This window comes from Chionomys nivalis, chromosome 1, assembly GCF_950005125.1.
Source record: "Chionomys nivalis chromosome 1, mChiNiv1.1, whole genome shotgun sequence".
Lineage (NCBI taxonomy): Eukaryota > Metazoa > Chordata > Mammalia > Rodentia > Cricetidae > Chionomys > Chionomys nivalis.
This window is the reverse complement of record NC_080086.1, coordinates 42,925,213-43,069,391: the sequence shown is the minus strand read 5'-3', so window position 1 is coordinate 43,069,391 and position 144,179 is coordinate 42,925,213. Positions and strand designations below refer to the sequence as shown.

At 39.5% G+C, this 144,179-nt stretch overlaps 1 protein-coding gene across 1 annotated transcript; it reads left to right on the top strand.

Annotated features, from left to right (window-relative positions):
- Nucleotides 1-53,601: 53,601 nt before the first annotated feature.
- Nucleotides 53,602-102,366, top strand: Lrrn1 (leucine rich repeat neuronal 1). The gene is made up of 2 exons (XM_057788507.1): nt 53,602-54,150; nt 99,149-102,366. The coding sequence occupies exon 2, from the start codon at nt 99,399-99,401 to the stop codon at nt 101,547-101,549; it is 2,151 nt and encodes a 716-aa protein (XP_057644490.1). The 5' UTR covers nt 53,602-54,150; nt 99,149-99,398; the 3' UTR covers nt 101,550-102,366.
- The last annotated feature ends 41,813 nt before the right edge of the window (nt 102,367-144,179 follow it).

The window sequence follows — 144,179 nt, the reverse complement described above, 5'->3', positions numbered from 1 at the left end:
TAAAATTAATAAATTCAAACTTGAAAATAAGATGAAACAGTCCAAATCAAGTCCATAGTACAGATCCTGGCATGAAGCAGTTAGCTATTCGACACATTGCTTCCCTTATGTGCTCCTTCCTCCTGACCACCAATGGCAGTTTAAAAAAGTTTGCTCTATGCACATAGCTCAGGCCACGCAGATAATCCCCTAACCCTTGATTTTCGCAATGAAGTCAATTAAGCTGGTAAACCATGTTTGATCCGAAGATAAGACGGCTAGTTCATATGTTGTCATTAACTGATTCTGCGACTGCAACTAAAGTTGCTTAGTCCTTGAACCTATTTTCAAATAAGAGAGATAAATTAGATCATTTGTATGAAGTCCTAGTCCTCAAAGATTTTCACCATATAAGGAAGGTCTAGACATAGAATTTAAGACTGAAGGATCTTCAGTTCATCATGCCAGTATCCTTCCCATTGTGCGGAAAATAAGAGGCAACTAGATTTATATTATTATGAATAAACTTGGCAAGAGGAGAAAGAATATACATCAAAAAATTGGCTGAAGTCAACAATTAATAACAAAATGCCACACCATTTTTATAAAATGCTATCATGTTTTATTTATGAGGTAAGAAGGTTCTAGAGATCTGTTGCACAAACTGTGCATATAGCTAACATGACTATAACAAAGACTTTCAAAATGATATAATATGGTTGGGGTATTACTCAATAGTACAATGTCAGCCTGGTATGCATGAGGCCCTTCAAAAATCAAAAGCAAAAAAAAAAAAAAAGAAAAAATAGTTAACATGGTAAATTTTATGTTTTAACCTTTACACCATAATTAACAACAACAATAATAATACACACAGCTGTTTTCTTTCTTTAATCTTCCTTGTTCATTACTCACAAACAATGTTGGTGTTTATCTAACATGCTTAGAATAGCAAATCTCTTTGTCTAAGGTAGTTTCATAGGAGAATGACTATTTACAAGAATAGTGTTGGAAGCAAGGGCAACAGATGGAGGTCCTAGCTTTCCTGTCTGGTCTCTCTTTTGAAGCCATCCAAAGACCCCCTTCTGTTCTAATAGGATGGCATGAAAATTAACAACAGCCACTGCACAGAAACAATGCTTTAGCTCAGCACATTCATTTGGGAATGAATCAATACTAGTAGGGCTTTACTCACCGAAGCTTTCCAACTAACCACTTGATGAAAATTATATATATATATATATACCTCAGAGTTGGTATTTCTATCAGTTTTCATCAAGAGACATTATAAACAAAACATAATAGTACTGAAAAGACACACTCTTCCTCCCCAGAATTGATCTCAATAAGATCCACATAGGTAATTGAATTCCTGAACAGATTCAAACTCTAGGTACAGCAAAACAGGGAAATATTTCATTCATTCATTCATTCATTCATTCATTCACTCAACCATACGTGTTTCCTTAAAGGCAAGGATACACTTTGCAGTTGTTATGCACCGAGGGGACAAAGCATGAAGCAGATCCTGCCTCCACCCTCAAAAGAGCTCACTGTCTGCTGTGAGACATGGAACCAGAGATTTCTGTAAGGAAACGTGAGTAATGCAAAGACAGCCAAACACTTGGCAACAGTTGTTCCAAACCAGCCGTTGGGAGGCCAGTAAGAGTCCTGGAAGAAGGCCAAAGCAGCTGTCTGTACCATACAGGGGAAAGTCCTCTGCATGCCCAGGAGCATAGGCCTAGGGAAAGATGGCTCCGTGTCCTGGGAGCACAGAGAGAGAGAGAGAAGAAAGAGTCATGAAGCTTCAGTCTTGGAGAGTTCTTATGTGTGCATAGGGCCCTCCTGCACTTGCCTTTCTTAACTTTGCCCCTGTCTACTTCCGTTCCATTCCGTGGAACCTCTAAATGGCACTGCCATGGAGATTTGAAATGTGGAATCAGTGGGCACGCCTACCTAGTCCACAGTGAGGGAAGAAAAATCAAGTCAGAACTCATTTTCGTGCACAAAGGAATGCAACCACACCACAGAATACGGGATCTTCCTTCCACTGCCCCTTGTGGGAACTTGATTAGTTCTTCAACCAGAAGGTGTACTACTGCACAGAAAGGGCCTGGGAGAACATCTGGCCCATCACCTCCTTCAACCTGACAAGTATTTCATTGCTGAGTATACAGCATTGATCAGTGAAGCACCAGGTAGACCTGTTCTCATCCTCTGGGTCAGTGTCCTGAGGCTCTGAGCTCAAGATTTTCCCTTCTTTTAAAGACACTTTAATTTCTAACTATTTTTATGAAAACATTCCCTTCTAACTCCTTTTTCTTACAGAATATTAGAAAACTCAAGCTTCATTTTTCTTTATACCAATATCAACATCTGAACAATTCCCCTACTACAAAGCCCTCTCAGTGTGAGTCAGCATGCTGACCGTAATGGAGGGTCTAGATATCGCCTTCCTTCGCTATATGCGCCATCACTAGATAAACATCAAACAAACACAGATGATGAAAATGCTGACCTGAGGCAGACTTGAATTAAACCATGATAGGACAGGTCTCAGTATACCTGCCAGGTATAATGTAATGAGACATTACATGTGACACCAACGAAATGCCAGCCCCTGTTCTTGCACCTCCCAGCCTCCACATTAGAGAACTCAATACACCCGGGGACAGTAAATGGACTTCCTTATGCATCATTGTGGCTACGCTCATTAGACTCACTTCTTTCAAATGCACATTTCCTCCCAGAATTTGGAGCAATCTTCCAGGAGTGCAGAGGAGAGGGAAACTGTGCTTTCTCTCATGTGGACTGTGTGCATTCCAATTATTGCAGTCAGAGGCTGCATCGGCTTTCTCGCCACTCCACCCCGAGACCATATTAAACTGACAGTTAATTAAAACTCACTCCTTCCCCATCTGCTTCCTTTCTTCACCATATTCTCCCTCTTACATTTCATCTTGTTATACATGGCCCATGGTATTAATCTGCTGAGATAATTTTGGAAACTCTCTAATATCCAAAAAAGTGTAAGATGTTTCACTCAGTTTAATGGGATTTGTGATTTTGACAAATCATATTTAATTCAGTCATTCCACCAACATTCATTAAATGCTGATTGTAGTGTCCTATTCTGGGTTAGGTTCTGGAGATTCATAGCAAACATTGATCCACATTCTCAGTTAAGAGTCATCAGAAACTGGCATGTTGCAACTAGGCAGGGTAATGAATGATGATTACAAACTGAGAGAGCAGTCCTGAAAATACAATCTTATTAATGATTATAGGCAAGTCATCTAAGTGATGGAATTTAGAATTACCATGGAAACAAATGTGCAGATGTATGAGAGGGATTACTTAGATTAAGTTACAGGAAGTGAGAGGACCTAACCAGAATACAAGTGGTTGCATGGGTTTGGGTAGCAGACTGAATCAAAAGGAAAAAGCAAGTTGAGCATGAACATTTATTGCTCTCTGCTTCCTGATTGTGAAGCAATGTGACCAGCTTCCTCAAGATCTTGTTACTACAACTTATTGACCACAGTGACCTATACCCTTCAATTACGAAACAAGATAAATAAGGAAAACAAAAAGCCAATTTCCCTGAGGAGTATAGACACAAAAATTCTCAGCAAAATATTTAGTCACTGAATTAAGGACATACTTCTTGACCAAATGAGCTTCACCCAAGGGATGCTTTACCAAAGGGATGTAACCTTAGTTTTGCATATACAAACCAATATATGTAATATACAATATAAGCAAATGTAAGGACAGAAATCGTATAATAATCTCAATAGTTAGAGAAAAATATCTGAAAAGTTCAGTAACTCTTCATGGAAATATTAGAAATAGAAATTTATTATTAGAAATAATAAAGGTGATATACCAACAAACTAATATTACATTAAATGGAAACAAACTGAGAATATTTCTTCTAATATCAAAAATGAGACAAAGATAGGCAATCTCACTGCTTTTATTCAATATAGTGCTCAGAGACTTAGGACAGTAATAAGCCAAGAGAAAGACACAGAAGGCATACAAATAAGAAAAAAAGAAGTCAAACTATGTTTATTTTCAGAAAATCTAATTTTATACTTAAAAGAACCTATAGAACCAGAAAATTCTTAGGTCTAACAAATAATTTAAATAAAGCTACAGAATAAAAAGTCAATATACATAAGTAATAACTTTCACCTACACCAACATTGAGCTCACAGAGAAAGAAATTATGGAAAATACTCCATTCATAACAGTTACAAAAAATAAAGTATCTAGATCAACAAAGTACATAGGAATAGACATAAATGAAGAAGAGGTCTATAATGAAAACTTCAAGGCATTGAAAAAGGAAATCATAGAAGACAGTAGACAATGGGAAGACCTCCCATACACCTAAACTGGGAGAATTAATACTGTGAAAATGGCTATGCTACCAAAAAATCTACATATTCAATGTAATTCCCATCAAAAATTATGATGTTATTTCTTACAGAACTAGAAAGAATCTGAGAATTGACATGGAACCATAAAAAGCCATGAACAGCCAAAGAAATTCTGGGAGAACACAATGGAGGCATAACATACCTCAAATTATATGACAGAGTTACAGTGACTTAAACAGGAAGGTGCTGGCACGAAAACAGACAATGGAATGTAACATGAAGGGCCAGGACTGCTTGTATGTTTGTTGGGGTTTCTGTCCCGAGAAATGTCTGTATTCTGTCAATCATGTTATAAATAAATGCTAATTGGCCAGGCAGGAAATATAGGCAGGAAAACCAGACAGGAAGTAGAAATGATGTAATGAGAACAGGAGAATTCTGGGAAGGAGGAAGTTGATTCCTCCTACTCCTGCCCAGACCACCAAAGCAGCAGGATGTGATCTGCTCCACTAAAAAAAGGTACTGAGCCACATGGCTAACATAGATCAGAAAAATGGGTTAATCAAGATGTGAGAGTTAGCCAGTGAGAGGCTAGAGCTAATGGGCCAATTAGCTTGTAATTTATGGAGACCTATGTGTGATTTTCTTTGGGGCTAAACAGCTGGGGGTACCAGGTGGGACAGAAACCCAAACAAACAAACAAGCAGGCCTGGCCTTTCATGTTACAGAATGGCACCTTACAATGGAACAGAATGGAGGAACCAGAAATAAACCAGCAAAGCAATGGTCACCTATTTTTTTTTTTAACAAATGTGTCAAAACATGCAGTAGAAAAAAAAGCACAGTTTATTCAATAAATGGTGCTGGTAAAACTGGATATCTCCCCAAAGAAGGATAAAATCATATCCATATCTTTTACCCCATACAAAAATAAACTCAGAGTGAATCAAAGATGTTCTGAAAACTAGAAGTGTTTATCTAGGCCACCACCTGGGGTCATATTGGTGTCCAAGTGCCATGTTGCTGCTAGGGTCATTCTCATTTGGGTGGCCTCTTCTGCCACCTGGGGCCATGGAGACAACCAGGCCCAGGCTACTGTCAAACCATGTTCGAGTTCATGGTTTTACTGAGCTGGGGTTTTTGTTAAATTCTATGGTCTATTGCCACCAATAGATTAAACAGAAGCCTGGGGTCTGGATCTGTGGCCTTGTTGGAGCCTGAGGGCCATGCTGTGTTTGGAGCCATACAGATCTGAGTAGCCTGTGTTGCCACCAGAGGCCATGGTGTCTTTCAGGCCTGAGTTGCTGCCTAGGGTTCTGTCTGGGTCCATGATCCTACAGTAGCCAAAGTCCATGGCTCCTGTTTCCACCAAGGGCCATGTGGATGTCTGGGATCTGGCCAGTCATCTGAGACCATGTTGGTATCTAAGGGCCATGCTGCAGCTGGGGCCACACAAATATGAGTGGCCTGTGATACTACTCAGTGCAGTGGTGATATCTGGGCTAGAGCTGCAGCTGAGGGCAACATCTGGGTCCATAGCCCTACTACAGCCATGCTCCTGTCATACATTAATGTCCTTGGCTCCTGTCACTTTCAAAGGCCATGAAAATGTCCAAGGTCTGGGTTGCCACCTGGGCCACAGCAGTGTCCAAATGCCATGCTGCCACCATGGCCATGAGGATCTGGATGGCCAGTGCTGTCGCACAGGGCCATGGTGTTGTCCAGGTCCAAGGTGCTGCAAAGATCATGTCTGGATCTGTGGTCCTGCTGAAGTTGGTGTCTGTGTTGAGGTCTGTGGCCTGTATTACCACATGGGACCATAGGAACCATGCATGATGAAATTAGAGGGCCCTCTTGAGCTGGCCCCAACTTTTGCTGGCCCTGGAAAAGCTGGCCCTACCTCTCAAAGGAAACTACAAAAGGAGAGCTGGCACCTAACCCTCATGATAGAATTTGTCCCCCTGAACTTAGGAAATATGGTCCCACATCTTACCATGGGCATAGGAGAAGTGTCTCTGCCCTTCGCCTAAGGGGATGGGAGGGGAGGAAAGGTGGGGCATGGCCCCAGTGGTTTGGACTTACCAGATCAGCTATCACCCATGGCCCATATCCAGGACCTGGGGTTGGCCCACTGTAGCTTCTACCCCATCTACAATCTGCTGGAGCATGTGAAGAGACTGGTCCTATGCAACAACACCCATAGGATCTCTAAGACTCAGGGCAGTCACAAGACATTCCAGAGGAATTGTGGTGAAGATTCAGGCACGATAATGAATTAGAAACCAGAGGCCTTGAACCAGACCAGAGATACATTGCAGTGAATATTTGCAAGGAAAACTGATTGGACAAAAGTATATACCATGTGACACACTGAGGCTACCAATGCTACTAGGACAAAAAAAGAGGTGTTGAAGAGGCAAGAAAGATGGAGGAGTTAAAGGTTTTGTTTGTTTGGTTTGGTTTGGTTTGGTTTTGGTTTGTTTTCATTTGATTTTAGTTTAGTTTGGTTTGGTCTGGTTTAATTTTCTTGTGGGGGGTCTGGGAGTTGATGGGAACTGGGGTACATCATATGAAGATCCCACAGAATCAAAAAAACTTTAGGGACCTCCAAATGAGTAGGCAGGAATCACAGACCACTGAGGGAGTAGGCCTGAGTCAGGACTCCTGTGAGTATGGTTGCAAGTCTGGGACCTCTAAGGGAGTAGACAGGAACCAGAGATCTCTGTGGGTCTGGGTAAGAGTCTGGAACCTCTGAGGGAGTAGACCATAGCCAGAGACCTTTTCACAATGACCCAAGTCAAGGACCACTGAGGGAGTGATCACAGACCAGGGACATTTACAGAAACAGGACTGAGCCAGCCACCTAAGCCAGAGCAGACCTGACACAATGAACTCCACAAGGGAACAACTGCTGAGGAAGTAGGCTGGAACCAGAGACCTTTGTGGGTGCAGGGTATGAGTCTGGTACCTCCAAGAGAGTAGGCAGGAACCAGAGACTTCTGCAGGTCTGAGAATGAGTATGGGACATCTGAGGGAGTAGGCCTGAGCCCAGACCTTTCCAGGTCCAGGCACAAGTCTGGGACCTCTGAGGGAGCAGACATGAACAAGAGACCTCTGTGGGTCCGGGTGTGAGTCTGAGACCTCCAAGGGAATAGGGAAGAACCAGAGAACTTTGCAGTTCTGGGATATGAATCTAGAACCTCCAAGGGAGTAAGCCTGAGCCAGGACCTCTGCCAGAGCAGGCCCAACGCAGCAACCTCAGCAGAAAGTGTCCCAAGCAAGTAATTTCCATGGGAACAGGCCTAAACAAACCTTGATATTGCAGAGCAAACTGCAGGAGCACCGAGAGACCTCCAGGAACACATAGAGTGACCAATGGGGTAACTGGAACTGTGGCCCTGACTGCACCATGAGGAGCAACCAACTGAGCCTTGGGTCCACTAGCACCTGTAAGATTGATCACCAGAGTCACAGACAGCCTCAACTACACCAATCAGAGAAAAAGATGGGTAGACAAGGTAGGAACACATGCAACACCACAAAGAGCAACAAAAAAACAATAAAAACTAGTGACCCTACAACAGCAAAACTTGAACATCCAAATATAGATGAAGCAGAAGAAAATGACCTAAAAAATAACTTTAGGAGGATGTCTGAGGCCCTTAAAGAGGAAATGAAAAATTCCCTCAAAGAGATGGGGGAAAAGACAAACAAAAATTTGGAAGATATCAACAAAGAGGCAGGCGGATCTCTGTGAGTTCGAGACCAGCCTGGTCTACAAAGGGAGTTCCAGGACAGGCTCCAAAGCTACAGAGAAACCCTGTCTCGAAAAACCAAAAAAAAAAAAAAAAAAAAGAAAAGAAAACAAAAAAACAAAGCAAACATATGAAACCTTGAAAACTGAAATAGATATAATAAAGAAAACACAAGCTGAGGAAATTATAGAAACAAAAATCATGAGAAAACTATCAGAAACCACAAATGCAAGCATAAACAGCAAAATACAAGAGATAGAAGAGAGAATCTCAAGTGCTGAAGATACAATAGAGGAAATAGACTCATTGGTCTATTACAACCCCAGTAGCACAGACCTTGGGAGAAACAATTAATAAATGAGACCTCCTGAAACTGAAAAGCTTCTGTAAAGCAAAGGACATCATCAATAAGACAAAACAGAATGGGAAAAGATCTTCACTAACCCCATAACAGACAGAGGACTGATCTCCAAACTATACAAAGAATTCAAGAAATTAGTCATCAAAATAACAAATAACCTAATAAAAACATGGAGTACAAACCTAAAGAGAGAACTCTCAACAGAGGAATCTAAAATGGCTGAAATACACTTAAGGAAATGCTCAACATCCTTAGCTATCAGAGAAATACAAATCAAAACAACTTTGAGATTTCATCTTATACCTGTAAGAATGGCCAAGATCAAAAACACTGAAGACAGCTTATGCTGGAGAGGTTGTGGGGTAAAGGTAATACTTCTGCCTTGCTGGTGGGAGTGCAAGCTGATAAAGCCCCTTTGGATATCAGTATGGCAATTTCTCAGAAAATTAGGAAACAACCTTCTTCAAGACCCAGCAATACCACTTTTGAGTATATACCCAATAGTACCACAAGGACATGTGCTCAGTCATGTTCATAGCAGCATTGTTTGTCATAGCCAGAACCTGAAAACAATGTAAATGCCCCTCGGCTGAAGAATTGATAAGGAAAATGTAATACATTTACATAATGGAGTACTACACAGCAGAAAAAATAATGACATCTTGAAATTTGCAGGCAAATGGATGGAACTAGAAAACATCATATTGACCCACAAAGACAAATATCATATGTACTTACTCATAAGTGACTTTTAGAAAACCAGCCTACAAATCACAATCCCAGAGAATCTAGACAACAATGAGGACCTTAAGAGAAATGTACATAGATCTACATGGAAAGTAAAAAATGATAAGATCACCTGAGTAAATTGGGAGCATGGGGATCATAGGAGAAGGTTGAAGGGGTGGGGAGAGGAAGGTAGGGGCATATAGAGAAAAATGTATAGCTCAATAAAATCAATTTTAAGGGAAAATTCACTTAGGCACCACCATGCCCAGAATTGATATATGGGTTCTAGCAATTGAATTAAAATTCTCTAGTCATGGAAAAAAGCATTAAATGCTAAAGGAAAACTTAGGGAGTGCACCTGAGGGCATATGAAATTGCACATAGTATAAGAACTAGCTACTAAGATCAACAAATGGGACTACAATGAAATTTTTAAAAGTTAAAAAAATACTAAAACAAAACAACCCCCCACCATTTTGTACAGCAAAGAAACTATCAGCATAGCAAACAGAAAGCCCAAAGAATGCAAGAAAATCCTTGCTAGCTAAACTTCAGGCAGGAGACAAACGTCCAAAATTTACAAAGCACTGAAAAAATTAAAAATCCTCTCTCCTCCCCCAACTACATACATACATACATACATATACACATACACAGACAGAGACAGAGAGACAGAGAAAGGGAAAGAGGGAGGGAGGGAGGGAGGGAGGGAGGGAGGGAGGGAGGGAGGGAGGGAGGAGAGAGAAAGAGAGAGGGAGAGAGAGAGAGAGAGAGAGAGAGAGAGAGAGAGAGAGAGAGAGAGAGAAAGGGAGAGAGGATCCCAAACTGCCATTCAACAAATGGGCTAATTAAATGAAGAGAAAAGTCTCAAAGAAAGAAACAAATGGCCAGTGAGCACTTGTTTTCTGAAGGTTCCATATCTTTTTTTTTTTTATTATTATTTTTGGTTTTTTTGTTTGTTTGTTTGTTTGTTTGTTTTTTCTTTTGGTTTTTCGAGACAGGGTTTCTCTGTGGTTTTGGAGCCTGTCCTGGAACTAGCTCTTGTAGACCAGGCTGGTCTCGAACTCACAGAGATCCACCTGCCTCTGCCTCCCAAGTTGACAAATACAAGCTAAAATTCCCTTGAGATATCACCCACAACCCCAGACAAGAAATCTGATTACAAATGTTGGTGAGGTTGTAGGAAAAGAGGACCCTCTGTTGATGGTTGGTAGAGTATAAACTAATTTATTATAGGGACCAGTATGGAGAGTTCTCAAAAAAAAAAAAAGTTCCATTCTGAAACATATGCCTCAAGTTCTCCTCCTACTACCACAAAGATATGTGCACATCGTGTTTATTGCTTCTCTCTTCATGGTAAGAAGGAAGTGGAATCAGTTTAAGTGTTATCAGCAGATGAATGAATAATGAATTATATTCAATTGCAGATAGTATCTAAATCATGAAATTTTTAGGAGAATGGATGGATCCAAAAAGCATGGCATTAAGTGAGGTGACCCAAACTCATAAAGGAAATGAAAAGCAAAAACAGAAGTGCATGTTCTCTCTCAAATGTGGCTACCAGCCTGTAAAGTGTGTGGATGCTTGTGTATCTCTCTCTCTCTCTCTCTCTCTCTCTCTCTCTCTCTCTCTCTCTCTCTGTGTGTGTGTGTGTGTGTGTGTGAGAGAGAGAGAGAGAGAGAGAGAGAGAGAGAGAGAGAGAGAGAGAGAGAGAGAGATTGAGAAATTGTAAGTGTGGGTAAAATGTAAGTAACAAGAAAGGAAACGAAAAGAGGATAAAGATGGGTGATGAGGAAGAATGAGCGGCAGGTAGAAGGACACATGAGGAGTGAAAAAGGAAACAAGATAGAAAGAAGCATTAGGTAGGTAGCAGGGGTTGCAGGAGACAAGGAGGAAGAGGTACTAACATGTACCTTATTTGAGAATGCCGAAGGTTGAAGGGATGGCTGAATGGGTTAAGTGCTGTTTATGAAAGTGGGAAGAACTTAGTTCAGATTCCCAGATCAAAAGTACAAAGCTGCAACCCCTGTGCAGCCACTGGCAGAAGAAAAGCAGTACAGAGACAAGCAAATACCTGGAAACCTGTGGTCCAGTTATCCCATTATGTTAAAGTCAGCAGAAAGAGACCCTGTTCACACAAGGTGGAAGGACCAAAGTTGATGTTCTGGAACCAGAGAGATTCCTCAGTAGTTAAGAGCACATACTGCTCTTGCGAGGACCAATGCTCAGTTCTCTAAATCTACATTAGCTGTCCCAATAAGTGCCTTTCACTTCAGGGACTTCTGCAACATGTATCTATACACACAAACAGACACACACATATACATATAAAATTAAAACAATAAATGAAAATATTTCAAAAAATGTCAATGTAGTGATGCCTAGTGATATTCTGCTATACTCATAGGTGTCTAGTCCAGTTGTCATCAGAGAGGCTTTACCTAGCAACTAATGGAAACAGATGCAGACCTACAGCCAAACAACAGGCAGAGCTCGGGGAATCCTGGAGAAGATGCCGGAGAAAGATTAGGAGCCAGAGAGGTCAAGGAAACCACAAGAAAACGCACAGAATCAGATAACCTGGGCTCACAGGAGGCCACAGAGACCGAAGGGACAACCGCGGATCCTGCATGGGACTGACCTAGGCACTCTGCATATATGTTACAGCTGTGTAGCCTGGTCCTCATGTGGAAGCAGGAGCTGTCTCTGACTCTTTTACTGACTTTTGGGACCCTATTCATACCTAGTATAAGTACATACTGGGTCACCTTTTCCAGCTTTAATAGGAAGGGAGGTGCCTAGTCTTACTAAAACTTGATATGTGTTATAGGAGGTCCTTCTGCATTTGTGTTGCTTTCATTGGTTATTAAACTGCCTTGGCCTAGTTGATAGGGTGGAACTCAGGTAGGCGGGGAAAACAGAACAGAATGCTGGGAAGAAGAGCAGAGTCAGGCAGATGCCATAAATCTCTGGCCCGAGACAGATGTAGGTTAGAATCTTGCCTGTAAGCCACAGTCACGTGGTGATACACAGATTTAATAGAAATGGGCTAATCAGGATGTGAGAGCTAGTCAATAAGAGGACAGAGCTAATGGCCAGGCAGTATTTAAATGAATGCAATTTCTGTGTGATTACTTCAGGTGGAAGGTAGAGAGGCAGCCAGGACAAATAAGGGACCCCACTTCTTACGACAGAGATGCTGTGTTTTGTTTATATCCTTGGGAGACCTGCCCTTTCCTGAACAGAAAGGGAAGAGGAGTGGACTGGGGGAGGAGAGGATGATGGGAGAGGGGCTTGGGGAGGACTGGGAGGAGAGGAGGAAATAGAAACTGTTATTAGGGTATTATAAAATAAATAAATAATAAGCAAATGTTTTGCTAATTTTAAAACTAAATAATTAGTAACATTACTCTTTTTAAAAGGGGAAAGAAACAAGTTTTGCTTAGCTCACAGTTTTGAAAGTTGAAGGTCTACAGAGTCAGGCACACATCCTGGTAAGGCCCTTCCTCACCTTGGAAGCATCACCTCATGTCAGAGGCAATAGTACAAGTCCCTACAGGTGGAGGTCACATAACAGAACAGAGAACCAGAAGAAGATTTACAAAGTTTTTGGAGGAGATGTCCCCTAAGTAGCCTAAAGTCCTCCCATGAGGCCACACTTCTATTCCCACTATCTTCCACTTTACTATCCTACAGACCAAACTCTAAGACACACTTAACCCATGTTCAACATAGCACTAGTTAGCTGTATCATTTCCTAACCACTTACACGACAAAAAATAAATACTTAAGTGTGATCCACACAAGCTTTTTCTTTGCTTTTCCTTGTGAAATCATCCCAGGCTTCATGAGTAATTTCAGTAAAATCGTCACTAGTCTCACAAATGATAAAAATAAAATTTAAACAAAAATATCTTAAGTGGAAGACCTAGAGATACCATGAGCTCTGGGTAAGATGCCACTGGTTGCTAAGGGCTACACCCAAAGTCCAGCCATTTTCAAAGAGGGGTGAAGTCAGGTCCAGAACAAGGCTGCTCAAGGGAACTTCCTATGAAGGCTGGAGTTTCTCTACCTGCACTGTCCATGAATTCAGTCCCTGGCCACATATGACTGCCGAACACTTGTTCGAGTGCTAATGTAACTGGCCACTAAATGCTGAGTTTTATGTAATTTTAATTCATTTAAATTAAGTTTAATAGCCATTTAGGGCTTTGACTAATATAATGGATGTCATCGTGCTAGGAGATATTACTAGTAAAACAGAAAGTGGTGACTTTTCTCATTTTATAGCTAAATAAAACCCCTGCTCTCAACTAGATTTTATTCCTTTAGAGAGAAGAGCTACACTAAAGACATTTCAAAGGTTACCCTGAAATTCCATCTTCTTGATGATGCTTTCTGTCCATTTTCTTCCCATTCAAAGCCATATATACACAAGAACACTTGTTAATGTCTCTAAATAATAGATTAGAATTATTTATTACTTGCATTTCTGTACTCATTTTCTCCTAAAAATAGACAGAAAAGCTTTCTCTTTGATGAAAGAAAAAAGTTAGTAAACCACAAAAAGCCATATTGCCTTTGTATGTAGCGGCTGCCAATACACAGCCTCGACCAACTGGCCGCAGCCATTACCCATCACTCCTATTTTTTATGTCACCACTCAGAGTTTCTTTAAAACTGCTTTAAGCTGCCCAGACCCTTTAAAATTACATCATACCACGTTGATGGATGGGAAACTGACCAAGACTATACGGCCCATTAGAAATTCCCTACTGGCCTTCTATTACCACGCATTGCTCAAAACACTCTGTTATTTTGCAAGATAAATCTTTCTTATTGATTTCACTATTCCCACAATCACAAGGAGCCAGGCTTATGATTGGTATGAAGTTTAGGCTTGCAATTTGCTGCCCTCAGATGATGCGGGGGGGGGAGGGGGTCATCCTTTTCCATGTCAGCTTCTTTCCATCCTTGTGACTCCTTCTCTCCTTTATTCCTTCCCTTGGCTGTCCTACAGATTTTCTCTGGAAGCTTACTGTGCCTGGATAATGATGACAAGTCTAGGGATAGAAGAGTGAAGATGGACAAACTTTTGAGCAACAGAATGCTACCTGCATGTGGGCAGTAGGGGAAAGGTCTATAAATAGGAAGCTTTGGAAAACTGATCAAAATATTTATCTGAAAAATAGGAGTACATTAAGAGGTAGGCTTGCAACCCAACACAGTGGGCTTGAATAACACTAGAAACTTTGTTTGCAAAAAGGTAAAGAAAATATTTTCCAGACACATCTTCATGGCTCAGAGAAAAATCTAAAAGTCATTCAAGAAGATAGGCATGTGGCTCAGAGACAGAGTTCTTACACCAAAGAGAAAGAGAAACAAAGACTAGACAATTATCAAAAATCAAGAAAACCTCAGTCTGCCTTTGAACAAAGATGTTGCTCACCAGTGAATAGAAGAATGATAAATCTCCAACTTAAATTAGGAAGCTAAACATCAAAACTGACTCATGGGCCCATAAAATCTCCCTGTTATCAACTAGACAGTCTAAAATCCTGAGATAGTAAAGAAGCCACTCCAACATTTACCCCCACTATAACCCACCAGATTTCTACCTTCCAGCCCTCCATGAACCCTCACATGCAGTCTGATGTCTGGATTGACTAGGTCCTCAAATGCTTGGGGGTTCTTTGTTTTCATGCCTTGTGTGTTCGCAAATTCTTAGAGATTTTTTCAAAGCCTAACATAAATCTTATATCCTGAGAGAGAAGCAATCTAGCATCCTGACTTCAGAGGCATGCACTCCTCTGATCTCCCTCAATACCTCATGCAAAGAATACATTTTCCTGCAATGAGTATTTACTATTTTACAATTAGCAAACTTATTAAGTATATCTGTCTAAGTCATAAGGGCAACACATTCTATCCTCCTCATTTTACACATAGCATGTCTTGACAAACTTTATTTAATGTAAGCTAATCTTTGTTGCATTTATGTCTTCATTACCTAACTTCAGGGAGGAAAATAAGCCCAGGAAAAGTAACCAATTTAACCTAAGTTGCACAGATAGTGAGACTGAGCTGAGTCTAAAAATAAGGACTTTCAGTCCAATCTTCCCTTTTCCATAACAGTAATTAGAATCCCAACACAGAACCCTCAATATATATCCCTCCATGTTTACAACACAAGTTTGCCCACTTACAGGTATTGAGCTGTGGGTATATATTGAAAAACTGGTTAACTGATTATTAGCAAAATGAGACCTCTTTCAAAATCAGTACCATTAACTGTTTCAAAAAATTGGGTGTAAATATTTCATTTGCATAGTACCATCAGTGGTTAATTTTTGATAAAAATAAACAGCTATAAAAAAGAATTGCCTGGGATTGTGGTCACTGTTATTTCAATAAGTCTGAGCCACCAAACTTTTCGATTTGAATCTGTTTGTTTTTCTTTCTTTTCTTTCTTTCTTTCTTTCTTTCTTTCTTTCTTTCTTTCTTTCTTTCTTTCTTTCTTTTTGAAGAGTTTCAGGCCAAACTATCCAGACTTTTCTGGTATAACAGCTCCTCCATAAATGGAGACAAATCAGAAAAGACTATTAATACCCAAGCAGATGCAGAAGCCACCCAGATGGAACATTTCAATGTTAATACAAAAATATTTAAAAGAGCTTTAGAATGTCACACAGAGGATTAGCAATACAAAAGAGATAAAAAAACATTTTTTTTGAAAAGTAGCACTTTTCTGTATATCATGTATATTTTTTCTGTGCATCAATGGTATAATTAAGTAAATCTTTACAGTTTATACAGGAATTCTACTCCCTAAACCAGAGGTTGCTTTAATGATGGGTAGGTATAGCTTCTGGATTATGTATGGTCAAGCACACTTGGTTTTACTTGCCAAACATGTATTAAACAACACAACAACCTTGCAAAGAACATGCCTTAACTCTGCTCAGGAGTAGCAATGCTCACAATGACTTCCAAGATTGGTATCATGTGACACTATGATAAGGTTTGTGACAGAGATCACACAACCAGAGTTTGACATTTCGTTAATATGGAAAAGAGGAACTAGGAAATCACATTTAAAGGGCAACTGAATAATGTTAGAGCTAAATTGAAAGAGAAAAAAATCAAAATGAATTCCTTTTAATGAAGGAGGTATATTTTTCAGGGTTTTTTTCCCTCTAGATATACTGGAGAGATGACTCAATTGTTAAGAGGCACCGGCTGTTTTTCTAAAGGACCCAGTTTTGATTCCCAGCACCCATATAGCAGATAAGAATCATCTATAACTCAAGTCTTAGGGGATCTAATATCCTTTTCTGGTCTTCAGAAATACATAAATGCACATGGTACATAGACATACATCCAGGAAAAAACACCAACACACATAAAATAACATAATAAATCTTAAAAATGGCCCAGCAGTGTGCTAACACTTTCACCCTGTAATGTCTTTGTGTGGAACCTCCAGGACCTAGATATTACTTTTCAATATATTTCTCCTAAACACACACACACACACACACCCTATGATTCTCAGAGGACAAGTGGTCTCCTCTCCATAAATAGGAATATTTCAATGGAGCTAAAAATGCCCAGGTTTACCTAAAGAACATAGGAGCTCTGGGAGTGAATGAGCAGTGTCTTAGTCTATAAATTCAGCTGAAACATCATATCACCAATTAGGCAATTTATACAGTGTAGCGTTATTTAGCTCATGGTTCCAGAGTCTGGAAGTCCAAAGTTTGTTGTCAGCTTTGGAGAGGGCCTTCAAGTTGCTCATAGTTTAGAAGCAAGTATGCATGTTCAAGACAGAGAGGAAAGGGGAATTGCATTTAGTCATTAATCAACAGCCCATGCCTACCACTAATTCTCAAGCTAAATAACCAAATTAATCCATTCATAAGAACTTGTTATTTATGAAAGACCTCATCTTGTATCTCTGGCTCAATGTTTTATAAATTGTGTTATTGAATTAACACAACTTGTAAAAGAAACCATTGCATCAAGGTATGGGGCTTATACTGTATAAATTAAGACAACTTTGGCATCAAAAAAGAGAAGTAAGTATCAAGAAATTGACTAACTAGATGGTGAAAGAGTGTGATTCTATCCTGACAACAAATGGGGAAAGTTAACACACTGAATTAAGAGGTACTGCTATTGCAAGAACAGTGAGTATAAATGTCTTCATTTTTAACCATTTATCGTGACTAAACAAGAGATTGTAAGTTGTCACTTTTCCTACTTATTCTTCCATGTATCTGTTCATAAACTGTAGATATGTTTTCTATCTGAGTAAAGAAAGGAAGATAACAAAATTATGAACAAGTTAAGTAATTTCAAAGAACTTTGCAACTATAGGAAGGATTCATTCATAATGAAGTGTAAGATAAGAATGAAGTAAATTGAAATCCAGTCAATGGTCAGACTCCATGGACAAAAAGAATGAGGTTCAAGAGGAAATCGTGAGATGATTCAGAGGTCAGTTTCCACAGAGTGAGCTAGGTAGCCTACTGACTACTAGAGTACTGAAGACTAGCATCTCAGAAAATAGTAACTGGATAAGTCTGCAAATAATAGTTGATAGGAAACAACGAGTGGATGGGGTGTAATTATTTAGCAGATATTTGATAATATGGTTCTAGAAATGAAAATCTAGCAAATGGCATATATATTCACCTTCTATTGTTCTGGTAAACATCATGAGCAATTTGGGGAAGAAAGGATTTATTTCATCTTTCTGCTTACAGTCTGTCATAAAGAGAAGCTAGGGTAGAAACTCAGGGCAGGAATCTGGAAACAGGAACTGAATCGGAGGCCTTGGAAGAACGTTGCTTGCTGGCTTGTTCCCAATGGCATGCTCAGTTTGTTTTCTTATAGCACCCAGGACCACCAGACCAGGGAAGGGCCTTCCACATTAATCATTAGTTAAGAAAATGCCCCCTCATGTTGCCTGGATACATTCTGATGGAAAGAGTTAATGTTCTCTCTTTCCAGATGACTCTATATGGATTAGGTGTGAAATGTCCCCCAAGAGCTCTTGTGTTTGAACATTTGTTTCCCCCCCTCTTCCTCCCAGTTGGTGGCACTGTTTTTGGAAAGTCTTTTGATAATAGAATCTGACTGAAGGAAAAGTGGCTCACTAGAGGATGACTGCCCACATGATATGACTAGTCCTGCCACAGCTTTCAGACTCTCTTGCAGTTACGATGGAAGGGAACCTCTAATCATGATCCCAAATAAATTATTACCCTTTTAATTCACCTCATATCAGCAACAAGAAAGATAATAAAAAAAAACATGAAAGTGGTATTATCACTTCTACTGTAACTTTACAATTATATTGAAACAAGTATCATGCTAACCTCTAAAATTATCGAAAAGCACATTGAGACAAATATATTGAGTCAGAATATTGACAATTTTGAAATTTCAGAGAAGTAATAAAATCTAGTAACCATTAGATTATGGTTCTATATAACCTTTAATGTATTTATAGAATTCATTTTTTTCATTTACATTAAAATTTCAACAATTATCTTCATATTCTAAGAGTTTAATTAGCTACATTTAGAATACATTTAAAATATTCAATCTGATGTTACAAATTTTGTTGGATATGTATCTTTTTAAAGTAATTGTCCATTTTATGAAATATGGATAAAAGTGTTTGTTCTTCTCTGTTAAATAATAAAAATTCTGGCTGAAATAGTTCCAAAGAGGATCAGTACTATGCCCCAGATCACACTACTAACAATTAGTCAATGATTCAAACTCTGTTTTATAGGAATCCATAGATGGTGTTTGTATCCACCCCAATTCTTTGGATATATTTTTTGGAGTAGTGTTTTTTTTTTTCCTTTCCTCTTCTTTTCCTTTCTCCACTCTGATTTGTTTGTTTGTTTTCTTGTTGAGATGTGGTCTTCCTATATATCCCAGACAAGCTTTGAATGCACAATCCCCCTGCCTCAACCTTCCAGTGCTGGCACTGCAGGTATGTACACCCACTTACCATACATTAACTGAATTTTTATTTTCCTTAGCAGTAATTTTTGTGGAGAGCACAAACACAACTTTTCAAAAAGCAGTCCTGTTATCTGGATTCAGAAATTAGAATTATAGATTTGGACCATACTATTTTTATATAATAAATGACTATTTAGATAATGTTTTTAACTCAGAGACTTTTTCATTAAAATTTGATTATATACATGCTCTTGAAAAACTTGTTTGATTGGGCTTTCAAAGGTAAAAATCATTAGGAATGGAACGTGGACTACCCTGGGATAGGCATTCATTTTTGTTGTACTATTAGCCCCTACTGGCTTCTCTGGTTTCTGTCTTGACCCTGTACTCATGTAAGCCTGGGGTTTCTATTGAACACCACTATCGTGAAGCCATGTGCGTAACAACCTCAAGTCATGGAATGTGTGTAGAAACCACTGTCCACTGCGGATTTTAAAAGTACAAGATATAAGATAGAGATGTGAATTATTTCAAAGACCATGTTCCTCTATTTCTAGGTCACAAGAAAGGCAGTTCTCCTTTGGATAAGTGGAGTAACTTGCCATCCATACTCCTAACTCTTAGATCTCTTTCAGTTCTTTAATTCAATTCAACACTGAGCAAAGAAGAAAAAATTAACAAGGACACTGAACAAAGGTGCCGACAAAGTCAAAAGAAATCTCATGTCTGTGTATCCATCATCTATCAATCCATCTACCTGCCTGTCTACTCACCATGCCATTCAGCCAGCCAGACACCCACACATCCATAGATAGACCCACTTATCCACCTATCATCTGTCATCTACCCTTCTTTCTATCCATCCTTATATCCACCACTATTCATCCACCCACTCAACTAACCACTTATCCACCTACTCTTCTACTCATGTACCTACTCATCTAACCATTCACCCATCTGCCCACCCACCCATTTAGCCATCCATTTACCAAAATCCTCTGCCAAGAATATGGATTCCTTTATATCATTATGTCATCTTGTTGAGGTTACTCCCTGTGGTGGTTTGAATGAAAAATGGCCCCTGTAGGTATATATATATATATATATATATATATATATATATATATATATATATGTGTGTGTGTGTGTGTGTGTGTGTGTGTGTGTGTGTGTGTGTGTGTGTAGTTTGTTAGTTAGTTAGTCTTCTGTTGGTGAAACTATTTGGGAGCAATCGGGAAGAATAGCCTTGTGGGGGAATGTGTATTACTAGAGAGTGGGATTGAAGTTTCAAAAGACCACAGCATTATCAGTTAGTGCTCTTCGCACCAGCCTCGTAATGTTGGATCACATGTAAGTTCTTAGCTACTGCCCCGGCACCATGCTGGAATGCCTGCTGCAACGTCACCTGTCATGATGGTCAATGACTGTAGCCCTTTGGAACTGTGCCTCAAAGTAAATTCTTTCTTTTGTAAGGAAACACTTGGTCATGGTGCTTTGTCACTGCAATAGAAAATTAATTAAGACAATTTGGCAACTGGTTTTAAACACCCCCTCTGTCCCAAGCACTTTGGGATATAAACTGAGCATCGGACAGCAAACATGGTAACCTCCCCTTCCATCACTATCACAGTCTTAAATGAATAATCCAATGATCAATTTATTTCAACAGAGGTGATTGTGAAAAACAAAATGATATAGAGTGCTGTGAAGGCATCCAATCATAGGCTGCTACCCTGAAATTCAAAGCAGTTTCCATGGAGACATGGTAGTAATTAGAGCTCACAGGTCACCATCCTTTTCCAAACTCTGGTCAGCTTCATCATGTTTATTTTCCAAATGAAGTAGTAACAAAACTTAAACTGTGGCTCTATCACATTATCATCTCTTTGGCAAAGTGCTTTTATACAGATGAACTATTTACTCTTTTTTTTTCTCATATTAGAATGATATAAAAAATTGGTGCTATGATTATCCCCATTTGCAAGGAAAAATCAAGAAGAATGGACACAGAAAGTAAATGTTTACCAAAGCAGCCAAATAAAGTAAAAATAAAATGCCAGTTGGCCTGGCTTGATTTGAGAAACCCTTAACCTTGACTGTAAGCTTGAACTAGACCTTTGCCGAAGAAGTCAGCCTAAGTAGCAAGTAGCCACATATTAAATACATAAGTACACACGCACGCGCGTGAACACACACACACACACAACACCACCACCACCACCACCACCACCACCACCGAATTTATTACCTAACTTTAACAGTACTGAGCTGATCCAGCAAGAACACAAATAGTTCTTCCATAACGCTTTTTAGAATACATGGTGCAGTATCCAATCTCAGAAAGCAATTTTTAAGAATTGAATATCTCCACTTTATGTTGCAAAATAGAAACACATGGGCACCCCAGAATGCTTATCCAACATAGCTTGCCATGTTAGTATTTAAAATAGGCGAACATGTGCTGAGAGATATAAAGAAATGTAACTATACAGACGATTTCTTCCCTGTTTAGTTCAACATTGATTACTTGCTGTAAAGTAAACACTTTGAAGTAAAAGGAGTCAAGGGGAATTTGGATCTTTCAGAAAAAAAAATGCACACCATAACCTCATTGTGGGGAGGTGAGAAAAGGAAAAAGCAAGCAGAAACAGAAGCCCAAAAAATGATACCTTGAATAAGGGTAGCCTTTCAGAGTGGGGCATTCACATATGTAAGAAAGATCACTTTTTATGTCTTTGCTTTGAGCAAAGGGAGAACACAATGATTTCTTAGATAATATAAGAGACACAAAAGTAATATCTTCCCATGATTCCCTTTATTACCAACAAGGCATGAGTTTTTCTCACCCTTTGTAAGCACATTTTCCTGAGAAGGACTGTGATTCTTGAACTCACCAAGGAGGAAGGAGTCCAGGGAGCATAAAAATCTCCCCATTCTCACCCCTGAATGAAGATCTACAGGTGATCCATGGAGTGAGGAAAAATTAGTATCCTTTAAAAGCAAGCTCCTACATACAGTGCTCAACTCCAAGGGTCAGACCTGGACCTGTGTACATATGAACAAACTAATAGAGGACTCAGTAGAGGGTATATACATATATACATGTATGTGTGTGTGTGTGCACATATGTGGGCATGTGTGTATTTGTAGCAATAATAATTGAAGAAGAGAACATGAATCTGGCAATAGGGACATAGCAGAAAGTTGAGGGATGAGAAAAAGATGGGAATGCTATAGATAAAAAATATCTAGTGAAAACTAACACAACTCACTTACTACTAGGTACAAGTCATTTCCATTTCAGGGCTGAATTTCCTGAGGCTGGGAATCACATGCATATGAGAGGAAAGAGGTCCAGGTAGTACGTGCATGTGTTTATATGAATGTCTGAGTGACTGTCTCCTGAAAAATACCATAAAAATAAATATTGACTCCTTCATGGATTAACTATCTACCAAATCTGACAAAGCAGTTTAAATGTTGACAAAATGTATTTCAGCCATTCCTTCTTCAGAAACATAAAAGAAAACTTTTAAGCTTCGCATAAAAACAATGCACAGAAGAAAAGATTAGCCATTTGGTGACCAAGGGCTCAGTCGGGAGAAAATTGATTCCAGGAATGTAGACTGAACACAACAGACACAGGGCTAGTGGGACAGACAGCGCTCCTAAGACCATTTGATTCATGGAGTGACAGGTGTTCTTGGAAATGGGATCTGGGGTTTGGCTCAGACTGTGTCCTCTGTCAAAATAGAAACAAAGACCTGGAAAATCACCACTGTGCTGACATTTCCCATTAACCTCTGGCATGGAATAACATGCTTTTATCTGCCCACAACTGCTGCTCGGCCTGCAACCCGACTCTTATCTTCATTTGCAGGTTAAAGAAATTACCCTGGCCTCTGAAAATGCACCAAGAGCAAATAGTGTTGCAACCAGAAGCTCAGTGGAGACTGAGATGGCCCTGCTGCTCACAGAAGAGGTCTGCAAACAAATGTTTATGTGACTCACACACATCACAATGCCTGGCCTTTTTAAATCACAGCAAGTACTTAAGCCATTTTTGAAATTGGTATATAGGTTGAATAGCCATATGGCTAAGCGTGTAAGAGAATGGGAGATAAAGAATTGGGTAGAAGTTATGCGCCTTAGCTAGGAATCTAAGTGAAGAAGCATCCAGGAAAGGGGTGGACAATAAAGACAGGACCAACTTCATTAATGATAGGCATCTCAAACTGATGCAGATTTTTTTTACTTGGCAGTGTATTGATGGTGATTTTCAGTGTGGTTGCATAGTCATTGATCAGACATAGTACAAATAAGGAAAAAAATTTAATATATTTTTATATAAAGGCAAAAACACATTCCTTTAGGGAATATAAACCTAAAACTATTTTATACTTACAAATTTTAACTCCATTAATTTCCAGCTAGATTTTGGCCCACATGACACTATCCTACAAACCATGTAGTCCATAAAGGGAAATGTTATCACAAAGAAGCAGATGTGGAGCCATGAAATGTCAAGAGGATTTGGAGAAAACCTGTATTTCTAAATGGCAACAGGTGGCCTTTGCTTTTCATGCTCATCTTAAGAAAGAAGATCACAAATGTGAACACATTCTTCCTGCCACAGGGATGATGGGTAATTAGGCAGGAGGTGAGAACAGGGCCTCACATAATGATGTTTCAAGTCAAAATATTTGAAAAGGTTACAAGAATTTGTTTTCTATGATACATTGTGGCTTTTAATTCTTTTATGAAGAAAATAAGTGTTCAATGTGTCATTTCTACTACTGTCTTATTTTACAGATCTCCCTCCCTCAAAAAATGGCTTTTGCAGAGAACCATCAGGCATACAATGAACCTGAATGCCAAAGGAATGTTCAAGAGTCAAATGATCTAGAGGTCTTCTCTATAACTGTAAAGAAAGTTGAGCCTATCCACATTTCAATAGACACATTGTGATGTACTTAAAAGTATACAAAGCCTGACATCTAGCAAGGGGCTCATTGTGAAACCAAGGTCTTTTAGCTCTGTACATAAGCCATTGTCTTGTTGATCTTTAGTGACTATGTTTTCAATTGTTCAGCTCTACCCTGCTTGAATAAGCCGGGTATTATATTCCTAGTGCATTAAAATGATGACTGATGAACTAGCATCTTTTCCTGCAAAAATAAAGCACTTTAGATAAAAAAAATAAATAAAATAAAATAAAAAAACTCTACCAAAGCATCTAACTCATATTTCTACCAGAGTAGCCCTTTGCTTGCATATACTGTGCAGTACACTGTTATTTCATCTTGGATATAGCTCAGTAAGTGCCTTCTACTGCCTATGTGCATTTGCTGTTCAAGAAAGTTCTTGTACTTTCAAGGTGCAGTGGACTTGGTTTATCTTTTTCTTTCTAAGACTACCCAATAGCTCTCCATTTGGTGCCTAGCAAAAGGACATACATTGAAAAAGGGGAAGGGGAAAAAAAGGAAACTGCCAGAAAGTGTCAAGAAAAAAACACATAGAAGGTTGAAAAATATAGTGGTATTTTATTTATTTTTTTAATAAACAAGACTTTCCTGAAGATCAGAGAGTAAAACTAAGCCTCTAGAGGCCAGGCTGTGCTAACACACACTTTTAATCCTTTTAATCCCAGGATTTGTGAGACAGAGCCAGATGCATCTCTATGAGTTTAAGACCACCCTGGACTGCACAAGATCAATGCAGAAACAGATCCAAGTGGTGGTGGCTCACACCTTTAATCCCAATACTAGGGAGTCACATACCTTTAATCCCAACACTGAAGGGGAATATAAAACAGGACTAGACAGTGGCTCAGAACTCAATCTGCAGTCAGTTAGCCTTGTAGAGGAAAGAGTTTTCTAGTGGCTTGGCTGTTTTGCTTTTCTGAACTTCAGCTTCAATCCCAATATCTGATTCTGAGATTTTATTATTTGTGCTACAAAAAGATGTCAGTTAACTCTACTGCAACATGTATCAAGCACTTTATAACCTTGACTAGTTGATCTCTGCAGTTGCAGAAGGACCTGTACCCAATACCTCAGTGTTTCCAATGACCCATTATTGATTCCTGCACTCTCCAGTGTCTTGTTTCACTCAGTGATAGCCTTCAGTTGTTCTTTATTTCAACCGAGTAAATAGAAGATGAAAGCACTGGGAAATCTAAAGGAAAGCTGTTACACTCAAGGGACAGACAAGAATAACATTTTTTTTCCCTAAATGTTCATAAAGGAATTATGTATTCAAATATTCATTTCAAGGATTTTCAACAAATGTCTTATGATTATATTTCATTTCATAATTAAATCTTTTATTTAATTAGTCTATTAAAATAAATTCACAACTCAGGCCAAATAATGCCTGCATTTTGTTTTATGTTGTATTATTATCATGCTTAGTTAATGACAATTTCACTGATAAATTTTAAGAGATCAAACTTCCAAGTAGAGCTAAGGGATGCAATGATTTTTATTTTAAGGTCTACAAAGATCCCTTAATTCTAAGACATTTAAAAGTTTTCTGTAACCTTCTTTAAGTTCAAAAGTGAAGTATGAAGGTATTGACTACTGGATAGGTCAGTCCTCTGTCCTACATATTAAAGGAAGTTTAAGGAGCTCTTCCACCTTCAATAGATGGCTTTAGAGCTATTCAGAACTTTTAACTTTTCTTATTTTCTTATACAAATTTTCTATAAGGAATATTTTATTCTTATCAATAAAACATGTACGCACTGTGGGAGAATACAAAAACATTAAGAAAAAAGAATGAATGACATTTAGTGCCATTTATTCCAATCCAGTGCCTGTTCTATGTTCTTTGTTTGAGCATGCATTTCACTCTAATGAAAATCTCTATAGTTTTATTATTATGATACTCATTTTGCAAAATAATAAAGATAGGCTTTAAGTTTTTTCTTTCTTATTTTTCAGGGGGATCAGGATACAACCTTTTTGTCTTTGAAGCATGTTTTCAATTAGCTCACAAACAAGTGGGGTTTCATATAGCTGCTACATACATTCTCAGCTTGTGTTTAACCATCCACTCTCCTCCATTCTTCTATTCCACTGCAGAGGATCACCATATAAGCCTTTATTAACCTCCTGCTTTCTCATACCTGTTATGTTTTACTCTCCAGCTCCTTCCAGTTTTTTCTTTCTACTTCATGTTTGCGTTTACAGATGTGAGCTCTCTTCTTCCTGCTGCTGTCTCTATGCCTGTTGCTTCTTGTCATTCTTTCCCACCAAGATGGACTCTTAGCCCTCTGGAATCATAAATCCAAATAAACTCTTCTGCAATTGCTTTGGCAAGGATGTTTTATCAAAACAACAAAAAAGTAAGTAATATTTCAACTCCATTGTTATCCCACCAGTCTTGACTGAACGCTAGGTAGGAATTATCTGAGAGATTAACTTTCAAATTTGGTGCAGAACAAAGGCTGCTGAGGCCAGAAGGCCATTTCCACCTTACTCTTCTCATCCTGGCAACTCTTCTCTTCCTAAGTTCTAATAACTTGAATGCTGTTTCACTCCAGATAAAATCATATACTTAATACCCATTTCTGAGATCAAAGTAGAATTCAGTACTTTTGAGTAAAGTCAAAGTGGTGTTCAAAAGACTGGTAAGCAGATATATCTATTGCACTGACATTCACCTTGAAAGGATTAAAGCATCAATAAGTCAAATAAGAGGAAACTCTCTAACATCAATCCTTTTCCATCCCACACTGTCTTCTCAGTCAGCTTTCTTTTAGTCCTCTTTGTGTTGCTTTAACATAACACCACAGATAGGGTTTATGATGAACAGAAGTTTATTTGCTTTTTATTTCTTAAGGTTGGTAAGCTGAAAACCTTGCTCTCTTTCAGCCTATGGTGGCAATGAAAAAGACAAAGAAAGAAAGCAAAGATCAAACTTGTAATGTTTCAACATCTCCCCTACTGCAAACAGTATGTGGTGGGTTGGATTAGAAGTGTGTTCCACAGACTGAAGTATTTGTATAATTGGTCCTCAATTGATGATGCTGTGGAGAGAGGTGATGGGACATTCAGAGGTGGAGAGTTGCTAGAGGAAGCACATCACTGGGGTGGCTTTTGGGGGGGGGGGGTTAATGATCTCACCTTGCTTCCTGCTTCATCTCTCTTTCTTCTTCCTGTGTGTGAATGAAAAATGTGATCAGTCAATTTCCTACTTCTTCCTTTCCCCCATTGTGATGGACTTTCAATTCCTCTGGAGCCATAAACCAAAATAAACCCTTCCGTGTTTTGCTTTGAAACACTGAATTTTATCGTGACAACAGAAAAAATCATCAACAGACAACAATTCAAATCCTATACTGTGTCTACTGAAGATTACATTTCCAATACATGCTTTTCCTGTGACTCAGTCAGACCACATCAGGCTTCATTCACAGACTGGACTCTCAACAATCTGGAATCCATAAGTCCCATTCATCTCCTGCAGGGGTTATGTGTCACCCTTATTTCCATGGCAATCACGAGAAACTAAAGTGGTTGTAAGAGGGTCTATATGGCTTTGTAGTAAACTCTTCTATGGGTTTCTTGCACATACCTATTAGATTATTTATGATCATAGAGTTATGAAATCAGAAGAAGACAGAGAAGGCACCTGGTATAATCCAACTCTTTTAAAAAGAAATAAACCCTAAGAGAGTTAAGACTACTCATCTCAGATTGCATGGGTAGTAAAGCAATTGGGGAAAGATGGGATCTAAAGGTTTCCATTCCTGACACTGAACTTCTAACCTTAAACAGACTATTTCTGTTTCAAGGGAGGGAATACGGAAGTAGATGGCTACTCCACAAACCAAGTTGCTCAAGTTAGTTATTGCTACAGCCTGAAAATACAAGAAGCTACTAGGAATACTTAAGAACTATAAGGCTACCAATAACGTATAAGAATTTCAAAAGAGATTTGCCAAAGAATGGGAGCCAGAAATAAAAGATGACAAATTTCAGCCAGAAACAAGAGGACAGTGTGCAATGTATCTAACTCATTCAAACCATGGAAGTCAAGAATGCAAAACATTTAGAAACAGATTGTTCTTTTCTCCTTTAGATGCCAATTTACAAAAATTTGTTCATCTAATAGTTTTCTTTATAATTCCATTATATTGACAATTATTGGCAATATACCTATCATTTGCAAGGAGGGCTTTACATATAAAGCCACGTTTAATTCTCAACTCATTTAATTCTCACAATGAGAATGTAGAAAAGAAGACAAAGTAGTAGACAGGGAGTTGGACCATGTCTGAATAAATCCAAACATTTCTCTTTCAGCATTATTGTACTTAGACTCTAAGCTACTGGAATAGGAGGACTGAGATATAGCTTACTGTAATGCTAAAAATATACCTGAGTGTATCCTAAAATTGCATACTGCTCAGGGCATCAGCAATTATTTTAACAGGCCATTGCAAAGAAGTACTATTTAATAGATCAATATTAAATTGGAGGAAAATCTGTAAGGCAGTGCCACAAAGTTTTATCTATGGTAGAATGCTCTTGACTGTTTTGATCAATATATCAGATTAAAATGTATGTGTCTATGGGGTGGGATAGGGGTCTTTACAACACACACAACCAAGAAAATAAGCAATACAGTGGTCAAACAAGACAAGGTCAAGAACGTATCGATAGTCAAAAATGCTATTACAAAACTAATCAGAAAAGATTGAACAAGTTTGAGTGTGGGGGCTGAAGAGATGGGTCACAGGAATAACTATTTTTCTCCAATTCCCAGGATCCTCAAAGTGGCTTGCATTTATCTCTAATTCCAGTCCAAGGAACCCAGTGTCCATGTTTAGCCTCCATGGGTTCTAGGTACACACCTGGTGCACAGACATACATGGAGACAAAACCCTTATTCACATAGTTTTTAATGTTTTTTTTAAAGAAATGCAAAATTGATTCCTACACCCAACTTTAAACAAACAAAAAATAAAATAAAAAATAAGTCAGAGAGTCCCAAGGTGAAGACTATCCTTTAAAAACAAATATCAATGACTTTTATCTTTACACTATCCAAGTGCAAGATCCAGACATAGAATATCTGTGATGCCATACAGGATGACAAAGCTGGAAGTAGACGTAGGTAGAACTAGACTACGGGCAATAGATCTGTCTTGAAAGAAACAAATTTGAGATTAACCATGTGGACTGCTGCTGTCTCACTAAGGGGGTTGGGCAGAGCGAAGGAAAACCAGTACAAGGCGATGGGGATGCCAGGAACAAAAGGCTTTAGTGCATGCTGGTGGATTTAGAGCCAGGAGAACAAAGCAGAACTCCTGAGTGACTAAAATAGCTATGAGCAGCTGTAGACAGAATGGTGATGATGAGTGTGGGCCTGTTCTGATATAATTTTATTTATAGACACTAATATTTGATTTTCATATAATTTCCACCAGTCAAAAAATTTCATTCTTCCTTGGATATTTTTCAAAGCCTTTAAAAATTTAAGAGTCCCTCTGCCTTACCCCAGCCCTACGCCACCAGGCAGACAGCTGCTTCTTTTCATGTAGTACTAAACATGCCCCTGGGACAAAATGGCATGATGGTGAAGGTCAGGATTTTGTTGTTTTGGGTTTCTGGTCTCCAGGGCTGTTACAACTCCATTAAATTGGATAAAATATATTTCTTGACCTCAAATATATAGTCTATGTGTTACAGTGTGCTTCTTCTACTTAATGGAGGGTTCCATGGCACAGTGTAGGCTAACAACAGTATACTTATTATCAATAGAAAAGTATCTTAGAATTATTATTCCTGTGGTGAAATGCCATGATCAAAGCAACTTGGGGAAGAAAGGATTTATTTGACTAATACACCCATATCGTTGTTCATCTTTGAAGGAAGTCAAAATAAAAACTCAAACAGGGCAGGAATGTGGAGGTAGGAACTGATGCAGAAGGCATGGAGGTGTTGCTTACTAACTTATTCCTTTTCATTGCAGATTTGCATAAAATTGACCACTAAAAAACACTCACTTGGCAGAGTCAGTACTAGGCTTTCTTGAAATATTCTCTCTCAATGCCATTAATCCAACACTATTCACTTTACTTTCAGGAATATTTTTTCAGACAAAGGCAGAAAGCAGTCACATTCTTTGCCAAAATATCACAAGAACGGTCTCTAGGCCATATACTAATAATCTTCTTCTCTGAAACCTTTTGAACCAGGCAGTCATAATTACATTGCTCTTACGACTGCCATCTTCCAAGATCCTTCTCACATGGCCCATTAAGTTTCTGTTGCAGTGTTTGACTCCTTTCCTAATTCAAAGGTTCAAAGTCCACATTCTGCCACAAGCAGCACAGTCAGGTGTGTCACAGCAATACCCCGTATCCTGGTACCAACTTCTGTAGCCACATGTCAGCTCATGATTCTCCTTCCTCTGCTTCCTTCTGCAAATCCTATTGGAGTAAAATTGCCTTGAATCTCAGAAAAGACTTTGTATTTTGGACTTTTAAGTGATGTTGAGGGAACTTTTGAGATTGGACTGAATGTATTTTTGCATTATGATATGGCTACAACCCTATGGTGGCCAGGAAGTGAAATTTGGTGATTTGAATAACAATGGTCCCCATAGGTTAATGGATTGAATGCTTGGCCACCAGAGAGTGGACTTCTTGAAAGGACTAGGAGGCTTGACCTTGTTGGAGGAAGTGTGTCACTGAGGGTGGGCTAAGAGTTTTCAGAAATTCATATCATGCCCAGAATCCCTATCCTCCTGCTACCTGAAGATCCAAATATAAGACTTTCAACTGGCCACCATGTCTGCCTGGGCATTACCATGTTCCCTGCCATAAGGATAATGTTCTAAACCTCTGGAACTGTAAGTAAACCCCAGTTAAATGCTTTCTTTTATAATACTTCTCATGGTCATGGTGTCTCCTCACAAAAATAGAACCCTGACTAAGACAGAAGGTGATGTATATCATCTTTCATGAGCAAAATCCTGCCAACATGGAATAGAGTGATACCAATAAGGAGTATTCTGTGAAATCAACTGGTGTCTTCATTACCGTGGAGAAGGCTAAGGCCACTTGAAGGAGGCCAAGGGTCATCACCTCTGATGAATCTGCTGATATCTTTATATTTTTGATGGGCATGAACTATGAGAAATACAACTCAATTAAGATTATCAGCAGTGACTCCTGAGTTTAGCCATGTTGGCCAAGACCATTCATGACATTATGGAAGAACTCATGACCATATTTCATGTCATCATTACTATTCAGAAGATCGTGTATAGCCCTTCTGGGAAACAATGGCATGATGATCAAGAGGATGCAGAGAACATCATCCCTATGTTCAAGATGGTGGACAAGGTTATCTTGTGGAGCTGAACGGATAGCTCCCTAGCATGACATTTAACATTCTCAACTTGAGTGTCTATCAGAAGCAGATCTGCTCTGCCTCATTGGAAAAGCTACGAAAGATTATGGCATTAACAAGGTAATAAAGTGAACATTAGCAGACCCTTTAAAAGGTATCTTAGGTTACACTAAGGACCACTTGAATTTAACAATGACATCCATTCTTCCTCTTTGGATGCTGGGCCTGGTTTTTCCCTCAAAGACCACATTATTAAACTCTTTCATCCTCACCAAGAGGTTCATAAGCCACACAGCCTCCAGAAAGAAGGAGTCCCTGTGTCATCCACTCAAAGAGGATTTAAGAAGAAAAGGGAGACCCTAAACTACTGGAAAGTCCATACCCCAACTCAGTATCCAAACATACTAAGAATTCTTATTCCTTACATTTTCCATTCTAGACCTCATGATGTGGGAGCCAGGGTCAGGGACAGCCTTTGTCTAAAACTATCAATAAAGTTTGCTGAATTGTCAAAAAATGAAAATGAAGAAAGCACTCAACAAACAGTTCAAATAAGGCAGCAGGTGACAGTTACCAATTCCAGAAGACCATGGATGAATTAATATTCAATATTTTAGGAAACAGAAATAACATAAAATGGATTTCAAGAGAAGAGCAAATTCTATGATAATTCTCTGACAATCTGGTAATTTTAGGATAAATCTAGAGTAAGGCTCTAAAAATTAATTTTTAAGACAAGGTCTTACTATGTAGCCCTGGCTTGGAATTCACTGTATAGACCAGACTGGACTTGAAGTCACAAAAATCTGCTGGTCTCCCACATGCTGGGATGAAACAGTTTTTAAAAATTAGCAATGAAAATAATCTCAGTGGTGCTATAGAAATGTATGCTAAGAACTTACCATTAAAGTATTGTGATCGTGCGGTTCATTTAAAGATGTAATGTATAATTAAGAAATACAGGTTAATAATCAAGATTGTAGTCATATTAGTTAGGTTTTCTAGATATATTGAGAAATATTTCAGTTAAATAGGTATTCTTCAAATCTTTCATAGATCTTCAGAATATGGCATTTAAAATGTTTAAGAACTTAGGACTTTTCATGACAATGAGACAAAACTGCTCCTGGCAGAATCAGTTACTTCAAGAGGAAAATGGGCATTAAAGAGGCTTTTTATGGAGTTTGCTAGCCATTTGGGCAAGAATCTGCTCTTGCCTGAACTGCTTGATGCTGTGCTTGATGAAGTGGACATGCAGGGCCCAGAGAACTTGCCTAAAGAAGGTAAGACAATCCTTCGGGGTTCCTGCTTTATGAAAGAGTCTGCCAGACATTCTGCAGGATACAGAATATAAGTGAAACTGTCTTTGAAATTTCCTGCTTCCTGGAAAAGATTGCCAGACACTATGGGCCTATAGACTAAAGATGGATGTCTACAATGATACAGAAGAAATTTAGGTGACTGTCCAGGCAGCAAGATGTCTCTGTCAATTTTAGAGTTTTGGAACTTGCTTACAATGTACTTCCTCTTTATTTTGGTAATATTATATCCTTCTGGAGTCTTTGATTGAGTTGAAGAATAGATAGTTATAGTTTTCCTTAGTTATGTTAGAAAATAAAGTAGATATAAATATTTTAACTGTAATTCTGTTTTGTTATAAGTAGCTTTTCTGTGTTTAAGTTAAAACCTTCCTTTTTATTTAAATAGAAAAGAGGAAGTGATGTATTTTGAGTCAGAGTCTTACTACCTAGTTCTAGCTGCCCTAGAACTCACTGTGTAGACCAAACAGTTTCCAAGCACACAGAGTTCTGTCTGCTTTTCCATTTTGAGTGCTGAGATTAAAGTTATGCACCACCATGCCCAGCCTCAGAAAAAGTACAAATTAAGTTTTCTTCTAGAACAAGTTGGGTGATGAGGTTGATATTTAGTTTTAACTCTTATTTTCTTTTTTTCATTTTGTTCTTGTTGTGCTTAGAAGTGGGATGACACTGAGGCAGATATGGCAGTGTACCCCTTGTAGAAAGACAATAGTGATAGAAAAGCCCATGGACTTCTTTAGGAGATATGTCCTTTAAAGGCATACACACATACACACACACATACACAAACACACACACACACACACACACGTGCATGCACACACTGGAGGAGGTAAGGCAAGGGAATGAGGGAGGGAGGAAAAGAGGGAGGGAAGAAGAGAGAGAGACTTCTGAGTTCAGTAATAGGACATTGCTGGGTTGATCTTTCTATGGATCTTGTACAGCAATTAATTCTGAATGCCACTTCCAGCAAGTACTGCTTTCACTCAAATCCTGTGTTTGCAAACTGGAATGTAGCTTACTAATTTCTAGGAGAAAGATGTTAATGCCAGTTCTAAGGCAACAATGAGCTTCCTGGTTGTGTATTACATGGCAGAGTCTTCCACCATCCTTTCTACATTAAAAGATGATGAAACTCATCTTCTCTGCTGGTAACATTATCTGGTCACATGACAATATGAAGACACAGCTCATAAATAGTAAATGCAACTTGGATTTTCTTATATTTGAAAACAAGAGTGGCTGAGAACTTCCCTGCCCCCAGCCTCAGGGACCCAACGTTCTTTATGAGAAAAAATTTGGAATTTCAAGTGGAAAGCACAAAGGTTGAGGAAGACAGTGTCTCAGCATTCAAGATTCTCATGAGCCATTAGTGAGAAAGGCAAGTAATAAAATAATGAAAAGCAATATTTATAGGGCATTTATTTCCTCCCTGGGTATAAGCTAAATGTTTAGTGTGCATTCATGCATTGATCCTCACCTTAAATGCTCAGCAGAGATGCTGTTTAGAATATCCATCTTGGGGGCTGGAGAGATGGCTCAGAGGTTAAGAGCATTGCCTGCTCTTCCAAAGGTCCTGAGTTCAATTCCCAGCAACCACATGGTGGCTCACAACCATCTGTAATGGGGTCTGGTGCCCTCTTCTGGCCTACAGGTATATACACAGACAGAATATTGTATACATAATAAATAAATAAAAAAAAATATTTAGAATATCCATCTTACAAATGGAGAATAGGGACAATACAAAGTGAGCTAGCTCAGAGCAACAGTACCAGACAGAAGCAGAGCCCGAGATAAAATACAGAGTCTGACTCTGGAATCCACATTGTTCACTGTTAAATTGCATTGTCTTACCAGTGAAATATGATAGGAGTAAGCACAGATGCTGCAAAGCTCAAAAGGTGTACATTTCATGGATCCAGATTGCCGACAGGGACAAGCATACCTGTACCAAGACCTAAAAGAGTAAGTCTACAGCAAATTCAGCAATTAGAGGGACAATGGGAAATATCTTTTCTTTTGAGATTGTTATGTAATCATGAGATAAATACAGTCTAAATATACAACTGTGGTCCTACAAGTTTATGATGTAGTTAAATAACCACTGCTACCTAGTCATGTCATAGCTGTCCTGACATCATATTGCAATGCATTATTCATGTGTTTGGGGGGATTTGCATTCGAACAAACCCACAAGAGCACACACAATTATGTACAGTATGTGAGAGCTAATAAGGTCAATATTTTATATTTTGTTTTAAAGATTTATTTTGTACTTTTATTGATGAGTATGTCTATGTGTGTATGCCACATGTGAAGCCAAAAGAGGGCATCAGATTCCAGGTTCTGAAACACCTGATGTGGGTGTTAAGAACTGAAATCAGATCCTTTGCAAGAACAGTATTCTTAAACTGCTGTCCATCCCTTTAGCTCCTATGTGTATATTACATAATAAATATGTGAGTGTTATGTGTGTGTACTCCATGATACCTTTGATAGCACTCTTCTATTTATGATACCATTTTACACAGTATTTCATATCACAGTGGTACAATCATACAACTCATGTCTAACACTCATCCCACCATTCCCTTTTGTACTTCGTTTATTTTCTGTGTGTGAGAGTATGTGTGCTGAAGGTGTATCTGATGTACATGCACAAGTAATATGTGTGTAATGCACATACGCATGCTTGAGAGCTGAGGTCAGAGGAAAGTATCAGGTGTCCTGATATATAACTTTCCAACTTCTTCTCTTGCATCTTTCACTGAAGCTGGAGCTGGCCTTGCATGGAACAAGCCCCAACAATCCTCCCATCCCCAACTCCACAACACTAGAGGTACAGGCACATGTGAGGCCATGCCAGGCTTTTTGTGTGGATACCAGGGATACAAACTCCAGTACTTAAACTTATTAGGGGCTTTCTCAACAAATGACTTTTCCCACTAAGATATGTTTGACTTAATCTCATGTAGTTTTGTACAAAATGGTTGTAGGATCAATTAACTATATCACACACACACACACACACACACACATTTATTTATATAAATACACACACATGCTTGGGTACCTGGGAAAATTTGGGTCATTTTTTCTATGTAGATTCTGGGACTCTATTATAAGTCAATAAAGAAAAATAATTTGTGAGGATAAGAATGGAAAGCTGCACGTTTGGAAAAAGCAGCCAAAGTATAAGAGTTGGGAATTGCTGAAGTCCATGACCTTTATAATTCTTTCCAAACCTGACATTTCAATTCAGCCTTATCTGATTTCTATCTTAGTCAGGGTCCCTACTGCTGTGAGGAAACACAATGACCAAAGGCAAGTTGGGAAGGAAAGGTTTTATTTTGCTTACACTTCCACATCACAATTCATCATCAAAGATGAGGCCAGAAACTAAAGCAGGCCAGGCACCTAGAGCAGGAACTGATGCAGAAGTCATGTAGGGGTGCTGCTTAATGGCTTGCTCCTCTTGGCTTGCTCAGCCTGCTTTCTTATAGAACCTAGGACCACCAGCCCAGCATAGCACCACCCTCAATGGGCAAGGCCCTCCCACATCAATCAATAATTACGAAAACACCCTACAGGTTTACCTATAGCCTGATTTTATGGAGGTCTTTTCTCAATTGAAGTTACCTCCTCTCAGATGACTCTAGCTTGGGTCAAGTTGACATAAAAACTAGCCAGCACAGTATCCGTAAGACTAAAGCAAGAGAGGAAAAGACGAGCAAGAACAGTGGAGTACAGCAATGTAAGAAATCTGGCAGACACTGGGGCAAAAGACTATTTTAATGATATCTAAAAAGTAGAAAAAGAAGCTTTCAGGTATTATTTTTAAGTAATTTAAAAACAATACTATCATATTCTACCTGATGCCGAATTTCAGCCCATAGGTCTGCAAATCCTACTTCACAGCCACCACAGGCTGAATATCTCCTCATTTTAACTCGCGGGACTTCACTGTAGTACAAGTATCTTATGTGAACTGAGGACTTATGAATGACATATATGGGTAGCTTATGTTATATTTAGTTGATAGCAATAGCATGTAGGATTTATGTGAAGCAGACAAAAAATAAAGAAAATGTAAATATTCCCTAGTCTCTAACATCTAACGCAGTGTTCCTCAAACTGTGGGTCATGAACCCTTTGGAGTCAAATGACCCTTTCACAGAGGTCACCTAAGACCATCAGAAAACACACATATTTACATTATGATTAATAACAGTAGTAAAAATTACAGTCATGAAGTAGCAACAAAATAATTTTATGGTTGGGGGTCACCACAACACAAGGAACTGTATTAAAGAGTCACAGAATTAGGAAGGTTAGAACCACTGATCTATCTAACATGTATATATTCATACATATGTACATGCATGGGGTGTATGCATGCACATATGTGCATATGTAAGTACAAACCACAGGACAACATCAGACATTATTCATCATGACATATCCATTTATTTTTTGAGACAATATTTCTCACTGGGACTTGAGATTCAGCAGTTTGGTTGGACTGGCTGGCCAGTGAGCAACAGAGATTCGCCTGGCTCTGCCTCACCAGCTCTGAGGTTACAAGCGTGTGCTACTATACCTGGGAAGTGCAAGAGATCAAACTCAGGTCCTCACATTTGCATTCCAAGTTATGCCAACTGAGGTATCTCCCCTACTTCACAGATCATGTCTTTAATGGCTTGGTTCCTTGAATTTTGTGATAGAAAATCTGAACAATGGACAGAAAGTATTTTAAGGAACAACAGTGGATTAAAACACATGCACAGAGGAGGAGGAGGAGAGAGAGCTCAAAATTTAGTCATAAAAGAAGTGCTATAAGAAAAACACACACACACATCCTGAAATACATTTTGCACGAACAGATCAAAAGTGCACAAAAGTATCAGATTCTTCTGAAGGATAGGATCAGTGCTAATACAGTAGTGGAGTTGTCTGATGTATACCAACTATTCAAGTAACAGTGAAACATAGCTTAATCCCCCATTTATTATATACAAATATAAAAACTCTCACAAATTTCATGAAAATCAATGATCAAAATTTATCAGCAGACAAGACTTGAATGGTGTTTTTCCCTCTCCAGGAATTCCCACAAGTTCAAGTTCCTGAGTAACTATTTAGAGTGATGACTCTACAGTTGGAGAACCCTAAAGAGACATAAATAGATCTAATCTACATGGGTAGTAGAAAAAGACAAGATATCCTGAGTAAATTGGGAGCCATCAGGGAAGGATCTGAAATTGGGGGTCTAAAGGGAAGGTTCAGTAGTAACAATGCTTGCTGTTCTTCCAAAGGACCCAAGTTCAATTCTGAGTACGCACATCAGATGGTTCACAATTGTGAAATTCAATGCTCTCTTCCTGCTTCTATGGGTACTAACCTCACCCCCGCCACACACACACACATACACACACACACACACACACACACACGCACACACTCAAATGAAAGTAAGTCTTTTTGTTGTTGTTAAGAGCTGGGTCCTGGAGAGATGACTTGCTGGTTCAGAGTACTGATTGCTCTTCCAGAATACAAAGGTTGGATTCCCAGCAAACACGAGGCAGATGACAACTGTCCGTCACTCCAGTTCCAGAGGATTCAATGCCCTTCTTCTCATCCCCAAAGGCACTGCAGGTATGTGATGCATAGATATACCATGCAGGTAAAAGACCAAAGCACAGAGAATAAAAATAAATCTTCAAAAGAAGAGTTAGAATTAGAAGATGTTATTGAATTATATAAGGAACAAAATTTCCAACAACTGGTTAACTCCACAGCCTCATCAAGAGCCAGTCACCTAATAATCAGCCATATGAATTTCTTTGCTGGATTACAGAGTAAATAAATCTCCTGTGTATTGAATATGATGTCCTAGACATAATTTCAAGATATCAACAGAGAAATTTGCAATCTTGAGCCCACTGCAAACCTACATTGGGGACTTCCCACTGTCATAGTTTTAGCCAACCTTTAAATTAGCAAATGGAGTCTAAGGGGTTTATCTGCACCCCAGTGCAAGTTTGAGTTCATTCAGGCCATAGGATGCTGAACACACTAAACTTGCTAGGGTAAGTGGAGAAACAATTCTTCTACCAAAATCATAGGCTGCTTCTCCCATCCTCATTGGGTAAATAGTTATTACTGAGTACAGGCAATGTATATTAGCCAGTTATCCATGTGAAATCTCAAGTCGAAGAATTCTCTCTAGATATTGATAAATGTGCTTTGATTGGGTACATACTACTTAAAAAGTAGAACTGACAAGACAGAAGCCAACAGACAGAACATAAACCAAAGACAGATAACAATTGTTCTAGAGATATTTTGGAACTTTGAACTCACTGAATGCCACCTTCAATAGGCGTGATTTATTTATCAATTAATTCACTTTTTTACTTTAAAAATACATATTATTGTATATTTAAGATATATCACAAGACAAGATACATGCCTACATACTAAATAGGTTAGTTCTTTGCCACTTTGGCAGGAACAGATACAATTTATTCATTCAATAAAAATCCTGAACATGTGACTCATGCATACGTTTCTGCTCCATCAATTCTTCATACTTTTTCATCAGATATATTTGGAAGTTTGAATGCTTTGAACTACATTTCTCCCCTTTCTTCCCACAAATAATTTTTCAAGATTAATTTACTGTGTGTGTGTGTGTGTGTGTGTGTGTGTGTGTGTGTGTGTGTGTGTGGTATGCCTGAGCATCCATATGTGTACCTCATGCATGGAGGAGGCTGAAAAGGCCTTCAGACCTCCAGGAACTGGAGTTACAGATGATCGTGAACAGTTAGATATGGGTCCTGAGAACCAAGCCCAAGTCCCCTTGGAAGAGCAACAAATTCTCTTTACTGTTGAGCCATCTCTATAGCCCTTCTTTCCCCAATCTAGACAACAGAACAGTATTACCATCTTGGCAATACAGAGAGTACTCAAATTATGATATTTTGATAAAATGTTCTTTTTCAGCTTTCTGATGGTGTCAGAGCAATATATATATTCAGTAAAAAAAACATACTTTCCATTGAATTTGAGTCTCTCCCCAGGCTAACATTTTCCAGTTTGTTCTCTCTAGTAATGTGGGATAGTATCCATAGTATTTCCCAACCAGTCACTTAGTCAAGGCTGGGGGAGAGTAAACATTATCCTGTGTTGCTAAACTATGACAGGTAATAAATTAGGTTTAGTTAATGAATTTTTAGCTAGATCTTTTGACTTATCAGGACAGTCCCATCATAAGCTGAGGAACATCTCTATGTTAATATAGTTCTCATATAAGCTGGATGCCTAGCTACTTTTGGCAAAACTAGACCTACATTCTAAATTATGACAGTCTAAGAGAAGGGAAGAACAGCTGCCCAGTTTAAACAGGGCAGGCACATCCTCTCCAATTTGGCCCCAACTCTCCTAGGCCTTGCTCCTCTCTTCTGCCAAGCCCCTGCAGACATGTGGGCTGGGGACAGCTTTGCTGAAGTCCTTGGTATTTTTTCATGAGCCAAACCAGAGGAGCAGCAGTCCCCCAGCAGAGTTCTCGTTTGATAGGATTTATGCCTGCCTGGCTGTGCTACTTATTATTTTTGTATCTCTCACAGCACAGTGCCTTTCACAGACTAGGTGTCATGCATTTCAGTAGAAGAAATGAATAATTTAGTTTGAAGACAGCTCATGTTTAGCTAAAAATCTCTCCCATCTTCAGCCATAGTAATTCTAATGAAAGCAGGGGTCACAGTAGCTCTTTGGGAAATGATAAACACTCAGTTACCTGACCTCATTCCTCTGGAACCTTCAGGAGACAGGGAAATCACCTTCTGGAATCCATAATCACAAACTCAGCATCACCTCTAAGCATGAGAAGGGGGAGATCATTACATAGTTTTCGCAGAACTTTCTACCCTCGTGTAGAGCCAACCTCAACATCTTGGTAATGAACTAGGTCTCAGAATATGGTATGTATTCAGTCATCAAAGCATCTGGCCCAGCTGCTTCAACAGACAAGAGAAGAGATTGGAGTGGAAACTATTGTAACCATCATATGATAACTTATGTTGAAGGGAGATGAGGGATTGGGCACATAGCACAAATGGTTGCTAACCTGCCCTAGGCCCTGAGTTCAACATCCAGCAAGGGAGAAACTGGATGATATGGTTCACATCTATAACCTATGTGAAGGCAGGAGGATCAGAAGTTCAAGGGTATCCTCTTACTACATGGCAAATTCAAGGCCAGATTGGGATACATGAGACTCTGCCTCAACTAAACAAACAAGAATGTAAGATACCAAATGAACATTTGGCATGAAGTCAGTTGTAGAAACTGACAGAAGTGGGAGCCAGAGGAAAGTAGAAAAGGGGAAGAGAAGTGTTAATATGGGAAGAGCAAAGGTAACCGAAGGGTTCAGGCTTTCTTTTTCAAGTAGTGCTTTTACAGAAAACTCTTGGGACTTTCCAAATGAGCAGACCGACTAACCGTATATTAACAGAAAATCTGAAATTACAAAGAAGTTTACTTCTATTTGGCCAAGTGGATTGCATGTGGCTGACTTTTTGCTGCCTATGAACTCACGAATTCACACTGTTAGCTTTGACATTTCAACTGTGCTTTCTCAAGCTTCGAGGCATGGAAGGGTTTTTATCTCATTAGCATGGCAAGGAATGCATCTGTCTCGTCTCTGACACCTCTCCTGCCATTGACTCTGCACAAGGCAAGGGATCACACAGATAAAGGAATTTAATTGTAATGATTTAGGCAAGGAAGGGGCTTCAAGGGGATATAATCTGAGCTGGCTCTTTTTATCTATATAAAATTAACATTCATGATGGTAGATGAGGAGCTTAAATGATAAAAATAAAATATTGTTCCCCAGGGGAATGCACACAAAACTTGGAAATCCGTACTCTGAGAATTTGACTATGCTTAGGTCTAAAAGTTTTTAGGAGACACCAAAGACATAGCAATTGTGCTTGCACCCAAGGAGCTAACTGGTGGTCCTTAACTTTGGAACATTCTCAGTGGAAACACAAATAGCATATCTAAGACTACACAGCAAAAACGATGGAAGCTACCAAGATAAATATGTGGATAGAGAGCGTCTCACTTTTAATGCAGTCTATCATGAAAGTTGTAAAATCAGAGAGGTACACAATTTCTCAAGAAAACCACAGTGGGGAGAAGTAGAGCCAGTGTCTGAGCTCTAGCCTGCTCCATAGCTATCACTTCTCCATAGCATCCTAGTGACTACCATGTCCCAGTTTAAAGCTTTTCACTGGGATTCAGTTTCATTTAAAAATTTTATTATTATTATTAATATAAACATGCACTCATGATATGTGCATCAGAGTGCACCTGCTTTAATTTAGTCAACTCAGTTCTCTCCTTCTACCTTATGTGACTTCCAAGAATTGAACTCAGGTCATTAAGCTTGTTTGGCAAATTCCTTGCATATTGAGTCATCTTGTTGGCCCAAAGTATCTATAATTATTGTTTATTGTTGCTAGGGTTTTAAAAAATGTATCTTTTAAACCATATATAATATATTTTAATTATACAATATATATATTTAAACAACAAATTATATGTGTAGTTTTAAATATACACTTATTCGTATGTATAAATATATATGCATATATCACACACACACAAATACACACGCTTTTGATTGAACCCAGGGTTTCACACATGCTAGGTAATGCTCTATGTTTGACTACATTGCCAGCCCAAGATTCTTCCATTTTGAATTCAGGTATAATATCTCAAAGGTAGAGAATAGAAACTATGTATCACGGCTATTTCTTATTGTCTAATTGAGACAACCCAAAGTCATCTGGAAAGAAGGAATGTCAGCTGAAGAATTGCCTCAATCATATTGTCCCATGGCTGGTCTATGAAGAACTCTTAATTGCTGTCTGATGTTGAAGGTCCCAGTCCACTACGGGTGTTGCCATTGCTATGCAGAAGAGCTATATAGGAAGGCTAGCTTAGAATATGTCAGCAAACAGGCTTCCTCCATGGTTTCTGCTGCAGTTTCTGCTTCACTTCCTGCCCAAATTTCTCCCCCAACAATGGACAATAACCTGTGAATCTAATCAAAATAAATCCTTTCCTATCCCATGTTGTTTTTGGTCAAAATGTTTTATGGCAGCAACAGAAAAGAAAACTAGAACAGTGCCCAATAGGGGATGAAAAAACTGTTAGCACTACCAAGCCCCTCTAGTTAAGCCACAAACTTCCTGGCTTTAATAACAATATATAAGATTCTGGAAAATCACTCAGACTTGGTTTTAAAGAAACAAAAGTTTTATGTCTTCCATGATCCCTCAGTCCCAAGAAAACTGAGACAATCAGTTATAGACACCAAGTGTAGTTTTCCATCATATTTGTGAGCAGAGTCAATCCCAATGGCTAAATCTTAAACATCATTCCCTATTGGCCTTGCTAATGCTCAGAGCCAAAAGCAGTCCATAAAACACAGCACAAATTCAACAAAGCTTTATCACATTGGTGCCTATTGTGGTCTAGCTTTCCATTTCCCATACTGTAAGCTTTACATGTCATTAATGATGACCAACTTTTAACGAATCAAATATAGTGAACAAAAGTCATCTATAATAAACAACAAGTGTGATGTTTTAAAGTTAAGGGACACTCACAGGGAAAAAAAGCTATGACATGCCTACATACACCTCCCCCACAAGAACAAGGGCCGAGGGATAGCATCATGTGGTTTCTCTAGAAGGATGGAGTGGGGGTAAGTATTTTTCCTCTCCTCAGCAGCATCTTTCCAAAATCCCTGTTCAACTGACAATGTCATTTAGTACCCCAAAGGACCAAAAGTCAAAGGAGGCTTCTTCTAGAACCTGGACTCCAGAATGCCCCCCAAAAGCCCGCATGTTGAAAGACTTGGTTTTCAGATAACTGCTCTGGGAAGTAGAGGAGCTTGTAAGAGGTATGACCTAGGAGATCTCCAGGCCACTGCCCTTGAAGGGGACAGTGAAAGCCTAGGCCATCCTCTTGTACTTCCTGGCCATGAGATAAGTGATTTTCTCTGCCATACACTCTCATTATGAGGTACTGGCTTGCCACAGACCTATAAGCAAGAAGTAGAGTTGTAAGATACCATATGGGTGCTGGAATCCGAACCCAGCTCCTCTGCAAGAGCAGCCAGTGAGTGCTATTAATCACTGAGCCACCTTTCCAGCCCAAAATACGAATACTATTTCTTAAACTTATAAGATGGGGGACCAGAGGGGGTTTGATAGCTAAGAGCACTAGCTGTTCTTCCCAATCGTCCAGGTTCAATTGCCAGCATCCACATGATGGCTTATAGCTATCTGTAACACAGCTGGTACACAGGCATACATTCAGGTAAAATACCAGTATACATAAAACAATATAAATTAATTAAAAATAAATTTAGAAAGTGGAACTTTGTGACTTTCTGATGTTTTTGGTGCCTTGATGAGAACTTTGATTATTATTTTTTGATAACTCAGAGACATTAAAGAGTGAGAGATTATATAAACAAATTTGTTTAACTCAAGATAGCTTGTATTTGCCTACTCTTTCTTTTGATCTTGGAGCTTTGTGTTTGGGGCTTATAAATTTGAATCTCTGCCAAACCCTGTGAGCACTTTTAACTGCATCTGCAAGTATCCTCACGTCCAAATGCTTCTCTTGAAAGGCCGGAACACAGGCTTCCAAAAGGATAGCCATACAAAAGTCAGTCAAGTGTTTCTCCCATCCCTTCCCTTCCCTGCAACTTGAGTTGGTTTTCTATTTGGATATATGAAAATAAGGATTTCAACTAAAATGTAAATGCTGATAAAGTCTCATCCCTTGAATATGCTATTCTCAAATCCTGATAATTACAAGGAATAGGTTGGAATCAGCCAAAACCTACAGGGAAATACTTGTTAAATACCTCAACTTTAACCTTGGAAATGCATAGAATCAAGGAATATTAGCATCAAAGAGAACTTCAAAATCAATCTAGTTTGATGGTTTTCTAATTTGACCTGTAAAGCCTATTCAGGGAATGATCGAGGCACCATCAACACATAAAGAGCCAGGGAAGAACAGAGCAAAGGCTGCTGCTCAGGACACCTTCATTGAGCACAGAGGATGGAAATTATGAGTCTGCCCCACAAAAACCCATCTTGAGTGCTGCCTAGATTCCTTTGTACCTAGTCCTAACTCTTGCAGCTGTTTCCTGATGATCACCAAGGCTAGATATGGTCAAGCAATCCAAAAGGACAGATGAGCTACAGACAAGCACTATGCCTGTGGGTGCAAGATTCTCAGCAAGGACAATGGCGGAATCCTTTTGGTGACCTGTACCTAGATTCTGCCTACCAGGACATAGTGTGATAGGCACCATGTGATGGACAGTTGACCTGGTGCAGTGGTTGTTTTCTCTGGCTGCTAATCCAGCTTGAGTGCGGCTTAAATATCTTGTCATGCTATTTCCTTACGAAATAGTTTAACCAAAGAGAACTGGGAAAAAATGAAAGTATAAATCTCACGAATTCTAATCTATGCCTTACTTTACATGCCAAGAATGTGGGTCAGATAAATGAAGCTATTAACAGTAAAGGCAAGTCTAGAGTCAAGCAAGAGGTAACTAGCTGATCAATGCCATTTTGATCCAGGACTCGAAACATTTGTGTGTGCATACAAAGTGTGTAGTTGTGTCAGTTATCTTTCTCTTATTTTAACAAATACCTGAGAAAAGTGTTTTTTAAGAGAAGGGGAGTTGTTTGGACTCCTAGCTCTGATGATTTCAATCCATGAAGCACTCTGTTGCTGCAGGCCTCTGGAGAAACCAAGCATCATGACAAGGTCATATGGAAGAGCAAAGCCATTAACCTCATGAACAAAACAGGAAAGAGAAAAAGAGGAAGAGGCTAGGTCCTGCTTCTTCTCTGAAGCTTTGCCTTTGATGACCAGAAGATTTCTCACTCAGCCCCTCTTGTAAAGTTTCCTCCACCTCCCAAACTGGTGTCTCGCTTTTGACATATGTGGTGGCATTTACGACCCCAAATTCACCAATAGCATACTTGGATTATCATTTCTGAATACTTTATACACTGGAGACTGTACATTAATAATCCTTTAAGGGTGAATGTTTTTAGATAAGGAGAGTCCCTTGAGGTTTTCAGTCACCACCTTTCACACTACACCAGGCTTACCTTCTGTTTGTACAGGCACAAGTCCCACTGCTAAATTATATGCTTATATGTTAAATATATGTTAATTTTGTGGGAAACCTCTATACCTGCTTTCCATAATGGCTATAATAATTTACATTCCAATCAATAATATGTAAGGGTTCCACTTTTTTCCACATTATCGCTTATTTAGCTTTTATTTTTCTCATAATTAACAAAGTGATTACTTTAATTTATTTATGGGAGACACATGGACCTCCATGTTCTTGCAGGGGTCTGAGAATAATTTGAAAGAATTGTTTCTCTCCTTCCATCATGTGGCTCTAGGATGGCATTTATGTTGTCAGGCTTGGCAGGAAGCAACCACACTTGCTGAGCACATCTTGAAATCTCTCTCTCTCTCTCTCTCTCTCCCTCCTTTATGGGTGCTTTCCTACATGTCTGTCTGTCTACCACATGGTACCTGCTACCCATGGAGGCCAGAAGAGAGCATTATTTACCCTGGAAGTGCAGCTACAGAGAGCTACCATGTGTACATGGAATCGAACACAGATCCTCTAGAAGAGCAGCCAACGCTTCCATACTCTTAACTGCTAAGCCATTTCTCTAGACCTCTCAGCAGCTCTTTCTTATAATGGCCATTCTAACGGGCATGAAGATATGTTCTTCAATAGTGATTATAAATATGCTTTTCACATAATTGTTGGCTGTATATTTCATCTAAAATGCATATTCAGATCCTTTTTTCTTTTGCTTTCTTACCATTGAAATCTGAGTTCCTTGTATTATTTAGATATGAACCTCTTATCACACATATGGTGTGGATCAGTCGTGTTTGTTCCGTTTTCTTGTTTCCTCAGCTGTGTGTGGCACTTTATAATTTGAGATGGGCCCATTTGTCTGAATGTATTGCCTGATCTCTTGAGTTCACATACAGCAATCTTGCAAACTGTATATATAGTATGATAATTTCAAAAAAATGAATAAAAAGCAGACAGAATATAAAAACTATGGGACAGTTTTTTTTTTAAATCAAATGGGATAGATATATACATGAACATCTGAAAGAGTTTAGGATCTCTAAATAACAAGAAAGAATTCCACTCACAGGCCTGGCTCTGCTACTGACAGACTTACATAAAGGTTAAGTACAGTCAAATTTCCTAGATCCTCTGCGATCACAGATGCGTTAGCTTTCTGGAAACTTCAGTTCACCCATCTGTAAAATGAATGGGTTGAAGCAGATCATATCTTAAGTTCTTTTCAGATCCCAAATCCTATGGCACTTGCTGCACTGAATTATAATGGCCTCACTTCTAAAAACTAGGTAAGTTCCCATTTATACATCACATATCTATTTGGGGCTTGCTTTCTTCATACTCATAACACTCAAAAACGGTCTCTGCTCTAAAGGGCAGCTTGTACGTGAAGGCAAGGTTTGGGCAGAGCCAGTCAAGGGTACAGTGTGAAGTGAGATCAGAAGAGGAGGATTTCAACAGAGATCCATCTGGCGGGTCGGTACTTGGTTACTTATGAAAATGGAATGTGGCTAGTGACTTATCAGAGGATGCCATTTACATGCTCATAAATTAAAAAAGAAAAAAGCATGAGACTCCTTTTTCATAAAAAGAAAAGGGAGTCCAAGGAAAATGGGACACACTTGGCAGACAAACTACAAGAAATAAAGAGGACATTCTGTGAGCTTAAGTGTTTATAAAATGTGCATAAAACGGGTTGTGTGTTGACCCTATCTCCCAGTCTTTCTGCTACAGCCTCATAGGCCCCAGGTCTAAAACAAAATGTGAGTGTTAGGTTTTTGAAAATAGGGGCAGTTAATTTTAGTACCATGATTTCTAAGCCTTTTCCTAGAGGAACCAAAGTGAACTGAAACCAAAGATGGTGTAAAGGTAACTTCAGTACCAGAAGACAAGCCACTCTGCTCATGCCTAGAGTCCCTGGGGATGGCACCAAGGCAATGTGGAGATAGCTATTAGGTCAGCACTTAGCCAAGACCTAACTTTATTTCAATTTAATTATTTTAATTCAATTTATTTTATTTTATTTTTAATTATGTGTGCATGTCTCTGTGGGTACATGCAAGTAAGTACAGGTATTCTCAGAAGCCAGAAGAGGGCATCAGATGCCTTAGAGCTGGAGTTACAGGCAGTTGTAAGTAGGTGCTAGGAACTGAGCTCAGGCCATCAGCATGAACAGGAAGCACTGAGCCATCTCGGAAGGCCCAAGAACAGTGTTAAATGGAATCCCCAGGTAAAGCCCTTACCTGATTGTTGTTCTGTCCACACCATCATTGCCACCCTGCCACCCTTTCACCTGCTGTTGACTTGAGCTACAATTCCTTCCCTTACCAAACTCAATCTGGGGGTTAAGTAAACTAACAAGCTGTCTTAGGAGAAACATTTACATTTATAATATATGCTGCTGTATTTTTAAGAAAGATTACTGTGTGGTGTAAAATCTCTTCTTTTATCCTCGAGTCACATACCTTGTGATTACCTCTGCCTCTTCATCATCAAGTACAGCTATTTAACTGAGTCTTTGCCAATAGAAGCTAGAAGATAGAGGAGCTTAGAGCCATGTTTTTAGTGTACACTACAGAACTTCTCCAATGATTCTTTATTCACTCTTTCCCCTTCCTCTATGTGATGAAACATGAGTCAGAAAACTTAAAAGAAAGTGACAATGTGGAAATAACATGGGGCTAGGTTGACCATGTGGAGGTCATCTAGACAGAGACACAGTTACAGAAGGGGGAAATAAACTTGCCTTACTTAAGACACTAAGACTCTTCCATCTATTTTTGACAGTAGTTAGAATGGCATAAATGAATATCTCAGAACTGAGTGAATGCTTACTATCTGCTAGGTGTGTATGTGCGTGCACACACACACACACACACCTTCAGTTCTCACAAAGCCTCACAATATAAATACTGTTACATGTTGTATGGAGCTGTGGGCTGTGTTCCTGCCACCCAGCTTATGCCCCGGAATAACAACACACAAATTGTATTCTTTTAAACACTGCTTGGTCCATTATATCTAGCCTCTTCTTGGCTAATTCTCACGTATTAATTTAGCCCATTTCTAATAATAATCCCAAGGTGCGCTTACCGAGAAGATTCTAGCCTACGTCCATCCTGGGTCAGAGCTTCATCGTGTCTGGCTCTGGGGAGCAGCTGCCTGGCATCTAAGCTCACTTCCTCTTCCTCCCAGCATTCTGTTCTGTTTACTCCACCCACCTACGTTCTAACCTATGAAAGCCAAGCAGTTTCTTTATTAATTAACCAATGACCTTCCTCCATCAGTTACAGGCATGGAGAACTTAATGACTTGTGAAAATGCTTCACTGCTGTGCTAAACTAGCCCTGGGTCTTAACCATTTCACTTCATTTCATTCTCAATACAGAATATAACTCTAGGTGTACTGCATAGCAAAATTATTTCTTAGTTTATGTTAGCTATCCTTATACAGTTGAAAGATTAAACCGCAATAGAAGACAAGCAACTTAAAACAAAGAAATTTATTTCTAAAATTCTAACTAAAACTTAAAAAGCAAAGAAAACCTTTTATTTGTTTTACTCAGATCTATAATATAAAGGTAAAAAATGATAAAAATTAAAGATAGCGTTAAATTGATAATCCAAAACAAAGTCTGTAGCTCAATAACAAAAATGGGATTTCCAATAAAGAATGTGTGTGATAACATAAATCACAGAAAATAATCGGCAAAGCTGTTATTTTTCACCAAGATTTATGGACTTATTCAATCACAGTGCATCCAATCATAGAAGACGTTTTAATGACATGAAGAAAATGCTTATGACACAATGAGATTCAATTACATAACTACAGCAAAAATAGGATTAATGCAAATCAACCATTCAAAAAGTGTCGCTGGATACCAATTACATGCTAAGTATAAGCCGAGGATCTGGCCATATGGTCCCTGCCTCCAAAAGTATATGGTCTGACTTTCTCAAAAGGGTAGGCATTCTCAAAAGATCAGGAGAATTGATTTCCCAGGGTTTGGTTTCTTTAGGCAAATAATAAGGAAGTTAGAAAAGACCATAGCTAAGGTCTCTAAGGCAATTACATTCTGCATGTGAAATAAGATATTTTATTCCGTAGATAGTAAGATATGATTTGGTATATCTACAAGCTTTTGACTCATCTAAACCTGTAATCATCACCATAAATTTATTAATATTAGTTCTACTTAATGTGCTCGCATTCTTCATTTAACCAAGACTGAGGGGTTTCTTGAGAGGGAAGACTCTTTGATCTAAAATAGAGAGAGTTCTGAGCAAATTGAGATGTTCAGACCCCTTAGCTTCATATCAAATAATTAGACTTAAATGCTAAAGCTAATTTTAATTAAACAAACTTCAATTAGTGACTTTTTACATTAAAATGAATTCATAGACAGTTTTAAAAAACAGAAGAGCAAGGATTATATGTGTTTAGTAAAAACACACTCAGTTGTCCAAAATTTTTAGACCAACAACACATCTGGTATGAAAGTTAATGTAATTCACAAGAACTACATACTTCAAAAGGTTTCACATGCATTGTTTTAAAACTAGAATATTTGTCTAGAGGCTGGAAAGCATAGCATCCTGCTAATATTTCAGTGATGGAGGGAAAAAAGGATGGGGGGGAGAGAAAAAGAGAGAGGGAGAGAGAGATTTTCAAGGTCTAAAAAAATGTGGTTTTAAATGACATATTTCTATTTTGTTCTCAAAATGCATTGTTCTTTGAAAGAATATTCAAATATGATTACAATCTACAGTGCCATCTCTCTTCCCTCTACATTTATCACATAAATCAATATAATTAGGCTAACACCAAACACATTGTTTCTTCAGTGTCAAGTAAAGAAAACTCAAGAGGGACTAAAAGGAACCCTGGAGAGGTTGACAGTGTCTCAGCATTGCCAACTCCAATGCAAGAACAACTCTTTGTATTAACATGAAGACCCAGATCTCATGGGAATGTTCATCCCTATCTCTCTAATTTCGTTCCATTTCAAAGACTCCAGTCTTCACCAAGCGCTCCTATCAGGAATATCAAGATCAAATCCTTTTGGACCAACAAATAAATTCTGGCCTCAAGAACAAGATCGATTCACTAAAGATTCATTAAGAGATGCACTGGAGGATTTAAATGACAAGCAAATCTGAGTATGTTGCTAGTTTGCTGTTTCTGCTTCGTTCATCTCTAGGACCAAAGGCTTTTGAGTGGCAGGGCATACAATATTTGCTAACATCCCTTGCAAAGTTACCAAATGACAGTTTATAAAATGTGGTGCAGTTGACAATTTAAAGAATCCCCCAAAAATCCAATAACTGGGTCACATTTCTAACTCTCATCATCACCAAGCCTCATCTGTCTCCTGGCCCTCAGTAACTTTTCTCACCTCACAGCAATGACCACCCCTGAGCTGCAAGCTTCTTCCCCCATTGCTGACACATTTTCTTCCTAATGTTCCTCTGTCTGAAGCCAAATAAATGCAGTAATCAAGCAGAAGTAGGCTGGGCTTCCTTTCTTACCCTTGCTTTGGGGAAGAGGAAAAATAGTTTAAATAAATGATACACCAATTTAAAAAGAAATGAATTGGATAACAGGGAGACAGAGACCATTTCTCTTGCTGACTCTGCCTGTGCCTTTAAAGAGAAAGTTGTAAAATCACAATACCTCCTGCTGATCTGATGTGCTGTTTTAATCTGCAAAACCTGGCTACATAATGCTACTGGCTATGTCTGTCAACGCTTGCCATCCACCATGTGGTGCTCCAAGCATTTTACTTGCTTTCTTTCATTCCCTAACCAGCACACTCCCTTGGGATGGTTACTGTGATTAATCCCACTTTAGAGCCAAGGAAACTAAGGTTTAAGGAGGTGAAGTGACTTTCCCACAGGGACATGGATCTTAATTGCAGTTCTGGTCTTTAAAACAGTGTTGACCTGTTTTCAAACCTCATATCTTGGTGCCCGATTTCTACCACTGTCTTCAGGAAAGATTTTCTAAAACCTGGGTACTGTTACAGGACTTGCAGTCACTCAACACCATCGAACATTATACACCAGCTGTCTTCCCCAAGACCCACCTCTGGAGAACTCCACATTGAAGGGTGCGGCAGCCACTCTCTCCCACTCTCAAGAAAATGCAGACTTTCTTAGTCATCTTGAAAGGCCACATCTAGGTTTCTATTGAAGCCAGTAGCCATCTTCTTTTAAATTTACGAGAGAGAGAGAGAGAGAGAGAGAGAGAGAGAGAGAGAGAGAGAGAGAGAGAGAGAGAGAGAGAGAAACAGATAATCTAGTCTAAAATCAACATGCTACCCACCCACCCCCCACCCGGTCCAGCTATCTCTACTGTTCATTATCTATCCTGCATCCTCACTTTGCTTTTCCTAGAGCCTATGAAGGTCCACTTTGTGACCCACCAGTGACTACAAAATAGTTAATAGCTTCAGGAGACTAGGAAGTGTAAGCAAACACTTCTCAGATATCTATGCAAGACACCCTGGGAGAGGGGAAGCTATAAGGATCAAAAATGTAAGATCATTGTTATTGAATCTCTCCCCTAGCATTAACGACTTCAAACGTAAATTTTGTGATAATGTATTCTTTCAAATACAGAATTTTGGGGCTTAAGTAACCTGAGGAAATAAAATCACGCTGTCTTTCTCAAAGTTGTTCAATACTGACAACTGATAATGCTCTCTGGCTTAAAGCTGATTCTCTCAATACCATGTAACTAGGACTTATCCTGAATCTCGCTTTGGGCTGCCACTTTGAAGCTGAGACTGGGATTCAGGTGCAGTCTCCAAATTAGCGCTTAGCACCTCTGCCGCCCACCCTTGCTCTCACACAGACATCCCCCACCCTGCAAACTGTCTGAATCTTCAATCCTCTGCTAAGATGAACACAACTTTCATACCTAACCTAACAGAAAACTGTAGTTTCAAAGTTTCAGAATCGTCTCCAGAAAGCCTGCAGAATTTGGTAATGACTTTGCCTTCCAGTTAAGGGTCCTATCCCTACGGGAAGGGCGTGAACCAGTTCCACCGCGGGTTTGTAAGCACCAAGTATCACCTATCTCCAAAGGAAGGGTATAATCGCCTGAACCCAAGTTCTACCTTGCTCAGAGAAGCAGTCGTATTATTATGCCCATGGCTTTCTTACAAGGGCTTTCCCCAGCTCCTTGCCTCCCTCACGCAGTCAGCCTTTCGTCCCCATTTAAAAAAAAAAAAAAAAAAAAAAGGAGCAGCTCGCTGCTCCCTGCAGCAACGGTAGAGGCGCAGCGGTCTAGCAGACCCGGGGTTGCGGGGCTGAGCAGCCCTTTTGTTGGACGGGTTGCAGATGGTGTCCAGGCGCGGGGCTGCGCCTAGGCGGGCGTGGGGGGCAGGAGGCAGCGGGAGGGGGGGAGGTTGGGGGAGGTCGGGAAGGGGGTCGGGCGGGAGAGGAGGAGACCACTGAACAGCCAATCAGAGTGCAGCCCATCAGCTGACCGCTTTTGCTTACACCAGGTGCACGCCGGCTGCGGGGAGCACAAAGCGGGGCGCACGGAGGGCGCCGGCAGCGGCAGCGAGTCGCGGAACGAAGCGAGGCCCGTGCGCCCCGGTTTGCAGCGCTTGCCGGGCAGGGACCGGGGCCCACGGTGTCCTCCCAGGCAGCGGCATCCGTGCCACTGCATCCCGAGACGCCTAGAGCGCCTTCCTTGAGACCCGATCGTTCGCTGCCCCGCCCTCTGAACCCCATTTCTTTTACCCTCCTTCCCAATCCTGCTTGTCCCTACTCCGACCCCCAAATACCGGATTTAGCCCAGCCCCGCGCAGCAGCTGTTGCTCCTGCGGCTGTCTCGCCTTGCGTTTTTGGTGCTCTGCCGGGGGTCCCCCAAGGAGCCAGTGCGCGCTGCGGGTTGGGAGGAGGCGCTGCTCAGCCGGTCCTCATCCTCCCGCTGCTGCTGCTACTGCTGCTGCTGCTGCCACCGGCTGCCTACTCTGTTCGCACCCCAACATCCCCACCAGCCGGGCCTTAGGGTAAGTGCCCCGACTAACTGGGCCGCAACAGAAGGTTTGGGAGGCAGCGAGGTGGGAGTAGAGACAAACTTGGCAGCTTAGCGGATCCTACAACGTTTGAGAAATCTCGGTCTAAGGGAGACACGGGGGCGCGGTTTCTCGAGCTGGGGTTGGGGGAGATGAAGTAGGGAAAGGAGAATCTAGTTACCACCCTCTTGCCTTCAAAATGAAGCAGGAAGAGCAATAGTTGAAAAGGCAGCTCAGAAAAAAAAAAATGGGCAAAAGGCAGTGACTGAAGCTGAGCCCCCAGGATTTCAGGGACCCATCAGGGGATGGTGGTGTCCAGGGTGGCAAGGAGAAGGGAAGGCTTGGTTGGGAATGTGAACAGGGGAAAAAGCTGGGGCCTGGGAAGCGTGCAGATAGAAGACCCAGGGAGTTGGAATGGGGTCAAGAGGAGAGAAAGGAAGGTGGCAGGTTGTGGAGAGAGGAAGAGATCTTGGGAATGGCCTCGATGTTAAGAATAAAGAACAAGGAGCGTAATTAACAAAACATTGAAAGTACTGAAGTCAGAGCATTGCGGAGAACATACTTAACTATTATGTGATCCAAGAAGGAAAAAAAAATGTACGTTTTGAGCCTAGAAGGTGTAGTCCCTTAAGAAGGTTTGTCATGGATGTAGAAATTTCAAGGAAGCCTTGGTCTCTTCCAGGCATTCTGCTCCGGGGTCAGTAGCTAAAAAAGTTTGCCAGCGAGTGTCCTTTGTGCTGTACTGAGAGGGGGTGTCGGCTGCTGCCTACTGCTTCCGTGCTTCCTAGGTTCCTGCAGTCACCGCTACCTGAGGGGGAAGTCCTTGGCTGGTTGGGTTTCCCCAGAAAAGCCAAGCAGCCAAGAAGCACCTCGTGCACCGGGAAGGTTGGAAAGTTCGTACTGGGATTGTGGCCGGGCAGCAGGCATGGATGCGCAGGGCAGGCTTGAAGATTCCGTAGTAGTACTTGCTCCAGAGGGACCTCGCCTGTGGTATCCACAGCAATAGCTTCAAAGGCAACTGCTGTAGAGAGTCATCAGAGTTGTCAAAGCCTTTGAGTGACTGAACCCTGTAGGCAAAGCTCCTAAATCCCATCCTGTCCTTAGTATGTTCATTCCCGATCCAGATAATAAAACAAATATGGAATTCAGATTCACTGAGGGAACAAGTACTGCTGATTTGTACTTTTTCCTGTAGAATCTCCTGAGACAATATGCTATCTTGTTTTGCAGTTCAATTTACCAATTTAGGCAATTAATACTATTCCTATATTGTCATAGTGACTTCATTTTTAAAAGCTGGAACTGGAGAAGTGGAAACTTCAGGAAGATTTCTACTTTGACCTGTATAAAGCTGGAGTCGAAGTGGTATTACTGGCTCCAGGGCCATGTGTGTCATGAAGTCTCTAATTTGCATGCAAATGTGAGCCGATCCTGGCAGATGTCTGGCCTCATCCATTCACATGAAGGAATTTGAAAAGACAAGGAGTCTTCAGTTAACAATAGACCTTAAGAACGTGGGATAAAGGCCCAGTGTGGGTTTCTCTGTTTGGGGATTCCATGGCTTGCTGACACCTTTATTCAAGAGCCAAATTCTTGGTGTGGTGTTATGGGGGAAGCTCAAATCCACTTGCTCTTACCTGGGTGTATACATGCATGCGGCATAGAGGGAGTGCTTCTATGCAGGCAGTAACTTTAATCCACTTCTGGCGGCTTGAAATATTTCTTCACTGACTCCTCAACTTTTAGAGTTCTTTTCTTCTTCTTCCAATATTTATTTTCAAATCTTGTCCGACATCTGCCCCCTGCCCAGAGAGATAAGTAATGTAGGAAAAGGTGCTCGTCACTGGAAGGCCTCACTGGACTGTCACTGTCTTTTCATCCTCATGTGAGTTCATTGGGTGACAAAGTGACAGAATTGTAGATGATGAGAGTGTTTCATTCTAGCAAAGGACCTGGGTTTGAGTGTGTGAGTGTGTGTGTATGTGTGTGTGTGAGAGAGAGAGAGAGAGAGTGAGAGAGAGAGAGAGAGAGAGAGAGAGAGAGAGAGAGAGAGTATGTGTGAGTGTGTCTCAGGACTGAACAGTGAGCAGGGAAAGTCATTTGATGGACTCTCAAAGCAAGGACCTTTCTGCCTTGTGTTATATTAACTGGTCAGCCATGCTGTTCACCTCCTGACTCTCTAGGACTAATGAAACAAAAGCTGGGCAGCATGGGCCACATGTGAGAACTGCAGTTATAACCTCTGACAAACCAGTACCTTCTTTTGTCAGTCCTGGACATTGTTTTTTGTTTTGGTTTTTTTTTTTTTTGGTTTTGTTGTTTTTTTTTTTTTTTTTTTTGGTTTTTTGAGTCAGGGTTTCTCTGTGGTTTTGGAACCTGTCCTGGAACTAGCTCTTGTAGACCAGGCTGGTCTCGAACTCACAGAGATCCGCCAGCCTCTGCCTCCCAAGTGCTGGGATTAAAGGCGTGCGCCACCACCGCCCGGCCCAGTCCTGGACATTGTTGAAGAGGGAAAGAAACCTATTCACTGAACAGGGTTTGGTGACCCCGCGTTCTATGTACTCACCAAAAGAGACATTAAAATACAGCAGGAAGACAATATTGCTTTGGGCTTGATTGGGAGGAAGGGTGGACAACAGATGTTAGCATGCTGTTTCACATGTTTCTGAAGCTGTTATTATTATGGTTATTATATTCTTGCCCAGTACCCTTTATATACAAGCCAGTCTACTCCAATTAGGAAGAAATGAATTGAGTCCAATCTGAGTAACAAGTGTTACAGCCATGTTCGCAATTTCTGTCTTGACGCTATGCAGAAGTCAGAAAGCAATATTGGTGTACTGAGTTCTCATTGGACTCTCAAACCTGGCTTTCTGACTCCCTGATGGAACTGAGGGTCGACTATAAAATAAAAACAGCATTTCCAAACTAAGCGCACATACCTCTCTGATGAAAGATTACCAGAGGGTGGTTTTGAAATCAAGGTAAGTGCCACAGCAACACACCTTTGAATGGTCAGCTGTTAACCTCCCTATGTCAGGTCTTTTTTGGACAAGTCTAATACAGGAAGGACTGAGTACATATTCTGGCAAATAAAAGAATTAAAGTACTTAATATAAAAGATTACTCTGTTAAATAAAAGAAATGCAAACCTGTTACAACTACAGACGATAGTTCTGAAGAAATAGCCATAGGTAGCTCCCGTTAGAGTCCGGAATTGTGAGAATAACGAGTAAAGTAAACACGAGAAGGCTGACCCTTGGCCTCTATATAGAGTATAATACTGTTGGTCTCTTGACCTGAACTGTTCTGTCTATTATAAATAATCTCTCAGAGACATATCGAGGGAGTATAAGTACTTAAAAATCAACGTCTAAGAAATAAATCTGATATTACAGTTATAGTTCAATTCACTACCAGGTTAACTATAAATAACACTAATTTTCTTGTTGTAGGCCTTTATGCCACCTTAAATTAGCCATAAACTGTATATAAAACATGATACATTATAGGCATTGGTGTCACTTTTACTAGGCTTTCACAGTTCTTTCTTAGAATTTCCTTTTCAGCTGCAAATAGTTATTCTCTGATTCATTTCAGCATTAATATAAGGCTGCTCAAATATTGTATTTAATTTTTTTAAATTATTATGCTGAGCATTTATTTTGGGTTAAGCCAATCTGAAGATAAAGCAGCTTCCATTTTAAAGTCATATTTTTATTTCTGAGAACAATGGAAATATCTTTAACTCATGACTAGAGCTTTGATTAATATTTTACTCAGAATGAAATTAAAATTATACAGATGAAGTCAGAAAAACATGTAGTCTCTCTTGTTTGGGCTCAAAGAACAGAATAAAGATAAAGGCTAAACTCAGTAAAATGCGATATTTTAGAGAGAACCATTTTTCCTTAAAGTTTTAAATGAAGTTCACTTTAAAACTTGTTCTTTCTCTCTTTTAATATATCACCATTTCAGGTATATTTCAGAGTTTTGTTTCCATCTCTCAAAGAACAGATATAATAAATGGTTAATCACCTTGCATTATTATACCAGTTATTTTGTTAGTAAGTAGACTATTACCAATCATTCCTAAGGGATCTGGTGTGTCTTCCTTAATCTACTAACTTTGAGATTCCTCCATTGTAACATAACAAGTCCAATAGGCCTGGAAGGACTAACTACCATAATCGGTTAAGTTGTCAAAAAGGATTGTAAAAGCTTTGCCTGTACCACAACTACCATAAACATTTAACTTGGATGGAATCATCATATCTACTGAACTGAAACATTGCCCCTAAGAAGCAGAGAAAATAGGTGTCGGCTTGCAGTACACATCAAAGGTGCTGTCCACCCTAATTTCAGAGCACCTGCTGAAAAGACAAATGCGTTAGGTTAGGGCACTTAGTTTTGAAAGCTGTGAAGTAGAGCTTGCTTTTATAGTGGCTTCTTACCTTCCATGACACTCTTTTTAACTCAGACGTTGTGATGTTATTTGGGATGTTATTTGAAAGCTCTGGTTACTGTAAATGAGTTGTAATCTTCTGACCCAGGCTGTCTTACCTCGCATCTATTATACTACGGGGACAGACGTGGACTCCACAGCTGTCACCTCATTTGTGTATGAAACAGACACATTGGTGGCATTTTGGGGGGGTTTCCATAGTTACCTGAACAATGTACATGTGACACTGACATCTTATGTGAAAGGTTTCTGTGGCAGATATTTTGTAGACCTGAGACTAAAGTACAACTATTTGAAATTTAAGTTACACATGCATTAGTCTGCCATTGTTCTTTGGAGCCACTTAATCATAGGATGATAGCTTCTCCATGCCATGGCCAGGAAAGTGCAACCAAGAGCCTTTCCCTAATAGAGATTTCCAAGAGCAGCATTTCTGAACCTCTGCAAGGGGGATACTTGCATTCATTTCAAAATATTTGGTTTTCCTATTTAGTACCGCTTTTTGTGAGCTAGCGTATTAACATAGTCACTTTCCATTCTGAAGGGGAAACCTGGACAGCCCCACTACAAGTGCCTATCTTAGTAAAAGCTTAGAAAGAACAACAAATCCATCTGTCTTTACTAGCAATAAGCACAGTCTGAAGAGCTCCATCTCGGACAACCAAAACAGCTTTGCAAAGAAAGAAAGGTGGCTTAATTGGTTTCATGTCCGTAATTTCCTCCTCTAGGAATAGAGAATACCATTAACCCGCATTGTTGTTTCACAATAGTGTTAGGTCTTCATTTGTATCTATAATAATCAGCACAATCAAGTACAGCGCACAGTCAGGAAAGCTCAGAGCAGTGCCCAGCTCTGATAATAATGCCTGGTTATGTGTGTGACCTTCTGGATGTCCTGCAACTATCCTGATACTTTGCATCCCTGTCAAGGTGCTGCTGCAAGGAGCCAGGAGAGCTGTTCGATGCTGCTAGGATTGTTATTACAAAGAACTAGACTTCTGCTCCAGTGCTGTGATTTTCTGGGTGGCTAATGGCCAAAGGAATCACTTCACTTTTCCTGATAAGGTGATTTTTCCCTAGTTTTACAGTTAAGATGGTTTATATTATTGTTTTCCTTTTGAAAAGAATTTCTGGGGCTAGTAAGATGTCCCACAAGTTAGGCTCACTGGTTGTTCTTTTGGAAAACCATGCTGAAGTCCCCAGAACCCACACAGTGGCTCACAACGACCTGCATCTCCAGTTCCAGGGAATCTGATACCATCTTTTGACCTCAGTGGGCATCAAGCACACAGTCAGTGCACATATGTATTTTCAGGTAAAATATTCATATACAAAAAATAAAACAAACACATACAATAACCCCCACACACACAATATTGACAGCTCTATACTCCCTGAGCTGGTAGGCTCTTCTCGGAAAGAGAATTTGGAAGGAAACATGAATCTGGTTATGATTCCCAAATATCAGTTCACCTGATGAGTACATTCTGAACACTGGCTACATGCAATATGTCTCTGAACCCAAATGAAGTTAGTTTGTTTTTTCTTCAGTTCATACTCCAAATCCAACACAAGCGTCCTGAGTCCATCAGTCCTTGTATTCTTCTACGTTCTTCGGTGCCAAGAATGAAAAAGGTATTTCAAATAGAAGATTTCCAGTAGGGGCAAACCCTACACACATACACAGAGTATTTAGAAAATTTGTAAAATCTAAAAACAATTGAAATTCTAGTGTGTAGAAGCCAGGAGTAACAGTAAGGATTCCAAAAATGCTTAGTATGGTTTCCTTCAACCAAGAATTACCTGACACTATATCATTAGGACCATGTGAAATCATGTTGTCACGGTATTGCTTCTGCTTGTACTGGGGTTCTACCTGGGGTTCCAGAAAGGACCTGACAGATGAGCAAAGTGTACTGTGGAAGTACAGGACATATTTTAATTCACACAGTGCCTATCAGAAAAGGCTGCGAGAAACACACCAATAAATGCAAACAAGGGGCGATCAGCAGGAACAGGCATTCAGGAGACAATTTGAAATCCAGTTTCATTGAATGGAAGTATGGCATGATTCCTTGAGGAAAGATTCTTTAGTGGATAAGGAACTGCAGAGTGGAGACTGTTTGTTCAGTGTGCCTTGAGAAGCAGAAGGGGAGAAAGAGAAAGTCTATGGTAACAAACAGAACAGCACAAACTTGCATGGAAGAAAGATGTGGCTGAGTTGATGATGACATAGTGCCTCATGTCTTCAAACCTTAAGCTTTGCCCAACCATCAAATATGTCTCTCTTGGCGTGTCACAGTCAGAGATGGCAGGTGTTATTCTTTCTTCTTTTCCTCCAGTAACTAAAGGAATGAAAACCATGAATAGTTTCCTTCCAACCCTGAGGAAGTCACGTAACGTGTATCTGATGTTTCTGTAAGAGAAGAGTGATAGCGAAGCTCTTCCTTAGCCCAGGTTGAAATTCTCTGAGGTCAAATAGCAAGTGGAGGATGGGAGAAATCATGAGTCCCAAGGCTGTCTGCGTCTCTCACACCCACTGCCTCTTCCTCTCTGACTAGAGAGCAGGTAGCAATATTACAGTGAATCAGCACTGTAGCTCCTGGGTTACCAAAGTCAAGACCTGGAATGCGACGGTGAAGATGAATCATGCAGAGAAATTTAAACCGGGTTTAGCTGCAGACTAATTGGGCCCGCTCTCTAATATCCTAAGCTGACAATAGCAGCTTAAAAAACTCACCGGCAATCTGGGAAGAAATCTCATAATAGAGTGATGGTAGAATTAGAATATATGGAAAACAGAGATGGTCCACTGAGAAAATGTGCAACAATGTATGTGTCAGAGTGATGTGTGCCCATGCATGGCATATGTGCAGAGAATAGAGAATAACTTTCAAGATTCAATCTGCATCTAGGAAGCATGTACACAAGTGTATGCGCATGTATATATGAACACACACACACATACACATGAGGAGAAAAATCCATACTAAAAAACTTACACCTGTTTGTTTGCTGTTAGTAAGACTCGCTTGTCAAAGTGAGTTTTGAAGAGAGCTTTCTCTTAAGGTTATAAAGGTGTGCTGACCCTTGCATAGTGTAATGTTGTCTCAGGAGAAGAAAGAGAAGATGTATGGCCACTAAAAGCTGTATGCAATCTCAGTGATACACATGATCCTAAGTAAGAGTTCCATAGGATTTCTGCCACATCCTGAGTGTTCCACGGTCTTAAGGGAATCTACATTAACTCATCACACATGAGTTATGGAATTTATGTTCTCATTAACTCATCCGACTCTCACAGAACAACCAAGGACAATGAAATAGTCATTGGTGGATTTCTGTGGCTTGTTATGGCTGATTAAGGTTCTGGGCCCTGAGGATGACATATAAGGTTCGATCCCCCAGAGGACCAGTTAACTTTGCTTTGCTCTGTAGGGACACAGCTAACCTCCTCATGTTCTCACAAACTCATCTTGTCTCACCCAGGAGGCCAGCTAAGACTTCATAGTTACCTGCAGGAAAACACAAAATTTATGCACAGAGTTTCCAGACGGAGTATTTTTCTTTCCATGTGTGAAGGATAGCATTGCCAAAGTGGACCTCTACTGAAGAAGTTTCCAAATGACTTTGCTATCGCAGCTGAGCAATGGAATGAGAGATTGCATCTATGCAAATGTGATGCTTAGTAATTGGAAGGAAAATATTACATAGGGTTCCTAAATTATATCCCTAGAGTCAGCCGTTTTTCCTAACACACCAGAGTAGTAGGAGACTAATAATCATCTCCAATATTAGTCCTTAGCTTCGCAGTGTACCAGGAGAAACCACGAACACTTTATATACATTAACTTATTTATGGCTGTCACATAGATTGTTTTAGAACTGTCACAGAGATCCCCACTTTACAGCTCTTTTGGAAATCTAGGCAGAAAATGCTAAGTAACGGCTAGTGTGGCCTTAATACATATTTGCTGGATGAGTGAATGACTAAATAAATGAGTGACATAGGTTTCCGGAGAGAATTTTTGATTCAGGTATAGCATTTCTGCTTTCTAGCCAAGGCATTATAAGACCGTCCTCTGTGACTCACAGAGCTGGGAAGAGGCAAAGTCAAGATGGGAACATGGGTCCATCTCACTCCAAATCTGCACTGTTGTAGCACTTAGCTATGTCTCAACCTCTTTAACTGCAACTCTAGGGCAAAATATGAACTAGATGAATTCCAGTAGCCCACCTATATTCTACAAAATTCTGCCATGCCACATGAAATAATACTTAAATAAAATAAAACATTTTATTGCTATTAAAGTTCAAATCTAGTTTTGCATTTTACTTACCTAATAACTATTGAACTTTCCTTTGAAATTATGTTGGCATTACTAACCACATATTTTTTAAGTTCATTTTAAATAATCTTAAGTGGATGAAAATGCATTTTGGAAGATTATGTTCTTCTTATCACTATCATCACACCAAATATTGTTATTTTATCATTGACTCAGTTTTGGTTTCTAAAGATTGACATCAAAGGTTAGCAAGATGGGTCAGTAGATAAAGTGCTTTCTGTGTGACTCTGAGAACCTCAATTTTGATCCTAAGCACCTATATAATAACACAGGCATGATGTTGGCATGTACCTGGAATCCAAGAACTGGCAAGGCTGAGATAGGAGAATACCTGGAGCTTTTAGGCCAACCACTATAGCTCAGTCAGTGAGCTTCAGGTTCAGTGGGAGACCCTTCCTCAATATATATATACATATACTTATACAAATATATATACAAATATGTATACAAACATAAATACATATACAAATACAAAATTTGTATATATATTTGTATATGTGTATATATATATATATACATATATATATATCCAATTCTGACCTTTGGCCTCCAAATGCACATGCACACATGTGTATGACTCCTCCCACACATGTGCGCATACACTTGACCATGCACACATGTACACCAGCACCCACACAATTGATAAGCAACATTCTGTTACACACAGAAAAGTCAAATATAAAGTGTTAGTGTCTTTAGCATTTGTAGAGGTAAGTTCCTGAATCTTAGGGGAAAGTGCCAAATGATTTTTTTCCCAGTACTTCAAGCTGCAAGCAGTGTTTAAAACAACTACTTGAGAGTTTCTAAAGGTTGTTCTCTTTAAAGGTATCCTTGTGTCATGGAAGTGATGCATCAGAACAGCATGTTAATCAGTGCTTGTCTGTTTCATGGTAGACGATTCAAGGTCAGGGATAGGAGGTAGTAATGAAGCAGCTCACAATTAGAAAAAAAGAATTAGTTTCAAAAAGTCTCTGAAGTTTGGAGATAACTCCCTGAGCCTTAGTATCTCCATCTGCAAAATGGGGAATGTGATGGTCAAAACTGTCTTATGCCAACAGGAACACAAAGCCCTTTGGATAGCACACCATAAATAGTCCTTAGTATATAGCAGAGCATAAAAGAGGGATTATGCCAGCAACTGACCTTTCCACCTGCGATATATCTGCATTCCTAGGGTGCTGATTCTGAGGCAAGAATTTAAGGGACGAGAAGATTCAGACTGGATGTTCTATGAAGTCAGTAGCTCACACAATTTTCACTTCCTTGGTGGAACTCAAGAGAACTTTATATTTAAGGACTGGCAGATAGATAAATGCATTCAGGCCTTTGCTCTTATTATTTCCAGATCATATCTTATCCTTATCCATTTCTTGTCGCTATAACAAAATACCTGGGGCAGTGTATTTTATAAAGCTGATTTGTCTCTTCACTCTAGTAACTAGAAAATCCATATAGCATGGCAGGGTTGTCCAGATAAGCTCACTCTGCCTCCCTCACTGTGTTACAACATGCAGGAAGAACCTCCATGGATACCTTTGTAAGTAAATGCAAGCCAGGAAAGGTGAGCTTGCTTCCTAACAGCCATTCCCACAGGAGACTGCTTAGCTTCCAAGCCTCTGCCTTGCTACAGCTAGCAGCTCTCCATTTGCACATGAAAGGGGCATGTAGAATATCATCTTTGAACTACCTCTGAGATGGAAACGAAGATCGTTTACAAAGAACCTCATAGGCATTGTCTGGTTCATCTCATAAAAGGTCTCTGACAGTGGTTGGGTTTACTAGTCCCTGGAAAAATGCATATTCTAGCTCTGTCCTTACTCCCAGCTGGTCACCGGGCTACCGTTGGACGCTAATGAATATGATTTTCTAAATGTGTTGAGATGAGTCTATAGCAACCCTGGGAGTTAAGTATTGTGCTATGTATAAAAAAGAAAAAAAAAAACTTGAGACAAGGAAATTGTCCAGGGTGTGTCAGTTAGTAAATATGGGAGAGCAAGAACACTTAGCGCTATTTTTCTCCAGAATGAGCTACTCACGCTCCCCTTGCTTTCCTCAAGTCTCCTCCTCATCCTCACCTCAAGTTTAGAACATGCTGTCTTAATTTAAGATTATTTATTTATATCACTTGTAATGCCATCACTACCACACAGCTCCATAAGGGAAAAGCCTACAACTTAGTCTCTGGTCCCTGGCACTCATAAAAGCACTTGGCACAGGGAAAATGCACCCAACAAATATTCAGTGAGTAGGAGAAGAGATTTCCATACTGTGTCTGTTTCATTTGGCCAATACTGCATCATTTAAACAATGTTTCGTTATTTCCTCTGTACTTGGGTAGAGATGAGCCGTTCATATGCGTGCGTGCATTACACTCGGATGATATAGAGGTTGTTATAGAACATAGAACTCAATTTGAGAAAGCTTTCATATTATTAATAAATTATATTATTAATCGAAATGTTCATTACATGCACATAGAATATAAAGTTCTCTTAGAAGGGAGATGTGAGGGATACGTAGAATTACATGGCGTTGTTTCTGTCCTGAAGAAACTTCCAGACTTAGTGGAGAGACACAGTAAATGGAAGCAAGGCAAAATAATTAAGTGTAGATACTCTTGAATAAATCAGAGGAAACAGAAGATGAGGCCAGATGCATGTAGGTTTGACTCTCCACTGTAAGACATGCTGGCTGTGCAGTCCTGGATGGTTATAAAAAACTGCTTCTTTTTCTCCCCACCCTCTCTCATCTGCAGATAGACGTATATATGGGAAAGAACTTGGCACAGTTCTCAGAGCATGACAGCCTGCAGTTCAGTCATTTGGCAAACAGTGACAGTACCGTTGGTGAGCAGATTCTTTTTTCCCATAAGCTGGGAAGACAGTGAGCAAAGGGTGGATACAGTCTGCCTTCCTGCATAGAGCTTGCTGACTGCTGGGAGAGAAAAGCAATAATCTGGTAATCACCCAAGTAAATATGAAATCATGGCTGTACTGATAAGGCCAATGATCATGGGGCTTAAGGAATACGACCTGGAGATATCTAAGAGAAGACCTCTTCAGAGAGGTAATATCTGAACAAAAATCTGTAAGAGTTTGGCAGGCAAAAGATGTGGATGGAGCAGGGAGAACTTTGCAAGTGAAGGCACAGAGTTAGAAAGGAGCTTGATGGGCTTAAGGGACAGGAGAAAGACTAGGGTGATCTAAAAACAGAGAAGGCAGAGCTGGTATGAGGAATGGAAAAAGAAGGGTTTGAGATGCATAAAGAGGAGTTGGGGCTGGGGAGGTGACTGCACAAGCCTGAGGACCTGAGTTCAGATCAATAGCACCCATGTAAAAGCCAGATGTGGACAGATGTGCATGCCTGCAACCCAGCACTAGGAGACGGAGATAGGAGTGTCCTGTGAGTTTTCCCCACTAGCTGAATTGATGAACTCCAGCTTCAATCAGAGACCGTGTCTCCAAAGCAAAAAGGTGGAGGGAGAGAGAGAGGAGGACATTCAGCATCCGCCTCTGGTCTCCAATGTGCACGCATGAAGAGAAGACATCCATGAACAGATAGACACGTATGCATACACCACATACAAAATGAAAAAAAAATGAGTGTGTGTAGTGCTAGGAGGGAAAGAGCAGAAACCTTTAATTTCTCTGTGAAAGAATAGCATGGAGTCCTTGCTGGCTGTGTGGCATGCCAGTGTCTGACGTGTTGGATATGGCATATATCCAAGAATAAAGGTCACACCAGGAGAAAAAAATAAAATCTCTCCTGGATTATATATCTTGATTAAGTTGCCCAAATCTTGATTATCAGAAAACCAAAGGATAGAAAGAAAAAATATAATTAAAATGTCAGTGTCTTGTAAGCTAACTTCCTTCTTTTGACTTATTTTCATTGCCTTCTTGTCCCTACTTATGCATTTTCCTTTTATTATACCTGAGTGTCACAAGAGTTAACTGACAAATCATCACCTACATCATCTATGGAGCACAATTACCTTTTCTTTTTCTTATTTTTCTTATTTTATTACTTTTATTTTTTTTTTTTATTTTTCAAGACAGGCTTTCTCTGTGGCTTTGGAGCCTTCTCTTAGAGGAATCATGACTCTGCTTGCCTCTAGCAAACAAGTCTATCTGAAAATATGTAGTTACCAAGAAGCTGCCCTTGAGTCCTACGTTTGTGGATCTAGAAGCACTTTCATTTAAAGCTGTTTTAGACTTTATGTGGATGTTCGTTGGGCATCATTTTGTGTTTCCCAGCCACCCAAACCCAAATAATCACATAGAAACTATATTAGTTACAAGAATGTTTGGCCAATGGCTCAAGTGTATTCCTAGCTAGTTCTTACATCTTAAATTAACCCTTTCTTTTAATCTGTGTATTACCATGAGGTTGTAGCTTACCGGTAAGGTTCTAGCATCTTTCTCTTTCAGCAGCTACATGGGCTCTCTTTGACTCTGTCTATTCTTTTATGTAACTGTGTTTAAATTTCCCACTTGGCTTTACTCTGCTAAGCCATTAGCCTAAACAGCCTTATTTATTGTCCAATAAAAGCAACACATATACAGAAGGACAGCCATATCATCAAGGATGTTTATTTATTCTTCCTCCTTCCCCTCTACTTTGCACATAGCTAGCGAATTGATCCTTATTAGAGAAATGATCCCATGGTTTCCCCAATAAGAAATAAGTGAAAATGTCTTAGCAAAATCTTAAAAGCCCTGTACATACTTCCCTGTCTGGATTTCCATCCCTCTTATGACACAACCTAAACCCCATTCAAATGAAGCAGGTCCTGTTCCACACACTTGCTCCAGCTATCTGCTTTGGGCTTCAACCAGTAGAGTTATTCAGTGGTGAGCAATTGATTCTCTCTCTCTTTTTAAAAATTTTTATTGAGCTCTACATTTTTCTCTGATCCCCTCACTGCCTCTTTCCTCCCCTTCAGTCCTCTCCCAAGTTTCTCATGATCCCAATTTACTCAGGAGATCTTGTCTTTTTCTACTTTCCATGTAAATTAGATCTATGTATGTCTCTCTTAGGGTCCTCATTGTTATCTAGGTTCTCTGGGATTGTGATTTGTAGGCTGGTTTTCTTTGCTTTATGTTTAAAAACCACTTATGAGTGAGTACATGTTATAATTGTCTTTCTGTGTTTGGGTTACCTCACTCAAAATGATGTTTTCTAGCTCCATCCATTTGCCTGAAAAATTCAAGATGTTGGTATTTTTTTCTGCTGTGTAGTACTCCATTGTGTAAATGTACCACATTTTCCTTATTCAGTCTTCGATCGAGGGGCATTTAGGTTGTTTCCGGGTTCTGGCTATGACAAACAACGCTGCTATGAACATTGTTGAGCATGTGCTCTTATGGCACCATTGAGCATCCTTTGGATATATATCTAAAAGTGATATTACTGGATCTTGAAGAAGGTTGTTTCCTAATTTTCTGAAAAATTGCCACACTAACATGTTGTATGGAATAGCAGCAGGTCCCGTCCCACCGCCTGGCTAGCTTAACTCCTGAAATAACCACAAAGAAATTATATTAATTTAATTACTGCCTGGCCATTAGCTCTATCCTTTTATTGTCTAACTCTCACATCTTGATTCAACCCATTTCTAATAATCTGTATGTCACCACGAGGTCGTGACTTACCAAGAAAGATTCAGCGTGTCTGACTCTGGTGACTCCGTGATGGCTCTCTTTACCTGCCTTCTTTCTCCCAGCATTCAGTTCTCTTTTTCCTGCCTATCTAAGTTCTTCCTTATCAAAAGGCCAAGGCAGTTTCTTTATTCAACCAATGAAAGCAATACAAATACAGAAGGACCTCCTACACCACTGACATTCAAAGGGGCTGAACCAGCTTGCATTTCCACCATCAATGCAGAAGTGTTCCCTTTATCCCACAACCTCTTCAGCATAAGTTGTTATCAGTGTTTTTGATCTTGGCCATTCTTACAGGTATTAAGATGGAATCTCAGAGTTGTTTTGATTTTCATTTCTCTGATGACTAATGATTTTGAGACTTTAAGTGTCTTTCAGCCATTTTAGATTCCTCTGTTGAGAGTTCTTTGTTTTTAAAGCCCTGATTTGTAGACTATTAGGCCAACAGTGTATTTGTGGACTAGATTTGGAAAGAAGTTTTCACACTTAGTTCCCTGATGGAGGAGGGTCATTTGTCTATGCATTACTTTCATTGGTTAATAAAGAAACTGCCTTGGCTTTTGATAGGACAGCAGCTTAGATAGGCGGAGTAGACAGAACAAAATGCTGGGAGAAAGAAGGCAGTGAAGCAGCCACCATGGAGCCAGCTGCCAGGTCAGACATGCTGAATCTTTCCCAGTAAGCCACCACCTCATGGTGATACACAGATTATTAGAAATGGGTTAGTCGGGATATGAGAGTTAGCCATTAAGAGGCTAGAGATAATGGGCCAGGCAGTGTTTAAAAGAATACAGTTTCTGTGTTATTATTTCCAGGATTAAGCTAGCCGTGCAGAGCCAGGCAGGACAAAAAGCAGGCCTGCCTGCATCTCCTACTACAGTTCCCAATATCATGACTTTGTACACTCCATCCTCTCTATGAAGAACTCTATGCAGTTCCCTCCCCTCCTCTGACCCAGAAGCATTGCTCAGTAAATTATTTACATTATTTTTATATTTCATTATTTCAGTCAATTGCTTTCTATTATGCCTGTGCATTTTGAATGTATGGAACACCTAATTACTAGCACATGTTGGTGCTAATATTTATCGCCCCAAATACTATGCCATCATGGATGCTCTTTAGGTTTTTGGGACTTAAAAGACACAAAGCTATATGTTTGCATTTTTGGCTAGAGCCTAGTGCTGGTCACTTTCTTGGAGAAATGTTTTTTTCTGATTTTGTTTTTGTTGGTTGTTGTTATCAAAATTTGAATACCATTTTAAGTAATATTAAATATTTCTTCAGTCAAGCTTGGTAATGCATGCTTATAATCCAGGCACTTAGGAAGCTTATGCAGGAAAATTAAAGGTTAAAGGCCATCACAGGCTAAAGAATGAGTTCAAGACAAGCTTAGGAAAGTTATGTCTTAAAGCATAAAAAAACAAAACAAAACAAAACAAAAAAAACAGAACTTGGAATATAGGTCAGTGGCAGAGCACTTATATATCATACACAAGGTCTCACGTTCAACCCCAAGTACCAGAGAGCAAATGCATATATGTGTGTGGGTGGGTATTCCTTCATTGTTATAACCATTTGAATCATTTAAAAATCCCATAGTTTAATTTGTCCTTAAGTCTTACAATCCTGAAGAAATCTGGAAACGTGAATACTTATCCTCAGTTGCATCAGATGACAATGCAGGTATTTTCCTTTAAAGGGAACGGCTCCCTTTGTTTTCTTAAGCCTTTTACTGGGACAGAACATAAACCCAAAGAGAAATTAATTTTGTAAGTAAGACATGTTAATCTGTCCTGGTTATGGTAATGTTTTCAAGTTGTTATGATTTAAAAGAAAGATCAGAATGGAGGGAAAAGGGGAGGAAGGAAGGAAGGAAGGAAGGAAGGAAGGAAGGAAGGAAGGAAGGAAGGAAGGAAGGAAGGAAGGAAGGAAGGGAAAACGCATGAATGTTGTGTCATGCTCCATTCCTTGCAGGATCTTCAAGACTCTTCCCTGATGTCTCTTCTTGTAGTTGTACCTGATTTTATTACTGATTTCTAATTCTCACCCAAACCCACTGAGGAATAAGATGATTTCCAGTGATAGCTTGATCCTCAAAGTCTCATGTGATGACATGGTTGTTTCAGAAGAAGAGAGTCAAGTTACTGTTTAAAATATCAGAGAAAGGGAGAGTGTATTAGTCAAAATAGTGTGTTACTAAGAAAGTGCCCTTTTATTTAAGAGAAAAGTTTAGTTTTGCATCGTTACTAAAATGACTTTTATTTTTGAAGCTCAAAATGTTAACTATAATTTCTATTAGAAAACTAGGGCTTTAGCATCTAATAAAGATGATCTAATGACACTGGGTTACTTTATCTTTCAATGATTATGATTTATACTGTAGATATTCAAGGACAATTGTTCTTTTTACTTGCAACTTGAGGAGGATGCATGGAAATCATGTTTATAGTGCCTGCGGGCATGTTAATGTTTTCAGCTGTTCCCTTGCACCATCTGATTAAACAAGACCTTAACTGCATAATGAAGGACCAGCCACTAAAGTGTGGGTTTACAGTGCCTGGGTCATCTGTGCTCTGAACACTTTTGAGTACTGGACCATTAGTTTCAAATGCATATAAAGATAGGGGACACATCTGTATCAAGGAGATGCTATAATAAGAAATGATTTCAAATTCATGAAAGTAGTTTTCACTTAATTGTAATTTGCCAAAAACAATTTAAAATCCTGATTAACAGAAATTCTAATTAACTAAATACCCCTCCACACACACAAACACACACACATACACACACACACACACACGCACACACACACACACATACCAAAGTCTACTTTTAGGAGAAAAGGGGAAATTTTTAAGAAAATAAGTTAATAACAAGGGCTCTAGACTTTAAAAAAATCCAATATCAATTCATTATCAGGGTTTTGAAGAAAATATGTTAAAAATAAAGTTACAAAAAGGAAGAAATAAAATATTAAGGTTTGAAACCACAAGGTTTTTAGGAACCATTAAGCTAACCAGAAATTTAAATTTATAAATTTCCCAAGCCTCTCATTTTTCTAGATTTTATACTACAAGTTGGTTTTCTTATACGTAACTAAGAGAATACTGCTGTGTATCCCAGTGTGCATTGGAATCCAGTTAGACAATTGAGGCTAGTGCTACCACATAAAAGGTCAAGAATTCAAAACCTAACAAATGTGGCTTTAATATCAAGCTTTCCTGTATTATGGGAATTCTGACAGTTGAACTAGTCAGTGTTCTCCAAAAAAAACAGAACTAAAAGGTAGGCATGCAGATAGATGCTAGGTAGGTAAATAAATGACAGATAGACAGACAGATGATTGATGATTGATTGATAGGTAGAAGGATGGATGGATGGATGGATGGATGGATGGATGGATGGATGGATAAATGGATGGATGGATGGATGGATGGATGGATGGATGGATGGATGGATGGGGCGTTAGGTACGTAACTAGACAGAGAAGAGAGAGGAATGAATGAATGAATGAATGAATGAATGAATGAATGAATGATCAGGGCTTTGCAAAGAAAAAGAACCAGTAGAGTAGAATGGAAAATGAATGATTGGTAGGTAGACATATGAATAATGGTTGATTGATTGTTTGATCCATAGACAGAGAGATAATTAAAACTGAAATTATGGGACCTGTCTCTGGATTCTGGAGGAGTCTATATCTGACATATAGTGAGGAACAACTCCTAAAAATTACGCAGTCCCAGTGTGACAGGTGCAGACCACCCCTTCCATCTTTTTGGCTTTGTGTTCTGGCTTTGGCCATCACAAAACATTCTTCCTCCAGGTGTAGGCATATTGTTTTCTTTATTCTCTAGAAATGACAAAGACACACAGATCTTGACATCTTATTAGTCTAGTTATGTAAAAATAGCTTATAAGGAGCACTGGCAACTAAATTTATTTTAAGAGTTTGGGGACATCTGGCCCTGTTTTGCTGCTGTGAAATGTTCAGCTCCGTGTGCTTGCTTCCTCTCAAGCCGAAGGGCAACTGCCGACATTCACCTGGACACTGCTGTATTTCACCTGACCAATGGGAGAGTTTCTGCCAGAGACGTATATTCTTTCATACATTTGTCTTTGAATTATTTCTATTTATTGAGAAATAAGGCCTAATGTATCGCAGGCTGGCTTCGAACTTATTGTGTAGCCAATGGCTGTGAACTTCTAGTTTTCCTGCCTTCGCCTACCTATGCTGGCATACCTCCAGGGCAATGTGATACCATTTTCATTTAGCAATGTCTCAACTTTCCTGTTTATCTTCTATGTTCTTCCACTGACAATACACCTATCTCTGAGACTTTGTTCTTTGTGGTGTAACAGAGAAAAAATGGAAGGCTCTCTAAGTCTTTTTGCTTGAGCACATATTTATCGAATAATTGCAGACTAGTCCCTCTGTTAAGGACAGTGTTTTCTGTGATGAATAAGCATAACCTTGGACCTCTCAATCATTATATGAACATGAAGTTTAAGTCACCTCTGAGTCTGTGCATGATAGAAATGGACAGGGCAAAGCCAAGCAGACAACAGGATTTAGGCAAGAGCCTTTGAGATCTCCTGAGCCTCTGAGTGGTGTCTGCATAGAGCCAAACCAAGACAGAGTTAGGTTGAAGTATCTAAACTTGGTCCACATGTCAGCCCTCTGTGGAACTTTTACAAATACACATGTCTCTCCAGACCCCATCTGCATGTAGATCATCAATCCTCATGAGGCAAAAGAATTCACAGCCTTAAAATGATCCCAATTTAATGAACAGCTGGATTTGGAGAGCCATAGCCACGCTGTCTGCAACAGTAGTTGCTGGTCACATGTGGTTATTTAATTCTAATTAAAATCAATCAAAATAAAATAAAGCATAAACATTCCATTTCTTGCTCCCACTGGACACATTTCAAGTATGAAATAGGCACTCAGGAGCTGCCGTGCTGGGATATGTACATACGGAAGGCTTCTGTCGTGGTAGGGAGTCACACTGGGTGGCACTGATGGAGCAGGGCAGTCACAGGCTGGCAGTTCTAATGTCTTCTTCAGAGGACCCACATATCCATTCCTCCTGTTTGCCATTTGTTATCTTCCAGGGTCATTGTCTTACTCTTCTTAAGAATATAAGCTCCTTAAGGGCAAGATCTGTTGTCCCTGGCCTTGTGACATTATAAACAATGAAAATATTTTTCACTTATTAAGTTAGTCAGATTCAGTCAGCACCATCATACTGAATTTACTGGTTACAGACTACTAACACCAGATTTCAGCAGAGGTTGGAAGAAAAGGGTGGAACAGAGAGCAGATTTCCACACACATTAAGTATGTGTGGATGCAAAGTGAGGGGCAGATTTGTACTATATTGAAAGATGTTTGTTGTTGGTCTGTTTTTGTGTGTTTGTTTTTTTAAGAAAAGACATAAGAGTGTCTATGAAGGGGAAAACTGATTCGTTTCTTCAAAGGGATTCATATCGTCTTTTCCCAAACTCACTTAGCTTAGCTTGCTGCTTCCATCCGGAATAACTAAGATGTGTGCAGGAGATAGGGTGGATTCCATCCCTGGCTTCTGTTACTGGCTTAACATTTTGTTTTTGCTTAGTAGATGGGTAGAGAATGAAGTTTGCTGAGAACATCACTTTTCATAGCAACCAGAAATGTGAGATGTTTTATCTGTTAACCTCTCTTGCAACCAAGAGGCATATAAATGCGTTTTAACTTAGTGCATGCAAAAAAAAAAAAAAGAGAGAGATTCCCCATCAAACTACAAAGCAAAAATACTAAGTAACAAAAATGTGAAGATTTAATTAACATTTTATGACTTGTTTATTATCTTCGAAACAATGGCACTTTTGCAAATGTGTTCTGACTTTTAAGAGCTAGTCTTGATTTGTGGGAAGTTGCCAAGCTTCCTTTAACCTCCCCAAGAAGACATTGGCTTGTACTTTTGTATTATAATAAAGTGGATTTAAATTCTGGGGACTGTCACATCCCCAAGTTGAGTTCAGTGGAAACTAAACTAATTTTGCTCTACACTTCTAATGATCTAGAAATCTCTAGGGATAGAGAGTGTCCCACTCTTCCCTGTGACTTATTTTGATAAAGTCTCTGGGAATAACATGCATTGTCTTCAACAACTCTGAGACCCACCCCACAAGAAACCAGTCTGTTGTTCAGATACTTCATGATTTACCCATGGCTGTAGGATCATGTGTCTTTGGGAGGTAATGTAAGATTTTCTTTGTTTTGTTTTGATTTTTTGAGACAGAGTTTCTCTGTGTAACAGCCCTGGCTGTCCTGGAACTAGCTCTATAGACCAGGTTGGCCTTAAACTCACAGAGATTCACCAGACTCTTCCTCTTGAGAAGTGGGATTAAAGGTGTGCACCACCATAGCTTTCTAACTGTGTCTTCCAAACAGATCCCTTAGAACCCTGTGCATCAGTCAGTTCTTGCAATATTCCTGCATTCCCAGAATATTGTAAGGTAAAAATTATGTACTAAGTAAATGTCAGGTAGAAAAAGAGGAAAAGATGTTCTAGATAATTTTCAGAAGACACCTCTATATCCTTGTAGGAAGAGAAGAATCTTGGGTTGCAGCATCTGACTCAGATCTTCTATGATGGGAACTCCAGAGGAAATTATGTTATGGAAACCTGCCTTATGCCAGACACTCCTTAAGACATGTTCTTTTATTTAATTCTCACAAAATGCATATGAGGCATAACTACACATGAGCTATAACTGTATCCTGCTAACAGAGAAGGAAGCCAAGACCAAGGCAAGTGAAGTAATTTGTCTTTTGCACCATTGGTAATGCTAAAATATGAACCTAGCTGTGCCCTCTTCTTGAGACTTCTTTGTATTTTCTTGGAACATAAAAATAAACAACGAAACTCAATTTTTCTTAAGAATCCAGGGCCAAGAGTCATTCCTCAGGTCATAAGGGGCTGCCCATAGGGGTCAGAATCTGAAAGAAGCATTACTCTCCTCGAGTCCTGGAGCAGAGGGATGCTTGCATATTGTCGGCTCTCAGCTCAGCCTGAACATCTGCAGGAATGAAAAATGTGTACTGTGCTCAGAGATGGAAGCAAAAACCAGAGGTTGATGACCTGAGTTCAGACCTTGGAAAGGAACCAACTTCTAGTGATTGTCTTCTGATCTATACATACAGCATGGCATATCCCTCCCAGACCAACAAATGTAATTTACTGTTGTTTTTTTTTTTTTAAGAAACAAAGAGAGAGAGGAATTCTATAATAGGCAGTGTGGTTGGAGATTTGGAATGAAGTTAGAGTTCCTATCCGAATATGTAACCTGAAAATGAAAGGTCTGTTAAGATGTTCCTGGCCATCTCTGAAACTTCCAAATTGACATCACCAGATTTTTAGGGAAGCAGCCTGTTTGCCTTTGATCAGTTGGAGCCCAGTCACAGTCTGAGGCTACACAGCCTCCTCTCAACCATGCCAAACCACCCACTTGGATTGGTATCTTGCCAGCTGGCACTGGACTTTTGACTTCTCATTTTTCTTTTCTTATTTTCTTCTTTCTTTCTTATAATTTTCTTTGGCAATTCTTTAGTCCACCCAGACTAATTCTGCCTTATTTTCCAGACCTGGCTAATACCCCTCAAAGCACTAATGTGCTGGCCATGCCCAGCTCCTCTTAGGAGCTGAATGAATCGTGACCCCAGGCTTTTATGCTTTGCTTGGAGACCAGCTGCGCCTTTGCGCTTTTCTCAGAGACGTTGGCTGAGGCTGCACCTGCAGTGTGATGAATTTGCCCTGCCTGAAAGAGGGAAAGTGGGGGAGAATCAAAAGATCACTTGTGTCCATCCTCTGCACACTGGTGTATTTATATCACCCAAACACACCAGAGAATTTCAGAGTCCATTAAATAATAATTACAGCATAAAAAATAAAATGAGGGAAAGGACAATCATATTTTTCTTTGGGAGCCAGAGAAATTTAAAATGAGCTTAGGAACTGCTGAATTGAAGCATTCGGGATTTACTTGTCTCTCTAGCAATTAACTGGGTCATTTTGATCACCTAGGGAATAGCTAAAGCTCTATTTGCATTTTTAAGAGGAATTCCCCCCAAAAAAGGTAAAAATGGAACAAAATCCCTCTTTATTTAAAAAAAAAATCTTCTAACAAAGTTTTCTTCAGAGCAAAGATTCAAACCTTGATGTTTCTAATTGTAGGATTTCACACATACAATGTTTACCAAGAATGTCCAGGCATTTCCTTCTAATCATTTAGTGAGCAAATTTTCCCTGTAACTGAACAATATCAGTGATCATGTTAGTCTATAATCCAGACATTATAGTGTGATCACAGGCTGCAAAGACCTCAGAGAGCAGATGGGTTTTGCTCAGGCTGCACAGCTAAAGTACATTTGGATGGATTACTCTTTCTTTCATTAGCTTCCTACAGTGTTAAAGCCAACTACCTTCCTGGACCTGGAAAGCCAAAAAATTCCAAATTTGAAAACCTTGGAATACTAAATTCCATCTCTTCACCATAAAGGAGAATGGGGAGGAAGGAACAAATGCTTCTCTTGAAAACAGCTTGGAGTGCAGTTTTCCAGGGCATCATAGGAATGGGTAGATGCAATGAATGCTCAGTATCCATCTGGCTGGGGAAGCTGTGGGGACTTCTCTGCCTACTTAGTCATGTGACTTTTTCAAGGACACTTCGAAAGTGTGTGGTGAAGACGAAATGAGTCCTTTCTCTGGCAGATATGATGTAATGAGGCCTCTTGTTTGTTTCCCTACTGCCTGGGAGCTCAGACCCGAAATAACCACACAGATACTGTATTAATTAAATCACTGCTTGGCCCATTAGCTCTAGCTTCTTATTGGCCAACTCTAACATCTTAATTTAACCCATTTCTAGTAATCTGTGTGTCACCATGTGGCTGTGGCTTACTGGCTAAAGTTCCATTCAGCTCCTGTCTCTGGCAGGGTGACATTGCTTCTCTCTGACTCTGCCTCCTTTCCCCAGCATTCACTTTAGTTTTCCCTGCCTACCTAAGTTCTGCCCTATCAATAGGCTAAAGCAGTTTCTTTATTCACCAATGGTGTTCACAGCATACAGAGGGGAATCCCACATCACCTCCCATTTTCTGTTTAAATGATAAAGAAGGTTTTAACTTTAACATAGTAAAATTACATATAACAAAACAGTTATCAAGCAAGAATTGCAGTTATAACATTTATATCTACTTTATCTTTTATCACAAGTAAGGAAAACTATTTTATAACTATAAATTCTTCAACTCCATCAAAGACTCCAGAAGGATAAAATATTACCTAAGAAAACAAAAAGTGAATTATAAGCTACTGCCAGAGCTCTAGAATTGACAGAGACATCTCAATGCCTGGAAAGTCACCCAAAGTTCTTCTGTATCAATGGAACATCCATCTTCAGCCTACAGGCCCATGGTATCTGACAGACTTTTCCATGAAGCAGGAAATTTCAAAGACCAGTTCTGTCTATATTGGCAGTTTTTCAATCACTTTCTTCTGTGTCCTGTAGAATGTCTGGCCAACTCTTTCATGAAGCAGGAACCCCAAAAGACCATCTCACCTTTAGCCAAGTTCAGCAGTCATTTTCCATGAGTCCTGCATATTCAGTTCACACAGAATACCATCAAGCAGTCTAGGCAAGAGCAGTTTCTTGCCCAAATGGCTAGCCAACTCCATAAGGAACCTCTTTAATGCCTATCAGCCTCTTGAGGTAGATTAGTTCTGCCAGAAGCAAATGTGTCTCAAAGTCATGAAAAGTCCTAAGTTCTTAAAACATTTTAAATGCCATATTCTGTAGTCTTTGAAAGGTTTGAAGAATGCCTATCCAACTGAAATACATCTCTGTACATCTAGAAAATCTAACTAACATGACTACAAGCTTAACTATTATAGATGATTATATATTAACCTATATTTCTTAATTATACATTACATTTTTAAATGAGCTACACAAATACAATACTTTAATCAAGTATTATATACGTATAACAAAATTGAATTTAAATTTGTATCAAGAAACCAAGATCCATACCAATGCAAATCTCTATAGCATATTTCCCTTTAAATATAAACAAACATTTATAAACAATATTTAGGAATATGGGCATAGTTCTCTCCATACAGCTTCCTACTTTTCATTGAGCAAAGTAATTTTAGGGGGTGTTCACAGCAAACTTTCAAGGAGTCATGGTCTATCAAATCATATTAGTCTGAAAGCAATCCAGATTTCTCATCTTCTGAAGAAACAAAAGAACCTCTTTTCCCAAAGCAACATATCCTTATATCCATATTTTGAAAACAAAATACCTTTAGAGTATATATGCTGGTTTAGTTTAATAGTCTGTACAATGGAATATCTCTCTGTACTTAGCTCCTTCACAGTCAAAAAATTCCAAGAATGCACAATAATATACATAATTCAGACTCTCTGTATATAGTCCATCTTTGCATGGCTTATTTTTTTTACTCTATTATTTTTTTAATATTTATTTTATTATCTTTACCTTTTTAATCCATGACTCTCTGTACACTGTCTCTTTAAAAACTTTAACTTTTTTTAAAAACGATTTACATTTTTAATGGTCTATATTGGTTTTCTACTTACATTTATCCAACACTGTGACCCATTTAGAGGTCTTTTCCATCTGGATTTGTCTTTATTGCATATCTGTAATTATTTTCTGACCAGAACTGCCTCTTAAAATGCTAAGCCCTTCTTATGAACTTAAGTGGCACCATTGGTAGGGGAAATATGGCACTGCCTGCTTGCCCCACCCAGTTCATCATGGTGGAGCTGTTTGCTGCCTCTGAGAGCCATGCTTACAGCCCCATTTTTAGGCACACAGCCAGTCTATGTTGCCATTAAACAAGTTGTAGCACCCTGTTCACAAACCTCATTTAAATGCTCAGGCTCCTGAAAAAGTCAGAGGTCGCTCTGGCATGGCAGCATGGCCCAGAAACCCGGCATTTCAAAACACCATGGCTTTTTATCTGCTACTGCTGAATCCGGGAAACCTCTCTTATAGGAGCTGCAGCATGCCGCCCATTCAGAGTTGACCCCATGGGCTCCAATTTGTTGTAATGAGGAAAACCACTTGTTGGTTCCTGGCTGCTTAGTCCCAAAATAACCACACAGATACTGTATTAATTAAATCACTGCTTGGCCCATTAGCTCTAGTTTCTTATTTGCTAACTCTTACATCTTAATTTAACCCATTTTTAATAATTTGTGTATTGACATGTCACTGTGGCTTATCAGGTAAAGTTCTTTTTTTTTATTATTCTTTTTTAATTAAAATTTCCACCTGCTCCCCGTTTCCCATTTCCCTCCCCTCCTTCCAAATATTGCCCCCTCCCCCCAGTCCCCTCCCCGTATCCCCACTCCTCTTCTCCTCCCCCCACACCATTCCCCCTCCCTCTCGATACTGGAGAGCAGTCCAAATTCTCTGCCCTGCGGGAAGACGAAGGTCTTCTATCTATGTCCAGGAAGGTGAGCGTCTAAACAGGCTAAGCACCCACAAAGCCAGTTCATGTATTAGGATCGAAACCTAGTGCCATTGTCCTTGGCTTCTCATCAGCCTTCATTGTCCGCCATGCTCAGAGAGTCCAGTTTCAACCCATGCTTATTCAGTCCCAGACCAGCTGGCCTTGGTGGGCTCACAATAAATCAGTTCCACTGTCACAGTGGGTGGGTGCATCCCTCGTGGTCCTGATTTCCTTGCTCATGTTCTCCCTCCTTCTGCTCCTCATTTGGACCTTAAGAGCTCAGACCGTTGCTCCAAATTGAGTCTCTGTCTCTACCTCGATCCATCGCCAGATGAAGGTTCTAAGGTGATATGTAAGATATTTATCAGTATAGGATAGGGTCATTTCAGGTTCCCTCTCCTCAGTTGCCCAAGGTACCAGCTGGGGACATCTCCCTGGACAGCTGCTAACCCCTCTAGAGTCAAGTTTCTTGCCAACCCTAAGATGGCTCCCTTAGTTAGGATATATACTTCGCTGCTCCCGTATCCTCCCTTCCTATATCCCAACCATCCCAATCCCCCGAGCTCCTCCCATCCTCCCCTTCTCATGTTTCTCATCCCATTTCCCCTTTGCCCCTTGCCACCTCACCCGCAAGTTCCCAGTTATTGCCCTGCAATCTTGTCTACTTCCCCTCTCCAGGCGGATGACTATATGATTTTCTTTGGGTTCACTTTCTTATTTAGCTTCTCTAGGATCACAAATTATAAGCTCAATGTCCTTTATTTATGGCTAGAAACCGATTATGAGTGAGTACATCCCATGTTCCTCTTTTTGGGTCTGGGATACCTCACTCAGGATAGTGTTTTCTATTTCCATCCATTTGCACGCAAAATTCGAGAAGTCATTGTTTTTTACCGCTGAGTAGTACTCTAATATGTATATATTCCACACTTTCTTCATCCATTCCTCCATTGAAGGGCATCTAGGTTGTTTCCAGGTTTTTGCTATTACAAACAATGCTGCTATGAACATAGTTGAACAGATACTTTTGTCATTTGATGGGGCATCTCTTGGGTATATTCCCAATAGTGGTATTACTGGATCTTGGGGTAGGTTGATCCCAAATTTCCTGAGAAATCGCCACACTGATTTCCAAAGTGGTTGCACAAGTTTGCATTCCCACCAGCAATGAATGAGTGTGCCCCTTTCTCCATAACCTCTCCAGCAAAGGCTATCATTGGTGTTTTTGATTTTAGCCATTCTGACAGGTGTAAGATGGTATCTCAAAGTTGTTTTAATTTGCATTTCCCTTATCGCTAAGGAGGTTGAGCATGACCTTAAGTGTCTTTTGGCCATTTGAATTTCTTCTGTTGAGAATTCTCTGTTCAGTTCAGTGCCCCATTTTTTTAATGGGTTCATTAGCATTTTAAAGTCTAGTTTTTTGAGTTCTTTATATATTTTGGAGATCAGACCTTTGTCTGTTGCAGGGTTGGTGAAGATCTTCTCCCAGTCAGTGGGTTGCCTTTTTGTCTTAGTGACAGTGTCCTTTGCTTTACAGAAGCTACTCAGTTTCAGGAGGTCCCATTTATTCAATGTTGTCCTTAATGTCTGTGCTGCTGGGGATAAACGTAGGAAGTGATCTCCTGTACCCATATGTTGTAGAGTACTTCCTACTTTTTCTTCTATCAGGTTCAGTGTGTTCAGACTAATATTGAGGTCTTTAATCCATTTGGACTTGAGTTTTGTGCATGGTGATAGATATGGATCTATTTTCATTCTTCTACACGTTGACAACCAGTTATGCCATCACCATTTGTTGAAGATGCTCTCTTTTTTCCATTGAATACTTTAGCACCTTTATCAAAAATTAGGTGTTCATATGTTTGTGGGTTAAAATCAGGGTCTTCTACTCGGTTCCATTGATCGACTTCTCTGTTTTTATGCCAATACCAAGCTGTTTTCAATACTGAGGCTCTGTAATAGAGTTTGAGGTCAGGGATGGTAATGCCTCCAGACGATCCTTTATTATATAAGATTGTTTTGGCTATCCTGGGTTTTTTGTTTCTCCATATAAAGTTGATTATTGTCCTCTCAAGATCTGTGAAGAATTTTGATGGGATTTTAATGGGGATTGCATTGAATCTATAAATTGCCCTTGGTAGAATTGCCATTTTTACTATGTTGATCCTCCCAATCCAAGAGCAAGGGAGATCCTTCCATTTTCTGGTATCCTCCTCAATTTCTTTCTTCATAGACTTAAAGTTCTTGTCAAATAGATCCTTTACTTCCTTGGTTAGAGTTACCCCAAGATATTTTATGCTATTTATGGCTATCGTGAAGGGTGATGCTTCTCTGATTTCCATCTCTGCTTCCTTATCCTTTGTGTATAGGAGGGCAACTGATTTTTTGGAATTGATCTTGTATCCTGCAATGCTACTAAAGGTGTTTATCAGCTGAAGGAGTTCTTTGCTGGAGTTTTTGGGGTCGCTTATGTACACTATCGTATCGTGTGCAAATAATGAAAGTTTAATTTCTTCCTTTCCAATTTGAATCCCTTTGATCCCCTTATGTTGTCTTATTGCTATTGCTAGAATTTCAAGCACTATATTAAAGAGGTATGGAGAGAGTGGACAACCTTGTCGTGTTCCTGATTTTAGTGGAATAGCTTTGAGTTTCTCTCCATTTAATTTGATGTTAGCTGACGGCTTGCTATAAATAGCTTTTATTATACTTAGGAATGACCCTTGTATTCCTAATCTCTCTAAGACCTTTATCATAAAGGGATGTTGAATTTTGTCAAATGCTTTTTCAGCATCTAATGAAATGATCATATGGTTTCTTTCTTTCAGATTATTTGTATGATGGATTACATTGATAGATTTTCGTATGTTGAACCAGCCCTGCATCTCTGGGATGAAGCCTACTTGATCATAATGGATAATTTTTCTAATGTGTTCTTGGATTCGGTTTGCCAGTATTTTATTGAGTATTTTTGCGTCGATGTTCATGAGTGAGATTGGCCTGTAGTTCTCTTTCTTGGTTGTGTCTTTGTGTGGTTTTGGTATCAGAGTAACTTCAGCTTCATAAAAAGAATTTGGCAATGACTTCTCTGTTTCAATATTGTGAAATACATTAAGGAGTATAGGTATTAGGTCTTCTTGGAAGTTCTGGTAGAATTCTGCATTGAAGCCATCTGGACCTGGGCTTTTTTTTGGTGGGGAGGTTTTTTATAACAACTTCTAATTCTTTGCGACTAACAGGTCTATTTAGATTGTTCACCTGGTCCTGGTTTAACTTTGGTATATGGTACTTATCTAAAAAAGTGTCCATTTCTTTTACATTTTCCAATTTTGTGGCATACAGGTTTTTGTAGTAAGATCTAATGAGTCTCTGAATTTCCTCTGTGTCTGTGGTTATGTCTCCCTTTTCGTTTCTTATTTTGTTAATTTGCGTATTCTCTCTCCGCCGTTTGATTAGTTTGGATAGGGGTTTATCAATCTTATTGATTTTCTCCAAGAACCAGCTTTTTGTTTCATTGATTCTTTGGATTGTTTTCTGTGTTTCTATTTTGTTGATTTCAGCCCTCTATTTGATTATTTCGAGTCTTCTACTTCTCCTAGGTGAGTCTGCTTCTTTTTTTTCTAAAGCTTTCAGGTGGGCTATTAAGTCTCCAATGTGTGCTTTCTCCGTTTTCTTTAAGTCGGCACTTAATGCTATGAACTTTCCTCTTAGCACTGCTTTCATAGTGTCCCATAGGTTTGAGTATGTTGAGTCTTCGTTTTCATTGAATTCAAGAAAGACTTTAATTTCTTTCTTTATTTCTTCCTTTATCCAGGTGTGGTTCAGTAGTTGACTGTCCAGTTTCCATGAGTTCGTAGGCTTTCTGGGGATAGTATTGTTGTTGAATTCTAATTTTAATCTATGGTGATCTGATAAGACACAGGTGGTTACCGATATTTTTTTGTAACTGTGTAAGTTTGCTTTGTTACCGAGTATGTGGTCTATTTTCGAGAAGGTTCCATGAGCTGCAGAGAAGAAGGTATATTCTTTCTTATTTGAGTGGAATATTCTATAGATGTCTGTTAAGTCCATTTGATTCATTACCTCCCTTAATCCTCTTATTTCTCTGTTAGGTTTCTGTCTGATTGACCTGTCCATTGGTGAGAGAGGAGTGTTGAAATCTCCTACTATTAGTGTGTGTGGTTTGATGACTGCCTTGAGTTTTAGTAACGTTTCTTTTACATAAGTGGGTGCTTTTATATTAGGGGCATATATATTCAGGATTGAGACTTTATCCTGGTGAATTGTTCCTGTTATGAGTAAAAAATGTCCCTCTCCATCTCTTTTGATTGATTTTAGTTTGAAGTCAACTTTCTTAGAAATTAGTATGGCCACACCTGCTTGTTTCTTAGGTCCGTTTGCTTGATAAACCTTTTCCCAGCCCTTTACTCTGAGTAGATATCTGTCTTTGTGGTTGAGGTGTGTTTCTTGTAAGCAGCAGAATGTTGGATCCTGTTTTCAAATCCAATCCCGTAGCCTGTGCCTCTTTATAGGTGAGTTGAGTCCATTGATATTAAGTGATATTAATGACCAGTGGTTGTTAACTCCGGTCATTTTTCCTTTCTCTCTTTCTTTCTTTTGGTAGTAGAGTTTGTGTGTTTCCCTTCTTCAAGTTGTGCTGGTGAAGGGTCATTAGATGTCTGAGTTATTGTGGGCATTGTTGGACTCCTTGGTTTGTTTTTTTCCTTCTATTACTTTCTGTATGGCTGGATTTGTGGCTACGTATTGTTTAAATTTGTTTTTATCCTGGAAAATTTTGTTTTCTCCATTTATAGTGAACGAAAGCTTGGCTGGGTACAGTAGTCTGGGCTTGCATCCATGGTCTCTTAGTTTCTGCAGCACATCTATCCAGGACCTTCTGGCTTTCATGGTTTCCATAGAGAAATCAGGTGTAAGTCTGATAGGTTTACCTTTATAGGTAACTTTTTCCTTTGCAGCTCTTAATATTCTTTCTTTATTCTGTATGTTTTGTGTTTTGATTATTATATGACTAGGAGATGTTTTTTTTTGATCTAGTCGATTCGGTGTTCTGTATGCTTCTTGGACCTTCAAAGGAATATCTTTCTTAAGGTTGGGAAAGTTTTCTTCTATAATTTTATTAAATATATTTTCGGGACCATTGAGCTGTACTTCTTCTCCTTCTTCTAACCCTATTATTCTTATGTTTGGTCTTTTTATTGTGTCCCAGATTTCCTGAATGTTTTGTGATAAGAATTTGTTGGTTATGCTGTTTTCTTTGATCAGAGAGTTTATTTTCTCTATGGTATCTTCAGTGTCTGAGATTCTTTCTTCTATCTCTTGTAATCTGTTGGTGGTACTTGTCTCTGTAGTTCCTGTTCGTTTATCCAAATTTTCCATCTCCACCCTTCCCTCAGTTTGTGTTTTCATTATTACTTCCACTTCATTCTTCAAGTCTTGAACTGTTTCCCTTACCTGTTTGATTACTTTTTCTTGTTTCTCTTGGTTTTCTTGGGTATCTTTGAGATATTTATTCATTTCCTCTACCTTTTTGTTTGTAATCTCTAATTGATTATGGCAGTTTTTCACCTCCTGTTTAAGGTCCTCTATTATTTTCATATAATTCACTTTTGAGTCGAATTCTTCTAATTCTTCTGGATTAGGGTGTACACTTCTCATTTCGGGATTCCTGGATTCTGGTGATGTCACGTTGCTTTTCAAGTTGTTGGGGGAATTCTTGCATTGGCGCCTGCCCATCTTTTCCTTCAAATGGAGCCAGGAGAGGCCTGGTATCTTGGATCAGTCTTTGCGGTGCCTAACTCTCTGGGTGTATCTCCTCAGTGTAGGGGCAGGAACCGTTCCCTTGCAGATGAACTCCTCAACACCAAAACAGGGATGCCTGGTATTCCAATGACCCGCGGAAAGAAGGCCGAATGCAAGGTGTAGGGCGGGGTCGAGTAGAACACAGGTGACACTGCAGTACAAGCTGGAGGTGCCTGCGCTCCCTTTCGGGGGTTACTGAGGCCTGCCCGCTAGGCAGGCACTCACTGCTCTGGTTGGGTAGCCTTAGTGTAGGGGGGTTTGTGCTCTCTACTGGGACAGTCCGCCCCAGGATAGTACACACTCACCAGTCCAGATGGAACTTCTCAGCACCTGCACAGGGACTCCTGGTAGCTCCAATGAGCAAGGGACCAAGGGAAGTAGGGGGCAGGCAGAGCAGGTCCAGGAGACCACAGCAGAGACTGCAGCCCCAGCAGCAGGGGCCCGCGTTCCCTGGTGGGTACCTTGAGGCCTGCCCTCAAGTCAGGCACTCACTGCTCTGGGTTGGTAGCCTTAGTGAAAGGGCAGGAAACTGTTCTACAGCAAAGGACCTTGCAGACAAGGCAGGCTTGGGGGTGGGGGCGCGAGTGTAGGGAAGAAAGCCCTGAAGCAGGAGCTGGGGGAGGGGCGTTTGTGCTCTCTACCGGGACAGTCCGCCTCAGGATAGCACACACTCACCCATCCAGATGGGACTTCTCAGCACCTACAGAGGGACTCCTGGTAGCCCCGATGAGCCAGGGGCCAAGGGAAATGGGGGGCAGGCAGAGCCGGTCCAGGAGAGCACAGCAGACACTGCAGCCCTAGCGGCAGGGGCCCGCGTTCCCTGGCGGGGACCTTGAGGCCTGCCCTCTAGTCAGGCTCTCACTGCTCTGGGTTGGGCAGGAAACTGTTCCACAGCAAAGGACCTTGCAGACAAGGCAGGCTTGGGGGTGGGGGTGGGGGCGCGTGTGTAGGAAAGAAAGCCCTGCAGCAGGTACTGGGGGAGGGGCGTTTGTGCTCTCTACTGGGACAGTCCACCCCAGGATAGCACACACTCACCCTTCCAGATGGGACTTCTCAGCACCTACAGAGGGACTCCTGGTAGCCCCGATGAGCCAGGGGCCAAGGGAAATGGGGGGCAGGCAGAGCCGGTCCAGGAGAGCACAGCGGACACTGCAGCCCCAGCAGCAGGGGCCCGCGTTCCCTGGCGGGGACCTTGAGGCCTGCCTTCTAGTCAGGCTCTCACTGCTCTTCAGGTAAAGTTCTATCCAGCATCTGTCTCTGGCAGGGCTACATGGCTTCTCTCTGACTCTGCCTCCTTTCTCCCACCATTCAGTTTAGTTTTCCCTGCCTACCTAAGTTCTGCCCTATCAACAGGCCAAGGAAGTTTCTTTATTCACCAATGGTATTCACAGCATACAGAAGGGAATCCCACATCAGAAGTATTTCACTATGCTATTTGGACCACTCAGGCTTGCTGCTGCTGAATAATGTGGGCTTCTGGAGAGCTCTGTATGCAAAAGAGCCCCTGCAAGCTCCTTGAGATAGAATGCCTTGCACTGTGTCCTCATATATTATGGCAGCCATTAGATTGCTTCCCCCTCTCCTCTGTGGTCCCTGTCACACAGGACAGGGCGATCTACCTTGGACAATGTGTCAACCAGGAATATTACTCTGGAAGATGGCTAGAGAAATAAATCTAAAAGTCAGAAAGGGTTAAAAAAAAAAAAACAAATAAAAAGCCTAAGAAATTAATATCGAGTCTGTGCACATTAGCAGTTCAGATGCACTTCTTGCCACGTCCTCCTTCCTTTTGAAGGGAAATAAAATGGAAATAAAAATAAAATAAAATAAAAAGGAAAGGTTTGCTGCTGTCTCTTTCTCTGGCTCCCCCTGCAGTATCCATCTACATTAGGCTCAGAACTTCAGTGGGCACCTTCTGCTGATCTCACCTACTCACTCCTTCTTTTTATCCTCCATTACACACACACACACACACACACACACACACAAAAGGCCTGGTTTCAATATGAGATGTCAAACCTGTAAATAATAATAGCTAATATCTACTGGGCACTTGCTGTGTGCTAAGTTCTCCATCAAAAGCTTTCCGTCTACTCTCTCAGTTCTCACCACTCTTGCAAAATAGATTTTATGATTTCCATTTTCAAAAAGAAAAGGAAACTGACTTAGCAAGACTTAGGAAGTTTCAGTAATTTGTTCAAGGTCATGGAGCTCAATTTGAAACCAGGTGTTTCTCAAAGCCGTCCTTCTAATTATAAAGTGATGTTCCTGTTTGGTTCAAAAAGGTCAAAGTTCACGAGAGTGTTAACTGTAAGCACTTCTATGTACAGCAGACATAACCATGGACTTCAGGTCCAGGAGTGATCCTTCTGGAAAGTCAGTCCACAGAGTTGATTTTATATTATCAATTTACTACTACCCCGATGGGAATGGCTAGTAGGAGAATTTGTATACATTGATAGATAATAATCCTTTTTTAGCCCTATATGGCCAGAGAAAACACTTTATTTTCATTATTATTATTATTATTATTATTATTTTGGTTTTTCAAGACAGGGTTTCTCTTTATCATTGGAGCCTACCCTGGAAACTGGCTCTTGTAGACCAGGCTGACCTCGAACTCACAGGCATATGCCTGCTTCTGCCTCCTGAGAGCTGGCATTAAAGGCATGTGCCACTGCCACCTGGCTAGGAAACACTATATTTGATCAAAATTCCACTTCTCTGTTACTGAAATCATTCCCAAAATAAAATTCAGAAGTTTCCTTGCAGTAGCTCAAATTTGCAGACTTGAGAGACCCAAAATGAGTAACATTTTCAGAGCATTTTCTAATATATTACTTTGATGCTTAAGTGTATGAGCATTCTGCCTGCATGTATATGTATACACTATGTCCATGCCTAGTGACTATGGAGGTGTCTTTGTGTTCTTATCGCTGTGATGAAACAAAAAGCAAGTTGAGAAGGAAAGGGTTTATTTTGCTTTTGTTTCTATCACAGAGGGAATTCATGGCAGGAACTCAGGGAGGTCAGGCACCCGGATGTAGGAGTTGATGCAGAAAACATGGAGGAATGCTGCTTACTGCCTTTCTCCTCATGGCTTGCTTAGTTCTCCTTTTTATACAACCCAGGACCACCAGCCCAGGAATGGCACAACTCAAATGGGCTGGACCCTCCTGCACCAATCACTGAGAAAATGCCCTACAGGCTTGCCTGCCTACAGCCCAGTTGTATGGAGGCATTTTCTCATTTGAGGTTTCCTCTTCTCAGATTACTCTACATGTGTCAAGTTGACATAAAAACAGCCAGCACCAGCATTCAGTTTCCTGGAGCTATAGTTACAGATCATCATGAGCTGCCATGTGGTGCTACGAACCAAACCAGGAACTTCTGGAAGAATAAGTGCTATTAACTAATAGGTCATCTTTGCAGCCTTCCAGGACTTTTCTATATTGTAACAAACTGTCCACCAAAAAGAGTATGCATATAAAAGCAGATGTCTTAAATCATCTTATCTTCATTTGGAGATCAAATATATTTCTCTATTGTTGTAACTAGACTGCCCAGGGGTGATAGTAATTCCAACTTGGAGGGTCAAAAGATTTGTTTTCATGGTTCTATTTGCAGTGTTGAGGATCAGCCTTGGATGTCCCATGTATACAAGGCCATCACTCTTCCACTAAGCTGCATTCTCAGCCTGCAATTTGTACTTCATTCGCCTACATGAGGCTTTTATTTAGTTCTGATGTAATATTTGGTCTGCAGATTTCTAGCTATTAATTCTAGTTAACACTAGTTAAAAATATAATAGAAGTTGTAAATAATTATAAGGATGCCCTGAGATACCTTTCATACTACAGGGTCTTACCAATTTTGCTCATTCTGTAGCTTCCTTTCCTGGGCTGAGACTGGAATGAAATGACTCAGTGAAATCCCAGAGACTCAAGTAAGTTTTGAGAGCCCACCCTGGGCTCTCAACTGTTTTAGACTTTAGCTTAAATACTTTCACAAAGGTTACTTTATTTACTAAAATAATTTTCATATATGTAAATTATGTAATGTGTCTTAATTTTAACTATGAACAGGAATTTAAAAAAAAAATCTGGTAGTTTGCATCAGACAATGCATCTACAAAATGGAAAAGTCAGATTTTGGATAGAGATCACTCAACCCCTCTTCCTCTTCCTCAGAAAGACCACCTTCTGCAGTCCCACAGCCTGCTTTTGCTTCTTGACTTTCTGTGCAGAACTGGGGATATATGTAATCATGACTCTGGCAAATATGTATTTATTTTTCCCCACTCGACTCTGAATTTGATACATACATTCAGATTAAGTCCCACCAAGTATCATCATTTTATTTAACATCCAAATTAAAGCAGATAAACGGGGAAGGTGAGAGTTGAGGTCATTTCTATCAGGGTGATGGCTATGCATTCTTTTGCCCTTGGGATTTTATATTTGGAGCAGAGTGTCCCAAAGATATCTCACTGAAAGAAAAGAGCATCAAATGTAATTGTCTCATTGTTTTAAGGCCTTTATTGAAATGTGTCCCTTGCCAATTCTGAGCCTTTAAGGCTATAGTTTGTTTCTTAAGGGATTGTTTCCTAAAACTGCCAGATTTTGTTTGTGGAACATTATTCTCATATTAGCAGAACATTTTCTTCTCACATTTGACAGATATAACCAGCTAGTCCCAGAATAAATTTGTTTTATTTTTTTTAGCTAATCCACACCAGTCATTTCATTTTTATAGAATTGAAGGTGGCTAATTTATATGTGTGATAAAAGTTATCCTAAATTGTAATGCACTTACTTTCATTTTTACAGTATTAAATTGACTCTTCCCCCATTTCCAAGTCTAGTTGTACCAAGTATATTCAGACTGAGACAGCTCATTGTTCATGACTAAAAATGTACATACCATTTATACACTGATTCCTTCACCTGGTTCTTGGCAGTTATCATTCTGCTTCCTAGTTCTGCAATTTTAACAACATTAGACACTTCTTAATGATGAGCTCATGCAGTATTTGTCTGTTTGTGACTGGTTTGTTTCATAATGTCACCAGGAATCAACATCTGTATTATACCATATGGCTGGCTTTATGTGAATGTTCCAGTTTGGTTTCTGTTTCTGTGATAAAGACCGTGACCAAAAACAATTCGGGGAAGAAAGGGTATATTTGACATACATATCCTGATTCCATTCCATCCTTAAGAGAAACTGAAGCAGCTCAACCAAAGCAGGAACTTGAAGGCAGGTACTAAAGCACAGACCATAGGGGAATATTGTTTACTTTTTGCTCCCCAGACTCACGTTCATCAATCTCTCTTATCCTCTTAGGTGTAGCAAAAATAATAAAAACCCAGAATCAGATATTAGGATTCAACCCGAAAACCAGAAAAGCAAAGCAGTCAAGCCACTAGAGAAGTCTTACCTCTACCAAGGTTGGGCAACCATAAACTAAGCAGACTAAGTCTTTCCTCTCATTTTATATTAAAAGTGTGACTCGCTAGTACTGGGATTAAGGGTGTGAGCCACCACCACCTGGATGTGTTTCTGCGTTGATCTTGTGTAGCCCAGGGTGGTCTTGAACTCCAGAGATCCATTTGCCTCTGTCTCCCAAATCCTGAGATTAAAGGTGTGTGTCACCATTACCTGACCTTTAGTGGCTTTGTCTCTGGTCTTCAGGCAAGATTTATTTATTAAAACACAAATAATATACCACTATATTTCCCCTTTTGTCTAAAATAAAAAAGCATATAAATAATATAAGAAAAACTAAATATAATTAAGTACAAGACTGTATAGAATAATATACAGGCAATAAATATATCAACAATGTTTAGTCCTTTTGCATTTGACAAATTCAGAGAAAATAACTTCACTCAGGATCACCTACCCAGAGTATGCCTAACATAAAATGATGGAATATGCGTATTTACCTATAATTTTTGTACATACCTTCCTGTGGGGAATACTTTAAACCATCTCTAGATTGCTTACCCAATTTGGTTTAAATTCCATGAAGATAGTGTGTAATTCTGTGTAAATAATATCAAGCATTTGTACTTCAATACAGACACATTTTTTTTCTTGAATACTTTGCATTCCAGGTTGATTGAGTCAGGGTGTGAAACCCATAGATACTGAAAGCAAGTTGTATTCTTGAGAATTTCATGCTGTGCTTATAATTTCTTGAGAACCTCCTACATTGTTTTCTGTAATGGCCACCCTATTATACATCCTCACCAAGGCATAAGGGTTTCGATTTCTCTGTATTTACCATCGTTTCTTGTTTTCTATTTTTTGGTACAGACCATTCTAATGATGATAATGAGTTATTATCTCTTCTCATATCAAATTGCATAATATATACTCTCAAATATCATCTATATCTATCTTATGACCAATGATGTTAAGCTGGATTTTTTTTTATTGTTTGTTGGTCCCTTGAATATATTCAAAGAAGAACTCTCTGGTGTTTTTTTTTTTAGTCCTTTGTCCAGCTTTTGTTCAGTTATGGTTTTGTTTTGTTTTATGTTATTTTGTTCTTACTGCTGTTATTCAATTGTTGGACTTACTAGTACTGATTTTTAACTTTTTCCCAATATATAACTCCAAAATATTTTCTCACACGCTTTAGGCTGCCTTTGTATTTTGATTCTTTTCATGCACAGAAGGCTGTGCACACGAAATCATCCTACCTGTCTATTTTTGCTTTTATACCAGAGCTTTGGGTGTCGTGTCTAACAAATAACTGTGAAACCCGAAATTGAAATTTTCCCTCTTTACTTTCTTCTTGGAACTTCATTATTTTGTGTGCTCCACTTAGGTTCTCACTGTGATTTGAATTAATCTTTGTTGATGATGTAAGGTAAGGACACTGCCTCATTCTCCCCATGTGGCTATCTATCTAGTTCTACCAATGTGATCTGTGCTTTTTCAGCTCTGCAGTCCTTGTCAGAAATTACTTTCCTTTATTTCTGAGTTCAGTGCCCCATTGGTCTGTATATCTTATATTCATCCTTTATATTCTAGAGTTTCCTTGTCTGTTTCCAAAAGAGCCAGATTCAGGGTTGGGAGACATTTGATATGAAATCTGACCTTCTGTTTCCTGAGGTTCATGATCAGTCAGATGGTTGAGGCTGTGTATATACAAAGACAAATTCAAACTTTCCAATATAATTGTCTCATCCTATAATTTAAGCTAAATGATGTGTTTTTCATAACACCAGTGAGACCATAGATCCATTAAATTTATCCTTTCAATATTAATACACTATTTGTGGCATTTCTCGAGCAAGTTTAATGCATACTTTGCTTCCTAATATATTTTTAACTCAATTAATACATAAAAGTTTGCCGTAATTCCATCTTAGAGTTCGGAAAGGTACGTTTAGACACTTAACTTTATAGTATGAATTAAGATTGGGGAGTAAACTCTGGCAGAATGTTTTTGAAATTTGTAATTCCCTTGAACTAGCTTTGAAGTTGATCTAAAAAAACGAACATAGGAAAAGCATGATGTTAATGATATTTTCAAAATATTATTCTGCATGTTGGCATGTTACAGAATTTATTGATAAACATCAAAATCAGGTGGTTTAATACTCTTGAAACCTTTTTAAACACAATAAATGACAGAGTAACCAGATTCGGTGGTCAAGTCAAGAACAAAGAACAATGCCAAATGTGTTTTTTTTTTCATAGACCAGCAAGCTTCTAGCATCAAAGCCACACAAATTCATTTCACCGCAGACTTGTCACAGAATGTCATAATTTTATTTTGTGAGACTACTTACAAAACTTCCATAATTAATAAAACAACAAAACGGGTTTAGGGTCTTTTAAAAGTTTCTGCTAACATAGGACTCAAGTATTGTGTTGGCTCCTTGTATTATCATGGATTTTTTTTTTTTTTTTTTTTTTTTTGGTTTTTCGAGACAGGGTTTTTCTGTGGCTTTGGAGCCTGTCCTGGAACTAGCTCTTGTAGACCAGGCTGGTCTCGAACTCTCAGAGATTCACCTGCCTCTACCTCCCAAGTGCTGGGATTAAAGGCGTGCGCCACCACCGCCCGGCTTATCATGGATTTTGATCAAAGGCAAGCATATGATTTACAAAGTAAAAAGATAATACAAAGTGTGTGCATAAAGTGAGAGCTTGCTGTGTTCTGAACACTGGGGTTATGTGTACTGTTCTTAGTGAAGGTTTCTAGAAAAACCAGTCACTGAGTTCTTCAGTACTCAAAGTACAGATAATATGTAAGTACGGTGAAGTGCATTAACAAATGCCCAGTCTGTTCTTAGGAAAGCACTATTAATTCTAGTTAGATGTATAATGGTTCTTTATACCTGGTTGGAATTCAGAACACTAGAACCAGCAACCACTGGTATTATATAAGCTAGCAAGACTTATCATGCTACCCTTTTTTATCTATGTGGCGTCTTGTTAAAATCAATACTTAAGTCAATAGGATCAGCTATTTTTCCTCTGAGAACTACTGCTGAGCAAAGACTACAGTATGCAGAAACACAGTAACATGAGAGTAGATGGAAAACACAACTTTTATGAGCGTTTGATATGTGCCAAACACTGTACACAGAGTTTTATATAGATTCTTGAGATTTGTTTTTAACATAGATTAAATTCTTCAATAATACTGTAAGAAACATTTATGAGCAACCCTATTTTGTAATTTGAAGAAATTGAGAGATAATACAACATAGCCATGGACTGTGGCTGTTAAGTGGCCTTAATATTCAAAGAAGTGTAATGAAAACATAGATGTTAAGTATATACACATTTTCTTTTTCAGACCGAGGGATTGAAGTTAGAGTCTTGTGCATATACATAGGCCAGTGTTGTACCACACAACTCCGTTTCTTGCCTGAAACATATTTCCATATGCAGGTGTTGAATATATTTGTGTTTTAAATAAAGACTTGTAGTGAGGCAGAACAATCATTACTTTATTCAGCCAAAATCATATGACTATTAGAATATAGGAAAAGCTGATATTATTTGTTAAATTGACTTCTTTCATAGAAGTAATTGAGCTTGAAACACTATGGCTGGAAATTTCTACAGAATGCAGCATTTGGAATAGAAAGAATCCCTGAAAACAAATGTCATATTAATGAAAATACCACCTAAAATTTAAGATGTGCTGAGTCTTTTGTGAAGTATTGCCCATGTTTTGCTTTTATTAAGAGTGGCCATTTATCTTTTTTATTTTTTAATTTGATTTTATTTTTTATTATTATATTTTAAATTTTATTTTATATATTAATCATAGTTTTCTCCTCCCTCCTCTCCCCCCATTTCCTCCCTCACTTCCTTTCTACCTGCCCCCCACATCCATTCCTCAGAAAGGGTAAGGCCTCCCATGGAAGTCAACAAAACATAGGCATATCAAATTGAGGCAGGACCAAGCTCTTCCCTCTTGCTTCAAGGCTGAGCAAAGCATCCCACCATAGGGTATAGCTTCCAAACGGCCAGTTCATGTGCCAGGGACAGATCCTGGTCCTAATGGTAGGAGTCCCACAAATAGTCCAGGCAACACAGCTGTCATCCACATGCAGAGGGCCTAGGTCAATCCCATGCAGGCTTCCTAGCTGTTGGTCTAGAGTCTGAGCTGTCTCATTGGGTTTCCCTGTCATGACCTTGACCACCCTTCCTCATATAGTCTTTCTTCCCTCTCTTCAATTGGGCTCTTAGTGGTCATCCCAGTGCTTGTCCATGGATCTCGCATCTGCTTCCATCAGTTACTAGGTGAAGATTCTGTGATGACAATTATGATAGTCACCAGTCTGATTACAGAAGACCAGTTCAGGCACCCTCTCCACTATTGGTAGGAGTCTTAGCTGGGATTATCCTTTGTTGCAGTGGGAGCGGCGTGGCTGCGTCCCCGGCACCCGGCCGCCCACATGGCTAGCTTATGCCCCGAAATAATTACACGGAAACTGTATTCTTTTAATCACTGCCTGGCCCATTAGTTCCGGCCTCTTATTGGCTAGCTCTTACATATTGATCTAACCCATTTCTAATACTCTGTGTAGCCCCACGAGCTGGCTTACCAGGGAGGATCTTAACCTGCGTCTGTCTGGAGTGGGAGAATCATGGCGACTCCTGACTCGGCTTCTTTCTCCCAGCATTCTGTCTGTTTACTCCACCCACCTAAGGGCTGGCCTATAAATGGGCCAAGGCAGTTCCTTTATTAGTTAACCAATGACCTTCCTCCATCATTTCCCCTTTTTCTGTTTAAACAACAAAAAAAAAAGGCTTTCACTTTAACATAGTAAGATTACATATAGCAAAACAGTTATCAAGCAAGAATTACAGTTATAATATTTATATCTATTTTATCTTTTATCATAACTAAGGAAAACTATAACTATCTATCCATTCTTCAACTCCATCAAAGACTCCAGAAGGATATAATATTACCTAAGTAAACAAGAAATCCAAAACTCTAGAAATGACAGAGACATTTCACTGCCTGGACAGTCACTCAAAGTTCCTCTGTACCGTTGGGGCATCCATCTTCAGCCTTCAGCCCCATAGTATCCAGCAGACATTTTCATCAAGCAGGAAATTCCAAAGACAGTTCAGTCACTTTTTGTTGTGTCCTGCAGAATGTCTCGCAGACTCTTTCATGAGTCAGGAACCCCGAAAGACCATCTCACCTTTAGGCAAGTTCAGTAGTCCTCTCTCTGAGGGTTCTCTGTGTCCAGTTTATGCAACAGTCCAGGCAAGAGCAGTTTCTTGCCCAAATGGCTATCAAACTCCTTAAGGAGCCTCTTCGGTGCCCATCTTCCTCTTGAAGTAGCTGGTGCTGCCAGAAGCAGACGTGTCTCATTGTCATGAAAAGCCCTAAATTATTAAAACATTTAAATGCCATATTCTGCAGTCTTGGAAAGATATGAAGAATGCCTATCTAGCTGAAATATATCTCTATATATCTAGAAAATCTAACTAACATGACTACAAGCTTGACTATTGATGACTATCCATTAATCTATATTTCTTAATTATACATTACATTTTTAAATGAACTACACAATCACAATACCTTAATCAAGATTAGAAATATGCATATACATATAACAAAATTGACCTTAAAATCCACACCAATGCAAATTATTCATATCTATATCATATCCCCCTTTAAATGTAAAAGAACATTTATAAACCATATTTGGGAACATGGGCGCAGTTTTTCTCTCCAAACTGCTTCCTGCTGAATGGGGGCGCTGTATTCAGATCTCTTTCATGGTGTAACCTGTGTGTCAGGGTCATCTCAGTCGGCAGTTGAGTGAAGTAATTTTCTGAAGGTGTTCACAGCAACCTTTCAGGAGGGCGTGGTCTATCATACCATATCGGGATAGACGCAATCCACAGAGTCTCATCCTCTGTGAAAACAAAAGAAGACCCTCTCCAAAGCATCATATCCTTAGACCCATATTCTGAAATCATAATACCCTTATATCCATTCTGGTTTAGCTTGGCAGCCCATATAATGAAATGTCTCTCTGTACTTAGCTCCTTCACAGTCAAAAATTTTAAAGAAAACACAATAATACAAAGAATCCAGACTCTCTGTGAATTTTCCATTTTTACGTGGCTTATTTTTTTTATTTCTTTTAATCTATAATTATTTGTACTCTGTCTCTTTAAAGACTTTACCCTTTTTTTAAGACATTAACTTTATTCTTTATATATATATTTTTCTCTCTCTCAAGCCTACGTACATTCATCCAACAGTGTCTGAATCAGTTCTATTGTGAATCTGTAATTTTTTTACTATCCAGGAGCACTTTGTTTTGTGCTTTTAAATCGCTAAGCACTTGATCTAAGCTGTGACATTCCTAGGTCAAAAACAGGTACTGCCTGCTTGCCCCGCCCAGTCCAACATGGCGGAGCCGCTCGTGCCTCTGATCCTTGCACATTGCACCAGTAGCATGGTGGAGCTGTTTGTGCCTCTGAGCCGCAGCACAAAATGACTTCCTTTTAGGCACACAGTGAGTCTAGTTGCCATCAAACAAATCATAACACTTTATTCCAAATGCTCCATTCAAAGACTCTTTCTCCCGCAGGAGCCAGACAGAGATCGCAATGGCGGCACATCCCAGAAAGCCGGCATTTTAAAACAGCCAGTTTTTTCCTGTTGCTGAGTCAGGACAATTTCTTTGCGGCACACAACCCAGAAACAGCCAAAAGCTGTCTTAAATTCTCTTTCTGTCCTTTTTAAGCCCTCTCAGGTTTTACATGGAGTTCATTAGCACGTTGGGTGCCACTCTGTTGTAATAGGAGCGGCAGGGCTGCGTCCCCGGCACCCGGCCGCCCACATGGCTAGCTTATGCCCCGAAATAATTACACGGAAACTGTATTCTTTTAATCACTGCCTGGCCCATTAGTTCCGGCCTCTTATTGGCTAGCTCTTACATATTGATCTAACCCATTTCTAATACTCTGTGTAGCCCCACGAGCTGGCTTACCAGGGAGGATCTTAACCTGCGTCTGTCTGGAGTGGGAGAATCATGGCGACTCCTTACTCGGCTTCTTTCTCCCAGCATTCTGTCTGTTTACTCCACCCACCTAAGGGCTGGCCTATAAATGGGCCAAGGCAGTTCCTTTATTAGTTAACCAATGACCTTCCTCCATCAATCCTTATCGTTTCCTGGGACTTTCCCCGGCACCAGGTTTCTCCCTAACCCCCATAATGGCCCCTCTATCAAGATGTCTCTTTCATTGCTCTCCCTATCCATCTTCTCCCCCAATAGGGCCATCCTGATAGCTCGGTGGTAGAGCATTTGACTGCATGTACCTTTTTAGAAGCATAAACATGCAGTTTCTAAAGTAAACTTTGTTTTTAAATAAATGTCATCTTTAGGATTTTCTAGAGTATGCGTGTGTATTTAATGACTATGCCAGACTATGTGCAGCTCTAATTATAAAACTAAAGGACTTCTAGACAGCATCAGTGTAGCAAGTGGACTATAATAAGAGCATCCTAAGACTCAAAGTCGGCTTGGATACTCTGAGTATATTCTGAACACATTTTTCAGCTGTGTGAGTCATTATACCATTGTAGTAAACAATAGAGAGTGTACAGAATAAGCATAACATCTTCCCTGATTTAATTTTCAGACACGTCTCCAGACTTGGTCGAAGTAGCTCCAACAAGGACCTGTGAGCATGCCTGGAATTGAGTGACACGGTTAAGGGATTTCAGATTGCTTTGTGCCTCTTGGGAAGTTCAGAAAATCATCATTTCAGACTCTGGAATTCTGTTCAACTGAGACTTGCTTGGATGTTTACACTATCTGCTTGCTGTTCTCCTTGCCACTAAATAGTGCTCAGATCTTGATCAGGAACTGAGTGTGTTCCGCAAGCCACCATGGCCAGATGGAGCGTTGGGATAGCAGTTTGTCGACTGGTGCTGGGCTTGCTGATGGCTTCATTCACTGAGTCTTCCATACTGAATAGTGAGTGTCCCCAGCTTTGTGTATGTGAAATTCGACCTTGGTTTACCCCACAATCCACATACAGAGAAGCTACTACTGTTGATTGCAATGATCTCCGTCTAACAAGGATCCCTGGCAACCTTTCCAGTGACACACAAGTGCTTCTCCTACAGAGCAATAACATCGCCAAGACCGTGGATGAGCTGCAGCAGCTCTTCAACTTGACCGAGCTGGATTTCTCCCAGAACAACTTCACAAACATCAAAGAGGTGGGGCTGGCAAACTTGACCCAGCTCACAACCCTACATCTAGAGGAAAATCAGATTTCAGAGATGACAGATTACTGTCTGCAAGACCTCAGCAACCTTCAAGAACTCTACATCAACCATAACCAGATCAGTACAATCTCAGCTAATGCTTTTTCTGGCTTAAAAAATCTCCTAAGGCTGCACCTGAATTCCAATAAATTAAAAGTGATTGATAGCCGCTGGTTTGATTCTACACCCAACCTGGAAATTCTGATGATTGGGGAAAACCCTGTGATTGGAATCCTGGACATGAACTTCAGACCTCTCTCTAACTTGAGAAGCTTAGTTTTGGCAGGGATGTACCTCACTGATGTTCCCGGAAATGCTTTGGTAGGCTTGGATAGCCTCGAGAGCCTATCTTTCTATGACAACAAACTGATCAAAGTCCCACAACTTGCTCTGCAGAAAGTTCCAAATTTGAAATTCTTAGACCTCAATAAAAATCCCATTCATAAAATCCAAGAAGGGGACTTTAAAAATATGCTTCGGTTGAAAGAACTGGGAATCAACAACATGGGAGAGCTGGTTTCTGTAGACCGCTATGCCCTGGATAACTTGCCAGAACTGACAAAGCTAGAAGCAACCAACAACCCCAAGCTGTCCTACATCCACCGTTTGGCTTTCCGAAGTGTCCCGGCTCTAGAAAGCTTGATGTTGAACAACAATGCCTTGAATGCTGTTTACCAAAAGACAGTAGAGTCTCTTCCCAACCTACGTGAGATCAGCATCCACAGCAATCCCCTGAGGTGTGACTGTGTCATCCACTGGATTAACTCCAACAAAACCAACATCCGCTTCATGGAGCCACTCTCTATGTTCTGCGCCATGCCGCCTGAGTACAGAGGGCAGCAGGTGAAGGAGGTGTTAATCCAGGACTCCAGTGAACAGTGCCTCCCAATGATATCACACGACACATTCCCAAATCATTTAAACATGGATGTCGGCACAACAGTCTTCCTAGACTGTCGGGCCATGGCTGAGCCAGAGCCAGAAATCTACTGGGTCACTCCCATTGGAAATAAGATAACCGTGGAAACGCTTTCAGATAAATACAAGCTGAGTAACGAGGGCACCTTGGAAATAGCAAATATCCAGATTGAAGACTCGGGAAGGTACACCTGTGTTGCCCAGAATGTCCAAGGGGCTGACACTCGAGTGGCAGCCATCAAGGTTAATGGAACCCTTCTAGATGGTGCCCAGGTGCTGAAAATATACGTCAAACAGACAGAATCTCATTCCATTTTGGTGTCCTGGAAAGTTAATTCCAATGTCATGACATCAAACTTAAAATGGTCATCTGCCACTATGAAGATTGACAACCCCCACATAACATACACCGCCAGGGTTCCGGTAGATGTCCATGAATATAACCTAACACATCTGCAGCCTTCTACAGATTATGAAGTGTGTCTCACGGTGTCCAACATCCACCAGCAGACCCAAAGGTCATGTGTCAATGTCACAACCAAAAACGCTGCTTTCACCCTGGACATCTCCGACCATGAAACCAGCACAGCCCTGGCTGCGGTAATGGGGTCTATGTTCGCCGTCATCAGCCTTGCGTCCATCGCTGTGTACATTGCCAAACGGTTTAAGAGGAAAAATTACCACCATTCGCTAAAAAAGTATATGCAAAAAACCTCTTCCATCCCACTGAATGAGCTGTATCCCCCGCTCATTAACCTTTGGGAAGGTGACAGCGAGAAGGACAAAGAGGGCTCAGCAGACACCAAGCCAACCCAGGTCGACACATCCAGAAGCTATTACATGTGGTAACTCAGTGGGTATTTTGCTTCTGGTAGTAAGGAGCACAAAGACATTTTTGCTTTATTCTGCAAAAATAACAAGGTGAAGACTTTTGTACTTTTGACTTTGCTAGTTTGTGGCAGAGTGGAGAGGATGGGTGGATATTTCAAAGTTTTTTAGTATAGCGTATCGCAAGGGTTTGACACAGCTGGTAGTGGCTCTCAGCTTCCAGTTTGTGTTTGGTTTTTATCCTTATCATTATTATGATTATTATATTATTATATTATTATTATTTTATTTTAGTTGATGTGCTAAACTCAATAATGCTGTCTTAACTACAATGCTCAATAAAATGATAAATGACAGGTGGGGGCTCCTCAGTGCTTGACCCCTTCTTCTGAAGCCATCAATACAAAGAACTGTGTCCTCTCAAAAGCTAACATATGGTATAGAAGCAGCATTAAATCCTCCGTAGCAACCTGGTCTACAGACTTTTAACTCAAGCTAAGACTAAACTTGCTACTTTGTTGAATGATGGTAGTTGGCTGTACTGTAATGTTGTATCAACTGAATTGAATGTTTGCCTTTCAGCAACCACTTTCCTTTCCTTCCTCTTTTTTTTTTTTGTAATAGTTGAAGAGGCTTAGAACAAGCTAACAGGCAATAGAAATATGTATATCAGATTTTCTAATGTAATGAACTACACGTTAATTGTTACTATATTCTTTTTATCTTTAGTAGACACTTTTAAAAAAGAAAAGATAATTTTGTTGTGTTTAACTCACCAACTTGGTGTATAATGAAGACAGAAGTACAATAAATTAGTTTGTTCTGATTTTTTAGAACACTTGCGATAATGTATCATTTATAGTTCTTGCTAGTTGCAGAGGTAATATCTTTCACACCAATGCAGTCGACAACCAAAGTATAGATGTGCATGTTGTCTTTTACAGTCAGGCCCTAAAATCTTTTGAGTTCTTTTTGTAAAGAAAAAGGTATCCATTTTAACTAAGACATTCTGGCCCAGTGAGATGGCCCAGTGAGTAAAGGTGCCTACTACCAAACCTGATCTGAATCCCATTCCATCTTATGGAAGGAAAGAACTGACATTAATTTGTTGTCTCACCTCTACATATGCTCCATATATGCACAAACACACACATGTACCCACACTCACATGTATATAAAATAAACAAATGTATTAGAAAAAACAAATTAATGGACATTCTAATGAATAGCATTCTCATATTTTCAATATTGCTGACTAAAACCCAATGGAGGAGGTATTCATATAAAGAGAAAAAACCCACATACTACTATAACACTGGCATAATTACACAATGGATGTACCATTATCTTTATTTTACAGTATGCACATTCCTCATCAAAGTCTAAAACACGAGCTAAGGAATGGTTCAAAACTTTTATAGTACTGCTTTCAACAGCTATCTATGTGTTTATAGGGTGTATACTGCCGTGGAGATGTCTGCTGAAATGGACAATTGACAGAAGGAAGGCAGAGTGATTTCTTAAAGTTGGCCATTGTCATCAAAATATTACACACAGTTTATCTCAATTAACAATTTCAAGATTACACAGGAATTACATCTGTGAAGTTCAAAATGGGAGGAGTTAGTTTTGCAGAGTTCTGTGACCATTTAGAGGGAGCAGACTGAAAAGTACACGTAGACAACAGAAGACCCATCTGAAAACCCTCATTGATAATGCAGAGGGAAGGAAGGAAGGAAGGAAGGAAGGAAGGAAGGAAGGAAGGAAGGAAGGAAGGAAGGAAGGAAGGAAGGAAGGCTGTTCCAGTTGCCACTATGGATGGAATGATGGGATGTTAGGAAAGGACTAAGAGGAAGCAGGTGCCAGGTGAGAAGAAAAAAGGATAAGGGAACAAAAAGAAAATCCAGATGAGGTGGGAAATGAGAGGACATTCATTGTCAAATGCTTTGTTTTGTGAATCACCCTTCAGAAGACCATCCTTTTCATCCCCAGCCCAAAGAGGAGTTGGGAGAGAATTCCAGATTCTGCAGGCAAACTGCAACCAAAATAGAGCCAGTATTATAATGAAAAATCATTTTTCCGAGGCTTCATTTGCTGATGAGAAAAGCAAAGGGCACAGGAAAGGTGAGTCCTTTCAGGCAGCCTCCTCCATCATCCGTCAATTCTCTAGGTCCAGTGGTGATTTTACAGCTCTTACCTTGTATATCCCTGCTTCAAACATGCAGGACATCCTCAAATTCCCATTTATCTGGAATAGATTTAGAACAAATGCAAACGAGAGGACCAGCAAAGTATCTTGCATTGTTTTACTACCAAGTACACGTGGGACAGAATTGAAGGTGCTCTGTCTGCAACCATGGACATTCTTGTCTTCAGACATCTGCTGAGATACAGATCACCTACCTATACATTTTGAAATCACAAGGCAAGTCAGCAACAAAGGAGAAGGCCTAGGGCTGTCCGCTGTAGCAAGAAGACATCATTTACCCATGAAACCGTGTTTTGAGCTGGCCCAGAACATGGGTTTGAAAAGACAGCTCAACCATTCTCCCATTCTGAATACAGAACAGGCACAAGGGAATCCAAATGTTTATTCAAAGGATACCACATCCCAGACAAGTTTTGGGCAAATATTTCTTGTAATTGAACTTGAAAATTTACTAAAACTTATTTTATCCTGAACATGTTATTGGGTTTCTTTTTTTTTGATGGAAAACAAGATGACAGAAGTTCTCATTTTGAGTCAAGGATTTACTCATCTCTGCCTTGTTTGGTAAGTTAGGGAGCCGGTTAAATGGAACATCAAGCTAGATCCTCACGGACAGAGGAGGTCCTCTCCATTTCACTCGTGAAGTGGCTGCTGTAGGTCATATTCTCGTCTCACATTTTCCCTTTTGCTTCATGTTGTCCTCTGACCTGATTCTATAGGGCTATTTTTGGAGCAGTGTCTTAAAATGAGCATTCCCTAATTTGCTCATTTAATTAATGACAAAGAAAACTGGAGCCATGAATAAAAAAAGACATTGTGTTTGTTATCACTATTTCTACTTTGTCTTTGCAAAGCACAAAGGAATCGTTGACCAGTCCTTGGCAAACAGGACCCAAGTCCACTTTTTTCAGTTGCTTTCTGAAGACAGCACCATTGTGGTGTTTGCTTTCTGTCTTAGCATTTATTTTCCCAAAAATTTTCCTTTCTTCCTTACTGTTCTCACCCCTGGGGGAATAAAAGCCCTTTGTGTTTCTGATACTGCTGGGAGAACCATACTTTCTGCCTTTTTGTGCACTGAGATGGAAATTTAACTTCTCATATAGTCAAGATACAACTGGAAAATGCTTTCTCATCTCATTTCTATCTCAACCTGTTTGCAAATTAACCTTTTCAAAATTAAAAAGGTGTTAGCTCGGAGAAAATCCTCTCTCTCTCTCTTTCTCACACACTCTCTTTCTCTCTCTCTCTCTCTCTCTCTCTCTCTCTCTCTCTCTCTCTCTCTCTCTCTCTCTCTCGTGTGTGCTAGTACCTGTGTAGGTCATAAGGGGAATGGAGCTGAAATTAAAAGTGGTTATTAAACCTCCCCCAATATAGATAATGGGGTTTGATAGTCCTCTGAAAGAGCAGTACATACCTGTCGGTCCTGAGCCATCTCTCCAGCCCCAAGAGAAGGATTTTCTATATCCAAAATTTAGTATCATCATTCAGAAATATCAATGACTTTAACCTAGAACCTGTAGGTAGTTTGACAACCTACATGTTATTCCCTTACAATTGGGACTGCCTCCATAACACACACACAACACACACACACATCAGCTTCTCTTAGTATTGGTAGTCAGGGTGTTAAGAAATAAGGGGATAGAAGGGTAAATTATGTTGTTTTTAACCCTTGTGATTTCAGCAGAACTTTACAGATCTAAGTGAGTTTCTTGTCTCATAGAACTGCTCAGACTTGACATTATTCATATAAAGTCTACCACAAGTGTATTTCAGGGACCTTCCTGAAACATGAATTCTGAGAACAACCAGGTAAATTTCACACTATTATTTCCAATTTACAGTCCATGGCAAGACTTCTGCAGGTATGCACCAGACAGACAGGCTGACCATATCAGGGTTCACTTGCAATTTTTCTCTTTTTCACAGTACATTTCTCGGGTGGGAAGAGGAGCATCTATTGACTGGCAGGTGAAGCAGGTAGGTAAAAACAGAACCAGTGCCCAAGAAGTGCTGATCTGATTACACTGAGGAGAGTTCTGTCCTAGGCCATGACAAAATGATCAAACTCCTTATAAACTGATATCTTAAAAGGTGGCATTTGAATTCTCCAGTGCATATTAGCACATCTCACTAATAGACAAAGACATAATGAGCACTAGGAAACGAAAGACCCTGTTTTAGTGGACAAGAATGTATAATTTATTGCAATAACTCAGGAAAGAAAACATGAGAATGATCTACTTTCTAGATATCTGCAAGGATCTACACCAGATCATTTACTTAAACTCCATGTCCTCTAATATAAGCATTTGTGAATGTGCCTCAGAGTGGAGCAACTGCTCTGAAACCCAAGAGTTTATAAGAGACAGAACTGGGAACTTAAAGTACATGACTAAAGTGTGTAGTTTTCGACTGCATAATGGTCTATGAGTTAATTCAACCATATTTGGGTACCTGAAGCAGGAACAGTGGCACTGAAGACAGCAGCATCCGTCAGGGAGGCCAGTAGAGGGCCTAACTTAGGATACTCAGCCCTCCAAATCCATTTATTCTACATCTTCAACAAACCCTGGATCAGAACTACAGGTTAGGTTCAGTGTCCCTTGTCCAAAATGTTTAACACCAGATCACATCACAGTGTTTCATGTTTTTGTTGTTGTTGTTGTTTTGTTTTGTTTTTTTGTTTTTGGTGTTTTTTTTTTGTTTTGTTTTGTTTTGTTTTTGCAATGAACGATCATCCATAACCCAAACTGCACCACTTTAAAAAAAGTTTGAGCATTCTTTCAGTGCTCAAATCACTTTCTAACTTTGACCAAAACCAGCCTTGTTTAGCATTTTGGATGAGGAGGGTCAATGTGGAATTCTAAAATGTTGCATACATACTGAACACCTGAAGACTCAAGTATGTGAGAGGATGTGCACTGCTTTGTGCAAATCCTGAGCCATTTAATAGGGCAGGCAAATCCCTCAGGAGTTCAGTGTCTGCTGTGTCCTAGAACCATTCCCTGAAGACACTGGGGATGACTGTAAGTCAAAGAAAGTCATTAGGGAAAGATCAAGGATCACTCAACGGTTTGTAACACTAACCCCATAAGAAGAAGTGGGAAAAACTGGAGTTACAGGATTGAGAGGAAGTAATAAAAAGAAAAAGAAAGTGAGTGGGCATAGAAATAAAAGTAAATTCCATATAGTGATCTCCTGACTTTGTTGTCACGTGGAATCTTCCAGTAATTAATAAAAAATACTCCTAACTATTTTTCATATGAAGAAACCCACTCAGTTCAACCTTATAAGTGACAAAGCCAAAATTCCCACCTTGGATTTTAGCCTGATGTACTGTTCGTACTACTACATGTAGAGCGTGCACTACAGGACCATTTGCAAGCCGGGCAAAGGCCTGGAGATTTAAACACACAAAGGCACACAAACAGAGACATGGGTCATCCTTGAAACAAGAATGCCTCCTTTATTGTCTACCAGAACCACTTATATAGAGATCCTTTACTGATAGCCATGCCCCAGCCAAACCCACCAGAAACCAATCCCCTGCCATCAGGAACTCCTGAGAATCTCATGCTCAGATTAGCTACAAACATAGGAAAGACAAGTTGTTTTGCTCAGAGCAGCTGCAAACATAACAAGTTGTTTACAGGAAATTCAGGGTCTGAGTTCACATCCCCCAACAGCCTGAAGTGTTCACAACTGTCTCCTTTCTAGATAAGAGGTACCAGAGTCGTGGGGAAGGCATCTCATTTGCATGACAGATGTAGTGAAAAGTGAGTCCACCATCTTGAAGAGGGTCTTCCCCAAAAGCTTCCTTAATGTGGTCTTTCTTGCCGTTGGCAAATAAGGAAAGACGAGATGACTCAGTGGATACAGATGGCTGACATGCAAGCCCAGCTAGCAGAGTTCATTCCCCAGAGCCCATGTAAGGAAGGAGAGAATTGACCCCACAAAGTTACCCTCTTTCCTCCACACACTATGGTACCTGTGGTTGCACATACATTTCATGCTCACACACACACACAATTTAAAACATTAAGGTGTATAGTGTTATCCAGGCAAAGAGCTGTTCTTCTGCCCTAAGTAGTCTTATTGTTTCTGGACAGCACTGGTTTGAGATGATGAACTCCCATGGGAAGTGTAGGAAGAGTTTTATACAAAGTAGCTTGTGCCTACTCTCCTGGAACACAGCAGGACCCTGAGAATGCAGTTTTGTGATCTCAGTGGATTGGATTTTTAAACTCTTATCACCCTTCCTGCCTTTTAGAGAAAAATTTCTTGTACTATCTATTTCCCACATTATTGATGAAACTAAAAGCAATACCCTATTAGAAACTCTTGATAGGAATCCCATACACTCATCAATAACACTTGATTTCATCAATTTTAGTATAACTGGCTTAGGGTATTGACCCCACCATGAGATAAGTCTTCTCTGCCATATTTAGATGTGGTGTTAATCCTTGATGTATTTAAACATGAGTATGCATGGCACACAGGTGGAAGTCAGGGACAACTTGAAGGAGTTGTTTTTATCCTTCCATGATGTGGATCCTGGGAGTCAATGTCAAGTCATCAGGCTTGGATGCAAGCACCTTTACCCACTGAGCCATTTAACTGGCCCCTATTTCCTCTCATTATAACAGTATCATGGTCACTGTAGAGAGCACATTAATAATAAAAGCGTGTGATTCCATGGTGCAAAAAGTGAGCATTTGGTGTTGTTCTCTTTATCTCTGTAAATGTGTGTAGGCATACATGTGTGTATATACATATACACATGTGTGTACACATACAGCTGTAAAATATGCACTCATGAATATGAAATCAAAATCATGGCATGGCATGATGTTGTGTACTTTGTTCCATGATGAAAAAAGCATCTTTCCATAAAGTTTTTTTGCAAAGCATCATATTACTAATAGAGCCAGCTCATTCATATATATATATATATCTCCTGGAACATATTCTAGAAATGCTCTCTATATCAAGTACTAGGTTGATGAATATGAGTCTATGTTTTCCATACTCTTTAATGGCAGTCATGGAGAAAGGCAGATGTTCATCTAAAGAAACATGAAATACTGTACAAAACAAGATGTGCCCTGATAAAATTTCAGAGTAAACTATGGAAACTCAGAACTGAAACTTGTGGTAAAAATTCCCATAAGAAACATCCAGGGGCAGGATTGGGAATATATGACAACATGCATTATTTGGCTTCTGCCTTTGTAACAAACAGCTGGGCTTATCAGTTTCATAAGACAAGACTAACTTGGGCTCACAATGAAAGAAATTTTAGTTTATTTCCCTGGCTGCAGCTTTCCTAAGCTTGAGGAATTACCTGGTATGAGAGGGACGTGTTCCTGCAACACCTAGCAACTGGAGAACTGAAGAAGAGATACCATGGTCCCATCACCTCCTCGGGTTGTGGCACAAATGTAACTTGCTAGTTTAACTAGGTCCTGCCTCTCAAAGGTCCCACCCTCTCCCAGTAGTGCCACACACTGAGGACCAAGCCCTTTACAAGAGGACCTTTGGAAGACATGTAAGTTTTAAACCATAACTCTGATCAAGGATATAAGGAGAACTTGGAGATTCTGTTGGTATTCTCAGAGGAAAAAGAGAGGGCTCAAAAAGTCGAGAGTGACTAGCATGGGAGACAAGGGAGAAATTATGACAAGCTTTTGTACCAAGATGAAGAGAACCTGGGCCAGAAAGGCCCTGTGGTCCCAGGTGAACCTCTGCTTCCTTTCTTTGTTCCCATCCATCATAATCACTGGTGGCATGCCTTCTTAGTGAGATGAAAGATGCTTGCAAAAGCGGCTTGATTGGCCTTTCTAAGCCCTAGAGCATCGGTGTGGAATCTCTGCTGCAGTAATCTGTAAGACACAAGCATGAAACAGATGTGAGTCTTCTCCAATTGCCTTTGTCTCTTCCAGCCAGTGGCCTGCAGTTAATATAGGTTTCCTTTAGTGTCTGCTCTAAAAAAAGAATAGTGCTTCTTGGGAAAATTGAAGCAAATAATGTGGAGTGGGGTTGTTAAAGCAGAAATAAACTGTATCCTTGACTTGTCCCCTGCCCATTCAGAATCCTTCTAGTTCACTTGTTGGAACAAACTTCTGATTTGTATATGTTGTAGTAACAAATACTAACAAAGAACAAGGGCTAGTAAGGTGGCTCAGCAGGTGACGACACTTGCTGCCCAACCTGACAACCTGAGTTTCATCCTTAGATCCTGCACAATGGAAGGAGAGAACAACTCCTACCAATTATCCTTTGTCATCCACACATGTGTGGTATCACAAGTGCTCGCTTCTGTGCGTGTGTTTGTGTGTGCGCGTGCGCGTGTGTGTACGTGCATGCACGCACGCACGCACGCACACACACACACAAATAATTAAATGGAACAATAACAAGCTATACTTTTATACCTGCGCCCTCAAGCCCACATATTGCTTCCCTTTTATTTGAAAAAAGTAACACTGTAGTATGGCCTACTACAAAAGATTTCTGAAACAAAACTCTAATACTGTGGGATTATTTTGGTAGTGTGTGTGTGTGTGTGCACTTGTGTTCATGTGTCCATGAACTCAGAAGGTTGGTATCTAGTGTTTTCCTTAGTCATGCACGTCCTTATTTTCATTTAGGGCCTCTGAATCTGGAATTTGCCAATGTAACTAGACCTAAGGACACTTTTGCATTTTACTGCTTATACAGCAACTACTGCACCAACTAAGTCATTGCCCCAGCCCCTTCCTCACTGTTCTTACTTGGATTACCTCCTGATACTAAGAAATTATAACAGCAGAGAATGACAGAAATGTTTCAACATCCATTGCAACCCTTAACCAGTATTTTGTCAGTCGTAATATTGGATGATGTTTTCATCACAGAGAGAAGAGTCCAGACCTTACTGAAGATCCCATCAACTCATTCTTTGAATTGCTAGTTTCTCTCTGGAGAAAGATTTAAATAAATATCTTAATTCCCATCCATTTCTCTTGTTGGAAAGATAAGTTATAATTAGTTCCTATTAACTACATAAGGGAGACAAACCATTGTGTATACACAAACATACACTCACAACGTATTAGAGAATCTGAAAGCCAAGGGGTTTGTTGGATGGGTAAAGCCATTCAGAACTTCAGCTTTGCAGGGAATAACAAAACTTTGCTGAAAACAGACATATCTTTCTATTTCGAGGTTGTGTCTGGTAATAGATTTTTGGAGAGTTGCAGAGAACACACTGGCATTTGGCTGATTGGGGAAACATGATACAATGCTATTAGCCCTTCCATATTGAGGACTTGCCTTAGTTATTCCCATGTTGTGGTAGTCATGAATCCAGAGCACCTTCCATCATCTGCAGAAGCTCTACCACTTGTGAAGATCCAGGACTGTGCAGTTTTGTGTCCAGTCCCAAGATGCTATTCAAACTCACAGCAAAACAGCTTACTCTTATTGGGCATCTTGCAGATCTCAATGGACACTGTAGACACGAAGACTCTCCAGTAAGATGTCTCACACTTCCCCAAACTCTTAAGCCATATTCAAAGCAGCCAGCCATCTTTGTGACTCGAGCGGCTCTTGTACTTTAAAAAACCAAGCGCGAATTCATATGCAATCTCCTTTGTATTCTGCAGCTACAGATCACATATGGAAGGGGAGGTGTTTGGGGAAGAATAATAGCATCAGGGAAGAAAAGGAAGTAAAGTTAAGCAACCGGTGTGGAACTTAAAAGCAGTGGCACAGAAAACACAGACAAAACCCAAACAAAAAATAGGCACTGAGTAGCAAGCAGTAGGCTCCCTAAAATTTCCAGAATATGAGATAGTGACAGCAGAGGGTAAATTGGGCCAGGATGAACTCCTGAGGTTCCCCTGTCTTCCCCTGTGTCCTTTTTCTTCTTAAAAGGCCATTAGTATTTTGGATGAGGATCAAAGCAGTGACATCATTGAAACTTGATTATCTCTACAAACAAAAGTGCATTCTTAGGTATTATGGGTCATGAGTTGGAGGAGGGCACAGTTTACCCATAATTGCCCTATTTTCAAAGCTTACTCTGTACTCTGGGTAGGATATATTCGTTACAGTGACAGTATGAGCTATTTCTTCACTTGTTTTGTGCTGTTATCTCATCAAGGCTTGTTAATAAGTGTAAAAGAAATCTATACAAAGCATTCAGTTCCACCGATTTCTTTCACAATAGATGGAGAAACTGGAGCTTAACAGGAGAGAATAACTTGGTCAAGTCCTCCTGATTACTGAGCACAAGAGGTTAAAGTACAACTAACTTCTAAATCTCACAAATAGGAACATGGGAGCCCATGTCCACCAAAAGATTTCCTGCCACACATCATGAAAAGTTCCTGAGCCTTGTTACTGATTGTCCTAGAGGTGTATAAACTACGATCAGATACAATGTTGACCCTGAAAGTCTTGCTCTGAGCTCTCATACTATGCGTTTCCCTTGTCACCCCGTCACTCTGCCTAGATCCATTGGGCAGGATAAGCCCAAGCTGTATCACCTTCCCAGTGGTACATCTGGCACACTTCTGTACATCTTGGTTAGGACATTTTTTCCCCTTAAAATGTGGCAGACCTCATCTTTTTCCTGTCATCTTGTGCGGGAAGGTGATGGCAAGATAGAAGTAATCACTCACACACTTTTCAAACCAAACTCCATGCTTTCCATGTATTTTTTTTTAAATCAAGAAATAACCGCAGGCGATTATTATAAAATATGTTTACATTGAAGAATGATTAAATGAAGCTGATTAGCATACACATTACCATGCAGTCATTTTTAACCTCTGTGACAAGTCAGCATGATAACGACCTGAAGGAAAGAACTAGATTGATATCCTACATACAGATTTCCCCAAACTAACTTAAATATTTGAACCATAAAATATATCTGACATGTAACTAATCTCAAAGCCCCAAAGCTCCCAGGCTTTGGGAGTCCCAGTTTGGCATGTCCAGTGAAGTTTGGTTTAGGATGAAGCTAGATTTTCAGGTTGCAAAATCATGAGGCTGCCACTCACTCAATGAGCATCTACTGTCTATAGCACATGATCACAGTGTAGGTCTGTAGTGGTCAGGATGAGTAGCAGGGAAAAGAGGCTGGCTGACAATGAGCATCACAGAGGTTCGTAGAAAAAGGAGAAACATACTGAAGATCTCAGCTACCCACTTGGGAGGCGAGAGGAGCACTCTCAGTTTAAATGGCTGTCACACTAACTTCAGAAAAGGCTTTAAGGGAATATAGAGAAAATATCACTTAAAACTGTGAAGAACAGAAAACAGGATGGGGTTGTTTATTTCAAGTTTTATAGTATGAAACATAGAGGAGACAATACTATGGTAGGGACTCAAAAATTAAGAAAATTTTAGACTTGGGAAAGTGGAGAAGTGACAGACAGCGTAAGGCAACAGAAGTTTGAAGGAGAATGAAAAGTATCAGGTATATACTGTAAGTACTACAGTACTTACGCCAGGAACTCAGTTACTGAATCAGAAGGCAGGTGGCTAAATAAATATTTAGAGCCTTGATAATGTTCTATGCATAATGGTGGGTGCTTTATATACAGAATTTCATTCTATCTTCAAAGTAATCCCAGGAGACAAATTTCATACACACACACACACACACACACACGCACACTGTAAAGGGAAGAAAGTGGGAGGATTAGCAAATTAGCCATTTTCTCAAAGTTACCTAAACTGCAGAAGAGTTGTTTAACCCTGCAACCCATCTTATAATCACTGTACTATTAAAGAATTCAATGATGAAGAAAACTGAAAACCAGAGTGAAGGCCTGAACTTCATTCTGCAGACACCAAGGAGCTTCCAAAGAGGTTTGCACAATGTCATCTTCAGAAAGTCAGGAGACCAGCATCTTTTTAAAATAAAACCGATAGATTTCATTCAGCAATTAAACTCAACCAAATGTGAGTTGTTGACAGGAAAAACAGACATGCAAGTTCCATTCTGACTATAAGAACTAACTTTCTTTTCTCTTTTTCTTCTACCAGACCACACTGTGTATTTCCTGAAGTAGTTCACAGTCTCATATGAGCTACCATTTTATAAAATAACACTTGCAAATTAATCTATTTGCTGCCCATAACTGGGCAGCCACATTCATGGAAAATTACTAGTTTGTCTATGAAAATACAAATGCTTGTGGGTAATCATGAGTAACTTGCAAACAAGATCAAATTTGTCATAAATATCAAGGTTGTACCATGTTTTCCATTAAGGTCTTTGACCTATTTTAGGTTGATTTTTGCAAAGTGAAAGGGAGGTTTTATAGAGATCTAGTTTCATTCTTCTGCATGTAGACAGGCTGACACTCTGAAACTTTTAGAGGAAAGAAAAATTAGGGAAAATACTTCAAGTTATAGATATAGTCAAGGCTCCCTAAACACAGTTCCAGGTGCTTGGAAAATAATACCAAATGACAAATGACACTTCATAAAATCGAGATACTCCTGTGCAACAAAGGAAACAACTAGTGAACAAAGATTAAAGAATGCAAGAAGGATCTTTAATAGCCATACATCTGACAGAGGGATTATAGATAGACTGTACAAATAATCAAAAACCCTAATTAATGAGAAATCAAACCTATGCATAAATGGGATGATAGGATAAATAATTCTTAAATGATGAGTTACAAATGACTAATGAATATATGGAAAATATTCAACTCACCAACCATCAGAGAAATGCAAGTTGAAACTGCTTTGAGATTCCATCTCATGGCGATCAGATTGGAAGTCATTTAGAAAACAAATGGCAAAACTGGTATGGATGTGCACTGCTGGTGGTCATGTAAACTGCTTCAGTCACTATGGAAATCAGCATGGAGGTTCCTCAAAAAACTAAGAGTATGTGTACTAGGTAACCCAGCTATACCATTCCTGGCATTTACCCAAAAGACTCCACATCCTGTATCAGAGAGACACTTGCATATCCATGGTTATTGCCTCACTATTCATGGTAGCTAAATCATGGAACCAACCTATATAGTCACAAGTAGGGGAACAGATAAATAAAGAGTGGAACATATGTACAATAAATTTTTTCAATCATAAATACAAATGAAGTTATGCCATTTTCAGGAAAGTGGATTCGACCAGATATGATGTTAAATGAAATAAATGAGTCTCATAAAGATAAATACCATCAGCATTCTCTCATCTGTGGTGTCCACATTTTATATAGATAGATAAAAACATGGATGTATATATGACACAAAAGTAGATACTAGTCAGGCAAAGGAACAAAGGGGACCAATGGAAGGGAGAGGGGAAGGAGGTGGGAGAAACAGGGATGATGGGAGAGTATGAGCAAAATACGTTATGCACTTACATGAAAATGTTCCTAGGTTACACAGTACTGTGTATGGTGAATATATGTTAATGAAAACAGAAATGTGTTTCAAGTTTTTCCATAATATATCATATCTAGTTTAGTCCTTATTGAGCTTCTACTGTTTGTGATTTGATATCAGGAGTATAGCATTGACGTGGGCCCTGCCCAGTTTGTATTTGCATTATTGAAGGACAATTGGACTAGGGATGAGTAATTAGCTCATTTACAGCCTATACTTGCTGTGGAAAACAGAAATGAGATGAGACTGGTGCTGGAAAGGGAAGTAATCTACTCCATTCCCCATGCACAGCTATCCACTGCATATTCTAGATTGTGCTAATATGAAGAGCCTCAGTCTCGTGGGTCTGACTTTGTCACAGTTGCTGGCTGTATGCTGAGGAGGACGTTTTGTGGCTTAAGTACCTCTATAGCAGAGGACTCACAGCAGTTTGCAAATGGCACTTCCATTCATCACAGGAACACCTCTGAGAGGCAAGGGAGAGGTTCAAGCCTCATTACCTCTATTTAAGGAAGAGGAAAGTCAGTGACTAGAGGAGCACCTTTAACCAAGCGTTCAGGAGTGGTAGGGCTTACAGCGAAACTGAGCTTGGATCCTTTGCTTCTAACTTTCCAATTAGAGCATATATCCCATCCTTCAGTGTAAGGTAGAGGCTAAAACGCCTGAAACTTTTGGAACTGTATCAGCTCTTTTCCAGCTCAGAAGAAAAATGGATAATCTGTTAGCCAAATTTCCTCTGTGGTTATCAGTATGATATTTATCCAAAAATTAAAAAAATATAGTGTGTGTGTGCATGTGTGTAATCTTCAGGTGCTCAAGTAACGCAGTAGGCATGTGACAGTAAGAAGATAATTCGCAAGTGTTGGCTCTCTCTTCCACCACAGGCATCCTAGGGATCACAGGCTTGGCAGCAATTAGCTTTACTGATGAGCCATGGCCCACTTTCCTCCTCTTAAAGAGAAAACAGTAAAAATCCTATAGTGGAATCTGTCTTGTGTGAATTCACATTACCATATGGAGGGAAATCTATCATAATGCAGAGTCATCACAAACCATGCCCAGAAGATTACATTGTTGCTGAAGTGCCCAAAAGACACTAGAAAACTCGGAATGAATGCTCTGGAAAGATTAAAGATTGCATAGTACAAATCCTTAAAGTTACCGGTTGAGGCCAAGAAAAGTAAAGTGATACAGCAAAGGTTTCAGAGCTAGGGCACAAGACTCCAGTTGCAGTTTCTTGATTGCAAAGCCCAGTGCTCTGGGGACAGGCATCCGTGACTTCCCGATGGACAAATGAAGGTAGAGAGACAGTGGCATAAGTAGGCCAAGGTCATTTTACTTATTTCATAACGACACGGTAGCATGATGGCAATAAGCAGGGCAATGATTCAAATATGATGGAGGAAGGTCATTGGTTAAATAATAAAGAAACTGCCTAGGTCCATTGGATAGGCCAACCCTTAGGTGGGTGGAGTAAACAGAACAGAATGTTGGGAGAAAGAAGCCGAGTCAGGAGTCGCCATGATTCTCCCACTCCAGACAGACGCAGGTTAAGATCCTCCCTGGTAAGCCAGCTCGTGGTACTACACAGAATATTAGAAATGGGTTAGATCAATATGTAAGAGCTAGCCAATAAGAGGCTGGAGCTAATGGGCCAGGCAGTGATTAAAAGAATACAGTTTCCGTGTAATTATTTTGGGGCATAAGCTAGCCATGCGGGCGGCTGGGTGCCGGGGACGCAGCCCCGCTGCTCATATTACAACACAAATGACTTACACTGCTTACATTTTCAACTTTATCATAATTAAAGACATACAAGAACGTTGTAAGAACAATAGAAAATTCTCTATGAATAATTCTCAGGTACTTTACATCTGTTCTACACAGATTCTGTAGAAGGGGATAGCTTGTCTGTCTTTCTTTCATCTTGGAGAATAATTTATGGACACAGTATTTCTTTATACTTTCAAGGTTCCTGTGTATCCCCAAACAAAGACTATTTTTTTATGTGACCACAAAACTATTTACAAAACCAAAACAATGAGTCAAATGCTACCCAATAAGGGGATTTAATTTCAATTTTTCTGATTATCATTTAGCAACATTTTTATATAAAAAGGAAAAGTCCAAGACTGTGTACTTCATTTAGTTTTTCTGTCTTTTATTCCCTCTTCTTTTTCTGAAATAGTTCCTGGATCTTCCGTTTATTTTATGAGACTGACAGTTTTGAAGAGCTCAGGCTCATTGTTTTATAGAGTGTCTTTTAATCTGGTGTTGAACGGTCTTTTTTCATGATGAGATCCCACACCATTCTGGCAGGAATACCATTGCAGCGGCCCCGCTCTCAGAGACTCTTTAAGAAGGCGCCTGCTCCAAATATGCCCTGCTTCAGAGCCATGTCATTTGGGTATCTATCTCTGCATAACGTCATCCTTTGCTTTTATAGTTCCCCTACTGGAGAATGCTTTGAGAGTAACTATCCTGTTAGCTTTCTCCAACTCCTACCGGCTGACTGCAGCAACCACTGGCGACTATTGCCTGAACTGCTGAGTTTCCCACACCCTGAGTTTGCTTTATACCAACCTGAATCACAAAATAAGCTACATTGCTTTCTTCTAATTATCCCATTCTTTTTTATTTTTCTTTCACACTTGCTTATTTTCCTGCTGTTCTCTAGAATCACAGTGGTGTTGGGAGTAGAGAATTAATATTGAGGAAAAGATTAAAAGAAATGAATTTAGCTTGCTAAAAGGAACCAAGGTGAGAGGCAGCAGTAACTGTACTGATGGAAGAAAAACTGGCCAACTTCTCCATGGCACATTTTCAACGAATTCTGCTCTTCATAAAATTATCTGCATAACGGGCGTCTGGAAACAACAAATGCAGGTACCCATAGCAAGAGTGCTGTATGTTAAACCTTCAGTTTAACAGCTGAATTATTGGGAGCATGAAATCTGGAGTCAAACTATCAAGGATCACATAAACAGTCTGTCACTTACTTAGACCAGACCTTTACCTCTGTAAGTCTTTTCTCTCACCTACAGAAGAGATACAATACTAGTAATTGTCGTCCCATGGGATGCTAAAGACAATGCTTTTAAAGTAATAAACACAGAGATTGCTTTCCAACCTACATAACCAAGCAACATTTCTCAGGAATGAGTGTTCTACTTTTATGGTATTGAAGTAGCCACTGGCCATTGAAAACAAAGTAAAATTAATCTTTTTCCATTAAGAGTCCATCACATAATGATAAAAAACACCCATATCTTCACTATAATGTGACATTACGGTCAATATGAATATAACAATATATGCCAACAGAGAACGTGAAGTTATTTTTTTCAGTGCTTGGAACTGCAGCCAGGCCTGGTGCACGATAAGTACTTACTCCACTAAGCTACATCGTAAGCCCAAGGGTCATTAGTTTATGACTGAGCCTTTTTTACATTAAAAAGCAAAAATGTGAATAAAATTCCAGTGGCTATAACAGTGTAGTCAAGGAACGGGGGTAAAATATTTCTAGAAATGTAAATGGCTCGGTGTAATTAGAGCACAGACCCAAATCTGGAATGGGTCTGTGAAGGGAGTATTTCTCCAGTTTACTTATGGAGTAGCTGCATCAACAAACATTGTTTGGACATTTACTGTGTCTTGAGCATGCAATAAGAATGAAACCAGGAATAATCATAGTTTATTTTAACTCATGGCACTCAGCTCCTATCTGGAAATATTAGCTTTGAGGGTGCCATGAGAGGTTTCAGCTAATATCTATGCAAACCGTTTATAGGAACACAAGGGCAGAACTGCATGAACCCACTCTGCAAAGCGATCAGTTTTGTCAGAGGTTAGAAATGAATACAGGTTAGCGCTAGTAACATCAAGGCCCTGCATTTACATAAATATCATCCATAATGGAGCTCACATTTGTCATTTGATTCTATGTACAATCCTGAATTAAGTAAGAGAGGTATAATTATCTTAGTGTCTAGATACAGAAACTCCAGTTCAGAATATTAAATGCTCAAGGTCGCAAGAAAATTCTCTACAGAGTTCACAACTACATGGCAGATAATTTACTGTGGCACAATGTGGAAGAAGTCAATCAGGAAGATATAATGGGCCATCCCTCCCAGCTGGCCATTTCCTGACACTCTAGTATAATGCCTGGAAGAAACTAACCAAGGTAAGGAATGACTGTAATTGCCAAGTTAAAAAAAAAACCAATGTTTTTCTTTTGTCAACAGCAAAAGCTTAGCAAATGCATCCTTACATTGAAGACACCTTGCTACAATTTCATAAAGTAGATCTTTTTTTAAAAAATATTTATTTTATCTGTATGTGTATGGGTATTTTGCCTGAATATACAGATCTGTGCATTACACTCATGTCTGGTACAATGGAGTCCCTGTAGAGGAGCAGCCAGAGTGCTCTTAACCATGAACCTTCTGTCCAACCTTCCCCATCACCATAAAGTATAGATTTTACTAACAGTGACACAGATGAGAACTTTAAGGGCAAAACTAGGGTTATTTCTTTGTCTAGTGGCACACAATAAACAGGTAAAAGGAGATTGGAGATGACCATATTGCTTATAGCATCTCTGAGGCTAGGGGTGTAACCTGGAACACTTTCCTTTAGCATTCTATTAGCATGTGTCTATTCAGTCTTGAGACCAAGGAATACAAATAATCACACAGCATCAAGTCATGGGCAATGCCTCTATGCTCTTGGAAAGAAGATCCCAGTGTTTTCATAACTCTGTTTAAAGTATATAGGTGAGGATAAAAGCACTTAGGGAAATAATAGGATCTGAAGTGTTCGAACATTTTGTTCTACTTACCAACCTTTCTTCACTCTGCCATAAAACACCCTGATATCTGAATATGCAGCTTTCTAATAGTTCCCTTTCATTCAGACATCTGCATGGCTACATGCCACTTCTCATTATCCTGGAAAACTTAGTTCTTGATTTTCAGTTACTTTCTCTAATTCTTCTGTCATAATACCTGATGACTTCAATACCCATGTAGATAATCTTTCCAATTGGCATTGCCTTGTCCTTCATGTCTGTCTATTAGTCCCACCCATACACAACCTCAGTCATTCACACCATGGTATTCCTCATCATTCCATACTCTAATTTCAAGTGCCTGAGGAAAATAGACCCATCCTTCACCTCTTGCTATTCATGCTCACTTCTGTCATTCACACCAACCCAGACCAAGGAATCTATTCAAGCTAAAGCTCTGGTCTCATCCTTAACATCCCCCATGCCTTCTCATCTTTCTTATTAAAAAAAAAATGTGTGTGGTACGTGTTTGTGTGCAGTGCTATGTGTGAGTGCTGTGTGTATGCATTGATGTAGAGGTCAGAAATGTCACCTTCTATCACTCTGTACCATAAAGCCTTGAGACAGAGATTCTCATTGAACTGGAAGCTCCCCACTATGACTAGACTTGACACCTGACAAGCTCCAGGGATCCATCTGTCCCAGACTCTGAATGGTGGGTTACAAGCCTACACTGCCTTGTTCACCATTTTACATGGGTGCTGAGAATATGAACTCAGGTCTTCATGCTTGTACAGTCAGCCCTCTAGTCACTGAGCTACCTCCCCAGTCCCACTCACTTCTCCTGTGCTTGGTTAACATTGCCGTTGTATTGTTACATTTGGTGATATCACCCTCACCCCCAAGCTCCAATTTTTTGTTGTTGTTGTTCTAATTAAACCCTCTACTAGGCAAACTCAACTCTCTATGAACTTTGAATTTATACCTGGATAAATGTCTGGGAGTAAAACTGTAACCATTAAAATGTTCTACCACAACAAAAGACTCCAGTACAACCTTAAATTCCAACACACACACACAAAGGTTCAAGACAAAAGATTCCCAGGCATGGCCACTAGTGTACTGGCACTTTCTATGTGTTCCCTATCCTAAGAGCTACTTCATGTGACTTCCTCCAGCTGTCCACTAAGAGTGCCAGGCAAATATCATGAGAGGCCCCTAATAACTCTTATGAACTAGGCCCGGGCCAAATACCCCCTCTACAGGTGGTGATCAAATAAAGGAAAAGACTAGAACTTCTCCAGACTTTCCCAAGAATGAAAAAAACTATAGCATTAGCCCACCTCTGTTAGCGCTAACCAATTAGAAATGTACTAATATGATTGTCATTTGTGTAAGCCAATCCTAAGTAAATGGTCACACTGCTTTTAAAATCCCTGTAGCTGTGCTTATAAGGAGCTTACACGTCCTCCTCCAGGTGATCGGCATTTTGTACAGGTGTGTACGACCTCACACGCATGTGGCATAATAAAAATGCTCTTGCTGATTGTATCGTGACTGGTGGTCTTTGGGCGACTTTTCTTGGACCCTAACATCCGCCTCCTTCCATTCCCTCACTCTGTATTGATGAAGGATTTTATTTCTTTTTCCAGTGGGAAATTGAAGGCATCAGAAGAGAAAAGTCATCTGTTCTCAAGTCACTTCTAACCATCCATTGCATCTTGTGCATCTCTGCCTTCCCTCTGTTACTCTGTTCCATGACTGGCTGTCACTTAACCCCATCCCCCCGAATGTATAATACAGCCCATTCCTCTCTTGACTACTTCAGGATATTCCCTAACATTTGTTGCCTCTCTTTCATGCATAATTAAATACTCCTTCTATCGAATGATCTGTGTCAGCATTCAAGTGTGCTATGATTTCTCCCATCTTGAGAAAACATCAGTCTTGACCCAGTTCTCCCTGTGGCTATAACCTCACTTCTCAACTGCTCTTTAAAGTAAAATGACTTTCCCTAATCTCTCTTTTGAATCTATCTATTTCCCTGAAAGTGGTCTTGACAAATATATCAATGGCCTCATGCTGTTAAACTAAGTGAGTGATTTGAAATCATCTTACTTGAATGGTGAGCAGCAGTTGGGAACAGTACAGAACTGGATAAGACATCAGATTACTCCTCTACTGGAAGGTTACTTCTCTTATGTTTTCCTCCTACCTTACAGACCAGTTGTTGGTTTTCTTTGCTGGTTTCCTCTCTCTCTTCTACTCATTAAAGGAGAGTGCCTCTTGTTCAGTTTGTGTATTACTTCTATACATTACTTCTTCATCCACACATTCTCATGCACTCCAGTTCTGGGTTCTAATGGCTACAGGTGTATTCCAATCTATAGCCCATAAATGTCTGATTTTCTTCTCTATTCTGAGATCAAATAGCCATAAAAGTTGACATAGGTTCAAAGTTCAAGCCCAAGCATGTGCCTCCTCAAATCTTCCTTTTATCAGCTAAGAGCAAGTGAATTCATTCTTCGTGGATCCAGGACTCCATTCTAGAGTTCATCCAGATTTGGAACTGGAAGGAAAAAGGACTCAGAAGCATTTTGCAGTGTTGGGCGGGGGGGCTCATATCAGTTCTTGAAGAATGTGAGATTTCACCATGAGATGGGAAACCACTGGAAGATTTTAAACTAAGGCATCATAGGCTCAATACTGTACTCGAGAGGACTGCCCTAACTATTGTTTCATTAGAAGTAACTCTTCCTCTCACACCATTCATATTTGTGTCCCATTGACAAATACCATTGGACCTACCTTCAATGTAAGCTTGGAGCAGCTGCTTTTGCTTTCTCTTTATTTATACAACTTAATTCATGCAAACATCATTTGAAGTTACTGGCAAATTCTGATTGGTCTACCTTAAAGATAGCTCAAATATAGTTTATTCTAACCTGGATTCGGTCACTATGCTCTAATGTCTGGATAGTTAAAAGTCTCCTAACAGGTCTTCTACCTGCTTCTATCTTTGACCTCTGCATGTTATTCTTGACATAGTAGTTAGCACAGTTTTCTCAAGTACAGTATTTAGCCTATAATCCCTTAGCTCAAAATCTTCCAATGGTTCTCACAGTGGAATCTCACATGCTTCAAATTTCTTGAAGACCGAATATGAGCCCCCATCACTGCAAACTGTTTCTGCGTCCTCCAACCTTCTGATTCTCCCATTCAGCCTTCATCTCCTGCCATGCCCATTTTCCCTGTTAATCTTCAAATGATGCACATCTCCTTTCATCTAGGGGTATTTCATACTAGGCACTCCCTTCTTCTCATAATTAGCAATTTCCATAACAACAGAAATTCTCTATGTCTGCACTCCAAAACAGTCACCACTAGACATAAGTGGCCAGGAAAGAGTTGACCTACAATGAAAACAACAAAGGAAGTTAATTTTTTATCTAGATTGTAAACATGGAAGTCAGATGTAGGGCCTCCTATATTAGATAAACATTGTGTTATCCCCTGCTTCTTTCAGGCACCTGCTTAGGATCCTTCTGTATCACTGAGGGCTTCCCTGATCATACTACTCACAATGCTATCCACATCCTGCTCTGCTTTTCTTATTTCTCCAAGGTAATTAGAAATATAAGACACATGACATCATTTACTTCTTTATCTGTTGTCCCTATGTTCCTGTTAAGATTAGAGAAAGTACAAATAAAGCCACAGTTTTTTGACAGCTTTCTTTTCAGTGCCTAGAACTTGACCTGATGGGATAGACTTGGAGCTCAATAATTACCCACTGATTCAGGCAACAGTATGCTGTCAACTATTACCTTCTTAAGTGGTCTTGAATAAATACAGTCTACCTCCAGACCTGGCTCTTCTCTTCTTCCCATTATCCTCTGATATTCAGAACTTTGGTTTTTCTTACTACATAGAATTAATAAACTCTTTATTGGTCTGTGTACTTGATTCAAGTCTACCCACTCACTAGCTTATAAATTCCATCTATTCTGTGAACATAGCACTGTACATGACTCCAAGCTGTTACCCCTTAAAGAGACAGTCTTTCTGGATTATGAGGCACTAAAATCTGGATTATGCGGCACTAAAAATCCAATAGGATTCAGTAAGGACTCACCAAAGAGTACATGAATCATTTAATCTTCAAAATAAATGGTCAGTTAGTTGAATGGATAGACCCTTCTAACTAGAGCATCAAGCATTTCTTAAAAAGTATATAAATAGGGGGTCAACACAACTGCATAGCATCAGAAAGAAGCCACTTGTGCTATTACTTGGTCTCATAGAATTGTGAGCCCTGGATCCCTGAGAGATGGGAGGATACTGAAGGAAAGCTGGCATCATACTCCCCTATCCACTGTCCAGTTCTTCTTTCTCTCCATGACCTGAAGGGGTTTGCTGTGGAGGCTGCTATTTTGATGTAGTGTTTCGTGAAAAGGCTCTGGGGGAAATTCTCATAGAGTTAACCTGACTATCTTCATGACACCTGTCACCTTTGTGAAACGACTATCCCTGCTCAATTTCTTGCTCTCTTTCCAACTTCTCCATGGCTCCAAAAGGGCAGTTCCCATTAATAGGCCCTTCCTTCCTTTACTACATGAAGTTTTAGAAGCTGCAGAGATGAGGCACTAAGCCAGCAGTAAACTTGCCCACTCAGCTTTAACATTTCTAGCCCATAAAATACACGTTACTACCAGAGAGTGGGGAGTTCTTGACTTTAATGTTTCGTAAAGGACATCCCCTCAGCTCCAAACAGATAGTTCTCCCATAAAATAGAACTGGGTGCTAAGATTAGTATCATCAACAAAAAATCTGCCTTATCAAGATCAATGTTATCATTAACTTACTCATTATCACTTGCTTATTGATTTAAGAAAAAGGTAAAATTGCTTCTCACCAATCTTTCTATAGGGAAAATCACATCAGGTCTTACTTAGAATCCTGTCAAAGTTATTTCTCCTCATTGGGACAAAACTACTGCTAATAGTCATCAACAATATAGCAGATGGTCATTTTCTAATTTCAGGGTTAACATTTCAGTTTGCTCCTCAAATGGGTAACACATTTCTAATTCTGAACTATGGCTCCTATTTTCTGCCACTGTGTCAGTCAATCAAGAGCTCAGAGTCTTAGCAGCTGGACTTTCATGTGTGGTACTATGCTGATGAACCGTAGTGCATGGGCATCACTTACCCAAGTCCATTTTCAAAGGGTATTTTTTTTCCTGCCAACTCTCTTTACTTTCAGAGGCTGAGTGGTGACCTTTCCCTCTATTAACCAATCTCGGGACAGCTGTTGACACTTCTGGTTATTTAGTATCACTAGAGTAAAAGCCATCTTTAAAATAAGAATTCTAAGAAGCTACTGAGCTTCTGAGCCTCCTTTTGGCCCTCCTGATTATTCTCTGGTTTCTTGTTCTATGAAATTACTAATAGTAATGGACTCATTATGTCTTTAGGAAATGAAAAAGAAATCATGATGAATTAATCTAAGATAAAATTGCTGTAATTTGGTTAATTGCTTAGTGGCTTTCATCCATAATGGACACAGTGACCCCTAAAATAAATTTAATACTCTCTCCCATTGGTTGTAAGCCTTATAGAGTCGAATGTTGATATACTGAGTGAGTCTGAAGCAGAGAAATGCACAAGCTTACAGAATGCAGTGGATGTACGCATCTTCTCATCATCAAGGGCAGCTAATGGCACAAACTGAGTTTCTAACAGTGAGAGGCAGGCAAAACTGGGAGATAGAGAGAGGGTGATTACTGAGTATAGGAGTGTCCCTGTATAGAAAGAATAATTGCACATGTTAAGTAGCACAATTCAATAGCTATGAGTGACTTAAGAAATTGAATATTTCAAATTAGCTAGTAGAGAACACTTTCAATAACCCCAACACAAATACATGATAAATGTTTGAGATGATATGTGTCCTGATCACTCTGATCTGATCATTAAACTATCTGATCATAGACCTCATTCTGAATGCAAAATTACACAAATAGTATGTGTCAACTAAAAATCTGCTATAACAATGAAAACTCAAGAATCATCTATAATTACAAAGTGAGTTTTCTTTTTTTCTTAAAGGAAACTTTTTTTTTTTTTTTTTTTTTTTTTTTTTTTTTTTTTTTGGTTTTTGGTTTTTCGAGACAGGATTTCTCTGTGGTTTTGGAGCCTGTCCTGGAACTAGCTCTTGTAGACCAGGCTGGTCTCGAACTCACAGAGATCCGCCTGCCTCTGCCTCCCAAGTGCTGGGATTAAAGGCGTGTGCCACCACCGCCCGGCTAAAGGAAACTTTTTATTGATGATTTAATTTTATTACTCAGTTTGCTCATAGTCTCTGCCTCTTCATACTCATCTTGGTATGGTATAATGGGTGAAGTTTCATCCATTTCTTCTGGATTATTAAATTTGTTATAATATAGCTGTTCCTAATAATCTTTAATGACTCTAATTGTGTGGTCTTCCCTGTGATATGTCTCTTTTCACCTCTAATTTTATCTATTTGAGTATATGTCTCTTTTCCACAGTTTACTAAGGATTTATAAATTTTATTTATTCGTTTGAACAGCCAGCCCTTTGTTTCATTGATCTTTATGTTGACTTATTATTTGTTTAATTTTATTTAATCTTAGTTGATTTTTATTATTTATTATATTTATTAATAAAAAACAAGTTTCTAACAATTAATCTTTTCCACAGTCAGGTGATGCAATTAAGAAGTCAGTAACAAGAAGATTTTGGATACTATACAATACATAGTAAACAAATTTCCTTTGAATAATATATTGTGCCAAAAATCAGAGAAATTCAAAAAAATTTCTGGAAGTGAAAAACAAAAACAAAATATTGAAACCTGTGGGAAAAAGCACAAATGAGACAAATAGGTATGATATTTCATGAAAATTATTGTGAAATTTAAGATAGAATATCACTTGAGAGATAGATCTGTGGGGATGCCTACGAGGGATTATCTTTATTTCATTAATTCAAGTGGGAAGAGTTGCTTTAATTGGGACCATCCCATGGGTAGAAGATCCTGGAATATATAAAATCTAGAAAGGGAGCTGAATACCAGAGTTCGTTGTGTGGCCCTCTGCTTTCTGATTATAAAAATGAAGTCAGCAGCCTTGACTTCCTTGCCGTGATAAACCATACCTTGAACAGTGAGTCATAATAAACCCTTTATTTCTTAATTTGCTGCTGTCATAAAGTTTCGTCACAGAAACAGGACAATAAATTAAGATAATGTGGAAGTATAGCATCAGTAACAGCATCCCACAGTAGAAAGGTCTCGAAGGAACAACCAAGTGTCGCATCTGAAGTAATGAAAAAATAAGAGCATGGAAAGTAAGTTTTCTGAAGTAACACAAAAACTTATTTTTTCAGACACCAAAATTTTATCACAAATTCTTTTACCACCTAGAAACAAATGACTAAGGTTTTACTGTTCTTTACATTAACTACTAGGGAAGTTCCTGGCCTGGATGGCCATCCAGGAGGTATTTTTTCCCTCTTCAGCCCATCTGAAAAAAAGAGAGGCAGAAGGAAAAAGAGGAGGAGAAATTAGAAGCCAGGTAAATTATCTTCTGACTGAGTTTTACTCACTTGCATGCCTCTCGAGTTCTTCTAATTTACAGTCATGTAATGTATCAGTTCATTCAGGGTCAGGAGAGTGGAGGTAGTGTAGGAAAAAGTACCCTTGTGTGGTATGAACAGACCTTGAATCTAGCTCCTGACAGCCCATGTGACTCATACCAATGCCTTCCTGCCGCCCTGCTGCCTGCTAAATGAGGGGGCTGGAAAAGCTATTCTCCAAAGGCTTCTTCCAACCTTCGAATCTTACAAGTCAATGAAATATAATGACTTACATGGAGATAATTCATTCAATCATGTCATATTGCCTCAACCTAAATGATTCTTTCAGCTCCAAAGTTCAAATGTAATTACAAAGAAATGAGGGAGATGGCTCTTAAGGCTCACAGGCATCAGAGGCAGCAGTTCGCTGCCTTGAAACGAACATTGACAATTAGCAATTAACATCTTCTGGAAGACAGCAAATGATCAGAAAGCTTTCTGGCAAGAGGGAGTCAGAAAGTTTTGTCTGATTATTTAACCAAAATTTTATCACGTGATAAATTAGGTACTTTTCCATCCACTGTAATAATATATACCATGCAATAATTAGAAATGATTCAAGGCCTGCCTTCCTCTACCCAGGCCAGGTCCTAATTGCTTTATTACCACATACCTACATGAATTTAAGCATTCAGCTCTAGGATCATGACTGAAAATATACAGTAGTTGTCTTTCTGGGTGTGGGTTTTCTCCCTCAGTATAAATTATTTCTAGTTCCATTTGTTTACTGAAATTTTCAACATTTCATTTCTCTTTAAAGCTGGTGTAAATCCCACTGTGTATGGGCACCACATTTTCATTATCTATTCATTGTTTGATGGTATCTCTTGATCTAGGCTGTATCATTCAAGCTGTTTCTGTGTCCTGTTGTGAATACAATAGCAAGAACAATGGATGAGAATGAGTCTCTGTTATAAGAAATAGAGACCTTTGTGTATCTGTTCAAGAATGGTTTAGCTGAATTGTGTGTGACACCAATTTCTAGCCTTTTGAGGAACTTATGTACTGATTTCCGCAGTGCAGCACTGGGTGTACACTTCTATCCAAAATTAAATGAGGGTTCCTCTACCCTACATGCTCACCAGCATTTATTGATTTGTTGTCAAATTTCTTGGTGTTATTTCTACCTGACAAGGCTAGGATGAAAACTCAAGGAATTTTAGTTTGCATTTCTCTAATGGTTACAGATGTTAAATGTTTTTCCAAATGTCTCCTAGCCACTTGCATTTCTTCTATCAAGAGCTCTCTATTTTGTTCCATTCAGCCTATTTTAAAATGGGGTCACTTTCTTTGTGTTTACTTTTTCAAGTTCTCTGTATAGCTCAGACATTAATCCTCTGTCAGTTGCACAGCTGGAAAAGATTATCTATCAGGCAGTTAACAGTATCTCAGGAGACTTACTTGTTGGCTATGGGTCCTATCTTCCTTGTGACTGTGGTCATAATGTAGCTGACTGCTTACAGTAATGGATCTACATCTTCCTGTGTAGGAGGAAGGGCTGCTTGTTCCTCCCAGCCAACTGGACTCCAAATAACCACACAGAAACTGTATTAATTAAATTACTGCTTGGCATTAATTTCTAGCTTCTTATTGTCTAACTCTTACATCTGAATTTAACCCATTTCTATTAATCTGTGTATCACCACGTGGCAGTGGCTTACCAGCAAAGTTTCAGCATGTCTGACTCTGGCAGCTCCATGGCATCTCTCTCTGATTTTGCCCTATTTCCTCCCATCATTCAGTTTAGTTTTTCCCACCTACCTAAGTTCTGCACTATCAAGAGGCCAAGTCAGTTTCTTTATTTGTTAACCAATAAAAGCAACAAATAGATAAAAGAAACTCCCACATCATTTCCTCTTTTCTATTTAAATAAAAAGGGAGGTTTTAACTTTAACATAGTAAAATTACATATAACAAAACAGGTATCAAACAAGAATTAAAGTTACAATATTTATATCTAGTTTATCTTTTATCTTAACTAAGGAAAACTATAACTATCATTATAAATTTTTCAACTCCATTGAAGACTCCAGAAGGATATGATATTACCTAAGTAAACAGGAAGTACATTGTAAGCAACTTCCAAAACTCTAGAAATTACAAAGACATCTCACTACCTAGACAGTGACCCAAAGTTTTCCTGTACTATTGGGGCATCCATCTTCAGTCTATAGGCCCATAGTATCCAACAGACTTTGCCAGAAAGCAGGAAATTTCAAAGATAGCTCTGCCTATATTGGCAGTTTGCCAGTCACTTTCTTCTGTATCCTGCAGAATGTCTGGCAGGCTCTTTCATGAAACAGGAACTCTGAAAGATCATCTCACCTTTAGGCAAGTTCAGTAGTCATTTCTCTGTGGATCCTGTAAATCTAGTTCATCTAACAAACTGCATAAAAAGCTTCTTCAATGCCCATCTTCTTCTTGAAGTAAATTAGTGCTGCCAGGAGCAGATGTGTCTCACTGTCATGAAATGTTCTAAATTTTTAAAACATTTAAATGCCATATTCTGAAGGTGTCCAAAAGATTTTAAGAATACCTAACTACCTGAAATATATCTCTATATATCTAGAAAACTTAACAAACATGACTAAAATATTGACTATTATAGATGACTATCTATTAACCTATATTTCTTAATTATACTTTACATTTTTTAAAATATTTATTTATTATGTATACAATATTCTGTCTGCATGTATGCCCATAGTCCAGAAGAGAGCACCAGACCTCATTACAGATGGTTGTGAGCCACCATGTGGTTGCTAGGAATTGAACTCAGGACCTTTGGAAGAGCAGGCAATGCTCTTAACCTCCGAGCCATCTCTCCAGCCCTATACATTACATTTTTAAATGAACTACACAAACACAATACCTTAATCAAGGCCAGAAATATACATATACAATATAACAAAATTTACCTTAAATTTGTATTAATAAACTAAAATCCATACCAAAGCAAATTATTCATCTCTATAGCATATCCCTCTTTAAATACAAACAAACAGATATAAACAATATTTGAGAATATGGGCATAGTTCTGTCCATATTGCTTCCTGATGTTTGAGGACACTGTTAGTCAGGTCTTTCATGGTGTATCCTGTGTTCTAGGTTCATCTCAGTCAGCAGTGAGGTGAAGTATTTTTTGGAGGGTGTTCATGGTGACCTTTCAGGGGGTCATGCTCTATTCAACCATATTAGCCTGGAAGCAATCCACAGGTTCTCATCCTCTGTGGAAACCAGAGAAGAACCTCTTTTCCAAGCAACATATCCTTAGTCCCAAATTTTGAAGTTATAATACCTTTATAATATACATGCTGGTTTATCTTAGCAGCCGATACAGTGAAATGTTTCCCTGTATTTAGTTCATTCACAGTCAAAAATGTAAGATAACACAAAAATATACATAATCCAGACTCTCTGTGAATTTTCCACTTTCGTGGCTTATTTATTTTTACTCTATTACTTCTGTACTCTTTTGCTTTAAAGACTTTACCCTGTTTTAAAAAATAAAAAGCATTAACTTCATTTTATGACTCCCTATACTCTTTCTTCTCTCTCCCAAGCTTATGTATATTTATCCAACACTGTGACCCATTTAGAGGTCTTTTTTAAATCTGGATTTGTCTGTATTGCTTATCTATAATCCTTTACTATCATGAAGGGCTTTTAAAATGGTAAGTATCTTGGTTGCAGCAGTTCTGTATGCTGGCTCCTCCTCTCTCCACTTTTAAAATGGTGAAGGCTCTGGGGCCACAGATAGGAGTCTTACTCAGCACTTTAACTCTGAGAATAAGTGTGCAGCACATAAACCCTTTTTATTTGAGTAATAGCTAAATCTGCCATGCAGAAGAGCACTGCACAGCCTGGAAATATCTCTGTGTATGGTGGCAGGAATTAGCCGTGCTCTCCTGCCTGTGCACACCTAGTAGACCTGATCCTGCCACCTGCCCAGGTGAAGAACACTGAGCGGTGGGCATGGTCTCAACTACTTTCTTCCTGATCTCGAGTGGGCAAACAAATACCTGGGCCCACAAATGTCATTCAAATGCTCCATAGCCAGAGTTTGCACAGGAACTTGTCTTTTTTAAAAAGGCACAGCTCTTTTTATTCCTGCTACCAGTGAATCAGGAAAACCTCCCTTAAGGGAGCTGCAGCATGCCACTAGCTGAAAGAAAAATGAGGCTAAACTTTGTTTTTCAGTGTCTCAAGTTTCTTTTCAAGCCTTTTTAGGTTTTACATGGATTTAGTCCACCATGTTGGCACACCAAATTAGTGTAAGGAGAAAGTCACTTGTTGGTTCTTGGTCACCTGGCTAGCTTAGACCCCAAATAATCACACAGAAACTATATAATTAATTCACTGCTTGGCCCATTAGCTCTAGCTTCTTATTGTCTAACTTACATCTGAATTTAACCCATTTCTACTAATCTATGAATAGCCATGTGGCAGTGGCTTACCTGCAAAGTTTTGGCATGTCTGATTCTGGCAGCTGCACAGCATCTCTCTCTGAATCTGCCCTTCTTCCTCCCAGCATTCAGTTTAGATTTCCCCGCCTACCTAAGTTCTGCCCTATCAACAGGCCAAGGCAGTTTCTTTATTCATTAACCAAAAGAAGCAACACATAGACAGAAAGACCTCCTGTATTAAAATAAAAATAAAATGAGTATATTTTGCCCTTCAAAAGTTGAGATAAAAATCCTGGCCATGAATAAAATTTTATAATCAAGTCTGAACCAAAACTACAATGCTTGATTGTAATATGCTGATCAGCTCCATGGTAGACCATATGCCTAACCTTAAAATGGTGGGACTAGCGAGGTAGTGGTGGCACATACCTTTAACCCCAGCACTCAGGAGGTAGAAGCAAGTGGATCTCTGTGAGTTCAAGGCCAGCCTGGTCTACAAGAGCTAGTTCTAGGACAGGCCTCAAAGCTACAGAGAAACGGTGTCTCAAAAAACAAAGAAGCAAAAGAAAATGGTAAGACTAAGAGAGACTGGACACACATACATACACACACACACACACACACACACACACACACACACCGCATCTGGTGGAATACAAGCCAGGATGAGAGATGTTCCTCAGATGAATCAGAGTGATATTATCTAGAGCTAGATGATGGAAGGGTTAGATAGATACTTCAGAGCTGAAATAACATGGAGTCTCAGGAGTGTCTTTGCAAACATGGACAGTTTCCTACAAATCCTGTAATAAGTCAATTTAAAGCTCAAAATTAAATATGTTTTAAAAAATGAAGCAGTAAAGCACAATGGTTATGCTTGGAAACTTTGAAACTCTACAACCTTGTCTTTGAGCTCCGGTTCTGTCATTTATTAGTTCTTCAACTCTGAGCGAGTCACTTAAATTTTATTTATTTGAAAATAGGGCAAATCATAGACTCACCTCATAGGGTTATGTAAGAATTAAAGAAGAAAATGAATATACTGCTCTTAGCAAAATACCTAGCTCTTACTCAACTAAATGACAATCATTATTAACAGAGGGAGGGAAAGGCTTGCCCAAATCCACATAGCTAATTAACAGGAAAGCTGCAACTAAAATTGAGCCTTCTCAATACTAGCTCAGAGCTATAAGTGAATCGAGCTGAAATTTGATACTGCACAAGTCAATTATCTCTAAAAGATCATTCTAAAAAGTCAGTCTTTCTTCCCATATTGCTACCTGTATTCTCATGAAATGAATTCCAAAGAGCCATATACTCTTAAATCACCAGGTCCTGTTGAGAAGGGATCAAGACAGTCTGGTCACATTTTATTTCACTGAACTATATCCAGGTAGATGAGAGAAAAATAAGATTGACCTGAGCAGTCTCTAAGATTCTTAGGAGGGTACCAGAGTCAAGAGTCAAATATTTGTGAGTGCTTTCTCTGTGTTTAGGAGAAGGTAGACGAACTGAGAATGTTGATAGAGTCCTTGCCTAACATGCATGAAGGCCCAGATTCTGTTCTCAGCACCACATGAACTTCACAATGAGTTTCCTGGAATCGTTCCCTGCCAAGTAAACTTGTCACCCAATTTCGTTTCCCAGGTCTTGTTTCCAGGTAAACCAAAATTAAGACATTCTTCTGGAAAGCACTGTTTCTCCCGATTGGTTGTAAGACCGAGGTTAGGGAGATAAAATAATTGGGAAATCTATGCAATTTTCATTCTCAGCTTTTGAAACAAAAGGGACAGGCAACTGTTACAAAGAGTAACCATTTGACATCCTCAGCATGCATATATAATATTATTATATATATTATTATTACCATACATATTTCTCTGATCTTTCTATTACACACAACGAAAATATTTTGCTACTTGCTTCTTTGCTCTGATTACAGCTGAAGGCAATTTCAGAAATTCTCAAGTTGAGCTAGAACCCCCAAATACACCAAACATTCACAGCATATCCAATCCTTAACATGAAATCAAGGATACTAATGGAGGTCAAGGACTCCTAATGAAAAAGAGTAAAAATAATTCAATTTAATAAAGAAATGGCCAGAGAACTAGAGGTGAAAATGCATTTATAAATGCATGCAGAGCAACTCACAGGTTATATGATAACTAATGGATTTCATTCCAGTGACACATTTTCAGATTAGGGAATTAGACGATTCTAGTGGTGGCTTCATTAAACCATTTATATCACGTTTATAGTCGTGACCCTTTCTCCAGAAGGAAAAACTGGAACAGACAGTTCTAGTCCAGTGACAGAACTGGCTGATCCCTCAATGGTTGACATCTCAATGGCTGCTTCATGGGCAGTGCTTGAGGTCTATAAAGAGCACAAAACTCAAAATCTTCACTTGATTTTTCTGTTCATATATAGGATGTACTTTTGTGTATGAAATGATGCTACACACATAGAAATAACCCATTTTATATATTTTTAAAAACTATCCTGGTTAAGTTTAGTTTGCCTCTAAATTGGAGGTGAGGCACTAGCTAAGGGATTATGGTTAAGTTATAAAATATGACATTGTCCATTTTAGAGGCAGGAAAGAACTGGTGGAGAACAGGGCTAAGCCAAACCTTAGTGTCTTTTGAATTGCAGGGTAGCTTGGCATTGGAGAGGAGGTGCATGGGGTTCTAGGTCTGTATTAAGACTCTGAGTGCTACTTCAGTTATCAGAGATGTGAGCTCTTATGATTACTTCAGCATACTGTGGATTAAATTATTCTTGGGATGTCCATAATGGGAGATGAATGACTGGCAAAACATGCTAATTCCAGTGTCTTTAAAATGAGGTAAATTGAAGAGGAACTTCAAGCAAACTTCCGTCATCTGAAATGAAAATGTGAATTAAATGCTGGAAGAACTTTTAAATTGCTGATATTTCATGGTACCACAACCAAAAAATTTAATTACAAAAAAAAAACAGAAAAATTTGGGCATAAATAAATCTAGATATTTTTCCTTTGTTGCATTCTGAAGGGTTTTTTTTTTTAAGCTAAAGAATGCTAAATAACTTAAATAAAGGGCTTGATGGATCCAGCTGGTGATCTGCTAGGCCAAGTGAGGTCTCTTTATGATTCATTTCATAAGCAGCTTTGCTCATTGTGCACAGGCCAAAGCTTATGCTTTGCAAAATATTAGTTTCCTCACAAATATATCTGGCAGTTCATCTCATATTATTAGGCTAATCTGACCAGGTTGAATAGAGATGACCAGAGGCCTTTCTTGACTCAAGAAGGACACTTGTTGTTTTTCTCCATATCCTGCACAGACCTTAGGCAGAGCTTAGCATTGGTTAATTTTCTCAGTGCAGTGAGAAAATACCTGACAAAACCAACTTCAGGAAAGGTAGTTTCATTTCTGCTCACTGTTTAAGATGATACAGCCCAACAAAGCAGGGAAAGCTTGGTAGGAATCTGGAGGAGAAGTCAACTGTGTCCACTGTCAGGAAGCAGAGAGAAATGAATTCTGTGATTCAGCTTAGTTTTTCCTTTTTCATTAAGTCCGCAACCCCAGCCTACCAAACAGTGCTGTCTGTATTCAGGAAGTGCCTTCCCTTCTCAGTTAATGCCCCACTGGAAGCACCTACACAGACATGCCCAGAAGTTGTTCTAAATACAGCCATGTTGACAACTGTTGCAGGGTATTTGATGATCATATTGTGAACCCCAAAATTTTATTATTACTGGAAAAACCTGCTTCTAAGTTACCCTGTTTTTCAACCCTAGCACACATCTTTATTCCAAGAGCTTTCTGTTTGAATATTGTAAACAGGATTAAATAAAATCAACCTTAGGTCAGGGGACAGAAAAAGCAATCAGTTGGAAGGAAACAACCATAGAAAGAGAAATTTAGGAGAATGGACAAAGAGACACAGGAAGTAGAAGGGAGGGACATCCAGTGGAGGAGTTTTTTCTATCATACAGGAAGTGCTTTTTCTGGGATGAAGGTAGACAAGGAAGCAGCTGGATGTTTTCTCTGTCTCTCTGAGCTATCTCGTTTACACCCCAGCACCTGACTCCCCAGTCTTTATGGATAAAATAGAATGTAAGAGATTTATATAAAAGCAACAGGCAATAAAAGTTCGTTGTTTTTAATGTGCCTTGCTTTCATGTATGTATGTGTACCATGTGTATGCTTGGTGCCCATGGAAGTCAGAAGAGGGCACTGAATCCCTGGGAACTGGAGTTACAGATGTTTGTGAGCCACCCTATGGTTGCTGGGATCCAAATCCAGGGCTTCTGCAAGAGCAGTCAGTACTCTTGACCACTGAGCCATTTTGTATTGCCTGCCCCAACAATAATGATCAACCATCAGACACAACTAAAAGCTCCTCTCCTTGAAGAGAAGTTCCAACAGAGCTCAGGTAATTCACTTCAAACCAAATTGATTTTCTCAATCTTCATAGTTTTCAAGCTTATGGTTATCTTATGAGGTAAACTAGTTAGTTGGGTTATTTCCATGTAAGAGCTGACAAGGTTAAAGTTCAAATTAATTAACAGATACTAGGTGACTCAACTGGTTTAATAATACTAGTGACACCACTCCCTGTACTGCAAACAAAACTAAACAAAAATTTACTTTAATGATGCCAATAATATTTCAACCCAAGAAGTCCATAAAAACAGAAAAACAAAAACTGGGTGATGATGGTGCATGCCTTTAATCCCAGCACTCAGGAAGGCAGAGACTGGTGGATCTCTGTGAGTTAGAGGCCAGCCTAGTCTACAAAGCTACTTCCTGGACAGCTAAGGCTGTTACACAGAGAAACCCTGTCTCAAAACAAAACAAACAAACAAACAAAAATCTAACCAATTCTACTATATTTTTTTCTCATAGGCTGCGGTGCTAAGTTTTCCCATCACTGATTTCTTCATCTATTTTCAAAGGTGGACTCATAATTGCACTAGTAATTGCTAAAGTAATTCCTCTATTATTGCTTTGCTCTTTGGGTGTCCTTTTCTTCAACTAAAGGTTACTACACCCACTAATCAGAGAGAAGGGAAAAGCCCTTGAAGGTCATTTCTGAAGCCTTGTCTTAAAGAAAAACCTTTTGAACTTAGGACCTTTTGCTGTTTTTGCTCAAGAATTTCTTGAAGGATGTTCTCACATACAAAAAAAAAGTTTTCAATATTAAGTGAAAACATTTGGGATTTGGGGTGGAGAGTAAAATCAGACTGGTGCTGTGCACTGAAACTGTCCAGGATAATCCATGTGTTGGGAACACAATCCCCACTGCTATCGTGCTGAGAGAGATGAAATTAAAATTTCCCTCACCAGCCTTAGTAACCGACGATTTGATCAGTGGTTGGTGCTTCATTGACCCTGATGACAGATCACTCGCGAAAAGGCAGGTGTGGACACAAGGGCTTTGCTTTCAGAAAGTCTATTGACATGATATAAGGCCCCGTGTTGGTTTAAAATATTAAAGCCACCATCTTGAAAGCAGGAACCAGCCTCCCCAGCTATAGATGGCTTGATCTTAGACTTTTCAGTCTCTAGAACAGTGAACATTTTCTACATAAGTGTTCTGCATAAACCTTTTTTCCTATGGCACTTCTATAGCAACAGCAAAGTTTCTCACCTTCCTTCTGCCACAAATAGGTTATATGTTGTTGGGCTAATCATTTAATCAGTCAGGTGAAAATATCTCTTATTTGCAAACTAAAAGATTGGCTGGAACCTTTCAGATTACTAGAATCCTTTAAAACATTGAGATCATTGCCTGGTTTGGGGGCTCTAAAGCCTTTTCACTAGGATCTGTTTATATCCCAGGGAATGTGGACAGAAAGTAGGAAATACTTGAAGTCAGATGAAAGGAAGATTTACATTTCCTACCTTGGTTACTAACACTTTAATTAGTGGGTAGAGTCAGTGCAGATTGATCATCCCCTCCTGAAAGGGACTTGGGGGCACTCTGGAGAAGGATGCCCATAATCCAGCCCTTCGCCAAAGTCAGATATTGCATTTTCCTATCAGTAAACAGAGGAGATAATAATGGAGTTGTCATAGAAAGTAGGAATTTTCTAAACCAAAAATCTTAGTGAGGTATCACAAAAGCTTGTAAAAGACGTTGATATTGAAAAGAACAAAAAGACACCCTGGGCTGAAGAGATGGCTCCATGGTTATGAACACATATTTACTCTTGCAGTGGGCATGAGTTTGTTTCCAAGTATTGGACTTTTCCCAACACCTGTAACTCCAGTTCCGGGGGGATTTCATACCTCCAGTCTCCATGGGCACCTAAACTCTCCTTAAATACCTGCGTACACGTATACATATAATTAAAAATAAAATAAATCTTAAAAAGAAGACACATAGCAAGGAAGAATTGAAATGAAATAGTGATCATATCTAAAAGGCTTCTGGCTTCTATCTACACAGGTGGGGAACACTTAACCCCCCAGTTCCTTCTAACACATGGTTCTGTAACTTTATGACACAACTAGATTATTTAATATGCAGAAAAATAGATTCTAGCAAGAATGTCACTCTAAGAATAAATCTCCCATTAAGGCAGACATAGGCTCTATGATCTCCCAACCCCAATAAATCACTAGAATATAAGATTTTACCCAAATACATCAATATCTTGAATTTTTGGGTCATTCTCTATAAAGATGAAGTTGTATTCAAGAGACACTGGCAAGATTTCATTAATCATATTTATCAGTGTTCATGATCCATTTTACAAACTATTTTTTTATCTATTGCTTTAAAAATCCAGTTGATGTGGATGATATTTTTGTTAATTTGTTGTAATGCAAAGTTAGACTTCAAAGCAAAGGCTCATATGTTATAATAGCTTGTTTTTACAAAACCAAGTGGACAATTGTCCTTTGGATACCAATTAGCATGAGCACTGCTTCGGCTTTGCTCTTCTCAGCCCTAATGAAGTGAAATAGTTCCAGATTTCTAGTTTGCCTTGCTGATTTTTTTTTCTCTTGGTTGCTAAAACCTTTTTAAGCAAGTCTTTTACGGGTATATCTTAGTAGTGTTTTATGCAACTTTAAATGCAAAATATATAAAAGAAATTGCATTGTGCCAGGTCGTTAGGCTAGGATTAAATTAGATGTTTGGGAAAACCTATTGTGTGTGGTAAAGTACTGCACTGCTGTTAATCATAATAATAATAAACATTTGGAGCAATGAAGGGGCGTGTCTAACAGCATGAGCTTTGGAGGCTGAACAACCTGGGGTTGAATCGTGCCTTGCCTCCTACCAACTCTGTAATTTGACATTTTTCAGTTCCTATGCGTCTCCTTTGCTGGCCTATTAAATGTGAATAATATCAATATCTACTTCCCGGGGTCATTCTTAGTAGTAAGTAGCGAATGTATATGTAATGCACTTAGAAAGAACTGGCTCAGTACATGTTAATATTAATATTGATGATATTAACTCATTTGATATTTGTTAGGAATTAATGTGTTGATTAATCAATGAATTTTCTTAGGTTTTAATGAGAAAATGTATGCAGTAGACACAGCATGAGTCGTCATGGGTGTTGTCTAATTTCATTGCCCTCAAGAAGTTGCCTGTTATAAAATGCACCATTACTGTGCATGCCTCCAAGGGGAAAAATACTGTCGATTCTCTGTAAGAAACCAACAGTGATGAGACACATCCCTACTGCACAGAAGTAAAATTCAGAGCAGGGGACTTGTTTTGGAATCCATGAGATAGAATGGCTTAAAAAACAGTATAATGACAAAAGATAAAAGATAAGAGAAAGGGAGAGAAATAGAATATTTTTACCAAAATAAATTCTCAGTGGCCTAAGAACTGTGAATTTTTCTTCCACATACAAACCCCAAATTTTAATTCTTGTTGGAGAGGAAGAAACATCAAGAAAACTACTAATAAATAATCACAGAATAAGATCATATTGAATTAGGACAAATCTGTCATAACACTCACAGATTAGAGATTGAGTTCTCATGAGGAATCAGACCCAGCTCCCACCCAAAGTCAATGCCTCTCCTACAGCATCTCTCAATTACATAGGTGATATTTTGGGCACATTTCATCCCAAGATTCCTCTCAAAAGGTCTTGGAGTTGTTCTTATGAGAATGTAAATCCCCTTCCACACTCCAGTACTGAGGTGGGTGGGAAGAGAGTGGCCCGAGGCAGGGGCATGCTAATCATGGCTGGGGGAGGGGAAAACGGCATGGGAAGAATAGACAAGAAGTGGAGAATAAATAATGTAGAAGAGGAGGTGGAAGAGAGGAGGAAGAAAAGGAGGAGAAAGGGAGGAGAGGAAGACCAAGGAGGAGGAGGAAAGAGGAATAGAAGCAGGAAAATAGAGGAAAAGGAAGGAGGAAGAGGAATAGAAAAGGGGATAAGGATGAGAAGCAAGTTATTGCAGCAAACATTTTGGGCCAACTATTCCAGCAACAAGTGGGAGGAAAACAGGGCTGTCTTGAAAGACAAGAATTAAGTAAAACCAGCGTAGTTTCTGACTTGGGGGGGGGGGGGTGGGGAATCCTGTAATTACTGAAGGACACTGTTATTTTCCCTCCCATCAGCATGACATCTCAGGACAGCCTACTAAGCAGTCCCATCTGTTTGGAAATATTAGAAATTAGAAGCATTGGAAATTGTATTCCTTCCTTCCTCTCTCTCTCTCTCTCTCTCTCTCTCTCTCTCTCTCTCTCTCTCTCCTCTGACTGTGTGTGTGTATGTGTGTGTGTGTGTGTGTGTAGTGCATACACACATAGGAATGTTTCATATGTGTTGCATACAGAGGTGTACATGGACATGTAGAGGCCAGAGGTCGACATGGTTCCCTCTTGAGTCACTCTTCACCTTATATGTTGATGTATGCTCTCTCACTTGAGCCCTGAGCTCCCTATTCAGCTATTCTGGCTCAATAACTTGCTCCAGGGATTCCATGGATGGATCTTCAGAGTCCTGGGATTACAGATGGGTTGCTATGCCCACTGATGTTTACGTGGATGCTTGGGATCTGAACTCTGCCCTCAAATTTGCAATTCAAGTGCTTTGCCCACTGAGCCATGGCACCAGCCCCAGTTGCTTTTCTTCTTTCTGTGGCCAAATACCTGACAAGAAACAGCTGAAGGAGAAAGGCTTTATTTTGGCTCACAGTGTGAGCTATCGTGGCATGGAAGCCCTGACTGCAGACACTGGAGGCAGCTGCATCCACAGCCAGGAAACAGAGAGATAAATATAGGTACTTCACCGACTTCAACTTTTTACTTATTCTGGGATTTCAGCCGATGGAATGGTGCTTCCCACAGTCAGGGGGAGCCTTTCCTACCTGGTTAAATCTCTCTGGAGACACTCTTACAGAGATGCTCATGGGTGTTCTGTGATTCTAAATCTCCCCAAGTTGAAAATCAAGAATCACCATCACAGAAACCATCCAACAAAAGAGTTCTCAACCCACTTGTACCTTACAGCTATCTAGAAAGCTTAATAAACACAATGATACTCTAGCCTTACCTCCAAAGACTATGATTTCACTGCCCTTTGTTTTGGGACTCTACCTGATCAATTGTTTTTAAAAAAAGCTTCACTTGAGTGATTTTAATTTAGGTCCAAAGCTGAGAATCTCTGAGATGAGTCAACCTACTCTGTACAAACAAACTGGCTCAGACTAGTACAATGTCTATTACAGAAGCAGCAGAAATAATCAAAATGATCAGTGGGGGAGCCAGTGATGACAGTAATCCTCCAGTTATCCACAGAGACAGAATGCATTAATATCTTGGCATAGCCTCATGGTGAGTACACATTCCTGCTTCTTAGACATTGAACTTAATCATGTGAGTTATCCTAACCAATGAGTTGTTGCTGCATGGTTTAGTTTGTCTCTTATTCTATTGCCCATTTCCATAAGAAAAAAATGGTCTTATACAACTAGTACCCAATTCAAGAAAAATTAAAAACTCCCAGCCAAGCTTCAGCCCAGAGAAAAAGCTAGACATGCATGAGTCAGAATAAATATTATTATTGTGAAGCACTGTTCTTGGAGTCCCTTGTTAAGGTATGGCATGAGCTGAAGGAAACCCAGGTCTCCTAAGGCATTTCATGACCTCCCTGAACTGCTAAATGTTTATTACACATAGGCTGTGGGGCACAATCAGGCTATGATCTGCCTAAAGTGCTTCATACAAGACATATCAATCAGCCAATCAGATTCCTCTGTTGAGTAGCACATACAGTGTAGACATGTAGAAGTCAAATTTCTATTTGAGAGCTGCACTTCCTCTATTGGACACATTTACACATGTCTATTATTTCAATAAATCCTTAATAATAACAATCAACAACCTTATAGGACTACAATATAGAACATTTATTTGATCTTATGAAAACTTTACTTTTTTACAATCACAAGCTCCATTTTACAGAAAAGAAGATCAAGGAAATCTAAGATAAATTATTTGTCCAAAGTCAAACAGCCAGAAACAGGAAGTTTAAAGGATAAAGGGTACAGTAAATGATATATTGCCTCCATCTTGACTTCATTTCTGGGACCAACAAAACTATTCCTATTGGTTAACTTGACAGATAGACACTCACCCAATATGTTGGTTTTTCTTCAAGCATTAATTGTCTCTAATCTTGACTTTTAATTTAATTTTTGTCTATTCTTTTGTTTGTTATTTGTTTTTCGACATGGTTTCTCTGTATTGTCCTGACTGTCCTGAAACTCACTCTAGACTAGGCTGGCCTCGAACTCACAGAGATCTGCCTGCCTCTGCCTTCTGAGTGCTGGGATTAAAAACGTGTGCTGCCACCACCCTACTTGACTTTTAATTTTTTAATTAACATATGATAATTGCACATGTTTATAGAGTGCTATGCTTCTACACATGTAGAAGGAGTAGCGGGCTGTGTTCCTACTCAGCTCCCACATGGCTAGCTTTACACCCAAAATAACAACACACAAATTGTGTTCTTTTAAACACTGCCTGGCCCATTAGTTCTAGCCTCTTACTGACTAACTCTCACATCTTGATTAACCTATTTCTATTAATGTGTGTAGCACCATGAAGTGGTGGTTTACCGGGAAGATTCTAACCTGCATCCATCTCAGAGAGGAGGGCTATGGCATCTGCCTCATTGCCTTCCTCCCAGCATTCTGTTCGGTCTACTCCGCCTATCTAAATTGTGCCCTATCAAAAGGCCAAGGCAGTTTCTTTATTTACCAATGAAAGTAACACGTAGACAGAAGGCCCACCTACATCATACACATGCATATATTATGCAATGATCAGATCATGGTCATTGGCTCATTTGGCATTGTTTTGTGGTAGAAAAATTTACATCTCTCTTTCCCAGCGATTTTAGAATATATAATGCATTAGTATTATCACTACCTATTATTCCTTCACCATATCACAGAATACACTATAAATTTGTACCTCCTGGCCATCCTCACCCCTCTCTACCTTATCATGTCTAGAAAGCCCTCTTTTGTAAGCATTGTTTAGCTCTCAGTGTGATCAACGTATGCTCATCTGACATATTTTGAGATCATGCAGAATACATCTGCACCTGGCTTATTCTACTTCTTATATATTTCAGATTCACAAATGGCCTCAAAAATGACAGGATTGCATTCTTTCTTAACAACTGAATAGTTTACTTCTGGGAATATGTATTGAACTACCTTTATCCATCCAGCTTTTATGGGTATTTGTGTAAATAACAAATCCTGCTTATGATAAATAGTACTGCAGTAAGCATGAAACATACAGTTACTCTTTCTTCAAACTGACATTTAACTACAGGAGTTTATAAAATTGGAAAACACTATGTATAACACATTATGATCATTTGTGTATGCTTCCAGACTTAGAGGCAGCCTATGTTTTTCTGATTAAAAGCAGTTACACTATAAATAGAATTTGGGGTCAAGATAGAAAATGTCTGATAATAACACTAACCTTCAAGAACTATAGTTATAGCTTGCTACTTTTGGCGCACGCCTTTAATCCCAGCACTTGGGAGGCAGAGGCAGGTGAATCTCTGTGAGTTCGAGACCAGCCTGGTCTACAGAGCTAGTTCCAGGACAGGCTCCAAAGCCACAGAGAAACCCTGTCTCGAAAAACCAAAAAAAAAAAAACCTATAGTTATCT

Bases quoted from the DNA above. Each gene is read 5' to 3' on its own strand.
- Lrrn1 (XM_057788507.1), top strand. From the start codon at position 99,399: ATGGCCAGATGGAGCGTTGGGATAGCAGTTTGTCGACTGGTGCTGGGC.